The 144,179-nt window shown below is 35.0% G+C and overlaps 1 protein-coding gene, 1 non-coding gene and 1 pseudogene across 4 annotated transcripts; 2 read left to right on the top strand and 1 right to left on the bottom strand.

The window, feature by feature from the left end:
• Positions 1–5,639: 5,639 nt before the first annotated feature.
• On the bottom strand, positions 5,640–6,095 carry LOC118354526 (cytochrome c oxidase subunit 7A2, mitochondrial-like; annotated as a pseudogene).
• Positions 6,096–25,118: 19,023 nt separating this feature from the next.
• Positions 25,119–132,441, top strand: GABRG2 (gamma-aminobutyric acid type A receptor subunit gamma2). Of its 3 annotated transcripts, XM_025434766.3 has the most exons (10): positions 25,190–25,659; positions 53,906–54,057; positions 55,720–55,787; positions 58,063–58,283; positions 62,076–62,158; positions 64,939–65,076; positions 114,174–114,326; positions 126,418–126,623; positions 128,631–128,654; positions 130,009–132,441. In XM_025434766.3, the coding sequence occupies exons 1-10, from the start codon at positions 25,550–25,552 to the stop codon at positions 130,282–130,284; spliced, it is 1,431 nt and encodes a 476-aa protein (XP_025290551.1). In that variant the 5' UTR covers positions 25,190–25,549; the 3' UTR covers positions 130,285–132,441. The 3 variants fall into 3 exon arrangements, with proteins under 3 accessions (XP_025290553.1, XP_025290552.1, XP_025290551.1); XM_025434768.3 differs by lacking the exon at positions 114,174–114,326 and having other exon boundaries at positions 25,119–25,659; XM_025434767.3 differs by lacking the exon at positions 128,631–128,654 and having other exon boundaries at positions 25,189–25,659.
• Positions 132,442–139,786: 7,345 nt separating this feature from the next.
• Positions 139,787–139,893, top strand: LOC112652080 (U6 spliceosomal RNA). The gene has a single exon (XR_003131232.1). It is a non-coding gene; the product is annotated as a U6 spliceosomal RNA (small nuclear RNA).
• Positions 139,894–144,179: the final 4,286 nt, after the last annotated feature.

The raw sequence follows: 144,179 nt of genomic DNA, 5'->3' as shown, positions 1-144,179 counted from the left end.
AATATTGATGGATTATGGTTTTCCCCACACATTAAGGATACCTGCTGGTTAACACTATATTTTCACTTCCCATTTTGTCTTTTAATTAATTTAATTTAATTTAATTTAATTTAATTTAATTTAATTTAATTTAATGATAAATAATTGAATACATCTCTCATTATATATGATATACTCATTAATTACATTAACAGAGGATGTACTCATCTCATAGGAAGTTAGCTCCCTTGCGTCCTCATTTATGCATGAATCTTTTTGAGAAATTTGTCATGATGAATTTAAATGTTTTCTAAATAAGGGGGGTAAAGATGATGCACTTAATCACTGATTAGAAACTATAAAATGGTAATCTTAATACTTTTTAAAAAATCATAAATAGATAATATCAAATGTTAGTACATTGTTGAGCTATTGAATATATTGCTGGTGGGAGAATGAATTTATATAATGATTTTGAAAACTTAGTATTACCTGATAAAACTGAGTTTACTTATACCACATGTCCAGTATTTTCATTCCCAAGTACATGCCCTATATATTCAGTCAATCCTTCTTTATGTGCACCAGAAGAAATATTCAAGAATGTTTATAGTTTGTAATTGAAAGAAGAGCAAACAATTCAATAACTACCAACATTAGATGAGGTAAATAATTTGTTGGGTTTTTTAAATTTGTGAAATAGTAATATAGTAGACTGTTCTACAGTAAAAAAAATATGTATGTATGTATTTATTTATTTATTGGGGTATCTGAGTGGCTCAGTGGTTGAGCATCTGCCTTTGGCTCTGGTCCTTATCCCAGGGTCCTGGGATGGAGTCCCGCATCAGGCTCCCTGCAGAGACCCTGCTTCCCCTCTGCCTATGTCTCTGCCTCTCTCTATATCTCTCATGAATAAATAAATAAAATCTTTAAATATACAGCTAGATTGGGGATCCCTGGATGGCTCAGCAGTTTAGTGCCTGCCTTCGGCCCAGGGTGTGGTCCTGGAGTCCTGAGATCGAGTCCCACGTTGGGTTCCCTGCATGGAGCCTGCTTCTCTCTCTGCCTGTGCCTCTGCCTCTCTTTCTCTCTCTCTCTCTCTCTGTGTGTCTCATGAATAAATAAATAAAATCTTTATAAATAAATAAGTAAATAAATAAATAGCTAGATTAAAAAAACATGGATAAATCAAAGATGTAAATTGAGGAGAAAAATAAAGGTAGTATTGTAATTCCATTAAGATATATTTCAAATGAAACAAAACTTTTAGAGATATAAACATAAGCCACTAAAGGAAAGCAGAGAAACAATGAAGAAATTCAATATGTGTTACTCTGAGGATGTAGAGATGGAAAAAGGATTGGGTATATAGAGAACTTCAGGTTAATGCTAATAATATTTTAATTAAGATGAGTATTGTGCCCAGAAGGGATTGCCATATCTTTGTTATTTACCCCTTATATATATTACATATGTATTCTTTTATTACCTACTGATTATTTTATGTAAAAATTATGTAAAAATTATTTAATGAAGAAGGTCATATTCTGTAATTCTGTAAATGTAGAAAACTGTAATATTTCTGTTTAAAATAGGTATTTTTTTCTTAAATAAAAATTAAGACTCAGAACAAAATTTTTTTTTAATTTTTATTTATTTATGATAGTCACACAGAGAGAGGGAGAGAGAGGCAGAGACACAGGCAGAGGGAGAAGCAGGCTCCATGCACCAGGAGCCCGATGTGGGATTCGATCCTGGGTCTCCAGGATCGTGCCCTGGGCCAAAGGCAGGCGCCAAACCGCTGCGCCACCCAGGGATCCCTCAGAACAAAATTTTAAAAGACAACTAACAGTATTACTTTGGATCCCTGGAATTGGCTAATCTTATTAATTGTTGGTCTCTTGTGGTGTGGTTGAGCTGTGGACTCAAACTCTGCCTATCCCTAGATCTTAGTTCTGGCATAGAGAACATTAAAAAAACAAAACAAAACAAAACAAAACTGATGAGAACTAAAATTGCTAACTGATAAGAACTAGAATTGATATCATTTTGAGTCTTGCAGAAGCCAAGTTCTTAGTCAAATTTAAATCTGTATTTCTTTTGAAATAGATGTACATATGTTTGTGTACATGTACACAATATACACATGCAAGGCACTGAAACCAGCTCAATGCTTTTATCCATTGGAGACACCATTTTTTCCATTCAAGAGCTGTGAAGTATTTTTGATGAATTGAATGGAACCTGATTGTTGGATGATATATCACTATTATTACATAGTCAATAGTCCATCACAAGGGAAGTCAAAGCTGTCAGGCTCCAAAGGACAGGTATGGAAAGTAGAAAGCAGTATGTCAACTCACACAGATTTCTCTTACCTGTGTTGAATTCAACACCCTTTATCTAGTCTACGGCTGGAGATTTAGGCAACGTTCAGCTCCTCAACTACCATAAAGTTGATTCTACCTAACATAAGTTCTACAAAATAGGCTTTTGTGGGCAAATAAGTTTGGGAAATGCACTGCCAAAGGTTATAGGTTTCTTTACTACAGAACATTTTAGAGGATGTACAACACTAAGCTGTGTGATTGTCCTGAAGTGGAGACCTCATACACACTTTTCCTCAACTTTGATTCTGATGTCTTTTCCCCTCTGGAGGATCATTCCTTGGGATTATTGCCTTGTCTAATAGACTTTGAGAAATACTGCTGAAAATGTTTCTATTCTCTACCTTCTCCTAAGAAGGTATAGAAATTAGAGAATTTAGGATATCCCAGTAGAATATTAGTTTCTATTATGGGTTAGCAGAATGGGCAGAGAAGCAAACTGAAGTGAAAGTATACACTATAAAATATTATAAAAATATTTTATAAAAGCATAGATTTTATTTACTGATTCCATAAGGTGCTACTAAAGACTTTCTTTGCCTTTAATATTTCCTCATCGTCCTGTTCTATCTATTCAACTCCTACCCTGATCAAAACCCTGAAACATTAGTCTGAACTCTAGAGTTAAATAAATAAAAACAGAGATCTCTGGCTAGGTTCACCTTCTTTTAAATCAGGCCAACGAATTTTCACTTTAAATATAGGAGTTTGTCTCACTCAAGTTTCTCTACAAATATCCTATGACCCACATCCTACTTGGCCGTTTTTAGATTCTTAGTCCTCATAAAAGATAAGACCAAGAGGTGAGAGAAGTCAGGTGAATGTTCTGAATGGAATGGAATAAAAAGTTAACACTCCATATGGAACAATGTTTTATTTAAGTGTGAAATTGGGAGAAAAATAACCTGTCATGCTGTTGTTAATTCCTTTTGGGTTTTCTGAATTTGAAAAGTTGTTTCACACATACCAATTTCTTCCACATCTTTATCAACGTGCATATGTAGAATTATTATTTTTATTTCTATATAATTATTAGAAATGTGCAAGACACAACATATTTAGATAATGTATAAAGTTACAAGGATGTGAAAAGGTTGGTTTAAATGAACCTTAAGAGCTGATTCTAGATTTATATTGTTGGATTCTATATTGTGACAGTGTTCTTTCTAGTCATACTTTTATTCCAGAACATCAAGGAGATAAGGCACCAGGGAAAAAACCAGGGTCATATCTCAAGAATAGTCTCTATACTTGATACTAGCCACATTTACAGTCTTGATTAATTTCTAAATCAGCCATTCACTTTGGGTCAAATGTGCTAGCATGTGCTGCATAAGCTGGAGTCCATTGCTTGTGCTCCACTTCCTCAGGCATGAGAAGAAGGATGTTATAGCCCTTTGGTCTACAATAAAGGAAGTTGGAATCCTGCCTGTTACTAGTACATATGACAAAATGGCATTCAGAGGCTAGATAGATTAAAGAAATTAAACAAATACACAAAGTAATTGAATTCCTGTTTCCATAATTTCTGCCCCATTGATTGGATGAGATTTATAGTTTTGTAGAATTAGAAAACTATCATTCAAAATGGCCCCTCTGTATTTTATTAATAATCAGCTCAAATTTGTGCTTTGAAGTTCACAGAAAATGAAGTTTGGTGGTACTGTCAGCTATTGAGCAAAATTCTATTGAAAGTATATTTGGTAATGACCCTTGCAACTTCCACATGGATTATTTGTATACTGGAGCATGGGATAATCAGATGTTAAGATGAAAGTATCATCTAAAGTACAAAAAAAATGTAGAGAAATGATCTATCTTCATTCCTTCTCTTATGCTGAAATTGCTCTGTAGACTGAGAACTGGAAGCAAATTTATGGTGGTAAAGTATACCTCTGAAAAAGATTTGGTGAACTTTGGCACTACAAAACTGTAGAATAATAAATCCAATATTTTCATGTTTGTGTTTCCTAAGCCTTAGAAACAGTCCTTACAGACTACTCTGATATTTATTCCCATTAATAGAACAGGAAGTCATATCTCAGACAGGTTAAGTAAACTAGCCAGTATTAAACATCTGAAATGACAAACTCAGAATTCCAATTAAAATGTTTCTGACTCTAGCACATGATACCTTAAGCATGCAGGCATGCTGTCTAATAAATCAGGAGTATCTCTTAATGTAGAAGGCTCTTCTGAAGCCCTGAGATATTATTGTTATTTACTCTCTATGGAAAGTCAGTTTGACATTACTCCCATGCTATTTTTTTTATCTTACCGTCAGGCACAAATTTATCCATATATAGATGTGGTGGTGCTGGGATTCTTTTCTACCTGTGAAAATTGAGGCAAATTACATACCCCTTTCATGAATGGGAACTCAGTTTCCCCTTTCATATAATAGGAGGATTATTAACAGATGATCTTTAAAATCTCTTTCAGGTTGAACACTGTTCAAAATTCCATCACAATTTTCTCTTCATGCCTGAGAATATGATTTTAAAACTTTACCAATACATAACTCTTTCATAAAATGGGATCATATAATAACTAATTAAATGCATAATAAATAAAAAAATAAATAAAATTTCTGTGACAGCGGCACCTGGCTGGCTCAGTCAGAAGACCATGCAGCTCTTGATCTTGAGGTCATGAGTTTGAACCCCATGTTGGGTATAGAGATAATGTGAAATACTTCCTAGCTGGCATATCCAAGGGTTAGTACAATAGTTTGTTTGTTTGTTTGTTTTAAGATTTTATTTATTCGGAGAGCCCCGGTGGCTCAGCAGTTTAGCCCCGCCTTCAGCCCAGGGTATGATTCTGGAGACCTGGAATCAAGTCCTGCATCGGGCTCCCTGTATGGAGCCTGCTTCTCCTTCTGCCTGTGTCTCTGCCTCTCTCTCCTTCTGTGTCTCTCATGAATAAATAAATAAAATCTTTTTAAAAAATGTTAAATATGACTCCAGGATCACTCCCTGCGCCGAAGGCAGGTGCTCAACCGCTGAGCCACCCAGATATCCCTCATGTAGTTGTTTTAATATGACTTCTCCTGGCTACTAGTATGGTTATCTTTTTTCCCCCATGTATTTATTGGCCTTTTGTAATTTATCTTCTGTTAACGGTTATATCATTTTCCCATTCTGTTGGAAAGAAATACTTGTCAGTTATATAAGCTCTTGGCAGAAGAATCTTATTAACACTTTTGAGTAAAATAATCTTAAAAAAATCATAATCTATAGTTGGACTTTGATTTCTTCTATAGATCATTTTTATTTTTATTTCATGGTAAACACTGCTTTATTGGTGGCAGTTAGTATTAAGTCAATAAATATTGAATTTATCGATTACTGGTCCATAGAGAGCTGAATGAAACTGAACCAACTGCCTGCTGAGATGAATTGAAGTTAATCCTGCTTCTTGGGAAAAGAAGCCACAGCTAGCTGATACATGGCATATGCTGTTCCACCAACTGTAAGCATCATAGTGGCTCTATACAGGAGGGTACCAGCTACTTCACCCTTTAGATGCACTGGAATTCCATTATCCTCCTGAAATAGCTTTTGTTTCTCTGGAACTTTATTTTCAAACTGCCTGAGTGAAGCAGTACTTAGGTCCTCTGGGCAATCTGGCGAAGAGCCAGCAGATTCTGCAGCATCTTGGCTTAGTTACTACCCACCAACTGCAACAACTGACCACCAAGAACGAAAGTCCCCACACCGGAACCAGAAATACCTCGATCATTTTTATTATGAAGTATTCTATTCTCATGACTCCAACCTTTTTGGATTTTGTCTTAAGAGGCAAAAGCTATAAAAATAATTTCCTGTGATTTTTCATGTAAAATCTAACCCATTTACTCATGGATTTTGATATAAATGATAAGGGAAAGTTGCCATAAGGCACTTATTTATTAGAATAAATGAAGCATCACAAGGCAAGATTTATTAAGGACCCAGTGAGGCCTTCCTTGAGTCCCATCTTAATGGGACTGTTCTCCTCTCTGCTACTTCTCACTGCAACATACTTAGTTTCTGTATAGCACATGCCACATCTGGTTAGTTCATATTTATTAGCATGTGTTTTCCTGTTTAATATCTATCTTCTCACCTATAAAATAAGCTCAAAGAAGGAAAAGACCACCCCTGTTTTATTCACTGCTGTATCTTTAGGACATATAGAGCATATGGCTCATCATATAGTGCTAATACACTTCGTGTGTATTAAATAAACCAGTTAACACAAAGTGAAGTCGAGAGATATCTCAGGAAAAAAGAGAATATGAGAACATTAAGCTTTGAGTTGTCAAACAAGCTGAAGAATGGAGCTAGTACTCTGGAGATTCAATGTTTAAATTCTGGTTACTACCAAATTCCAGAACTTTGGCAATATTAAGAACCAAGAATTATAAAAAATACTTGTGTGCTTTGACTCAATAATTCGATGCCAAGAAATGATTACAGAGAACTGAGTAGAGATATAATGATAGGTTTACACACAAAACTTTTTTATTAATGTTATTTGTAATGGCACATACTGGGAAATAATGTTGATGCCTCAAAAAAGAGAACTAAAAAAAAAAACAAAACCCAAAAACATGGAAGATAAAACCTGATGAACTATTTTCTAATTGTACAACTGGTATTAAAGCATATGTGATGACCAAAGCAAACAGCTATTATTCAAAGGGGAATTTCTGTAATTTTGACTTTCTTCTTTATAATTTTTATTGTCACCAAATATTGTACCTGGAACATGGATTCATTTTATAATCAGCAAAAAGTGAAAACTATAAAAAAGCACAAAGACTTAGTTTTTTCAGATGTAACATTGGCATACTCAGAATTTTCTAAGGTAGTGAATTATTAATTTTTTACAGACCCCCCCCCCACAACCAGAAATTCAGTTCACTAGAATCTCCTCAATTTCCTACTGATGACTGATATCATTTCTCAAATTGTGACTGGGATTTAAGAGGGTTCCTTTATTATTCTATCTTTAATAGCTGTATCTAATGAATGAGAAAGAGATGAAGAGCTCTGAAGGCCAATGCACCAAGTACAACAATTTACTCATGTATATGATTTCCTCTAAGATATTCCCAATAGTTCTTGGAGATTGAAAACATTTATTATATATTTTTCCCCACTTTTCTCACTCTTGTTTGCATAAACAAAAGGAAAACAGTGTGCCTGTCTGGCTCAGTTGGTAGAGCATGCAACTCTTAATCGATGTTATGAGTTCGAGTCTGTATTGCATATAGAGATTACAAGAAGGCAAGAGAGGAGAAATAGATACTAGGTAGACTTGAAAAGTTATTTGTATATTGATCCAAAAATAGAGGAAGGCCTGCAGAGTGTAAACCTATCATTAGAACTGGATCCAGATTCATTTATTCCACTTTGCAAATACTCTTTCCCTAGTGGTCTTGTCCTATTTACTTCTGTATAGGAAGTTAACCATAACTTTTTCCATTTGTTAATGTCTTTGTAGGGCAATAAATAACTTAAGGCAGTGTGGAAGTAGTTATACAAATAGTGTTTAGGTTTTTCATTGAAGGGGGCACCAGTCCATAAGCAATGAAACATAATTTTCAAAAACAAAATAGAATTCAAAATTCGAAAGATTGTAAGTGCACTAACTTTTCAGTTATCTGGGCTGGAGATTTAGAACTTAATACCCTATTAAACTGTGTAGTGCTCAATAAGTACTAAAATATTTGACTGAAAGCTTTGCAAATAGTATTTTTTCTAACATGTATTTATTACATTTATTTTAAAATATTTTATTTATTTCTTAGAGAGAGAGAGTGAGTTGGGGAGAGGTAGAGGGAAAAGAAGAGAATTTCAAGCAGATTCCCGCTTATCACAGAGCCTGACAGGAGGCTTGATGTCTTGGCCCTGAGATCATGACCTGAGCCAAAATCAAGAGTCTGATGCTGGGCAGCCCCGGTGGCTCAGCGGTTTAGCACCGCTTGCAGCCCGGGGTGTGATCCTGGAGACCCCGTATCGGGTCCCATGTCAGGCTCCCTGCGTGCAGCCTACTTCTCTCTCTGCCTGTGTCTCTGCCTCTCTTTTGCTCTCTCTGAATAAATAAATAAATCTTAAAAAAAAAAAAAAAGAAAAAAGGAGTCTGATGCTTAACCAACTGAGCCCCTCTAAAGTGTATAGAATTTCTGATGACATATATAGTAAAGTATAAGGAGCATAAAAAACACCTTGATGATTCAGTTTTACAATGGCTATTTATTTAATGCATAGTAGATGTGCATGAATTAAATGAGAAATACAAGGATTTCTTTTGAAGTTTCTTTTTAAGATTTTATTTATTAAAAAAAAGATTTTATTTATTTACTTATGAGAAACACAGAGAGACAGAGACATGGGCAGAGGGAGAATCAGGCTCCATGGAGGGAGCCCGATTCTGGACCTGATCCTGGGACTCCAGGATCAAGCTCTAAGCCAAAGGCAGGCTGATCCTGACCCACTGAGCCATCCCAACTTGAAGTTTTTTTAAAAGAAACAGTTTGAGCCATAATTTAAAGGGTGGAGGTGGAAATGAAGAAGAGAGACATGGCAGACATAGGTGGCAGAGGATCTGAAAAAGTTTCTTCTAATAGCATGGAATAGGGTATAGGGACATGACATCTGGTATCAAGAAAATCTAGTCCCCAAGCTAAGCTTGGACACTTATTAGTTGTGTTACTTTGTGAATATAATTTAATTTCTTTAAATTTTTGTGTTTTTCTTATGTATGAAATTGGCAAAACATCACTCCGTATTTCAATAAGTTGTGAAGATTGAAGGAGATCCCACATATGAACAAGCAGAGTTGGTGCTTAACATAAAACACTAATTCCTTTTCTGAGGCAGCTAATAGTGAGGGTACATGTCAGTGACCACTTCTGTACCTTGTGACTTTATCCTCTGGTCAGAGTGGATTTACAAAGGCATATATCTTACACACACAGGACCAGTTTTTCTCCCTCTGAGAAATGTGTCTTTTCTAATAGAGAAAAACAGAGAAAGATTAGAATGCTGTTGGCCTGCTTCTACTGCCTTTTCATTATATTATATTAGACAGTCACTTAGCATTTCCAGACTTCAAATTATCTTTAGTGAAGTGAAGAGATTTGATTGAATTATCTGTTACTGAGATTTATTTAACAAATAACTATGCATAGTTATATTTGAAAGCAATACTCTATATTTTATACTTTATTCTCCTTAATTGTGAGGATATTAGGTTCTCAATTCTGCATGTTAGGTAAAAATGAGAATAATTAAAATAATCTTGAAAATGCCAAAATAGCCCATGAAATTCATTTTACTCAACAATAATGTCACATCAGACTTGGTAGAATGTTCATACTCTTAGTGGCACATAGGAAATAAAGATAGATAAGGCAATAAAGAATTCATTCAGGGTACCTGGGTGGCTCAGTCAGTTGTTGTCTGCCTTGGACTCAGGTTATGATCCCAGGGTCCTGGGATGGAGCCCTCCTTCCTCCCTGCTCAGCAAGGAGTCTGCTTTTCCTTTTCCCTCTGCCCCTCCTCTGACTTACTCTCTCTCTCAAACAAAATTTTAAAACTCTAAAAAAAAAAAAAAAAGAATTCATTTATGTCATCCTCTGCTTCCTCTTGAGTGTACAGTATGTTTAACATTGGAAGACATCGGAAAAAATGTTACACCTGGTTTTTACTTTCTCATTTTTGAACTTTGACTCTCAGGCTCTGAAGTTTGTGCTCACTCTCTTATTTGCACTTTCTACCCACTGTGATTATCATTCTCTGTGACTTCAGAGCATCATGGCATATGTATATGTCCATATCTTTCTCACAAACCTATACATAATAATAGGTGATTGATAAATGTTTATTAAAACAAAAATCAAATTTAAGAATTTAAATGTTGGGATGCCTGGGTGACTCAGTGGTTGAGCACCTGTCTTTGGTTCAGGTCGTGATCCTGGAGACCCAGGATCGAGTCCCACATCGGGCTCCTTGCATGGCGCCTGCTTCTCCCTCTGCCCGTGTCTCTGCCTCTCTGCCTGTGTGTCTCTCATGAATAAGTAAATTAAATCTTAAAAAAAAAAAAGAATTTAAATGTTTTATGTTTATAGTGAGACTATAATGTCTACTGTAAAATTTTTCACACAGTAAATCATGTATAAGAATATATAGTTATATTGCAATATCAGCCATAAGTGATATTGCTCATATCATATGAGCAATGAAATTGCTAATTATATGCTTCTATTATGTTAAGTACTTGATTGGGATTATCTTATTTTACTCCTAATGATTTGTGAAGTAGGTAAGTGTTACCTACATTTTACACTGAGAAAACTAAGGTTTGGAAATTTAAATAATAGGTATTAAAATATAATTAATGCATAGTTAGTGAATTTTCAGCCCATATCCAATCAGTTAATTCTGGCAGCCAAAATATATTCCTTCTGCATATCTGTCTACCATCCATTCATCGCTCTCTCTTTCTCAACTACTAATAATTTATAATTTTATTAAAATCATATAATTACATACCTTTTTAGTCTGCTTATTTAGCAAAATGTCACCAATATTTTCCATATCACTAAATATTTTAATAGTTTTAATGGAACATATGTTTCCTTATTTTTAACATTGTCTTATGTTTCAATAAATGTAAATTGTGCTACTTTTATTTTCTTGTTACTTAACCAATGCCTCAACACAAATTAATCTTGAGCTTTTTTAAAAATTCAAGAAGCATGGCATTTTTCTCAAGAATTATTCATAAAATAAGTAAAATGTGGCTCTGAATTTAATTATGTATTCATTAATTAAGTATGCTTCAAAGCAAAATAAAACAAAACAAAAACAGTCCCTTTAAGCTGCTACATACCACACTGGAGTTTGAATTTTCTGGGAATTTTTAATTCATTTAAAGACTGAAGTACAAAGTCTGAAATAAAATTATAAATGACTAAATGGGTCCTCCCCCATAATCTGGAGATGACAAGGTTAATATGGTCTAAAGGAAAATGAAAAATGTTTGAAAGCATAGATTTTTGTAAGGAATGAACATTTTGTTTTTCATATTTCTTTGCTCATAGTAAGAGCTTAATGCTAGCCTAGTTGAAATGAACAAATTTGTCTCAAATAGAAATAAAACTTATAATCACTGCTTACATTACTGTAGACTTAGATATACAATGTACTTTTAAAAAAATAATGAAAATCAAATAGTTGGTTGTCAGTTGGGTAATTACCTAGGTAGAATCAAGATTCCAAAAAAAAAAAAAAAAAAAGATTCCAAGAAAGAAATCAGATTATCTTAAAGGATGAGTAGGAGTTTGAGAATGTTATCAGCATTGTGGTTCACTCTAAGTTGTATCATTAAATTAAACTCATAACCTAGTGAAATTACCTAAATGAACGTCCCCTTGACTTGCCTTTCAGGATAAGCACTCCTTCCTTTTGCATCCCCAGTGTCATAAATAATCACTGGCCTTCTTCTATATTGAAGAGTTAAATGGCAAGACACAATGAAAAGTAAATTATGCTTTGAAGACTGGATAAAATAAACAGAAAAGAATTTCATGTATTGCAGCATATTCAAGAAGTAATATAAATATTTTATGGTGACAATCTCCACCTTTGTCTTAAACTATAAAGTTGTTTATTTGTGGTTTGTGGGAGGAATGTGAGGTTTCACAGTTTGAAAATCTGAATTTCATATTTGACTCTTATTAATTAGTGGGTAACTTTGGATCAGTCATTAAGCCTCTCTGGGCCTTGTTTCTCTTTTTTGTACAAAGAGAAGTACTGGTTGAATATTTTCTAAGATCAATTTCAGTCCCCATGTTATATTATATTACATGACTTTTTCACTGAGTAATTAATTTGATAGTGATTAATGCAAATATGGAGAAGGTAATAAAAGTATTAAAGTATCTAATTTTATAAATAGAACATTGATGAACTACAGTAATTTCAAAAAGTTTTAGTTGATATTCATTCAATATCAAAGTCCTAAAACCAACCATGTGTAATTTCTTAGAATGTCAACAAATATAAATATTCATCTTCTTTAATTGTTTTTCCAAAATGTACATATGGTGCCCTGAAAGTGCCCAGGCTGTCCTCCTAATGAATCTGTGTATGGGTGAAGGACAAAAATCATGGCCTAGTCACCTTTATATTGCCAGCACTTGGTGCAGTGTCTGACACCTTATTTTATTTTATTTTTTTAGAGAGGGAGAGAGAGGTGAGGGGAGGGGCAGAAGGAGAGAGAGAGAGAGAGAATCTTAAGCAGGCTCTACACTCAGCATGGGGCCAGATGTGGGGCTCTATCTCATCACCCTGAGATCATGACCTGAGCTGAAATCAAGAGTCAGATGCTTAACCTACTGAACGACCCAGATGCCCCAGTGTCTGACACCTTAGTTGACAATTAAAAGTACCTGTTGAATGAATGCATGAATTGATAAACTAACTTGAAAGCATACTGATTTGCTTAGGTGTCTGGAGAATTAAGTTCAAAAGAATTTTCTATTAGAAAAATGACTCAAGCGAGTCAGAATGAACTTTATAAATAAGTCGTTGCTTTACTAATATGAATTGAAGAGTTAATATCAAAGGAATTCTCTCTAATTACTGTCATAATGTTGTGTAACCATTGCCATCATCCATCTCCAAAATGCATTTCTTCTTATAAAACTGACACTATATCCATTAAACAATAACTCCCCATTTCCTCCTCACTGCTGCACCTAGCAACCATTCCACTTCCTGTGTCTATGATTTTGACAACCCTAAGTATCTCATATAAGTGGAATCATGCACTTTTTTTTTTGTCTTGTTGTGACTGGTTTATTTCACTTAGCACTATGTCCTTAAGACTCATCCATGTTGTGGCATATGCCAGAATTTCCTTCCTTCTTAAGGTTGAAAAATAATCTATTATATATAGGCACCATATTTTGCTTATCTGTTTAACTATTTATGCACACCGGGATTGACTCCACTTTTTAGCTATTAAGAATTCTTCCCTCCATTTTAGGTCACAGGACTAGAGTTCAAAAGAATCAGTCAAAGAGAATGATAGGAGTTCCTTGCTAAATTAAGGGGACAGAGGGATCTGTATATGACTCAGAATTGTAACCGTTTAAAGACAAGAGACTGTGACTAGAGCTTTCTGGTAGCAGAGGAAGAGACTGGGTGCATTGGAAACATGCTGTACTTTCAGAACTTGGCAACAAAATTGTATTTTCAGTGAGTCAGATATGGCTCCCAGGAAAAGGGGTTGACTGTGGGCTGTCTTGAAAGATTCCACATAAAACATTTTTGATTGGTACAGAGACAGATCGACCTGACAATGCACAAACTGAGGGAATCATCACCACCACTCAGATGTATTGTGTATCCCAGGAAACTCCTGGCAGCCTTTTGTAGGGTTTCTCTTTAGGAACCCTCACAAGTGCTTCATAAGAGAGAGACAGTAATTGTATATCTACGGCCGTTGCACCAGATTCTGCTATATCAAGTGATATCTCCACCTCCTATCCTTTGCTAAAATTAAAAAAAAAAAAAAACACACACACACACACAACAAAATAGCTATAAGGTGTGTACTTGTTTGTGTGTGTTTGCTGTGTTTATGTGGGTGTTTCTGTGTTAGGGACACATGGGAGGTACACAAAGAAAAAGCAGAAATGTCAAGTAGTCTCCCCCTTCCCTTTTCAGATTTCCCACCCTGAAGTGTTTTCACTGCAGCAGTAATGTTCTACATTGAAAAGTGTTTAGAGTTTTCTATTAAGTGGAATTGTATATGTTAATACGTGGTAAATACCTACTCATTTTGTTAGCTGACAGTGCTGGGAAAAGCTATGAGATATGCTTGGAATCTCCTGTGGAAGAAAGAATAATGAGTACATAGACTTGAAATGAATTTTTGTGAGAAAGATTGTATAAGAGCCTATGTCTTAGTCTGAATTTGTTCTACCTTGCAGTTGGATGCTATGAAACAGGAGGAGCAGGAAAGGGCTTGTTTTGTGTGCTAAGAGTGAGCATGATAGAAAGTTAAGTGGCTAAACTGTAATATTTGGGGGTCCCTGAGTGGCTCAGCAGTTTAGCACCTGCCTTCAGCTGAGGGTATGATCCTGGAGTCCCAGGATTGAGTCCTGCATCAGGCTCCCTGCATGGAGCCTGCTTCTCCCTCTGCCTGTGTCTCTGCCTCTCTTTCTCTCTCTCTCTTTCTGTGTGTGTCTCATGAATAAATAAATAAATTTTTTAAAAAATAAATAAATAAATAAATAAATAAAAAATAAACTATAATCTTTACAAGGGCACATAGTAACTTTGTTTGAATGATACTTAGACTGAGGCCTGGTAATTATTAGATAATAATAAATTTTGATGAATGTTGTTAAATAATAGGAAAATGCATAATGATAACAAAAGAATTATTGAGTTTACAAAATAAGCCATAGATTGTGTAAAATAATTACATATATTAATTTATGTAATCCACACAACAGTATTATTATTAGCTCATTTGCAGATTGAGACAAATATAAAAAAAATCAACTTTATCAGTTGTGCCCTAGGCATGTTAGTAAAATTTCTAATAGACTTAAAACATGGATTAATTTTTCTTGCTGGAACCTCTCACTCTTTGACAAAGACAGTAGAAATTTTCGCATATATTCTGTAACTTTAAAGAAGCCATATTTTCCTTTGAGTATTAATTTGAGGTGCTGAAATTAATTTCCTCAATAAAGCAATCTAGTGATTTTAAACTGAAATTTTTACTGTTTGGTAGAGCCATATGGTATTTTTTCAAAGTTTTCACATTTATTTTTGCTGGGGTAACTCTGTTAAATAAACTGATGTTTCAATAATTATATTCATATTTGTGTTTTCCATCACAATTAAAATTTTTAAAAATGAAATCAAGCATTTAAAAGTTGATTGACCTTTCAATTGAACACACACAAAAAAAGAGGAAATTAAAAGCATTTAAAGACTGCCAAAGGGACGCGTCGGTGGCTCAGCAGTTGAGTGTGTGCCTTTGGCTCAGGACATGATCCTGGGTCTGGGGATCAGTCTGGAGTCTTACATAAGGCTCCCTGTGAGGAGCCTGCTTCTCCCTCTGCCTATGTCTCTGCCTCTCTCTCTGTCTCTATGTCTCTCATGAATAAATAAATAAAATCTTTAAAAAAAAAGAATGCCATAAATTATCATTATAATCATTTGCTGTCATTTTCATTTATCCTTATTTTCCCCTATGGTTTAAAATTGTCTTGTATGAGGTACTTGATTCTGGAGCCAGTAGGGGGGAGTTCATGCCACAGCACCAGTCCCATCCACTAACATTGTCATACTAAATGACACTCCAGTGACTCCAGAATCTAAAAGAAAATCCCTGGGAGGCACATCATTAGCAATGAGAGACATTAGCCTGGGAAAAGTCTGCTTTACTTGTGTCATGATTGCCTGGAACATCTGAGAATCATTAAAAGGTAATTCACAGCATTGATCAAGTTCTTACATTGTGTGCCATGCTAAGTAAATGTTGAGATGCCTGCAATTTTCAGATGATGGTTTTGATATTTAAAAAAAATTATACCCAGTGATTTCAAAAGAATGGCCAATGTGGCATTCATACAATGTTATTGCAAATCTAAACTGAGTTGTTTCTGGAGGATACTTTGTAAGATTCAATTCTTTAGATTTTAGCAAATATTCAATGGACATGTACTGTAGAGCAAGCCCTCTTCTTAGGTGCTGAGGTAAGGCACTGAAATTAAAGCAAGTAAATGCCCTGTTGTCATGGAGAACTGATGTTTTACATGATGGCAGGAGCATTCCTAAGAGATGAAGATACAAGTGGAGATACCCTTTTACGCCAGACGTCAGAACTCACATATCTGTACATCCTACTAGACAAAGCAAATTCAAGGTCAGCCCAGATTCAACTATGGGGAAGTAGAGTCCACCTGCCAATCTGCCTCATCCAGTATGCTGAGCAATGAGGTTTCACATGAGACCGAAGGGAGGCTGAGATTGAGATAACCAAGCCAGTGGTTCAGTCACATAGACATTGCCCCTGTTAATGTCAAGCTGTAATGAAAAGAGTTAACCTATTTGGAGGAACTATAGACACTCTTTCCATGCCAGTACCCCTAAAATGCTGTTGGAATTACAGGTTACTGAATGTTAGAACTGAAAAGATCCATCTATATCACCTGTATCATCCCTCATGTTATTGATGGAAAAATGAGTCCTAGGGAAATGATATATAATTTTCCTAAAGTCACAGAGTTCATTACAGACCCAAGATTCCTGACTCTAGACTCTATGTTCTTTGTATTACATCAAGTTGCCTCTAAAATTTCAAATTATAACTCATGATTAGAGAAAATGGTTAATAACTTTTTTTTTTTTAACTACCACCATGTTACTCAGAAACTGCATACAATCATGCTCAAGGGGTTTCTTAAATCAGATTGCTGCATTCAAAATCAAAATCTTTTCTGATGGGACAGCTGGGTGACTCAGTGGTTGAGCATCTGCCTTCAGCTCAGGGCATGATCCTGGAGTCACGGGATTGAGTACATATCTTGCTCCCTGCATGGAGGGAAACTCCTTCTCCCTCTGCCAGTGTCTCTGCCACCCCCCTCCCTTTCTCTCTTGGTCTCTTATGAATAAATAAATAAAAATCTATTAAAAAAATAAAAAATAAATAAATAAAATAATAAAATCTCCTCTGCTGAGGACTATACAATAACTCTGTGGGTTACCTTGGGCAAATAATTTAACCTCCCTAAACTTTAATCTTCCCATGTGGAAAATTGCAATGGTAATTGTACCTGCCTTGTAGTTTTTGAAGGAGGGTCAAATAATGCTTGTCACACAGCACTGTGCCTGATCCAATTATGCTTATTGATAAGCATACTATTTATTTTATCAGTAAAATTTTTAAAATTATAGTAAAATTAACACACAGTGTAATCATTAGGTCTTAAGTGTAAATTTGGTAAGTTTTATCAGTAGATAAGCCTGTATATTAACCTTCCTAATCTAGATACAGAATATTTCATTCATCTCAGAAATCTCTCCTGTACCTCAGTGAGAACCTATTATAGGTAAGCTCCATTTGGATTTTTTTTTTTAAGATTTTATTTATTTGAGAGAGAGAGTGCACATGAGTTAAGGGTTAGGGAGATGGGGGTGGGGAAAGCAGAGGGGGAGGTAGAGGCAGAGTGGGAGAGAGAAGCACTCAGTAGGGAGCCCCACAGGGGCTTGATCTCAGGACCCTGGCATCATGACCTGAGCCAAAGGTAGATGCTTAACTGACTGAGCCACTCAGGCACCCCAACTATGTTCTGATTTTAGTCACATAGACTTCTTTTGCTGCCCCTGAAAATCATATAACTTGAATCTTTTATTTAGTTATTTATTTTGGCTTGGCTTCTTCTGGTTAACATAATATTTTTGAAATTATGCTCTTGAATGTATATATATATATGTGTGTGCATGTGTATATATATATATTTGTGTGTATATATATTTGTATGTGTCTATGTGTGCATGTATAAATTACTCTTAAGATTATTGCTAAATAATGTATTTTTCCATTTTATAAATATGGGATGGAATCTGATTATCCATTCTCCTACTGATATTTGAAGTGTTCCAAATGTAATAAATCTTCTACAGAATTTTTGTACCAAACTTTTGGTAGGGGCACATATTTTTTTTTCTTTGATAAATACCTTGATATAGAATCACTTGGTCATATGGTAAGTGAATGTTTAATGTTGTAAGAAACTGCCAAAATCTTTTGCAAATGGTTATACCATTTTACATTCTCATCAGAAAATGTATGAATTTTAGTTACTCTCTACCCTCAAAAAATTTGGTATTGCCAGCTTTGTTAATAAGAAAAGATATCATTGTGGTTTCAGTTCATATTTTGTTGATGCATTCTGACAAAGAGAACTTTTTCATATGCTTATTAGATACACATACAATTTTTTCATTAGATATATATTCAAGTATTTTTTTAACGATTTTATTTATTTATTCATGAGAGACATGGGGTGGGGGTGGGCAGAGACACAAGCAGAGGGAGAAGCAGGCTCAATACAGGGAGCCTCATGAGGGCCTTGATCCCGGGACCCCAGGATCATGCACACTCTGGGCCAAAGGCAGGCGCTTAACCGCTGAGCCACCCAGGGATCCCCTATTCAAGTATTTTGACCAGTTTTATTAGGTCATTTGCATTTTATTAATAAGATATAAAATATCTTTATGTATGCTGGATACAAGTTCTTTGTTGGATATTTTCATTGTTATACTTTTTTCCTGTATGTGACTTGCCTTTTCAATATTTTTAGTACAATCTTTTGATGAATAGAAATTTTAATTTTTCTGAAGTCCCAGCTTATCAATGTCATATTTTATGCTTTATGATTTTTATACATTCTCTAAGAAATTTTTGCCTACCTCAAAGTCCTGAAGATAGTTTTTCTTTTTAAAAACCATAAGTTTTAGCTTTTTTTTTTTTTTAATATTTATTTATTCATGAAAGAGAGAGAGGCAGAGAGGCAGAGACATAGGCAGAGGGAGAAGCAGGCTCCATGCAGGGAGCCTGATATGAAACTCAATCCTGGGACTTCAGGATCATGCCCTGAGTGGAAAGCAGATCCTCAACCACTGAGCCACCCAGGTGCCCCAAGTTTTAGCTTTTTCATGTATGATGGAGTAAAAGACAAAGGTAATTTAAAAAAAAAAAATACCCATTTTGAGACCACCTGGCAGGCTCAGTTAGTAGAACATATGACTCAATTTCAAGGTTATGAGTTCAAGCCCTATGTTGAGCATGGAGCCTGCTTAAAAAATAATAATAAAATAAAATTTACCATTATTAGGAGCAATAATATTCCAACATTATTGTTTTAAAATATTAGGCTGTCCCCTTTGAAATGCCTCATCTTTATTGAAAGTCAAATGAGTCTGTATATGTAGAACTCATTTATTCTTTTTCTAGCTTCTAAAGCCAGAAGCTTAGATAATTGATTTTAAGTTTTCTCCTCTTTTATATACTGACAGTTATGAATTTCCTCCAGGTTTTGCTTGAGCTCCACAAAACAAATTTAAGATGTTGCATTTTCATTTGTTTTGAGGCAATTGTGTTTCCACTTTGATCTATGAATTATTTAGAAGGATACTGTTCAATTTTCAAAATTTTGGGAACTTTTCTACCTATTATTGATTTCCAACTGAATTCTGTTGTAGTAAGAGAATATAGACTCTAAGCTTTCAAAATTTTAAAATTTATTGAGGGTTATTTTTGAACAGTTGAAAAGTATGTACATTTGTTAATTTACTCTGCAATTATTGAGTATAGTGTTCTATAAATGAGAAGTCAGAAGACTTTTTTAATATTGCCAGCTCTGATTGTGGGATATATCTATTTTTCCTGTCAAGTACTGACTTTTCCTGTCAGTTTTTTTGCTTCATTTTATTTTAAGTTCTATTATCAGGTGTGTAAAATTTTATAATTTTTTTTGTCTTCTTGATGAATTAATCCTTTTGTCATTATAATAAATAGCACTTTGGGGATCCTGAGTGGCCCAGTTAACTGTCTGCCAGATCAGCTCAGATCATGATCTCAGGGTCCTGGGATGGAGCCCTATATCAGGCTCCCTGCTCAGCAGGGCCTGCTTGTTCCCCTTCCCAAACCCCTCCCCCTCAGCTCATTTTTCTCTCTAATAAATAAAAAATCTTAAAAAAATAGCTATTTATCTCTTCTAATAATTCTTTTATTCATAACTATTTTCAGCCATTATTTTGCTATGTTTATTCTCCTTGTCTCATTATTTTCTCCCCATTCTGTTATTTTCTGCTGCCTTTGCCTTATTAATTATTTTTTAGTATTTGGTTTTAATTTCTCTAATGATTTTTATCTATACTCTTATATTATTTCCAGTGATGCTTTAAGGATTGCCATATTCATCTTTATCAAAGTCTATTTACAGTTGCTAACAGGTCACTTGATGAAATAGAAGAATTTGTAACAGTATAACTTAACCCCAACTCTGGGATACTTTATGCTACTATACATATATGGGCTATAAACTCTAATATGAATTACTATAACATGCATTTAAAAGTCAGGTCTCCTTTAAAGGGAACACAATAAAAACTTTTTTACCCCAAATATTAACGATTTTCCATGCTCTTCATTTGTGTATATCTAGGTTTCCATAGGGTATCACTTTCCCTCAGCCTAAAGAATTTCCTTTATTTCTATCTCAGCTCTGCTGGTGACAAATTCTCTCAGCCTTGTTTATTTGAAAAAAATTTTTCAAGTTTTTAAAATTTAATTTTATTTTTATAGAGATTTTTAAAATTTTATTTTAATTCAATTTGTAAACATATAGAACACCTTTTTTTTTTTTCCATTTTGAAGGATCCATTTACTAGATCTAGAATTCTATGTGTACGTTTTCTTTCAAAACTTCAAAGATGTCACCCACTGTTTCCAGGCCCTAATTGTTTTGATCAGTCAACCATCATTGCATTGTTAGCCACTAGCAATGAATGTGTTTCATTGTTTCTGGATATTTTTAAAGTTTTCATTTAATCTTTAGTTTTTAGATGTGTGACTATAAAGTTTCCATGAGTTTTCATGTTTACCCTGCTTGGAGTCCACTGAACTTATTGGAGCCAATGTAATATTTTTTTTTATCAATTTTGGGAAATTCTTTGGCCATTATTACTTTAAATATGCTTCTGCTTTATTCTGTCTTTCTTCTCCTTCCACACTACTTTGTAAGGAGGCTTGATATTGTTACACAGGTTTTTAATCACCCTTTAACTTTCTTTGAACATTTTCCTGTGATTTTTATGGTAGATAATTTTTATTGATTTATCTTCAGGTCTACTGATTATTTATTTCTTCTACTATCCTGAAATTGCCAATCTGTTATTAAAACTCATGCATAAACTTCTCCTTGCAGTGTTTGTAAAGTTCTAGAATTTTCTATTTTTAAAAATAGTTTCTATTTCTTTGCTGAGAGTCCCTACTGTATTGACCACATAAACGTCATAACCATGTTCTTCCTTTTAAGTGACTGAACTACTTAAAATAGTGGACCGAATATCCCTTATTTGCTAATTGCATCTCAGGTTTTGTTGGTTTACACTGAATGCTATTTTCTTTAAAATGTGTTCTATTACTTGTACTTTGTGTGTCTTTTTTTTTGCCATTTATCAAATAATTTAAACATGTATCAATACAATTTATATATTATTGGCATTCTGATTTTTAATTGTCTTCTAGAGAATGTTGTTTTTGTTTTATTAGGAATTAAGTTACTAGCAAATGACTTTCATCTGGCACAGAATTAGTTTATGCTGTTTTCAGGCTAGTTTCAGTTTTGTCCTTAGGTTTAGAGCAAGTCCTTAGTCCTAGAATAGAGAAGAGTTGTGGTCCTTCCAGGGTTTTTAGGGTAAGTATGAAGTATTTATTATGATCCTTAAACTTGGTGGATTCAAACTCCAAACTCCGTGTCTTCTGCAGTGAGTGGCAGCTGAAATACTGGCTCAGCTTTTTCAGTCTTGCAATTTTTGCTTTTTCACGCTTCTTGGCATCTTTTCCCCCTTTTACCCAAAAACAAACATCTAAGGTAAGTTTGTATATATATTTTGCATATATATTTGGAATCCTACCTCTCTTGGTTGTAACTTTTTTTCTGTGATTCCTTCCTTCAATTTGAGTGGTTCTGGCAGCCCCACACCCCTCCTTTTAAAACTCAAAACAGTAAGATTGCTGCCTTCTGACTTTTAGCTATCCTGTCCCTTTGGGATTGAGGGTTTTCCTGGGATGTGGGACTTCCTGTGCTAACACCATGCAAATTGATGGCAAATAAGGAAACTTTGGTTATCCTTAAACTGCCTTCAGTGGAAAAACCACATAATCTTAGATCTCCTCCAATTTGGTTTCATCTTTCTGTGGTCAAATGTTCAACACTTTCTACTTGCTTTTTGTAGCTTTCTAGGATTTTGCACAATTATTTATTTCATGTTTTGTTCACCACTTATAATTATTATCTGTAAGATGGCTAGCCAATTTCATCATTACCAGAACTAGAACCTAAGTATATGTCTGAATTCCCCAAGTGATAAGAGATTGGCTATCAACAACCAAAGTGGTCCAACTTTTGACCGCATAATTGACTTTTGAGCATAATAATAACAATAAAATATGTCAAATTAAAAGTGAAAATGAAATTTTATTCAGAAAAAAAATAAACTACAAAATGAATCTGCAGCATATTGACAATGGTTTGCTTGGATGACAGGATGTAGGTAGTAGTTTTTACCTATTTTACAATAATTTTTAAATTTTTGTATAAATGTATGCACATGAATACATATATTATTTACAATGAAAGGATAGGCATGCTTACCACATAATGGTTATTTAAATATGGTATTATTATGGTATTATAAGCATATTTTCTTAAAAATGGGCAGGAATAAGTGTAACTGAATGGTAATTTAAAAAATTAATGGGTGTCTTACAATTACCAATGGCATTAATGTGTATTGCAAAATGTATCTTAGACAATACATTAAAATAATCTTCTTCAGAGCACCCACCAGTTAGTAGACCTGCAGAGGCAAACTGAAGTCTAACCAAGAATAGTGCAGGTAAAATTGTGCCCAAATACTATAAAAAGTATAAAAAAAGTAAAATCTCCTCTTAATTTTCTTAATTTGCTGAGAGATATTCCATTATTAAAATAGATTAGAATCTCTAGAGATCATGAAAATACTGATAAGGGGTCAGTATATGAATTACTGCTTTGGAAAGTGTTAACATTCATTCTCCCAGATTAATATGCTTATCACTAAACCTGGGGGCAAAAACTTACATTGCAAAATTGAACATATCCTATATAGTAGAAGGCAGAATTTCACATCAATTTTTTATATGGTATGAAACAATATTTGTAACCTAATGTTCTGCATGTATTTGGTGTGTCCTTCTTTGTGTTTTAAAAATTAGGACATTTCTCATAATTTTATTCCCATTTCCTTGGCAACTCTAACTGGAACAGAGCAGTGGAATCTCCATTCCAATGGGTTATAGCCACTCCAGTGTGTAAGTTTTCCACCACTTTACTAATTCAGAAACAGTCCTTTTCTTTCATTTATCTCACTGGTTTGGTTTGGTTAGGCATCTGGCCTTGGCCTAAAACAATGCAATAGAATTATCTTCACCAAAAACAAAGATACACTATTAACAACCCAGCATCTTTTTGTAAATAAATGTAAATATAAGGGGGGACCAAAGTTCCTCACAGCACAGCAAGGAACAAGAGAATTACAAAGATAGGGATTTACATTTGTTCTCCCTCTATTTTAATCACAATAGAAAGAAGTCAATTACTGCCTGTGAATATTGTTGTTTTGATTGGATTTTATTCAAACGCCATAAAACAAGGCTGATTTCTAAAGGCATGCAGGATTCCAGGTGTGTCTGTTAGGCTTGTTTTGCTTCATTGTCGGAAAGAGTGTCCTCAATTTCTGTCATTAGCAGGAGCTGTTAGTAATTCTGCTTTCCTTGGGCAGTTTTTAGGGTTGCAGATGGAGTGTGGACCTACTCATTTTATGTTCTATTCCTATGTTTCATTGACTCCATACTCAAGTTACTACCTGGAAGACTTTCTTTTTGGAGAAAACACACAGGTTTTGAAATGACTCCCTGCTTTATACCGGCAAGGGGTTTGATTTGTCCTCTTCACCATCTCTCCATGAACATCTTTGCTGTGGTCTAGACCCTACAGAAAACTTGAAACAGTCTTTCACTTTCCTTTTTATGATGAGTAATGGGGTTTCCTCTGTGGCAGATGAACTAGGATGGTACAGAAGGATATCTCCCATGTATCAGTATCCATGGTAACATTCTAAGCAAGAAGGAAGCATGCTAACACGACTCATCTACCCCACAAATTTTCAAGATTGTCACCAAGCAGAGTGAAAAAAGTCAATCCCCATATAGCAATCTTTTATATTGTTAAATGTCCTCTTGACCTCCTCTCTTTGTCCAACTGTCTTAAAAAAGCAGCCACTATTTTGTGGTTTATATTCTCTACTCAAGCAGCTATCTTGATGCAGTTATATTCTTCAACCTTCAAGTAGTTTGTGTCTTTATATTTTCACTGGGGATGGGAACAGAAAAGGGAGTAAATCCTGGGGAGTATGGGATTTTTTCACGTCTTTTAATTCTATCAATGTTTTCTCTCTTCATTCAAATTGAAAATTCACCAAATCTGTTTCCCTACAGGATGCTTTACAGAGAAACAGCCGTTCCCCCCAACCCCCGCCCCACACTGTCTGCCCCTCCTCCCCCTACAGTGTAATCATGATTTGTAAGACTGCATGATTTTATTAAGGATTCTTGGCAGATCTAATGATACAAGCCTTCTGTCAATGGTGATATAGTTTACCAGCTTGTTAGGGCATCTCTTGTCCCCCATGAAAGTCAGTCCTTCCATGCTTGTGTGTGCAGTAAGGAGTTTAAAAGCACTGGGAAGACACCACGCATGTGTTAATTTGTGCTGCAGCAGCAAGCATCACTTCCACTTTGACCTCATAGTTAATCTGCGTGATAGTTAATCGTGCAGAGACACTTTGATTTTTAAAATTTCTTTTAAACACACACACACACACACACAGCCCTAGTCCTGCCTTCCTCTTCTAGAAGAAAAAAAATCAAAACAGAACAAACAAATAAACAGACCTAAAATGAAGGACCAGTAGGAGTATGTGTGAGTGTGAGGGACATGAGTATGTGTAGAGTGTGCGCGCATCTCTTTCCCTTATTTGTCTTGGTGTGCGTCTCTCCCTGTACCCTCCCCCTGCCTCAAATACATTATTCCCCCAGACTTGGAAGCCGCTCCCAGAGCTGACGCTTTGATGGTATCTGCAAGCGTTTGTGCTGATCTTATTTCTGCCCCCTGAATATTAATTCCAGAGCTGGTGGCAACACAGCTCTCCAGTGACCGGACCTACTAGAGGCAGGTGGGGGGAGCCACCATCAGATCATAAGCATAATAATAATACAAAGGGGAGGGATTCTTCTGCAACCGAGAGACTAGAGGCAGAGGAGGAAAAAAAAAGATGAGTTCGACAAATATATGGAGCACAGGAAGCTCAGAATACTCGACTCCTGTATTTTCACAGAAAATGACGACGGTGTGGATTCTGCTCCTGCTATCGCTCTATCCCGGGTAAGATGTGCTGTTTTCAGCGTTGTTTTGTTCCGGAGAGGTGGGGGAGGGGGTAAGGATGTGGAACTAGGGAGACCACCCAGATTTTAAACACTATTCTAGGATATGGGGATATAATTTAGGGGACTGTGAAAATATAGGGCAGAAAAGAGAGGGAGGAAAGAGGAAGGTCACTTTCGTTTATTTATTAATTTATTGGATTTTATTTGTTTTGTTTTAGAGTTGAAAAGCTAACGTCATAAAGACTTTGTGTTTGGGGATTAGCATTTTGATAATACTGCAATTTGATGTCGAGGTGGGCTGTGCTGGTACTTGCTGGGATTTGAGGCCATGTTGGAGGCGTTTGGGTGGGGGTCTGGAGGAGAAAACTGCAAATGGGATCCTGGCAAACACATAGGAGATTTGTGTGCATATGTGTGTGTATGTGGAGGAGGGGTTCTGTTTCTGTACAGCAAAGTATTGCTTGTTTCTGCACCTGGGCATTCTCTATTGAGCCCCATTGACCCGGCAGCAGATTCCCTGATGGGCAAACATGGTTCAGCACCAGGGACAGCAGTCCTGGTTAGGGCCGAAAGGAAAGCTTATCTAGCCCCATAGGATATCTAATTCTACACAGGACATCCTTATAGTACAGACCAAAGGCCAACGGAGTCAAGGAGCACTAATGACCTCTGGGAGCCCTATTACGATTTTCCTACCCCCTCCTTGAAGATGGGAGGGGGCTTGGGGTAGAGAATGTAGCTGATGATGCATAGAGGATATATGACTAGAAAAGAGTTGGTCTTACTGCAATATTGAAAAATAAGCTGAACCAGGTGAATGTTAAGCAAAATTGTGAAGTTATGCATCGATGTCTCAAAGCCTTGCTGCACTAAATGGAAAACATGGGGGGAATGAATTCCCCAAAACCCTGAGCTAGTGTGTGCTCTGAAGTGTTTTGCACCTAAATTTTCTTGAACTTCATTGCACCAAAAGTATCAGGGGAATATTCCTCCCCACTTACAGTTTATTATCTACACACCTAAACAGCCAATGGTACCACGCACATACATTCCCTCAGGATATCCAGCCAGGACCAAAGGCAAGTTAGTGGTTGACTACATTTCTTGCTTTCTTCTATACTGTCATTTTGAAATAAAGCTCTATAAGAATTAGTCTCATAACCCCCACTCCTCAAAAGAAAAAAAAAAGAAGAGAAAAACAATAGCTATAGATGAAATCAAACCATTGCCCTAAGGTTTTCATGGGAGTTGACACTCTTATGTAGTATTGTAACAAAAGGAAATAAAAAGGATTAGGGGTTTAACTATTATTTTATTTTAAAAATTCTAGTTAACTTCTCTGGTCCTCCATTCCCTAGGGTTGGTAATGGGAGATGCAGATTTTTGATTAAGAAGAGACCCAGGAAAACAAGTGTGAAAGCTTTTTTTTTTGAAGTTTCTAAGCAGAGATAGGGTCTGCTTAATTATTTCAGCACTTTTTATATCTTTCTCCTTTACTTTAAGATAGAATGTATTTTCATTAAGAGTATGAAATTAAGTAGGTTTCTTAGAAGTGGAGACAGGCTTTTATTGGAAATGTTTCATGTGCAATACATTTGAGTGGGATCTTGGAAAAACATTTTTTTAATTTAAAATTCACACATATTTTTCTGTTTAACATGTGTAGCTCTTAATTTGTTTCAGAAGTTAGTTGACAGTTGCTTATGGGTAGAAAATAATTCTCATATTCTTAGCATTTATGAAACCTGTGGATTGAAATCTAGACAGGACATAGGGAAATAGACATGAGTAGAAAGGAAAGACCTATCTTAGTAAACAATTTTTGAACTAAATGGATGAATACATTATTATTTATTTCTAATGGCCTTATTTTAATGGAAAGATATGTAGTTTTATTATTATTCATAATAGTATCATGTTTAAGATGTCTTTCTGTTCCCACAGCTTGAACTTTTTTTTCCCAATATTATATAAAAAGTAAAGCTTAGTGATACATTTTATGTTTCAATTCTTTGCATAATAGCCTAGATGAGCTTTGTAAATAGCTCTGAATAATGGAACTATGTGTCATGTAGACTCTCCAGTAGGATTTTCACATTTTCTCAGAAATGAGACAGAATGGAGTCATTGCAATTTAGTGCAGAGAATGTGATCAGAGTTTCAGTTTGCTGCAATCCCATAAAAAAAAAAAAAAAGCCATTAGAGTGGCTGAATAGGGCTGAATGGAAATAGAAGCTTTGAGGTCTAAAGCTGATTCTAAAGAAGGACATCTGGGAATATGTGGGATCCTAGGAATCAATTTAAAGGAGGCATTTTGGGTAAATAGTGGAAAGTTGAAGAGGAACTAAAGAAACAGATTTCATTGACTTTTTCATTTACATAACTGCAGAGTAAGTTTCTTTCCTTTATTAAATTGATTAAATTTATTGTTTTTATACAAGAATAAAATGAGGAAGGATATAAAGCATTGAGATGAGGATGTTACTAGCTAATACCTCTTCTTATATGTGAAATATTAATTTCTGAACCTCAAAGTTATATAAACTGTCCTGTATCTTGTATATAGTACTATCAAAAGAGTCACATAGAAAACTTGCTAAAATGGAGATTACTGAACCATACACTGAAAGATTCTGAATCATTATGTCTGAGTTGGAATTCAGGAACATACTCTAGACTACACATTGAAGAAAAGTGTTACTTACTTTGCTGATTTCCAAAAGTTTATTTATCACCATATTTAATATTTACAAGTGCATTGATTATTGCTAATTCATTATTCAACTGAGCATGAGTCGATTTCACATACAGAATTTTTTTTAAATCATTGGGTATATTATACAAACCACAAAGAATAAGGAATACTTACTTATAAAGAATTTTAATAAACCCAACTCATGTATAAGGAAATATTGGCTGAAAAATAAATATGCATAGATGTATGAACGTGTGTAATTATATTCATAACTACATACACCCCATGCACAACTGTTCTACATATAGGTTTTAAAACAAATTTCACAATTTTATAAACTCTTTCAATGTAACTACATCCCATCTCAGAGTAAAAATACCTTAACAAGAAGAATTAGAGATAAAACAGAAAAATTTTTAGAATAAACAGGAATTAAGTGTTAAAAGTAAATATACTTTTATTTCTATTAGAATAAGATTTTTATAACATAAGAATTTTTTTTCAAGGACAGATTGGAGATTTATTTGACTTTTTGATACTCAGTCTAACCCTTACTTTGAAGTGCTAGCACTGAATTTTAAAAAAGAAATTTGAGTTAAAGATTTCTAAATATTTTCTTATCTGTTGCCTCAACAGAAATGCTTCAGGAGACTTTTCTTGTGAGCTGCTAAAGTTTTTTTTATCCCATAACCAATTTTTTTCATAGTTTTAACTTTAACAGGCTATGATCCCACATGTAGAGGGGATATTGTGATTCAATATCACAATAATTAACAGAATTAATCTCTACATACAACTTTACTCTAAATTATTTCCTCAGCATACTTAATTGTTTAGTTGTAGATACAGCATTTCAAATAATCTAGCCTGAGACAAACATCTACCTGGAAAAAAAAAAGAAGAAAAGAAATATTGTCACCCAGTATTTCTCAGACTCCAGCTGCCCACCATCCTCTAGATAAAACATTTAGATTATAGGCAGGAATTTAAGAATTGGCTTTTAATTAAAAAGTTATATAAATGTCTCTTTGGATATCTTAGACTTCATTTAGAATAATCTCAAAATAATTGAATTACAGAATATTTAGTCATAGACATCTCCATTCTACACACTTGAAAATTTTCTATGTCAAGAATTTTTCGAATTGAAATTAAGTCTAACTTTGAAGACTTTATCTTTGTTGTAAATATAATAGTAGGGGCTATGGCTTCTTGTCATTGTCACAATTTCCTAGCCATTCCAAGACAGAATTTTCACAGTTTAAATACACATACTTGTGGCTAAAGGGTAACAGATACATATTTTTGTCTCACTACATAGACTGGTTCTACAACCAAACTTGAGTTCATGGCAGGATTTCAATTATTATAAAGGATCTTTGCTTAAAAAGCATTCTTGTTTTCCCCACTATTATGTTATTTGGTATTCATATGGTTTTCCTTATTAATGGGTGGAAAGTGTAATATCAGCACTACATATTTAGCGTTTACACGGCACTTTATCTATAGAGTTATACAATGATTTTTATAATGATATAGAATTATTACCATATTTTTTGCACTCTTATCATAATACTATAAGGATTAATATGGTTGGGAGTTAAATTTTATTTTTACTCTAAGCCACTAATGTATAACTTAAGGCTTTTTATTTTCTTTTAAAGGATATTTATTCTCTAGAATATGGGAGAAATGAATAGCAAATAACCCTCCCAGTAAAGTCAACTGGAGAGGCCTTTTATATTTCAAAACAATCCAAGTATTTTCTTACCTTTGGAAAGAAAAAGGCTGGTTATACTTGTGTAATTTGGATTATTGCCCTAGGAATGTGACTAGAGAAGTCTTAATCCTGCTCTCAACTAATATGCAAGGACACTTGAACTAGTGCTTTAATTTCTCCATATCTATTCCCTACGGTTATGGGAAAGAAAATACTATCTTCCTTATCAAACTCATGAGACTAGAGAGAGAATAAGAATGTGCATACAAATATTCTCAGATAAAAATGAGGCTCCAATTTCTGGTTATAACTTCATATTCCTCTAAAATTAATGCTTATGCACTTTGATATTTTCATACCAAAGTTAATCAAGCAGTTGCTTATATGATTGAGGTGATCAAAAATGTCAACTGTAAATATTTACATATTGCAAATAGGAGCACCTGGGTAGCTCATTTGGTTAAGCCTCAAACTCTCAATTTTGGCTCAGGTCTTTATCTCAGTATCATGAGACTGAACCCCATGTAGGGCTCCATGCTCAGTGCAGAGTTCATCCCTCTCTCCCATTGCACCCCTACCCCAACTCCTGCTTGGCTATGTGTGTGCATGCCCTCACTCTCTAAAATAAATAAATAAAATATTATTTATTTTTTAAAATTTATTTTATTGTTTTAAAGTATTTTTGTAATTTTTATTTATTTATGATAGTCACAGAGAGAGAGAGAGGCAGAGACAGAAGCAGGCTCCATGCACTGGGAGCCCGATGTGGGATTCAATCCCAGGTCCCCAGGATCGCGCCCTGGGCCAAAGGCAGGCGCTAAACTGCTGTGCCACCCAGGGTTCCCTGTTTTAAAGGTTTTATTTATTTATGAGAGAGACAGAGACAGAGACAGAGGGAAAGGGAAAAGCAGGCTCCATGCAGGGAGCCTGATATGGAACTCGATCCAGGGACCGGGGGATCATGCCCTGAGCTGAAGGCAGATGCTCAGCTGCTAAGCCACCCAGGCATCACAATAAAATCTTAAAAAAAAAAAAATATATATATATATATATATATGTACCGAAGATAGAGATATCCAGATATCAAAGCAATAATATTATTTCTACTTTAATATAGTTGCTTTGATTTCATCTTTCATTTTTTCTAAGGATTTTTGTAGATCTTTAATTTCATGTCTTTTATTGATGATGCTTAAAATCTGCCTGAATTTCCCAATAATGTATTTATTGATCATGGTACACGTAGGTAGATATAGTTTAGAAATGATATTTTTCTCCAAACCTCATCTGTTGATCTCTTTTCCCTATACCTGGAAAATATCTAAAGTAAATCATGTAAATTTTCTTTTTTTTTTTTCTTTAAGATTTTATTTATTTATTCATGAGTGACAGAGAGAGAGACAGAGACAGGCAGAAGGAGAGGCAAGCTCCCCGCAGGAAGCCTGATATAGGACTGGATCCCAGGACCCTGGGATCACTACCTGAGTCAAAGGCAGATGCTCAACTACTGAGCCACCCAGGTGCCCCAATCTTCTAAGTTTTCTATTTTAGAGTTTAAAATAATCTCATTTTAGGTATTAAACTCTCATCTAAATTCATCTTTCAATCTCCCATTGGGTTTTGCTTTGTTTTTTCTTCTATTCTCTGATCAGGCTTGACCTGAGATTCTTTTAGTCTGACACTTTTTTTTTTGTTAGGCTTTTCTTTCTCTCTTATTATGCTGCTCTTGACTTTTTTTGTGAGATCGGAGTGAAGAGAAAGAAGATAATTAAAGGACCAGAAAATTCTTTTTTTTTTAAGATTTTTTAAAAATTTATTCATGAGAAACACAGAAAGAGAGAGAGGGGCAGAGACACAGGCAGAGGGAGAAGCAGGCTCCATGCAGGGAGCCCGATGTGGGACTCAATCCCAGGTCTCCAGGATCACGCCCAGGCCCAAGGTGGCACCAAACCGCTGAGCCACCCAGACTGCCCGGACCAGAAAATTCTTAAGTTGTGTTATCTGTGTAACAAATATGTAAATGCTGAGTTACTCTTTCATTGGGGGGTTGGATGGTTTCTCTGAAGATAATCTTCTTTCTCTTTTACACTTTTGGGGAACTCCAGCATTGCAATATTCCCTGACATGCGTTATGCTATATGATGGCTGATGTCAGATGATACCCCTTCAGTTCCACGCCAAAATACATCTACTCAGATCTTCTCCTAGAATTATATCACCAAATAGATAACTTTAAAAATGATTCCAACATGACTGTTTTTTGACATCCATCTAGTTTAGAGGAGGGAAGGAAGGAAAGATGGAAGAATGAATGGACTGACGGATGGACTCAGCAAAACTGCCTGTTAGATTCTGGAAGTGAAGGTCTTTCTCATTCAGATTCACACTTGGGGTTATTCAAACTAGCCTATTTACCTTTATACATTTTCAGGAAAGAATCAGGCTATAGTCTTCATTTGGACTGCTCAGATTATAGAGAATACAGACCAAATTTACCTAAGAGTTTTCTGTCTACTTTGTGTTCATAGAGCACCAAGAAGCAGTTATACAAGTTTTCTATTTGGGGTAGAGATAGTAATTGTCCTTGTTAGTTTTCCATCATGGTAGACATCTATGAGTGGATTTCTTGACTTCCTTTTTTTTAAGATTATATTTATTTGAGAGAGAGAGAAAGAGATAGTAAGAGAGAACATAACCAGGGAGGAGAGGGAGAAACAGGCTCCCCAGTGAGCAAGGAGCCCGATGTGGAGCTAGATCCCAGGACCCCTGGCATCATCATCTGAGCATAAGGCTGATGCTTAACTGACTGAGCCACTCAGGTGCCCTGACTTTTTTAATTGCCTTAAGCTAGAGGTGGTGCAAATATCTCCATGAGAGGAAGAGAATAGGAAATTGCACAGCTCTTTCTACTTGTAGGCCAATAACCTTTTCTACAAGAATGCCTTTCTCATTGAATCCTTAAACTTCTATTATGTGGCTACATGGTGGGTGAAATAAAAGGAACCCATGACTGGTTTTTAGCTTTCTCTAAAAAGTTCTGCATCTTCTTGGTAGCCTTCTACATTTATATTAAGTGAGAGTCTAACAATCCTCACCTATTTCTTCCCTGTGGTGAGACATTGGCCATAACAACAGGGATAGTATATTCAATATAATGTATTTCTCCCAGATATCCACTGGCTAATTCATCTACTTTAAGTCTTTGCTCAAATATTATCTTCCCAAAGAGTGAGATATTACTCATTATTCAGTGTAATATTGCAAACAACACTCAACTTTGTACTCACAGTTCCACTTTTTCTCATCTATGCTTTATTCTTCCTTATACTTTGAGCCTTCAGTAATTAAGTAGATAATTTTATACTCTGTTGCTTATTGGTTTATCATTGTTACTTTTTATTTTGTTTCCCTCAGTAGAAGACAGAACTGATAAAAGCAGAGACACTGTTTTGTCTATTTATATAACCTAGGTTTTTAGAGAAGTGTTTTGCCTCTAAAATGTGCTTAATTATTATTTTTAATTAAATAATGTAAATTGCATTTTATTTTCTCTGAAATTTGTTTTCTTTTAAAAAAGGAAGAAAGAGGGATCCCTGGGTGGCACAGCGGTTTGGCGCCTGCCTTTGGCCCAGGGCGCGATTCTGGAGACCCGGGATCGAATCCCTCGTCGGGCTCCCGGTGCATGGAGCCTGCTTCTCCCTCTGCCTATGTCTCTGCCTCTCTCTCTCTCTCTCTCTCTGTGACTGTCATGAATAAATAAATAAAATCTTAAAAAAAAAAAAAAAAAGACTGTAAGCTATGGAGCCACACTTGACCAAAATTTAAATTCCTATTCCTATCTATTACTTGCTGGCCCTCAGTCACCTTCATATAGACCTAGTCTCTTCATATTAAAAAAAAAAAAGAAAATAACAATTCTTCATAAGTTTGAGTAGTAATTGATATGATACATGATAAGGGCTTGATACACGGTAGCATCCCTTATATGTTGTATTTGTTGTTATTATTTTTATTAATACTATAGAGTCATTATTTCCTGAGGATATTCCTAGAAGCAGAAATATCTTCTCTACCTTTGTAAAATGAAAATTTTGGGACAGTGCAGGAGAGACTTTCTCAATACAAATTCTCTAATTTGTCAGTCTCCTATCTTAAGGTGTGTAAGAGAAGAAAATAGGGGAGAGGTCTCTGTTTGTAGAATGCCTATAACAATCATTCATTTTAGATCATTACTGTAAACTTAATATTTCTAACATATGTAGATTAGATCTCTGTATAATAAAATATATGCTGACACATAGAACTTCTTAAAGACAGCTTCCTTAATGATATGCAAAGAAGGATCTTTTTCCAGAGATAGTGTGAAACCACTGTCTGAGTTTCTGAGCAAAATTACCCAACCTATTATTCAGAACAAAGCCATATTGTTACTCTTGATGGCAACATCTGTATTAAATCTGAAATGGAAGCAATAGGTTGAATCTGGAGAGTAATGAGGAAGGGAATAATCCAAGCTAATACTTTACTATTGAAGGTCATGACTAACTTCATTTTTCTTTGAGCCTAATAGATCTGATGATAGAATTAAACTCGACATCATCTGTCACCTAGGTTACTAAATCAGTCACCTACAGTACCTTTCTGATGCCAGTTTTGCTGTCTTATTAATTTACCACACAGCAGAGAGACATTTCACCTGTCAAATATTTTCTTAAATACATAACTGAAATGTAATAAATTGTTCAGAATTTAAATGTACAGTTAGATGATTTTTTAAGTATAACCACCACTCCTATATACATATGCATAAACACACACACTGGTTTTCAATATATATTAGTTTCCATCACACCTTTCTTGTGCCCCTTTCCAATTAACTACCTCTACTCTGTTTCCTCCCTTCTCCTGATAGTCTCTCTTGTGATTTTTTTCCTCACCACAGACTATTTTTCTATTGTTCTAGAACTTTATATTGATGAAATCAACAGTTTGTGCCTAGCTCCTTTTACTAAGCATATTGTTTTTGATACACATGTTGGATATATCATGACTTCCTTTTATTGTTAGGAATGCCATGGTATGAATTACAGCATGTTTACCCATTCTCTTCTTGATGCATTTAGTTTGAGGCAATTTGGACAAAGCTGGCATGAACATTACTGTACAGATGTTGCTTTGGACTTATCATTTTTTTGGTTGGAATGCTGGAACATAGAATTAATTTATTTTTATATTATAAGAAATTATCAGAACAGTTTTCTAATATGTGATAGTTCAAGTTGCTGCAAATCCTTACAACTTTAGGTGTGATCTGCCTTTGCATTAGTTATCTATTTCTGTATATCCAAAACATCAAAAAAATGCCAAAGAATAAAAACCAACAAATCCCCCATGTTTGGTAAGCCTCACAAGGTTCCCAAGAACAGGAATCCAGGAGTAACTTAGCTAGATGATTCTGGTTCAGGAAGTTGCAATGAAGTTGAATGAAGTTCAATCAAGTTGTTGAACAGGGCCCTAGTTCCCTAAAGGTGCTGGACAAACCATTCCCAAGCTCACTACTATATTGGCAGGAAGCTCCATTTTCTTCACTGGCCGTCTCTCTGTGGTGATGGAGAGGTGGAGTGGAAAAAGAGATAAAAGAGAAGGAGAGAGAGAACACCCAAGATAGAAGCCACAGACTTTTGTAATATAATATTATAATTATGTACCATCACTATTGCCATATGGCATTAGTAACACAGAACAATCCTGATACTAGTGGGAAAGGTTTAGGTAAAGGTGTGAATACTAGGAAGATATGAATCACTGGGGACACTGCAGAGGCTGGTAAATAAAGTCTTTTGGATTTAAACCATAATAGTGGGAGTAAAGTTGTACCGATTCAGGTTTTTTGGTGTTTTTGTTCTGTTGGGGTTTTTTGAAAGGGAGAAAGGGGAATAGAGAACTTGAGTGCAAACAGGTGGGGGAGGGTCAGAGTGAGTGGGATAGAGAATCTTAACTACCTTCCATGCCTAGTGCAGAGCTGATGTGGGGCTCGATCTCACAACCCCGAGATCATGACCTGATCTAAAATCAAGAGTAGGATACCTAACCAACTAAATCACCCAAGGAGCCCCTCAGGTTTTTTTGTTTTGTTTTGTTTTGATTGATTTTATTACTGATTTGTAGGAGTACTTTATGAATTTTAGATAAAAACCCTTTGTCAGATATATGTAGTAAAAATATTTTTCCATTCTTAAGGTTTTTTATTTTCTACTTTTTAAAAGATTTATTTATTTACTTGAGTGGGGGAGGGCCAGAAGGAGAGGGTGAAAATCTCAAGGGACTCCCACTTAGCACAGAGCCTGATATGGCACTCCATCCCATGACCCTGAGATCATGACCTGAGCTGAAATCAGAGACTGACACTCAACCAACTGTGCCACCTAGGTGCCCCTATTATTTACTAATTTATTTAGTCGAGCAAAATGTTTAAAGTACAATTTGTCATTGCTTCTATTATGGTCAGTGTTTTTTCTGTCCTAAGATATTTGCCTCCTCCAAGTTTGTAGAAATATTTTCATATTTTTTCTAGAGGTTCTGTAGTTATAACGTTCCCTTTTAGCTCTAATATCCATCTTAATATGTTATTATTTTCATTTAATACATTGGAGAATGAAATCCATTCCCCCCAACAATTACCCAATCATTTTAACCCAATTTTTTGAGGAGTTTTCCTTTTCTTATTGACATTCTTTTAAGGTTTTTTTTTTTTTTTTTTTTTTTTTTTTTTTTATGATAGTCACAGAGAGAGAGAGGCAGAGACACAGGCAGAAGGAGAAGCAGGCTCCATGCACCGGGAGCCCGATGTGGGATTTGATCCCGGGTCTCCAGGATCGCGCCCTGGGCCAAAGGCAGGCGCCAAACTGCTGTGCCACCCAGGGATCCCCTTATTGACATTCTTTTAAACTTTGTCAAAATGTTATTAGCATGTATGTCTAGGTCTATTTCTGATATCTGTTTCATTACATTGATCTACTAGATTATTTGTATGTCAGTACTCTGTGACTTTGATCATTGCAGCCATTCAGTAAATCTTGAAACCAGGCAATGAATATGAAACACAACCATCAGTGTTGTTCTTTTGCAAAAGCTGGTTTGACCATTTTGCATCTTTTATGTCATTATATATTCTTAGTAAATATGTCAACTTATACAAAAACAAACAAAACAAAACAAAAATGTCCTGCTGTGTCTTCCTTGAAATGGTATTGACTATATAGATCAAATTAGAAATTGACATTTTGACAATGTTAAGTCTTCTAATCCATGGACATGGTTTATCTTTCAATATGTTTAGATTTTCTTAAATTCTTCTCACTAATTTATTGTATATTTCAATGTAGGCACTTTGCACATTTTTCTTAAGGTTATTAAGTATTTTATGTCTTATTTCAAATTATATACTTTAAATTATTTTCTAAATGTTTATTATACAGAAAAACAATTTATTTTGTATATTACTTTACATTCTGTGATATTTGTTCTAGAACTTACTCTGATAGTTCTCATAGATCCCTTATGATTTTTTATATACAATATTGTTATCTGCAAATAAAGGTAGTTTCATTTCAGAATGACTTTCTAAAATACAAATTGGTTGTTATATTGCCATCTTAAATATTTGTAATAACTCCTCTTCTACCATAAGATCCAGTTGTCTTAACTAGACTTGTAAGTAATATACTATATATTTATTATGCAAAATGGTGAAAGAGGGTATAATTAATAATTGTGTCAGGATCACAGGTGCCAGTTGGAACTTTCCCAGGCAAACTGGGCATGTGATTACCCAATATGGTCCTTCATGATTTGTATCCCTGACAACCTCTCGTGTGTCAGCTCCAATCCTTCATTGGACAAAACTCTACTGTCACACTATATTTTATTAGATTCTTTCAGATGCTAGCTTCATTTTCCTATTTCCTTTAGAGATACTACTTTCAGAGCTTCTTAGCTCTCTTCCATTTTCTTTTGAAAATTTTTAAATTCTTTTTGAAATTCTTTAGTATAGAATTTTCATCAGTGAGATGTTTTAGGATTGAGAGATAATTTTATTATAAATCTTTCTATTTCATGGCTAAAAAGGAACAGTCATAGTGAATGATATTTGACTATTTCAATTATTATATTTGAAAACATGAAAAAATATCCAATAATAAAACCCTACTGAAATGGAAAAGCAAAAGAAAACTTTCCAGTCACACCACATGTCATCTCACCAAAATCTTTTATATAATAAACAGCAAATAAAATCAACTCAGTGCCGTAAAACCCAGGCTATGTTGGTCATCAAATACTCCCTGAAACATGATTTTTTTCAAGTATGCTTGTAGTCAACAGGCCTTTGGCAGAGTTTCCACAGCCCATGATAGGAGCTCCTTTTTGTAGATCTGCTATAATTTCCATATGTAGCTCAATTTCTCTGATGAATGAGTATCGAAGTAAACTTTTTAGAGAATCGCTTAGGGAGAGATTTTCTCATTATTTAGAGTCTGAAGTCCAAGAGAATAAGATTAATCTCCTAAGCACGTGCTGAGTAGATGTTTAAATATCAATGAACTTTATCAGAAAAATGTACATAAAACAGAAGTTTGGACATAGTGGTTACATACTCTGGTTTAGATAATCTGAATGGTGCCCTTCTTAATTCCTCTTTATTTTGGGAATCATAATTTGTTTAGTTCCTAGCTGCTCTGTTCCTGGTAATATGCAGTTGCTGAAAAACATTGAATGAAGCAAACCTAGTCCTTGCTCTTGTGGAAGTTATTTTCTAGAATAAAAATGTGCTTTTAAAAGCAAAACACTAATATGTATACACACACATATACATATATAAACAGGGTTCTTTTTATATTGATTTTTTCACTTATTGCCTCTGATTTAAGGAAACTGTGTAACCAGATATATATTTCACACCCAATCATTATTTAAACTCACAGATCCACGTGAGTCTGTCCATTTTCTCCTTGAAAGAGGCTAACATGAGATGTCATTGCCCGACTCTTCTTGAACTTAAAGTGCTATGTTAAATGTGGAATGAAAATAAATTCAAAGTGGAAAAATTTCTTCCTCCTTGTCTCTTGTCTTCCTGCCATTAATTGAATATTTGTTGCATTCTTTTTTTTTAAGATTTTATTTATTTATTCATGATAGTAACAGAGAGAGAGAGAGAGAGAGGCAGAGACACAGGCAGAGGGAGAAAGGGGCTCCATGCAGGGAGCCCGATGTGGGATTCGATCCCGGGTCTTCAGGATCGCGCCCTGGGCCAAAGGCAGGCGCCAAACCACTGCGCCACCCAGGGATCCCCTATTTGTTGCATTCTTAACACTTGTTTGGCACTATGGGAGTTGGAGATATCTTAATCATCTTAGACCTTTCAGTCTAGGGACAAACAGTAAATGAACTTCAAAGAGAGGTAAAAGTTGAAGAAATAATTGAAAGTGTGGTATATAATTACTTTAGGTAGAATGATCAGTAAAGGCCATTCTGACTAATGGATAATAAATTGAGATTATGTAAATATTAAAAAAAAAATCAACCATGAAAAGATTGAAGGGAAGACTGTTCTCATGATGGGTAACAACAAGTGCAAGGGCCCTGAGCAGAGTAAGAACTTCGTGTGTTTTAGGAGCTAAAAAAAGGCCCAGATGGGATGCTTGGGTGGCTCAGTGGTTGAACGTCTGCCTTTGGCTTGGGGCATGATCCCAGAGGTTGGGATTGAGTCCCACATGGGGCTCCTTGCAGGGAGCCTGCTTCTCCCTCTGCCTATGACTCTGCCTCTCTCTCTCTCTCTCTCTCTCTCTCTCTCTGTGTCTCTCATGAATAAATAGATAAAATCTTTAAAAAAAATTTTTTTAAGTTAAAAATTAAAAAGGCCCAGATGGTTGGAGGACAGTGACCAAGGATCAAAATTCAGGATATAGGATTTGGGAGGCAGAAAGCTGCTTCCTATTCCATGGTCTTGAAGCCTTAGTGGAGAATTTGAATTGTAATCCAGATAAGGGGAAATGCCTCATATAAAAATACATCTATTTTTTTCTTAAGGAAGACATGTGCCTCTGTGATTTCGGGAATGGTGAGGGTTGCAATTTACCTACCAATTTTCGGTTGCTTACAATTAACTAAATTTTTTACTTTAAGATTCCTTAGAGTTATATATAATATTGTTCTACATCTTGCTCTAAAATCTTAGTAGGATTAAGAGTTATTCTGTCAGTTATTTGAAGTGTAGTAATTATTTTATGTTATTGTTATGGAATTATTGTACTATATTTAACTAATGTGTTTAAACAGATATGTTTTTATAAAGCTATATGCTTCATATCTAAGAAATGGCAAAGATAGTTTCTTATTTACAAGTTAATATGATTTAGGGGCAGTTATTTGGATGACTGAGTTTTAGATTTTAAAGGATTCTCAGAGAGTATTAACAAAAGTATACTTATTTCCTATCCATAAAATATATTGTTGAACTTAATCTGTGAGCAAGAAAACCATGAAAGGTAATATTCCATCTAAAAGGCTGAAAGAGATCCAAACATCTATGTAGCTAGCAATTTAAAAGGAAACCACAGTACCGTTTCAGTAATAAAATGCCTTTCTCCCCAGGAGATTTTTAAATGTTTAGACTCAATTACCTCATTCTTTAGTATCAGGAAATTTCACAAAAATCTTGTAACAAAGAATATTTGCAAAAGTTCAGTGATTTAAGTTTACAGTACAATAGCTATATGTCTTATTTTTAACATAGAACATCTATTTTAACATAGAACAAAACTGACATTTATTGGTAGACAGTTGTAAGAATTTTAACAAACATAATTTTTTAAATTCCTTATCCCAAATCAGGATACTGAATTGTTCTATCACCCCCTCCCTCAAATAAACCCCTCCTTCATACCCCCCCCTTTGTAGTCACACCTTTTTCCCCTTCCCTTAACTTTTGGCAATAACTGGTCTGTTATTCATTAGTATAGTTTTTATTCTTTTCAAGAGTATTTAAGTAGAATCAGCTAGTTCACTCAATATAGTGCCTTTGAGATCCATCCAAATTATTGATGTGTCAAGCACACAAAAGCAAGTTCAATGTTATTAGCCCTAAATATAAATGTACATTATGATGCCACTATACATTTATCGGAATGGGTAAAATAAAAAAATACTGGCAGGATTAAGTGTTGGTAAGGATGTGGAACAACTGGAACTCTCCATGGCTAGTAGGAATAAAAATGAGGAAAAACTTGCAATTTTGTGTAAGGCTAAAGGTACTCCTGCATACATACTACTCAGTAATCTCATTCCTATTTGCATTGGAGAATTGAATATCTTATGGAATAATAACTTTTAAAAATTGATTATCTAGATATTTTTTTTCCTGGAATGCTTACACAAAATGATCATATTAAGTTTTTCCAGATAGAAGTTTTTTTTTTTTTTTTTTTTTTTGGCCTGAGATTGTACTCTTAATTGAATTAGTCAGGATCTTTACATCAGTAGTGTTACCACTGAAATAGTAGTCAGTAATGCAATTTGCTTTGACACCGTGGTGATTAGGTACCTGAGGATACTGGAAAGAATGGAAAGAATACTGATATGGAACTTGTAGGAAGAAGCATGGATTCTGTGGGAGCCTTTTTTTTGTAATTTATGCACTAAACTTGCAGTTTCTTGAAAAAAACTAATAATACATTTCCTAGAAAAGGCAGTTAAGTGACCTTGTTACTACATTAAGGCACTCTACATGATATGAATTCCTTATCACTTAAAACTTTTAGCCTTATTGCATGATACAGGATCTAAGTTTCTAAATATATAAATGATACAGACTGTTTATTTTCTATGAAATTTTTAATTTACCTATGAGATGGCATAATGTTTTAAAATGTGCTTAAATTGGGATGGAGTTAGGATGACTTCAAAGTCCACTGGGACTATTACTACTACTACTTCTTCTTCTTTTACATTTTTCCAGGATTCTAAGCACAGAAGTAATTTTGGACTTTCTAAAATACATCAATAGAGTGCTTATTTATGCTCATTTTCAATATAGAATTTTTTTTGTTAACGTCTACCGTACTCTCATAAGCAAAGAGTACTGAAGATAGTGTTTAGTTCATGGAAGATGGCTTGTGAATAAAAACAAATGAATAAACACAGTTCTGTGATTTGGAGAATTTACAATTCCTAATTATGTAAATTGACATTATATTGAGATACACATAGTAGGGGTAGGGAAACTGAGGAGGAAAAAAGCTGAAGGATGAGACAAAACTTGATTAAATTTTTAAAGTGATTAATAAAACTTTGATTTTGAAAAAATGTTTTAGGCAGGAAAAACCAAATAATGAAAATATTAGGAGTAGTCTGGAAGTAGTCATGACCACAGAGACAGATTTGGAATTTGTATTGACTTGAACTTAAAGACTATAGTGCAATTTTAGAAAATAAAGAAACAAGAGAATATTTCCAGAATCATGATCGCTCAGATGTATGTATAAATGTTGGTAAAATTCCACATGAAAGTGAAAATTCAATCAGCCACCTCACCTGAATAAATTAGCTCTATTTTTCCAAAACTTTCGAATATTAAAACAAAATTGAAATATCTCATTTTCTGCTCCCATAGAAAGGCTCCAAAGATAATGAGTTTTTAATATATTTGAATAAACATCTAAATATATGCAGATATTGCATACAATAGAATCAGCGTTCATTTTTGTACACTGGTTTTCAGTGACATTTTAACTATCCTAAATCTGGAACAGTTTAACCTTTGGGAGAAAATACACAAAAGTTCTCCTATCCACACATGTGCCCTTGAAAATATGAGAACAATTTTTCATGCTTGTATGTGTGACCTTTTATTTTACTAGAAGAGAGATCAAAGTTGTATTAGTTCTTCAAAATGTTTTATGTTCTACAGAAAACTATCCTCCTTACTATACAAACTGAGATTTCATAGTTAAATGCAGAGGCACACCTTCACATCAAGTTGGATGTACTGCAGACAGAGATTAGTCATGGTCTACCATGTGACAATGTTTTTATTATTGCCTTGCCTTGTTAGTTCAGTGTTTCTTGTTTCTAGCTGTTCAGGTATTTGTTTCCTCAAATAGATGAAAGGTGTTTTGATATCAGCATTGAACTTTCTACTTCTTTCCATCTATAACTATGCTGTGCACAAAAGAATCTCAATTAACTGAAGGACCAAGAAATCTAAATTTACAAGGCATTGTTTCCAAAATCCGGCCACCTTCATGATTTTTGCCACATCTAAGTGAAACCTGATCGTTTATTTACTTTAAATTTTTCACAAAACCAGTATCTTTTTAAAGTAATTATTTCATTTAATACATTTAATAATAAGAGTAATAAAATCTGGAAAATAGATTTTAGTTTTCATAATACAAGACAGCTGCAAAGTAAATACAATGAAACCAGTACAATGTTATCACATTTTAATTATATATTATTTTCTACTAGAAGTGCTGAGCTTGTTGTTCTCCTTAGAAAGTAGGTTAGCAAGTTGGAGAATGTGGTTAAAGACAAATTACAAGTAAACGGAGACACTGTCCTTAATATAATTGAATGTGCTGAAAGAAAATTAAACAGAGAAAAAAATTCAAATTATGTGCTTCAATGTCTTAATGCTATTCCTATGTGACACTTAAAACCGTCTTGGTTACCAGAGACAGGTGTTCTAAGTTCCAGGAATCACTGATATGAGATAATTTTAATAGGACATCAATTTTGAGGATGATGCTATTTTGAACACCCAGTGTACAATGAAACACTAGTAAGTGATATTTGACTTGCTTGAGAGCAATCATGAAAGTGATACTTATTTGAGGAAAAGAAAGTCCAAGAACTCTATTATACTCTCTTGCACCAGCTCTTAATTCTGACTGTACCTTAGAATTAGTTGAATACCAATGTCTTGGTCCCATCCTACCTCATTTAACTCAGTATTTGAAGAGGTCAGCATTCAGCACTGGCATTTTTTTAAGCTCTCTATGGCATTATAACATGCAGCAGGGGTAAGAACGACTCATCTTTATAATGTATTGAACATTCAGTATATGCTGGATATTGTGTATTCCTAGTGAATGATAGTCATTAGATAAAGGAAGAAATACAAAATATTTCCTTCTTGGAATATTTCTTGACAGAAAATAAATTACATCCTTCTCTGACACTAGCTTATAGCATACATATTTCTGTGGTTCAAGTTGGTCTTATTTTTCCATAGTCAGAACATAGCAACTCTATGCAAAGTAAGTCCATGTGTGTTTCTAGAATGAGGGAGAACAGTCCTCCAAATTATATTGGCCTACTTTATCACCATGTTGTCACAATCCAGTAATAATACAAGTGAAGTGGCCAAGTTCTCCTACATCATAGAAAAGAATTGTTGCATGAGAACAACACAGCTATGGTCCCACCTCCTTCTAAAAGTAGTGTGCAAGGTGAATTGTCTCAGTATCCAAAGATCATTCAGGTTTGAAGCCATAGCTGCTACTCTATGACAAAGTGTACATGACAAGAAACTAAGAATGTTATTTTTATCACTTAGTAAAAAATCACATAAAAGTGCTTTATATAGAGAGAGATGAATTAGGAATGTGCCAGTTTAATAATCATTGTTATCATTAAACTATTATTATTTATATTATAAGAATTCTTGTATCCATTGACATTTCTTTCCTATCACAATTTAGCATCAATATTTTAATTTCTATTCTAACTAACAGAGACAGTTGGTTTCTGGGGGTTAGAATTGGTTTCTGGGGTTAACCTCGGCTTTGTTCCTTTTTAACTCTCAAAAATATCTTCAGTGTGTGTTACCTGTTTTTTATAGGCTAGGAATTTTAGCATTTAATGAAGAGAGTGATGACAATCATGTGATGGCAGGTTATATAGGCAGTTCATTTTAATATTAGCTATAATTGTTATATATGTATATTTTTAAAGAGTGAGTTTTACCAGGTGAATTTTCACAAACATTAAATTTTTAAAAATAACTCATACTCTCATTGATTCATCCAGATTTTGGAAAGTATTCATTGTATGTCTTGTCAACTGCCAGGCACTTGACGAATTTTCAGAAAATGACACTGTTGGAGACAGAAACATTTCTTGCTCTTAGGAACCTAATGTTCTACTTTTAACACTCACACCTAAACCTGATCTCTGAAATGTTTTGTTTTTGTTGTTGTTGTTGTGAAGTAAAATGTAGAAAAGTACAAAAGACCTAAATATGGTTCAATGAATCATCACAAAATCCACATAATCCCAACCACAACTGGAAATAAAATGTTGCTAGCACCCTAGAAAACACCCTCCCCTCCTTCCTCATTTTCCTCTTCTTTTTCTTCCCCCAAAGAAACCATTATTCTTTCAGCTCTGTGGTTGAATTTTGCCTTTTATTAAATTTCATATAAACATTAGCATAGCGTGTGTGTATGTGTAGCACCTTTTGCTCAAATTTTTATTTTTCAGATTTATTTTGCTGAAGTTAGTAATAGGTCGCCAATTTGTATTGTTGTATAATATTTTATTATATGAATATGCTATATTTTATTACTCCATTGTTCTAGATTATGTTCATACCTGTTTGGATTATGTTTTTGGATTATCTATTACTAATAATGCAACTATGAACATTCTTGTACAAGTCTTAGAGTAGACATGTGCATGTGTGCATGTGTTTCTTTTTAAAATAAATCTAGAGATGAACTTTTTGGGATATAGAACATGGATGATCATCATTAACAGATAATGCCAAAATATGTTCCTTCCAGCAGTGTTTCAGTCCTAGTTGCTCCACATTCTCCCACTTTTTATTTAAGAATGGTTAAAACAAACAACACAAGTTGGTAGGATGGCTAACCTAAGGTAAATGGACTTCAGGGATAACCCTAGACTTCACATTGATGGCTCTTTTCTGTGTACCTCTTAACCCCAATGAGTGTTGTGGTTGCCTTTTCCACATTTCCCCTCCTCACTTTATTAATTATCCCAATTTTTATTGGGTATCTGTGAAGTCCACATTCTTTTTGAGAAGCTGAATCCATCTTAGATATTCATGGTAGGATAGATAATTAGACCAAAATAATTAACATAATCTCATCCTCTAGCCATAGATTTAAATTTCATATGTATGAATTCATATGTATTTGGCTCATGATGCACAGATTAGACTTTCTGAGGACTTTTCTTCTTTTTGAGAGAGAACTTCTGGAAGAGTTTCTCTCTGTTTTCTTAGATGTAAATAAGAAGTCATAGAGGTATAAGGAGTTGTTAGTATCTCTTGACTGCATAGTCAATCCATCTTTGGGTTGAAGCTGACACTGTGGAGGATAGAAGGGTGAGATAGAATGAATCTGAGTTTTTAAATACATAGTTGTGAAGCTATCTAGAGCACCGTGAAGTTCATCGTCTTTAGACTTTATGATTATATATTCCAGTGCCTCCCAATTTAGTTTAAATGTTCTGATACTTGCAATGAAACTTATCTTAGGTAATAAAATCCCACAGACGGTAATCTGATAAGGATCATTGATGATTCTAATAAACAGTCTGCATTTACACATTGGATATATATGTCTAATATTTGACTCAGTCAAATAAACATACTTACCGATAGCTGTTAACTTATTTTTTTAAATATTTCATTTATTTATTCATGACATAGAGAGAGGCAGAGACACAGGCAGAGGGAGAAGCAGGCTCCATGCAGGGAGTCCGACATGGGACTCAATCCCAGGACTCCAGGATCACACCCCGACCTGAAGGCGGCGCTAAACCACTGGGCCACTGGGGCTGCCTGATAGCTGTTAACTTAATATTAAAAAACTGAACTTGGTAAGAGCTAAGGAAGTCCTCATAAGCAGGACAATTCATTATTAAAATTGATACTTGGGGTTTACATCCTTGATGAATGTCTCCCCTTTTTGCATATATACATAAGCAGAGAGCATCTTTCCTAACAGGTTCTGTGAGGTTCCTTACTGGGATGTATAGAATCCCGTAGGCCTCTGTGTGAAAGAATAATTGGTGCCCCAATGTTCTTGTTCACAAACTATCACAGTGTCCCGTAAGAGCTCCTAGTCCTGGACAATACAGAGTGAGGTCCCTTCTTCCCATGATCAGATCATGGGTTCCCTGTGTCCTTTAGGACATATACTCACCTTTCATACCTGCTCTGACATTTTCTACCAAAATCTGCTTTTTGCAGTGGCTGGAAGACATCTTTAAAATGAACTGGTTGATATGTAGGCCTTGCCCCTGCAGTGTGCATTGCTCTCAAAGCCAAGAAGAAGTGTAAGATGATTTATCACATGTGTGAAGTTAAATTGTGAGCTCTATTTTTATTCCTCAGTATGGGGAGATCAAATTATTGATTATCTGCAATAGCAAGCTTATGAAATTGGAATGTTATTAACTTTGTGCCAAAGGTACCATACTTTTATTGAGCTCAGGCAGAAACAAATTTATTGTCCTAAAAGAAAATGAGTGTGAGCAACCATTTATTTTTGGATGATCTTATTTTTTTAGAAATATACAGTAGCAGATTCCTTGGATCCAATTTCTTTTTCAAAGCCTTTTTTAAAGCATAATGATTAAATGTTTTGATTTTGGTAAACTGTAGCGACTATTGGTAAATATCATTGCTTTTCTTCGCTGGCAAAATGGGGATAATTATAGAAATAGCAGCGTTTCAAGGATTAAGTGGGAGAATGCATATGAAGTCCTTTTTAAAAATGTATTTTTTTTAAAGATTTTATTTATTTATTCATGAGAGACACACAGAGAATGGCAGAGACACAGACAGAAGGAGAAGCAGGCTCTACGCAGGGTGCCTGATGTGGGACCCTGGGATCACACCCTGAGCCAAAGGAGACGCTCAACTGCTGAGCCACCCAGGCACCCCTTCACATAAAGTCCTTAAATTTATTCCGAAGACATAATGTATATTGAAAAGCAGCTTTCATAGGTATGATGGTTTACCTGAGGAAAACAAATTAGCAAGAACATTTATTCTTTCCACACATCTTAATTAAGCATGCTGTTGTGGAATTTATAGTCTAGTAATGGAGGCAGACAATAAACAAATCAATACTTAGACATTGTAACAAATGTTATGAAGCAATCAAGGACTGGCTAGAGCATAGGAAGGGTGGGGTGGGTGACAAAGTTAGATAAAACTATTAAGGGATAACATTTATGTGAAGGTAAAGTTTGTGTTGAAAAGTCAGAAGGCAGGGGACCTGGGTGCTCAGTCAGTTAAGCATCTGCCTTAGGCTCAGGTCATGATTCTGAGGTCCTGGGATCAAGCCCCACATAAGCTCCTCCGCCCTCAGTGGGAAGCCTGCTTCTCCCTCTCCTTCTGCCTGCTGCTCCCCTGCTTGTGCCAACCACCACCCCCCTTTCTTTCTCTCTGTCAAATAAATAAATAAAATCTGGAGAAAAAAAGAAAGTAAGAAGGAATAAACCATGCCAACTATTGATTTGGGATGTGAAGACAAGAAAAGACTGTAGGCAGGAAGGACAATACATGCAAACATACTGGAGTTTGGCCAAGTTTCTGGAATTTAACAAACTTGGGCAACATGATGTAAGGAACAACACATTCTTCTGTTACTGATGCTTTTGGACTGAGGATTCTCAACAGATTCTATGGTCTGATGAGAATTTGGGGTAGAAGAGAATCTCTGTAAGAGTAGAAAAAGGAAAGAATAGAGATTTATGTTATATAAACAGTAGAGATTCACAGTAGAGGTGATACTAACAGAACAGAAAGTCAAATGAAGAGGAATTTTTAATAGAAAAAATTAAAAAAACTTTCATTTTACTGACAGATCTCCTGAGAGATTTTTTTGATATATAAAATACCCTGTATTTAAGTCATTGTACATATAAAATAAAACTAAAACTTGTACCAAGAAAAAATGTTACTGAAACTAATGTTATAAAAGAATGACATACTGATTATTTAAAAATAGTTTAAACATGAAAATAAATGATTTTTTGAATTTTTTATTAATTTTAAAAATTCTACTACTTATCTATGTCAGAGAAAGAAAAAAATGTAAATTCTGTCTTTAAGATGCCAAATATCAATGCATTTTAAGATACCCAAAAAGACAAATGTTTTTATATCTTACCTATATGTTTGCTGTTATACTACCCTCGGATAGTGACTAGATTTTTCCTCCTACAAAACTCAGATCTTTATTGAATTTGTGGGAATCCAAAATGCATAGATTAAAATTTAAAATTCCATAAACTGCATGGTTACTTGTCAGAGTCCAACATACAAAATATGTACCAAAATTCAAGTATTTATAATCTTTTATATAATTGAGAGAAACCTCTTACTGATCATCTATCAAATATTTCTTTTGTTTTTCTAAGCCACTTTTTTTCTAAATAAAATCAATTTTTGTTTCTGATTATAAACATGAACTTATTACATGTTGGTAATCATGCATAAGTTCAAATCATGCATAAAACTGGAAACATGAAAATAAAAGTAATCTAATTTACAGCATGGTGACTCAGAAGATCTAAAGTAGGAATAGGAACCTGGGAATATATAGTTTTAAGAGCCCACTGTGTACACACACACACAGACACACACACACACAAACACACACCTTTCCCACTGGTTTAAACACTCTGTGACTGAGATTCTCAAATTTTATTTCATTTTATTAAGATTTTATTTATTTGTTCATGAGAGACACAGAGAGGCAGAGACATTGGCCAAGGGAGAGGCAGGCTCCCTGCAGGGAGCCAGATCCTGGGATCCCTCCCTGAGCTGAAGGCAGACACTCAACCACTAAGCCACCCAGCGGTCCCTGATTCTCAGCTTTTAATATGCATATGGATTGCTTAAAGATTTGTTAAAGATTTTGATTCAGGAATCTCAGTGGGGTCCGAGGTCCTGCATTTCTAGCAATATTCTAGCTTTGCTCATACTGCTGGTCCAACATTCCCAAGCAGATCGCTTTCTAGCATTTTTTTAAAAAGATTTTTATTATTTATTTATTTATTCATGAGAGACAGAGAGAGTCAGAGGGAGAAGCAGGCTCCATGGAGGGAGACCCATATGGGACTCAATCCCAGAACTCCAGGATTACACCCTGAGCGAAGGCAGTTGCACTTAACTGCTGAGCCACCCAGGCATACCATTTCTAGCATTTTTTTTTTTAAGATCTTATTTATTCATTCATGTGAGATAGAGAGAGAGAGAGAGAGAGAGAGACAGGCAGAGGCAGGCCCCACGCAGGGAGCCCGACATGGGACTCGATCCCGGGTCTCCAGGATCACGCCCTGGGCCGAAGGCGGCGCTAAACCGCTGAGCCACCCGGGCTGCCCTGAGCCACCCGGGCTGCCCATTTCTAGCATTTTTAAAAAAGTTTTCAAAGACGACATTTTTAAGAGTACATTGATATTATATTAAATATTTAATATAAAATATTAATATTCTCCTTAATTATAATATATAATATAAAATACAAATATAATTAAATAAATTATAAGTTAATTAAAATAAAACAAAATATTTACAGTAAAAATTAAATGAATAAATTATTAAATTTAATATAAAATCATAAAAAATTTAAGAGTGAATTTTTAGTTCTCTTTTGATAAGATTACTTTTTAAAGTAAAAGGCATAAGAAATATTACTTGTAAAGGCTATTACATTTGGATAGATAACTTTACCTAGAAGTTCAATTTTATGTTTGTGCTTGGCACACTCAACTGTCAAGTCTGTTTTTTTGAGTCATTATCAATCTGTTTCTGCCCAGGCCTTCTTATGGGGTTGACAATGCCACAAATGCCTTGTCTAATGATCAGACATTATTATTCCTAGAGAGCCCACCTATAAATGAGGAGATCTTGACTCCAAAGTTTGAATTCTAAAGAAACAGCTAATGTTGAATGAGAGAGGTTCTTTTTTCTTTTTTTAAGATAAATCTGGAAACAATCCCAGATTATGCATCAGCCCCATTAATTTAGACCTCAGCTGGGAAAACTCTAGAGAATAAAAACTTCATTTATTTACAATATAGGGGTTCATTATTCTTCTTCCTGGAAAACATCTGTTTTTAATTTTTCTCAGCACATATTAGATATAAACCTAGAGGCAGCATCTATAGATTCAGGTCTTTAGTTACATGGTTGGAGCTGTTATAAATCTAGCAGTGGTCACTTTATAACAATAATTATAATGGATCTATTTTCAGGGCTAGGTGTCAGATAGTGTGTGAAGCACTTAATAACCATTATCTTAACCTTACATAAAAATATGATATGAATGCTAGTGTTAACTCTATTTTAAAGATAAAAACTTTGAGAGGTTTAGCAAGGTTAAATAACTTGCTCCAGGTCATAAAATAGTAAATGATAGAGGTAAGACATGATGAATCCAGAAAGCAAACCTAGTACTTTCTAATTCCAAAGTATGTACTTTTAATTCTTCAACTCTTTTTTTTTTTCCCTCTGTCTGGCTAAGTAGGCGACCTCAATTATGACAAAATCTCTCACAAATAATTTTATATGAAATAATTCATTTGTTTATTGTTTTGGCTTCTAATCGTGATAATTCTAAAAGATTTAGTGATGCAATTCTGAAAAGTAGTATTCCTCCTAAGCAAGATTGTATTTTCACCTAATGTATTTTGCCTCCTAATCTTCCAGATGATGGTAACAATAATAATACAGCACCAGCGTGCTTGGATCATTTACTTCTTAGTATGAGGAGTTGCTGTGAGAGAGTGAACCAAATGATTTAACATATATTCCCTTCCCTTGAAGAAACTTTAATAGGGTGCATTTGTCTGAGGTAGAGAGAGAAAGAGCAACAGAGACACACGGGGAGAAACAGAAAGGAAGAGGGAGAGATTTTTTTTAAGACACTTTTGCATGAACAAATTAAATGGTGTAAAATTCCATAACGATGATATCCAATGGGCCAACCACATTCTTTTCTCAGAGTTACTGGAATTGATTTGAAAATCTTTTGGTCAGAGAGCTGTTTTTTTCTTCTTAAATTAGTGAGATTTAGGTCATAGGATGAGAGCTCTTAGGCAGCGTTTAGCAGTGCTCTAGAGAAATGAGGAATTGAGCTCCAAGAAGGATTTTCCTAGCAGAGAACTGGCCTTTGCCGACTCGAAGGCCTTTCTCTTTGAGAACTCCTTGAAATTTTGTCCATCCTATCATGTACTGTATGGGTACTTTATGAAATTTCAATACTGTTTAAAGTCATTATGCTAATTGAAGTGCAAGATGTAAGACTGGCTATGTTAGATTTTATGCAGATGTGTGGCTCAGTTTTATAATGGTTCCTCTTACTAAAGCTTTAAAGAAATGAAAGAGATTACTTGCTTACTGAGTTGATCCATGCCAGTGATTACTCTTAAAACTTTGTCTCCCACTCTCATTCTTAAACCAGATTAATCACACAATCAGCTTTCTTCTACCATATGTAGTCATCTGTTTATACATACACACATATACATACATATATTTTATATATATATAAATTGATGAATGAGTATGATTGAAGAAAGATAATAAATATTATATATATATGTATATATCTTCAGAGTAATGTGGCAGTGGTTTGATTTCTGACAAGATCCATTCTGTACCGTAGATTTATGAAAATAAACTGAAATGAGGATGGGAAATTTTATATTTTAAGTTCTTTTTTTTTTTTTTTCAATCTTACCATAAACCATAGAAGTAGCCAACATTTACTGCATGCTGATAAAAATGAAAATGGCAGCTGTTGCAAGGTTTGCATTGCTCCTTGATCTGTAAAATAGAATCCTGTGATCGTTTTGTGTGTGTGTGGAGGGGGAGAAGTTGAACTTTAGGGTAAGGGGAGGGGCAAGATAGAGGAATTCTGATATCTTTCCAAAGTTAGCCTTAGCTTCTGGCCCTACTTGTAAGAGTTTTCTGACAGGTTTGGGCATAGAAAACAGAATCACAGGAGATTATGTAGCTTCTCAATCACTCAACGTAGGCAATTTCAATTACACAATTATAGTACGTTAACTATTAGCATGAGATTCTGGATTAGGAACTTCTGCTGTAATAAAGAGTGGCTTAAAGTCTACAACTACATTTTTCTTCATAGTACCAGGTTCTTAACAATCAAAGATAAATGAACCGCCCTTGCTTTCGGTGCAAGTGAGGGGAAAAAAATACACATACACACAGCCTGGGGGAAGAAAAAGCAGCAAGACTAAGTTCTCCTTAGTAGTTCAATTGAAAGAGGAGAGGCTTGTCTGGCGGTTTGTGGGAGTGAATCTAATTATCAGTCTCTTACTTTCATTAATAGGTTGAAGCAAGTTAACTTCTTAGGGGAGGAAGAAGTAGACATTGTGTCTGAATTCTGAGACTACATTATGATATTTTAAGCATCACTTTCACAAAAAGAGTTTTTTCTTAAGTCCTTCTTGAGCTTTGGCAGGTGGACAAGAAGAATATCAACTATGGGGAAAAGGCAAAAATTACTCGGAAAACATGGTATACTTATAGATGGGAAGATAGAGCATTCTGGGAAACAGGGGAGTACACTTTAGTGCATTTGAATCTACATCTGTGCAGTTTAATTAGCTCGATGAAGCCTCAGTGAAAAAATTCACTGTCATCCATTATAATACATACTATAATCCTGTTTCATTTCTCCTTTCTCCTCAGTGGCCTGTGAGTAAAAAATCCTCTTGGATATAGTCAATGTTTCCTGAACAATATTTTTGTTTTCTTAGCCTCACCAGCCAAAAATCTGATGATGACTATGAGGATTATGCTTCTAACAAAACGTGGGTCTTGACTCCTAAAGTTCCTGAGGGTGATGTCACTGTCATCTTAAATAATCTCCTGGAAGGATACGACAATAAACTTCGGCCTGATATAGGAGGTGTGTTAAAGTATTTTGTGATGCCTACCACATTAGAAGAAAACACTAGTGTTTCAATAAGTGGAAATTCTTAAATGATTATTATATGCTGTAAAAATAAAGAATGTAAAAGTAGCATTCAGACATGCGGGTAGGAGGGGCCTTGATAAATGCAAAGAGGAAAGAGGATCTATGATCTTCAAGTGAGGCTTGAGAGCTGGAGATTCAAATTCTCCTAGATATCTTAGACAAAGGCTACAGAAGAAATGTGACCACTTCTTTATGAAGTAACATCAAAAACAAACAAGTAAATAAATGGTAAAGAAAGGATATAGTAGTTGCCTACTGCTGTGTCATAAAATGTCACAGATCTCGATGGCATATAATAATCATTTAGTTAGCACTTTGGTCGGGGCAGTCTAATCTAAATTAAGCCAGTTTAGGGCTGCTCATTTAAGAAAGCTATATTCTCATTGTACTCCTGGGACCAGCAGACTAGCTAGGAGTATCTTTCTCATGAAAATAACAGAGTAGGGCAGCCCTGGTGGCTCAGTGGCTTAGCGCCACCTTCAGCCCAGGGCATGATCCTGGAGACCTGGGATGGAGTCCCATGTCAGGCTTCCCGCATGAGCCTGCTCCTCCCTCTGCCTGTGTCTCTGCCTCTCTCTCTGTTTCTCATGAATAAATAAATAAAATCTTTAAAAAAAATAACAGAGTAAGATGAAGTAGAGGCTCATACATAAGGGGATTAGAAATAGTTCACTCACTTGTTCATGTTGTATTAGCCAACACAGGTCAGATGTCAAGCCTGAAGTTCAGAGGCCGAGAAGTGGCCTTATTGCGGAGAAGGCAGAGGCATAGAGGCAGGGACTAGTGAAAAATTCAATCCAACACAGAAAATTAGGGCATGGCACTTTCAGGGAGAGGGGAAAAAGATGAGAAAAAACATACTTGTTGAATTGAAGCCCAGAATGCTATTATGAATCCTTGTTCATTAAATTTTAAATGAAAATGGAGCACGTCCATTTGGTCATGGATGTAATACTACATGATTTTTACTGTCAGTCCTCTTTGACGAATAGGTGTGTATTGGATTTCCATATGGTTTCCTCATATTATTTGATGAATCACACAATTGAGTAAGTCATTGAAGAAGATTGATTTTGTGTTGACTGAGGTGTATGAGGATAAAGTGGTCATGAAAGGAATCAACAGAGGGCAATGTTTCAAAAACAATAATATTTGTTGCTGTTTATGTCTCTACTTCATGTTTCTAATATTTTTTTCTGGATCACTAAGTAGTTATTTTTTCTACATGGGTCAAGTCAGATTACCATGCTTGAGTTAACTCCATGGCTTAAAGAAAAAATGGTAAAATTAAGGCTGAAGAAAATCTGAGCAGTGTTTTCTTATTTGTTCATTTTAATGTAATTTTAAAGGATAATCAATTTCAAAACTCTAATTTGCTTAGTTATTACATTTACATGCTTAAAAGGAGATTTTTTTTTTTTTTGGAAAACAAATAGTTACTCAAATGTAGTGAATTAATTACTGACACCAAATTAGTTGTGAATAAATCACTTCTAATATAGCAAAATAAATCTATTTCTAGAATAATACAGACTAAAACATTAAAATGTTGTGCTTCTCCACATGCACATATCTCTGTCATTCTCTTTACAGTGAAACCAACATTAATTCACACAGACATGTATGTGAATAGCATCGGTCCAGTGAATGCTATCAATATGGTAAGTTTCTAATAGTCTATTTTATTAACATATTAGACAAGAGATGTAGTGTCAAAAAATAGGAAAGAATATGCCAACAAAATTTCGTACAGGAGCGACAATCTTTCATATTCTTTTTTCTCTTTTGTAATATGAAGATAACTTTTTTATAATTTGTTATGAGAATTAAATGTGATCTATATAGATAAATTAATTCTTGTAAAAAATGCTAAAAAACATAACAACATAACAAATACAACATAATGATACTATAATTTTGAAATAGTGTTTACAAACCTAGCAGTAAGACGCTCTGTTGAGTTAGGGAGATAAGAAAGTTTAAGTGTTCTCACGAGTGGTGATTAAAAACATATGCTGGGATGCCTGGGTGGCTCAGTAGTTAAGCATCTGTCTTTGGCTCAGGGCGTGATCTTGGGGTCCTGGGATCGAGTCCCACATCGGGCTCCCTGCATGGAGCCTGCTTCTCCCTCTGCCTGTGTCTCTGCGCCCCCCACCCCCCCGCTATTTCTCGTGAATAAATAAAATCCTTAATAAATAAATAAAATAAAAAAAAAAACATATGCCACTACCTGCACAGTCAATGCAAATAAGTTTGCCTGTTTAACCATTAAACAAATACCAACACATATCTTCCATATAACTACAGTTTTTCAGTATATTTAGCATTCTAATGCAAATTGTAAATATTTAAGAAGAAGCTATATGGATAGTTTATTTAAACATAAAACTTTTAATTGCAGGAATACTAATTCCCGGAACTGTTATTCCAGGACCACATTTTATGAAATGCTGATTCAGTGACTCTTAAATCTTTTATTTGTGTCCATGTGTGTGTGTTTCTTCCTGCCAAAGTGTAGATCAGAAGTTAATTAGTTAATCTACTGGCACATCACTAATTAGTTGACAAAGACTTTCATAGAATAGGTTCCCTTCTTACTGTTTGTAGACTACAAATATAGAACTAAGTGGTGAATGAAGTAATATGACTTACCCTAGTGGAAATGTAGTTAGTTACAATAAGATGTCACAGTAGGAGGTGCAAAGAAATAACACAGAACAATGCATATAAGGCAAAGGAAGAAGGTTCTAGTCTGATCCTGACAGTCTGTGTATTTTGGGCAAATAAATAATCTCCCTGTTTGTGTGTATTCTTCATTACAAAATGGTGGTGGGTTGATGGGATTGAATAGGAAATATGGATAATTCTCATCACCCAGCTCTCATATTCTGAGTACACTGAATTTTTTCTTTAACTTTCTCATTTATAAACATCATTAAAATCTAGTTATAAAATAATGTTAAATAATATCTAAATATGACAAACCGGAACTTCAGTGTTCTGACTCCAGGTCTAATGGTCTGAATTCACATCACACTTACTTCTCTGATTAAAGTCAATCACTTGCCATCTGAGTGATATATACTTGAGGGTAATCCTTTATAAAGTTATTTCTCATCACAGCACTTTGCAAATGTGCTTTGTGATGCAGTTAGTACAGTAGTAAAGTTTTTTTTTTAAGATTGTTTTTTAATTGGTTCATTTACTCTTGTTTAGAGAAAAGGACAAGTATAATAGTAACAAAATTTTTAAGGTTACCTTAGCATTTGGTGTTTGCTATCTGTCAGACACTGTATAAACCACTTTATGGGCATTCCCCTTTTCCATCTTCACATTATCTATCAAGACAGGTCCTTAAAGATCTCAATTTTATTATGAGGCAACTGAACCTCCAGAGCTCCAGTTTAGGACTGTTTTCAGTATTATGGGCTTGCTTCACTCTTTAGCAGTGATTCTGAACCTGGGTGATTGTTTTCCTAGAGATATATGTGGCAATGTCTGGAGATATTTTTAGCTGTCACAATATGCAGAGAGTTGAGGGGGGTGGTGGTGGTGCTATTGGCATCTAGTGGGTAAAGGATAACAATGCTACTAAGCGTTCTACAGTACACAACACACCCCCAAAACAAAGAATAAGCTGGCCCAAATTAACATGAGAAACTGCTCTAGAGACATTGAATTCAAATGATTATACCACAGCTACGATCTTTCACTAGAATTAATCTAAACAAGTCTATTTTTTCATAAAAATATCAATTTGTCTACAAAAGATGGGTGAGTTTCCTTAGCAAAGCTTTCGCTTTCTTTTGGATTATTCAAAACCAAAGTAGTTTTACTTTGCTTTGGCAGTGAGAATACAAATGATAAATGCAAACAAATGCTCTACAATACAATTCTGTGTTAAAAATATTCTATTTCACCTTTTCTTTGAAACAGGAATATACAATTGACATATTTTTTGCCCAAACATGGTATGACAGACGTCTGAAATTTAACAGCACGATTAAAGTCCTCCGATTGAATAGCAACATGGTAGGGAAAATCTGGATTCCAGACACTTTCTTCAGAAACTCCAAAAAGGCTGATGCACACTGGATAACCACCCCTAACAGGATGCTGAGAATTTGGAATGATGGTCGAGTGCTCTACACTTTACGGTATGCTTTTGAAAAAAGGAAAGCAGTAATCTCTGGGAATAAAACAAAGATCAACTCCACTCTCATAAAAGAAGAGGAATGAAAGAAATTTCAAACTTACGTCAGGGTGGGCACATGTGATCAAAATAGTATGTGATAGTACAAAATTAGTTTTTCTTTCTCTTATCAGTGAGCTTTTTCAAAGTCATAGGTAGAAATTATTTTCTATGACTGATATGAGAACTCTGTTTTCTCGCAGAGACATGAAATTTCCCTTGGCCTTTGGAAGGTTACCGGATTTTTGCGCCAGTTTTGGCTTTTGCATGTGTGTTCTGCTACTTTAGAATAAGGAAACAAAAATAGTCAGTTATCCTTGGGACCACTAGTTGCTATTCTTGGAAATGTCTCTGTTTCTAAGGAAACTATTGCTAAAGGATAAACTTTGGTGTGGAGGTCTATACCTCCTTCTCTTTAGCTGCATAATAGTAAGTACAATGAATTCTATCTCCCAGTACCCATTCCCCACTACCTTCATAGGCTGACTTAATTTATTGGCTATTTTGGGAGTGGACTTCTTTAGGGATAACTCAAAGGTGGTATCGTTTATTTTCTGAACTTAAAAGTTAAGAAATATTTGGGAGATTTTCTACTTAAATTACTGGATACCATTTTCTTACCACTTGCCTTTATGTGCCTTTAAAATATTTTTATCTCAAGGTTTCCCATGGGTGAGAGTATAATATTAAACAACATAATAGATAAGTACATAGACTTAAGAACCAGGAAAATCTTGCTTTGGTTCTTAGCTCTGTATCTTACTCTCTATATGAATTAGGACAACTCTCCAGAATTTCTATGTCTAGGACTTAGGGGCAGCTATCTGGTTGCAGGAGGGATCTTGGTTTTATTAGTAAGTTTGATGTTTTTACTTGGTTACATTTTTATTTAAAGAGATTAGGTAGAAATTGATGGAGATTATTGGAAAGGAGGCACTGCCACCCCCACGGTTCGTGCTCCACCCGAGACAGTCTGAGCAAACTCTTTTCATTTCTTTAACTTCTATAAAAAAATAAAATAAAATAGAAATAGGGAATCTGGGTGGCTCAGTTGGTTAAACATCTATCTGCCTTTGGCCCAGGTCATGATCCTGGGGTCCTGGGATCGAAGGCCCATGTTGAGCTCCTGCTCAGTGTGGATTCTTCTCCTCCCTCTTGCTCTGCCCCTCCCCTCTGCACATGCTCTCGCTGGTGGTCTCTCTCTTTCCCCTAAGTGAATAAATAAAAAATATTTTATAAATAAATAAACAAATAATTAAAAATAAATAAAACAGAGATAATAATTCTTATAATTATTTTATTTCTTATTTATCATAGTTTTATTTATCATAGTTTTATTTATCATAGTTTTATCATATGGAGTAAATGGACCAATAAGTAAATTATTTAACATGCAACCTGATATATAAAAAGCACAACATATATTAAAGTTATTTATGTATATTTTCACTAAAAATAATGGATAATATGATTCTTCTAGATCTTAGTATCCTGGAACTTTTCACTTCAAAATGATTCCTTTTAAAAGTTCTTGTGGCAGGACGCCTGGTGGCTCACTGGTTAAGCATGTGCCTTTGGTTCAGGTAGTGATCCCGGATTCCTGGGATTGAGTCCCACATCAGGCCCATGGCAGGGAGTTTGCTTCTCTTTCTGCCTATGTCTCTGCCTCTCTCTCTCTCTGTCTCTCATCAATAAATAAATAAAAACTTTAAAAAAAAAGCTCTTGTGGCATATACTTTATTCCTTATATAACATTTGGCTTACAAAATATAATACTTTAAAATAGCTTCAGAATCTTTATCAGAGTTATGTCAGTAACGGAAAAATGACCATAATTGATAAAAAATTCATGGCATATATTTGTATTCATCATGGATTTCATTAAATGAGAGAGAGTATAGCGAATGAAATTAGAATCTAGTGGAAAGCAAAATTTGATATAAATCAGAGTCAGTCTTGCTTTTGAAATATTAAGTCACTCACACTATCCTAAGTCGTTTGATCGTTCTCATAACTACACCCATTTTTTCAATTCCATTAATTTGTGGAATCTCTATACAATATTTAATTATAGAACTACCTCAAAAATGCCACTCATGAGATTCAAAGTTTGAATGAGTTGTGAATCTATACAGAGAGTTGATTTTATTCTTGTTGTATTCTATATTAGGCCATTTGTGGGTGCAGAGATAATACATATACATACATATGTATCTGTCTTCATATCTGCAATCTCTCTAAATTATTTTCAATTTTAATAATTCCAGTTTAATTTGAAAATGATTTAAAAAATCAAATTTAATTATAATTGCACTTACGAAAAAAACTAACCTTTTCTTTGAAAGAGCATATAATTATTGAATGACAGTGATTAAAACCTTTGGCTTTCAAGACAAATAATCTTGGGTTCAAATCTCAACTGTGCTGCTAGCTTTGTGACTCTGGACAAGTTCAAGGACAATAAAGCCATAATAACACTTACTAAATTAGAGAACAATTTATTATACCCAGTGCCAGATAGATGATTAATGGCTCAATATTATTATTTATACTTAATTAGTAATTGTTAACATTAGTAGTTGTCCTATTATACCACAGAAAAATGATATCTCTCCAATTAAAAATTATGCTGAATTATGAAGTCTCTTAAATAAATGTTTATAAACTAATACTTTTTTTTTTGCTTTAAGATTAATACCTGTAAGATAGATAAGCAAAGAAATAAGAAATCTTAAAAATCATCAACTCATCACCATTACAATGTTGGAATATATTCATACTTCTCCAAAGGCAAAGGTGGTCGAACATCTGGAACTCCATTAAATTTCATCCTCCTAGAATCCCAGCCCATATTGAGATCAAGAAAACCTGTATCTTTAATAGCACCCCAGATGCAAACTAATTGAGATTCACTAACATTTTTCTAATATGTCTGTGTATGTGTATTTAAATTTCTTGTTTGCCATTAAATATTCTTCTACTCTATAACATACTATTTAATAACTTCATAGTGTTCCAGTAAAAGAATGCATAATACTCCATTGTGAAATATCAGTATTTTAAAACTCACATATAGTAATTTATTTGTTTTATTTTTTAAAGTTTATTTTTATTTTTTTTAAGATTTTATTTATTTATTCATGAGAGACACAGACACAGAGAGAGGCAGAGACACAGGCAGAGGGAGAAGCAGGCTCCATGCAGGGAGCCCGACGTGGGACTCAATCCTGCTGGGTCTCCAGGATCAGGCCCTAGGCTGTAGACGGCGCTAAAACGCTTAGCCACCGGGGCTGCCCACATATAGTAATTTAAATCTAACAGCTAACAAGTACTTACACACAGAATGTTCTGCTTTAATTAGCAGATAAGATCTGAGAATTTATCAGCATTCATTTACATGCAAACAGTAAATAGGCTTAAGTTCTTAAAACTGTTAAGTTAAATATATTCAACCAAGCAATTTCATGCATGCAATTAATTTGCCAAAAAAATTACATGATCATAAATTTTGGAAAAAATAGGGTTGATGTCATTAAGATCCTATTGGTTTATCTGTGAAAATGGTCTACATTAAGTCTTAAGTAATTTCCTCCTGGACTTGGTGTGTTTCTTCAGGGAGAATCACCTTGTGTTATCAATAAGAATATGAGATGTATTCTCAAGGAGCAAAGATGAATAGTCATTAAAAATTGAACTAGTGTACATTCTTAAAACTGTCTAAGTGATTTCTATTTATGTTCCATATCTTTCTATTTAGGTTGACAATTGATGCAGAGTGCCAATTGCAATTGCACAATTTTCCAATGGATGAACATTCCTGCCCCTTGGAGTTCTCCAGCTGTAAGTAATCTCATTTTGTATTCTGTATTCTGTATCCTCTCAGCAACAGTTTTCTAATTGCAATGCCAACTAATTGAGAGACTCATACAGAATACAGAATTAAGCATTTTTGTTGACTTTGAAGATTTTGACAGTTAATTTCATCACAATACCAGTTTATCCCTATTAGAGTGATTCCTGCAAAAAAAGAATCTATTTTATCAGAAATTACAAGTAGGTTGCACTGGTGTATAAACTTTTAATAAATTCGTAGTGGTTGTCTGGAGGCATTTTTCAAGGAGGATTGCAAAGCCAGGCCTAGCCACAATGGAAAGGTATAATGGTAGATTTTATATCCTTATTCTCTGCCCCCATCCCACCCCCACCCCACCCCCAGCCTCTGTTGGTGCAGAAGAGAGTAGCAAAATATTTGCTACTTATTTTCTTCCTTACACATCAGGAAGTACATAGATTCAACAGTATCATTTGCTTGTTTAAATTTCAGTATTAGTTTCAATTTCAGTACTCTGTTAAAAATAGCAAAATTGAAAATTACCTTCTTCATCTGGAGGTCAAGCAATATCTAGTTATTTACTGGTGAGTAAAAGACTAATATTTGGTGTCTTATGGGTCTAGTTCAAATCTCAACTCCATCAAATAAACTTGAACAAATTACTAAATCTTGCAGTGAGTCCACATTCTCAGGTACCCGGTAGAGATTATGAGACCTGGCTTACCACAATATTGTTTTGTTGTAATATTTGTAAAATGCTTGGTATGCTACCTCACATATGATAAGATTCAGTAAAAAGCTCTATTATTTTTATTAGTTATTATTATTATTAGTATTGTTATTATTATTATCAGATAATAGCCTATATAGCAAGATGATCCATGATAACTGACATGCAAATTAAGCTTTAGTAACCATAGATATTTCCTGCCTGAACCAAAACCAACCTTCAGTTTCCCCTAGATATTTGCTTCACTATTTGTTTAACATCCATGTTAGGTTGCTCATTTCTCCTTATTTGTGGTCTGCCAACTATGCATACTAGGCAGAATGAAAAACTAATTATGCATTTTAAGTTTATATTTCTATAAATAGAATTTCCCCAGCAGGAAGTGACAGAGACTCATAAGAGCCAAGTAAATCATGATAACTATACTTTCAAAAAAAAAAAAATCAATGACGAGAGAAGGAGTCATCTGTTCATCATTATATAAATTCCAGAATGAACTAGAGGAAAAATATCACTGTATATCATGTTTTACTTTATCCAAGAATGGAATTTTTTTTTTCAAGAATGGAATATTTTAAATAAAATCTTCCCCAACCTTTAGGATTTGAGACTTCTATTAATTTCCAATTGGAACTGTTCCTCTTCTGAGTCAGCTAAAATTTAAGAACTGTTGATTTCTGTGTCTTTAGGTCACTGATGGACAACTGTCTTCTGAACCCAAACATAACTTAATGTTACTTACGGCTATCAAAAAAGTGAAATCACAAACGTTCTTCAGGAAGTTCCCTAACATCATTCTTTTTCTCAATTTTCAGCACATCCTGCCTCCCTACTCCTGCTCCATGCCAATATGGGGATCATGCATTCTCTTCTCTTTCATCTTAATTAATAAACACATAAAACACAACTACTTGGACCAAACAGAAAGAAAAGGAACACACGTAGGGATTTTATTCCAAGTGGTCAATCAGTCTCTATAATTAAGATTTAGGTTTATATAGCATTATTAGTATATAGTTTAAATGATGTCTAGTTTTGTCTGTCTATCTAGCTAGCTAGCTAGCTATCATCTATTTTTACCTGAGTTTATTTTATTTTTTTAAGATTTTATTTTCAGCAATCTCCCCAACGTGGGGCTTGAACTTAAAACTGAAAGATCAAGAGTTGCATGCTTTACTGATTGAGCCAGCCAAACACCCATACTTGAGTTTATTCTACAATTAACTCATTAATGTTTACCCATTCAACAAATATGCATTGACCATCAGTTTCATGAAATAAGTACTACCATCATCCCCATAAAGAAACAAATAGTTTAGGGGATAAAATGAAGAAACCTGTCTAGGGTATTATGGCTAGTAAATGTTACTGATAATCACTACATCATCAGTACAATATCTCTTTCACAAAGGGTTTCTGTTCTTTTGTCTGAACATGATTGACTTCTTCAGAATCTACATAGTGTTCATTGGTATCTTTCCCTTGGCATTTCTACTTACTACTTTTAATTGTAGTAAGTAGAATTTCTATGTATATTAAAATGAAGTCCCAAAAAATTGAGAGAGAGAGAGAATAAGGTAAACAGTTGAGGTTATTTTTCTCAGTCATCTTCCACTCCAAGGTCATGCCCTGGAGAGGCACTTGAGTCTGCTCTTCTATTTTCTGCTTCTGCATGACTCTCAACACTTTGCCCTGTTGACTACCCTTCATCATGAAACAATAGCTTGCATATGTACTATTATATACAGGCTACTTTTTATATCTTACCCTAGACAATGTAAAGTATGCATATAGTATACATGAAACCATGTATAGTATACCTTTTATGTGAATTAAATGACTTTCAAGGGTAATCATGACCTCATAGTTTTTAAACAATGGTAGGATAAGATGTCATTGCGTTTATTTCCTCTATTGTGATGTTCCTTTAGTTCAGGATCTTTTAGTTTATCACTCCATCTCTCTCACACCTACCTTAGGTCTTGTTCATGGAAGGTGGTTGTTACATATGTTCATTTATAAATAATTTTAAATGTGTCCTTTCCCATCTCATGGCAGATGGCTATCCACGTGAAGAAATTGTCTACCAATGGAAGCGTAGTTCTGTGGAAGTGGGTGACACAAGATCTTGGAGGCTTTATCAATTTTCATTTGTTGGACTGAGAAATACTACTGAAGTAGTGAAGACAACTTCTGGTAAGATGCACTTGAATTTTAAATGACCCTTTCCAGAGTTAAAATTCTGGTATATATATAATATATATATTATATATATATAAAATTCAGAAGGCTTTTCAGTACCTGCCTACAAATGATATGCAGAAAATTAAAATTAAATGAAGTGCTTTAATTTACCAGGGAAAATTATAATTGATATTCTAGCATAATAGATATATATAAATGGATTCTATCAATTTGAAGCAAAATTGATAAAAATGGACTTAGCTAATTATTTGTGTAATTTCTTTAAGCAAAAATGAGTAGCCATTATTTTAAGAGCAGAAAATATTTATTAGGTGTAGGTGTAATGTTTCTTTTAGGAAATAGGTTTCATTGTATATTGAAATGGCATTTAAGCAATCACACAGGGAAAATTAACTTTCTACAAATGCAGAAATGTGATCATAATGGATATGGATTGATGGTCCATTCAGTAATTTAATATTTTGAACTGGCTATATCATGTTTATGGGACAGGCCTGGTTTCAAATCCCAACTCTATCAGTTATCAACTATAGATATTGAGAAAATTATTGAATTTCTCAGGAATTAATTCTCCCAGATGTCTAATGTGGACAAAAAACCCATATCTATCATACTATGTGTATGAGGGGAAAAAAAAAAAGGGAAATGCTTAGATTGATACCTGGCACTTAGTAGGCATTCAATAAATAGTTTTTACTAATGTTATTCTCAGATGCACATGGGACCTAATGTGCTCATGACTTCAGATTTTTAAAGAGAAGCTAAAAGTTTTTATTTTTGTATCAAATATCATGATTTTTAATGGTATTAATTAAATTGGTTTAAAAACCCATGTAGGGGCAGCCCCGGTGGCGCAGCCGCCTGCAGCCCAGGGTGTGATCCTGGAGACCCTGGATCGAGTCCTATATGATGCCTGCTTCTCCCTCTGCCTGTGTCACTGCCTCTCTCTCTCTCTCTCTGTCTCTCTGAATAAATTAAAAAAAAAATCTAAAAACCCATGTGGTATAATGTCAACATATTTCCAGACTTGATCTGTCTCATGGGTGGCCAGTATAAACCCTCTATAAAACTCTCCATACAGATTATTCCAGCTACTCCTTTAAAATTATGTGAGTTTAATTATGTCCTAGTTTCAAATATAAACATTGTGTTCTCAGCTTACTATCAAGACATGTATTTTGATAATGTATTTCTGTGAGTTGAACTGTTTTCTGTTGATTTATTTGAGCATACCTGATTTTTTTTCCTCGAAATTCATAGGACATATTTTTGTGTTGACTAATTTAGAATAAGGCCTTGGTCTACTGTACATAGAAAAGCAAATTAAGGATCTACACAAAAATAGAAATCAAGATTATACCTTCATAACCATCATCCTTGAAATTAAAGAGCTATCTGTTTTTAACACTGGTATCGACAGTATTTGAAGATTTCTCCAACTCTCTTAATTTGCAAAAAGAATATAAAAGAAGGTCAAAGAAATGCTTGAGTATATTTTTGAAAAGTGGCCTTCTGTTCCCTTATTCACTGCAAATCCTGAACATCAAGTACTAGAACAGTCTTTTATTTGGTCCCCAAAAAAGATTCAGGATTGCCTTAGAACTGGTTTTCCATCTGTGAAAGGAAGAACATGTGTAAAAATAATCTCTAAGTTTGCATGCTTCCAGAATGAGAAATTGGGCATTAAATTGTGTTGTATATTCATATTTCTGTAATTATTCTAGCACCCTAAAAACAGAACCCAAAAATTGATGACTAGCAGGTATTTTTAGTCATTTGAGCTCAAAGGGGCAATAAAACCAAATGGTAGTGAAGGAAGGGTTGGCTGTATATCACAGGGCCTAACATCATTCCCTCCCTAATAATTCATCCTGAGAATTATCTAGAGTATTTACTGTCTATTAAAATAGTGATATTTCCTGAAGAAAATGATCTAACTTAAAGCATGGCAAGAAAAATTACCAAGGTGTCACAAAGCTATTATTCTTCCTATGGAAATCAAAGCAAAACTACATTGATATCAGATCTGATACTGAATGGCATCATTTAACTGATTGTATCAACCCTTTGTGAATTTTAATGTGGTGGTTAGCCTCCCTGTTGGTCTTCTTATCTACTCCCTGCTCTTGATGGCTTGTGTTTTGTGTGCAGTCCATTTTAATTGTGAAGAGAAAGGACTGAATGGGAACTTAACACCAGTGCTGAGAGGCAATTTGATTCTTGTGATAGTTGATTTTATGACCTTTTGTTTGATTTCTAATGCCATTCTTACCTTCAAAGCAGAACTCTATAAATGGTTAATACCTATTAGGAAGTTATAAAAACAACTTTCTTGGGAAATGATCAAAAGATCAAATTCATACTCCTTTTAAATCTTAGCCATTAGTACAGTGTGATTTTCTCCTAGACTTACAGTAAATGTATATCCTTTTAAAAAGCCTTCATCAAAACTGAGTGAGGATATTGCCAAAAATCTGACCTCACTTACTGCAGGGATTTCCAAGCTTCATTCATTTAAGTCCAACTCTCATGTTTTTGTTGTATCCAAGTGGTAACTGTACCATTGGTTCCTTATATTAGACCATAATTGGAAAAGCAGAAGCATCTGACACAATAAAAGTTGATACAAAAATATAATGAAAAGCTGGGGCAGCCTTAGTGGCTCAGCGGTTTAGCGCCGCCTTTAGTCCAGGGCCTGATCCTGGAGACCCAGGATTGAGTCCCACGTCGGGCTCCCCGCACGGAGCCTGCTTCTCCCTCTGCCTGTCTCTCTCTCTCTCATGAATAAATAAATAAAAATCTTTAAAAATATATATAATGAAAAGCAAACAAATGTTCTTGAATTTAAAGTGCATATACTTGTGTTCTGCATGTTGAGTATACTGAAAAAGAGAGAAAAAAAGGTATTAGAGAAATGAGAAAGTGCAGCTGGCACCAAAAGAAAACATTTCATTGATGTAAACAGTAGAGTAGAAGGATCATTTCACAGAAAAGAATCTTCTCACCATGTAATTCAATGCTATTTGACAATCTTTGCATCTACTACCTGAACCATCTTGCTTTTCACCAGTCATATCCATATCCTGTTTGAGGAAAAAACATTGCATTGGTGGTAGATTGATGATAAGACTTGAAGAACATTCATCATCAATATATCAAAACAGATTCTGGATCCATGATTTCTCTGTCAAGCCATCATGGTTTTATAGTTGCTCTACATCTGGGAATAGCACCATCATTGTCCCAGTGAGCCAGTCATGAACACTCAGAGTCATGCCTCTACCTCCCACCTCTAATGAATCACAAAGGCACTTATGCCTCTGAAGCGTCTTGTGTAACTGTCCTCTTTTCACTTGCCATCACCACTGTCCTAATTCAGGATTTTATCTGTTCTCATCTGGACTGTGTTGGTAGCCTGTTAAGATTATGTCCCTGTTGTCATTCTCTCTCTCTCTCTCTTCCACAGTCTGCTTTTTACACATTAATCATAAAGGCTAGCACTTACTGAGCACTAACTACACACACTGTAGCAAACCTTTTATCTAAATAACCTACTTGAGTTCTTATAACCGTGGTGCTACTTACTACACATCCATACCCAAGGTATCACTGCGGATAAGGAAATGGACTTCTAGAAGCTCATTTACTGAGGGGATGAGTTACAAAAGTTGAGCTGTAAGTTCACATGGCTTGCTCCTAGACTAGTGCTCTTAATTATTACACTGTTTTATTCCCACTGTGGCCCAGTAGGTCTTCTAGAAACACAGCTTTCACCATGTCTCGAGAATTTAGGTCAATTAAACATGAGCTATTGTTCCTAATATGCAAGCATCTGATCTCAGGAACTTTCCAGTTTTGTTTTCTATAATTTCCCACCTTGTGACAGAACTAATCCATCTGTTTTCCTGAATATAATGAGCCAATCCAACACACAAACTGAATCTTAGTCTTTCTCTTCTAAATGGCTCTCGATTCATCCCTACCTTCTTTATAACTTTAAGGCTTAAAAGCACAGCACCTCTTCAATGAGGCCTTTACTTAGCTTACCACCAAGACAATTTGGAGCAATTTTTAAATTATATGTACTCTTGGAGTCAGGCAGCTCAAGTTTGAATATTGGCTTCTATAAATTACTTAATATATCTAAGCTCAATATCACCAGTATTACAGAGTTCCTCCGAGGATTAAGTAAGATATTCCATTCAAAATGATTAAAATTTTGTCTGGCATATAGAAAGGACTCTGTAGTTAGAAGGAATTATTATTAGTAATTATTATCATCCTTATTTCATTAATTCTCCCTCACAGCATTTTCACTCACCTTACAAAAATATAGTTCCTGCCTCATGTTGCTTAGGCATTTTTTATTTACCCTTTTATTCCTCCTCATTCCAATAAATCACAAATTTCACAACAAAAGCCTTGTTTTAATCCTATTTGTATCCATGATATTAGGATGGTGGGTTGCTTAGAGTTGTTGATTAGTAGCAATTGTAGATTGCTTGTGGCAATTTATTTACAAAACTGTAAAATTTCTCTCAATTTAATAAGCAATGTAGAATTTTATTATGTTTATTCCCATTACTCATTATTTACTCTCAAGTAGAAGACTGTTCTTTCAATCACATTGCCATTGCCAGGTCACCAGACTATCTACACAATTTTAGTATCAAGCAGAATTTTGTTCCTTCATGTTCTCATACTGAATTGTGGGCAAGAAAAGTGGGTGAATAAGTTTTATAGGGGTACCTATGATCCAAATGCCATAATCCTGAAACAAAAAAAAATATCATATTCTTCCTTTGTTAGAATACCATTAAGCTTCCATATTTCCTTTAGGAGTGCAAATATCAGTATTTCATGAAATAGCCTCCTATGTTTTTGGTAGGCCCATGAACATTAAATATTATTTGCTTTACTTTGTCATTAACTCAACTTTTTTGGCTAGGATTCCATGTGCCAGTTATATTTCCCCAATTTCTATCATAAGAAATACATAAATATTAAAATAAAGAATCCACATACCACAAATTTACTTTACTTTCTGACAGTACCAGGAAGACTGCAGTATTAGAAATATCCACAGCTCTCTGGATAAAGTCCATGTTCATTGCTTGATTTCTGATATACTTATAATTTACCCTCTAGCTTTAAATCTTGCCCATGGTTCTGCCACCACACCCTTAACCTCTGGATAGGTTTCCTACTTCCTATCTTTGTATCCTATATTCCTTCTTTGATATCAAACTCAACTCCAACCTTCTGTACATATATCAGTGTATATGTACTGGTCAAATAACTCTCCAAATAGAAAAAATAGCTCCCACCTTCCAGGCTGTGTTTTAATTTAGATGTTTTTGGCAAATCAGACATTTTAAAACTTTACTCCTCATGGAAGTCAGCTATTTTAGGAAAAAGAAAAGGGAAAATGAAAAAATAGATACAAGTTAACAGTATTTTTTTTTTTTTAACCAAAGAGGTTGAAACAAAAAATTTAAGAAATGTAGGTGTTAGGAGAGAAATAAACAATTGCCCATTCATCCCACAGTCCTCCCGTGACTTTGGAGTCAGTATGTTGTGAGCTTAGTCAATAATAAACTTTCAAAATACCTGAAGCAATGCCATGTCTTAAAATAAATCAATGTTGAAAAATTCACAATAATTTATTTTTATTTTATTTTTAAGCTCAAATTAAAAAAAAACTAAGTTTAAAAAAAAAAAAAAAACTAAGTTTGGTTTCAAGATAGAAAAATGTATGAATAGAGAGAGCTGAGCCAGGAGTAGCCATGGGGAAGTCATTTGTCTTCTCTGGGATGAAAGTCCCTTGTTTATAAAATGAATGCATTTGTCTAGATGCATCTTTGAAGTCCTTGTTCTGAGACCTATCCAGAACCTCTGATGTAACCACAGTTACACTGTGGATGTCCTAATGTAGGAGCAACTTTGTTTATAAATTAATGTTTTCTTTCATCAAATTTTTGATGTTTTCAAAGCAAGTCAAATGCAAAAACAAACTCCTTTAGATTTTTAATCCCACTCATGTATTTATTTTTAGTGATATATGATGTTATATATAATGTTAATCCAAAATTTTATGTGTTACTTTCTTTCAATTGTAATACTGGAAAGAATATATATATATATATATATTCATTATATATATATAGTCACTATATATATATTCATTATATATATTCATATATATTCAATATATATATGAACACATATATATAGCCTTATATATATTCACAATATATATATATTACCATATATATATATATATATATATATATATATATATATATATAACCTTTAAAAATCCCATGGCAGAATTTTAAATTCCAAGGTTGTTCTGACATTACCTCATGCGGGATATAGGGCTTGAGAGAAAGTTTCCATACAGAAGTCATATGTAATCTAAGGAAAGTTGTTTGGCTTCAAGGTGACACACTTTGTTTCTGCTTTATTCCATTGACAAAAATGTATGTTCCCATGGAGCTAAAATGAGGCTGGGAAATGTAGCTCAGTTGTGTGCTCAGAAGGGACAGTGGGTTTTATGGCTTTCTAGCATCTGTGCAACATGCATGATCTCATTTTATTTCTCACAACAAGCCTTTGAGAAATACATTCTTTTGCTATTTGATAGATGAAGCAACTAAAGTTTAGAGGGGCTAAGTAATTTGTTCAAGGATAGTCAGTAAAATAGAGATATTTAGCTAGATACTAAATTTTTACTCCATTGCCTTTAATAAACGTAATAGGTAAAGAAATGAATTAGTTAAAGGAAAACGTTGATTCTTAAGCTTGATAAAACAGGTAATATTATACAACACAATGAAGTAAAATCACTTAATACATGCATCACCCCATACATGCATCAACAAAATGTTAACCTGTAGGAATAGCAATTATATTTATGTATAGTAATAACAACAAGTGAGAAACAATTTAGCAATGATATCATTTCATTTTTTTTGAAAACATATTTATTGCCTGTGAGATAATACTATTCACTAGCTAAGTGGACCTATTGGCCACCATCTCATTAAGAAACTGTCAGATCTGGTGCATTTGTATAAATTTATTCCTCACACAAAACTCTCATCAGAAAGAAAACATAATAAAAGGTTTTCATGACTATTTACAGTAATTTTGGAGATTAATACCTTGTTTTGACAGTCGATCACAGCCAACCAGGTCAAGACATTAATTTTTATCCAAGTCTTTGGTGTTTCCTAATTCAATTGAAAATCCTATTTTGCAATATTTAAAAGACACATTCATCCGCATGACTGATATGACTAATTGAGCCTTCCTGTTGAGCTGCTGCCCCAAATAAATGTAAAACACTAAATAATTTTTAAATATGAAAATGTGAGATAATAGAGACTAAGTTGACAGACATCATGCTCTACACATAAACTCATTGAGGGTTCCTTTCACTCTGTTTGATGCAATTGAATAATTTCTTCATCTTATTTTTGCATTTTCAGAAAATAATGCTCTTCAGCGTGGCAGATATGTAAATTTAAGCTTGTCAAAAAGACTGAAAAGGGAAGCAAACAGCAATGAGGAAAATTATTATTATTATTATTATTATTATTATTATTATTTTATTCTTTAACTTTTTTTTCCCCCAAAAGGAAGTTATTAGGAAGGTCATAGCACATTGCAGTGCATATCAGCCCAGAAAAGAGTTTGTTCTTTCTGGGTATACTAGCTGGGGCTGACTAGAATTTCTTAACCATTCTTACCTGTGTCTCATGTAATATAACTCATTTAGAAAATCAAGAACAGGTGTACCTGGGTGGATCAGTTGGTTAAGCATCTGCCTTCAGCTCAGGCCCTGATCCCAGGGGTCCTGGGCTTGAGCCCCACATTAGGCTCCCTGCTTCTCTCTCTGCCTGTCCCCCTGCTCATGCTCTCTTTCTTTCAAATAAATAAATAAAAGGCAAGAACAACTAGTGTTACCAATCCATTCTTGAAGGGCAGAAATAGGTCAGAAAAGCCCAAGGAAAAGAGAACTGACAAATATGTTAAACACTTAATTATTTTTTTATTTTTATATATGGATATCTCTGCTATTTAAGAAATTGACTGCTTCCCATTAAATATCAGTCTTATCATAAATGTTAGTTTTTCATATTCATCTACCAATTTATCTATCCCTGAATTAACTTGTCCATGCTATGCATCATCTCTCAGAATAATGGCAAAAAGGAAACACTAAAAAATATCATTACAGTTGTTCTCCCAACACCATCACAAACTTAATTGTTTTGCCCATAAATGCTTCTCTGTCAGCTCTATATAAACACTGAAGTACAATAATTAAGTGACATTTCCAAGAAGATGAAATCTTCAGTTTAGGCAACTGAGTTTACTGGGATAGTTTCCAAACATGATTTCTGGTATGCTTATGCTCACATGACTTACAGCTCCATGAACCTTGATTTTAATTGCTAAGTGGTGAAGAGCTATGTAACATAAAAGACAGTGGGTAATTTATGAGCTGTGTAATAGCTCCTTGTTGAAGAGACAATTCAATCATGGTTATAAATTATAACCACCTAATGATTACACTTTCTTAGCTGTGATTTCTTGTTATCAGTATCAATGACTGAGAGTGAAAATAGATTGATAGAAAAATAAAATTTTAGGGCTAAAAGAAGTAAATAAATAAAATAAAATTTTAGGGCTAAATCTTGAAAATCAACCCCAATTGTACTTATAGAGAAATTACTCCAAAGAGGTAAAGTCAATGTTTGTAACTAGGTAGGCACTTGTCCAACTCTAGCATAGAACATGGGTCATTAGACATGGATGAGTTCAATTTTATTTTAGTCAATATTGAACAATTAAAAATTTCCACATGAAAATCTTATTAGAGATCTTTACATCTTAAACATATGGGTTTTCATTCACATTTGAAAATGATTGGGTATAGGGATCCCTGGGTGGCGCAGCGGTTTAGCGCCTGCCTTTGGCCCAGGGCTCCATCCTGGAGACCTGGGATCGAATCCCACGTTGGGCTCCAGGTGCATGGAGCCTGTTTCTCCCTCTGCCTGTGTCTCTGCCTCTCTCTCTCGCTGTGTGACTATCATAAATGAATAAAAATTTTAAAAAATTGAAAATGATTGGGTATAGCTGAATTATGACATTTCTGAAGAGGTGAGGCCCATAATCTCCAGTTTACCAAAGTCTCTACCACTTCCTATTATATTTTGGGGGCTCTATGTCTTTCTTTGTAATTACGGTTTCCTTATTTTGAAAAACTACACATCTATATCTTTATGGAAAATTAGGGGAAATGAAAGATAACTCCCAAATGAGAGCACATAGTATGCATGGAAATGAATACTTTTTTGTTGTTGTTGTTGTTGTTTTACTTTTAAATAGAAAAAAAAAAAGGAATGTGAAAATTATTACTCACCAAGTTTTGCTTGAAAATAGAGAGTTGCAGAGAAGTGCCAGAACCTGGCCAACCTATATTTCATTTGCTTTTTTACATTCTACAATTTGGGTTTATTTGTCATAAATATGTAGCATATGCAGGGCCAATCAATTTTAAGTTTATTCAGTTTATCTCCATGATCCACTTTCATGGAAGATGGATTTTCAATAAACATAAAATTATGAAGTTATATATATGAACATCTGTGCATCTAGTCTTGTCTGCATTTGTCTTTTTCAGCTCACATCTAAGCAGGCAAAAGCTTGGTTGCAACTTTCTGCACATTACTGATTAGCACTCTTGCTTAGCCAACTGACACTTTTTCCTGTTGTACTTTTCTGAAGACCGATACAATCATTGTCCTGCAATAAAGCTCTGCTCTTTATTTTCTTTGATGAAATGAGACTGCTGAATATAGAGCAAAAATTGATTCCTATTTAAGAGTTGCCTTTGTGGTTGTGCTACTATATAGTAGAATGACCTTGAGCAAGTCATATTTTCGTTTTGACTTCTGATTTCTTTGTCTCAAAAAAAAAAATCAGACAAGACTGAATTTGAAGCTCCTTTCACCTCCAAAATGCTGTGGTATATTTCCTGATATTTGGCAGTTTTGTTATAAAGCAAACTTATGGTGGGCATTTAGGTTTTCTATGTCCCCACAAATTCCAAACAGAAGCTTCCTCATATTTTCTTATTCTAAAAAATCTACAAATTAACAAATCCGTTTTATCTCTCATGTATAGAGAACTTTGGTGGTAATTGTGGGGGCAAGAGGCTCAGTGTTGCCATAGAGATGGTTGGTGAGTTAGTTAAGGTCTGAAAAAATGAATTTGGCATGGGAAAAATAGGCCCGTGGTGGGTGTGAGGAGTGAAGGTGGATGTTAACTGCATTTATTCTGAATGAGAAATTAGGAAAGGGCAAAGATAGGACAGTGTCTTTGACATGACGTTCAGAAACAAGAAAAAAGCAGGCACTTGGTATCCTTGAACTGAAAGAACACTTGCAATCAAGAATGCATAGTATAACCTCAATTTATTATTTTATTAATAGCTTAATTATATAAATTTGGCTGCTAGATAGTACTGAGAATTGGCACTCGATTAAAACAGTACTGATATACCACCTTTACAATAATAATATGATGTACTAGCATTTGTAAGTTCTTTATATATGAATCATCCATTTACTTTTCACAGTGTTTCTATATGATGCTCATTTTCCAGGTAAGATGGTCATGTACAAGTCTTATAGAAAAGTATTCAGAGAGGGTAAAGGCCTTGTCCATGATCATGGAACAAGTCACTAAACAGATACTCATGTTTCCTGACAGGCCCATTTTCTAATGCAGTGGTGACTCAAATACCAGGTTCTGAATTTGTGTTTGCAGAAAGACTTGCTCCTGTCCATATTTCTTTATCTAGTGTGTGATTTGTTTTCTCTTTATTGAGATGACATCTGTCTAGCTATCTATCTAGCTATCATCTGTCTATCTAGGGCTAGTTGCATACTATTATAGCAGAATCAGACTGCATTGGTCAGTTTAAACTAGACTATGCTATGGTAGCAAAGAGCCCTTAGATATCAGTGACTTAAAACTCAAAAAAAAAAAAAATATTGCATTCTATGGCATGCTATTCTCATGGCTGAGGGAGAAATAGTAGAAGAATAAAATAATTTTTAAAGTTTCTGCTTTGACAGGTATGTCATTTGGTTCACATTCCATTTGTCAAAGGAAGTCTGTTGCCCATGGGTTGGGATTCATGCTTCTGTTACACAAAGGACCTCTGGGAAAGGCCTTTGTAGGGACGGGCTTGGTAGAAAGAGATACAAATCATTGAAATGCAAAAATTATAACCAAAATTTACCATTAGTAGAATCCTTTATGCTATACATGGCTCATCTACCTGACCATGTAAGTATATGTAGCTTGAGGTGACTTGTCAGGAACAATCACCACAATCACAAGGGAAAGGAATGATTTATTCTCACAGAAAACAGAAACCAGTCATTAAAATATCTCTGACTCTGAGAATTATCTTTAAAAGAGACTGTTTTGGGTCAAGCTTGCTGTCTCTGTCAATGACCTATAGCCATGATTTTCCATTTATGTAAAATTGGCTTCAGAAGAAGATGAAAAGATACAATATTAACATGAAAATGATTGTAGGGTGATAGGAACTGTCACATTTTATAAACATGGGCAAGATTTGCCCTGATATATTTCTGGGACAGCTTTATTAATTACATTGAAAAACAAATCTGTAAATATTGGTCCCGTACTAAATTAAATTTTACAGATATTAGGTAATGTAACTTCTAAGAAACAATAAACCAGGATCATCCTCTTGTCACTAGGAGGAAGTAATTGAACATGATTTAATAAAGAACGGCCACAAAATAATGAAAAGGTCAGGCTGTCTTGATTGCTGTTACTTTTTCATGAGGAAAAGAAAGTCCTTAATAGTGTCGTATAAGAAAAGAGTATAAATAGTTTCAAGTAAGATTTAAATCCTTTCTTTTATTTAATCATAACAATAAGCTATCATTTTAACCCTTTTCTCTATGAAACAATCTTAAAATTCTGTCCCTCTGTTTTATAGGTGAAATTTATGAAGTATGGTGGTACCAATAATTAAAGCATTTTTGCATGGCTAGTTATTAGTAGAATTAGAATTAATCAACAAGCATCTGTGTCCCCAATCTACTGTTCCCTCCTGGCCACTTACCTAAGACTATGCAAATATAAAAAGCAATTTTCATTTCATAGGCTGATGCTGAATTAGTGAGTAGTAGGAGATATTTTGGTCCTAAAGATCCACTACTATTAATCTATACACAGATAAGTAGTGTTGATAATGATGATGATAATTGATGATGATGAAAATGATGATGAGAATGTTAAAGTCAGCTTTTCTTGGACATTTTACATATGCCAGCAAGAGTGCCAAGTATTTTACAAGGTTTATTTATATAAACCTGCAACATCTTAGAAGGTATATTTTTATTTTCATGATCATATAGCTGGTAAGAAGCAGAGCCAGGATTCAAACCTGTGCTCTGAGACTGGACGATAATATTTTTGTTGGGTATTATTTGTATGAAATAGTGATTTCCTTTTCATTAAGGAAAAAGGCTGTCCACATGAACATATTTGTGTGTGTGTGTATGTGTTTAAGTGTGTGTAATTTGTGTGTGTGTGTATGTGTTTAAGTGTGTTCACTACAAAGAACACAAATGTGTTCAAGGTACTTCATGCCACTGGCATACTGCACAATGTAATATGTTGTGCTGTTTAAGTAAATGCTACAATTTACAGTGTTGATAACTGGACAGGTATGTTAGAGTCAGTTTTCTTTTACAAAGATAAGAATGAGGAAGTAACAGAAGCATCTTGAACAAGGCTAGTTAAAATGCTTTCTATCACTGGAAGTATTATCTATCACTAAAAACTCTGGATAACATTACATGTGTACTATATTAGTAAGACATGACCTATAGTAAAATTTGAAAGGAAAGAATACTTGGCCAGGGGTGAGAGAGCTGGCCTTAAGTCCTAGCTGACCTTATTAATAAGTGTATACATCTGGGAAAGTCATTTAATCTCTTGGAACTCACTTTATCTGTAAAATGGAAGAATTGCAATTGCCCTACCAGAGTTGCTATGAGTATCTGAAAATGCTTAGGAAATTGTGAATAGCTTTGGACATAGATGACAATGTGATCATAATGTAATTGTGTTTTCCCTTCTTTCTCATTCCTTTTCCTTAACCCTTGAAATTAATACACACACACACACACACGCACATACACATGATGTATATATATTTACATAATGTATACATATACATGAAGATTTCAGGCATATTTAATGACTCTGAGAAAAGAAAAATGACTTATAATTGATTGAAAGTTCATAAAAGATAGTGATTGATGCAGTGATTCATTTCTGCTTGTTTTGTAACCTTACATTTAGACTAAAAAAGGAGAAGAAAGCTGAAATTTGTCCAAAAAGGGCAGATGTGTGTGTGGGAGTACTCTTTTAATAGCTGTCCTATAAAGTGACTTTGGAAGGATTTGGGAAAGAGATATTAAATTGACTTGTTGATTGACCATGACCAGCTTGGGGTCTCATACACACACACACACACACACACACACACACACACACACATGCTTGCTAGATGTGTCAGAGGAATTCATTATTTTCCATTCCACACTACTAACAATATTCAATGCTGCAGTTATGTAACAAAGACAAAAACATGCAAGTCAAAGAGATCATAGACTTACCTAGTCAAGGGCCCTTATTTTCCAGATTAAAAAAAAAAAAAAAAAAAAAAAAGCCCAGGGAAGTGAAATGGCTAGTGTTAGCTCTTCTAACTAGTTTCACAGTAAATGAAGCATTTTAAAAATTGATTTCCAGATTTCATTACAACAGACCTCTCTCAAGCCTCTCTTAAGTTCTGTAAGTCAAGAGTTTACACACAGGTCCATTCCCTTACATCAGATATTGAGGTAAAATAAAATGAAGAAAAAATGAAAATGAAGAGGGAAAGAATGCCTGAGTTAACCTGATGAGCTATTTCTACTTTTAGGTTGGCTAGAAGATGTTGCATTCAGTGCTAAGGAATAAGTCACGTGTGGCTTAGCATTGCTAATAGTGGCTGTAACTATACATTATTAGTTGGAATATCATGGAGTGGTGACAGAAAAATTAGAATAAGAATCTGAAAACCCAGGTTCCACTCTCAGGCCTGCTTCTAACTTGCTGCATTACTGTGATCAAATCCTTTTATCCTTTTGTGCTTCAGTTTCTGACAGTAAGATGTGCGTAGCATTATCAGGAGTCCTTTCTCAGATTGGTGTGGGGAGAATCAAATGAGATAAAGGATGTGGAAATGCTTTATAACATGTTGGGAGTACAGCCCATATTCAAAGCATTATTGCCATTATTTAACAATTACGGCTAAGGCTCCCTCTAGATCTGAAATTCCAAAGTTATGCCTTGAAGGTAAGGCTTAAAAGTATATATATCTCCCTGCCAGTAAGGAAACCAAAACATTTAAAAAAAAGAAAAAAAAAAGAATCATTGATCTAAGCTCCAGATGGAGCAAGTCTGGGAGTGTGACTCAAGTTCCTGCCTCTCACTCTTGGGTCCCCGTGATCACATTTTGTCATCAGGATTTAATGAGGATGACAAGCTGATCAAAATTAAGGGTATTATTAAAGCAACACAAAAGATGAAATTCTGATTTTTTTTTGTACTCTTGAGGGGAAACTGCTATTAAAAGATTAAGGCTAAATGTAGAAATGAAAGGGTAATGAAAGTTATACTCAGTAAAGACACAGGAAAAAGGAGTTTGGATGTTCTCTATGATTAATGTATTTCCACCTAAAGTCAGTAAGAGACCTGCAGCAATTGACAATCTTGGAGTTGCTGGGGGTTTGTGAGATTGCTGAGTGGGCTAAATTCCATGCTTTCACTTTTCTAGGGATGAAAAGTTAAACTTTTAGATGAGGAATATAGGGTGGGAAACATTTTAAAATTAAGGTTCACGTAGTAATTTAGAAACATGTTTTAAGAAAATTATCTTTTCCCTTCAAAACATTTAGTGCAGTCTCTTGACTCTAAGTGTGAATGCAAGAAAAATGACAAAAGTCAGCATTAGTGCTAGTCTCTATTCTGTTTGGGATTAAGAAAAACAGATGCTTATTTCTTCTTAAAAACTAGTATTCTCACTGAATATTTCTCTTGGGATAATTGCTGTTTAAGACATCACAGTTATCCAGTGTGATAAATTAATAAAATGATCTATTTATTTATTTTAAAGATTTTATTTTTTTTATTTATTTATGATAGTCACAGAGAGAGAGAGAGAGAGAGAGAGAGAGAGAGAGGGAGAGGCAGAGACACAGGCAGAGAGAGAAGCAGGCTCCATGCACCGGGAGCCCAACGTGGGATTCGATCCCGGGTCTCCAGGATGGCGCCCTGGGCCAAAGGCAGGCGCTAAACCTCTGCGCCACCCAGGGATCCCCGATGATCTATTTATTGAAAACATACTATGTACAACAAACTGCCCCTGGCAATTGCTATGAAATTTCTTTTTTAATCTCTGTAAAAACCTCTAAGTAGATATGATTACTACCCTGCTTTTAGAGATAAGAAAACTGTAACTCAGGGAAATTAAGTAACTAGTCCAAGCCCTAACCCAGTAAGAAAAATAGGGAATTTGAAATCAGATTGAATAGGCCACATATCCCAGGTTTTTAAACATTCTACTCTGTAGAATTCCTTAGGAGGATACTTTTAGGGAGGGATAGGGGATAAAGAGGAAAAGGAAACTAATTCTGTAGTTAAATTTTACTTTAGAAATCATTGTGAATTGAGAACAGGAGGCCTCATGGGCACTTGCCAAAAAATGCTAGTAGGTTTTGCCAAAGGCAGGTTTAACAATGCTGCTTTAGTTTCTCAGTAGCTTTCCCCTTAACTGATGAAAAGAAAAAAATGTTAAAGGTCACCTGCGAGGCCCCTGAATGTGTCAATTTCCTTTTTCTTAAAGCCTCTTTACTTTCACCAACACTAGGAATAGTCAGAAACTCAATGTAGATGAGGGACTCATGCAAATTAGTGGGTAAACCCACTCAAAACATATTGCTTAGAAAGATGGTTGCTTTACTGTTTTGTTTTAAACTGGCCCAGGATGTTCAATCTTTCATAGAAACTGTGCCTCATTTTTTGGGAAAAATTTAAGAAATCTAAAAAGACTTTTTTTCTATTGAAATAATTGATTCCTAGAACAAATGTTATTTAACTCTCTCAATGCCTCCATGCAGTGTGTATATTATTACAGCCATTTAGCAAATGGAAAGATTGAGGCTCAGAAAGGATAAGTAACTTACCCAAGGTCACACACACCCAAGTGATTGGAAGAGCTGGGCTTCAGAATCACTTGAGACCACACAGCCTGCCTGTGAACATCTGTGCAATGCTGCTAACCTCTACTAAGATGTAACTCCTTTTCAACTCTGGTTAGTTCCTTTCTTTGAGGTCTGCTAAATTCTGTTTATTGGTTATTTATTCAGGACCTCCTACGTTCCAAGCACCATTAATAGAGTTCAAGACAATAAATTAGACATGGTCCTTGCCCTTGAGCAGCCCACAGTCCAATGGATGGACAATGAGCTGGATCTAACTGAATTTTAAGTAATTTTTACGTGAACCTCTATGTGATAAGACCAATGAAACATCACATACAACAATCCGTACTTTTTACTACATCAGAGCATATTAATGCCTACATGCTTCAATAACATGTCATCCTTAGTTTTTTTTTTTTTTTTCCTGAATGAAGAAACCATTATACTAAGGTCTTTTAAGAATTTGAGATATTTATAGGATATGTTTGGAGTATGATTTGAAAGTACCAGTATAGTCATTATCTTGTTTAAGATCTACTGTAGTTCTTTTTTTTTTTTAGATTTTATTTATTTATTCATGAGAGACACAGAGAGAGAAAGAGAGGCAGAGACGTAGGCAGAGGGAGAAGCAGTTTCCATGCAGGGAGCCCGATGTGGGACCTGATCCTGGGTCTCCAGGATCACGCCCTGGGCCAAAGGTAGACGCTCAACCCCTGAGCCACTCAGGTGTCCCAGCTATTGTAGTTCTTAACTATGGTTGCTCTAGGGGCTTAATTTAGCAAGTTGCCTGTCTCTACCCATCCGTCCTTCTGGTGGCTGGGATGCTTGCCCCCATGCCTACAATGCTCAGTGCCTCCCAGACAGATCCTGGTGGGATAGAAGTGTCAGCAGAGGCTGCCAGCCTACCCCTCTGAAAACTGGAGTTTTCTTGGGAAGCCTTTGCTAACACATCAGCCAGAATGGTATTTCTATAGCTATGCTGGCTTAATGCTGAGTTAAATGCTGCATGGTTTCTATTTGCCTTCCCCTGTCTTTTACATTAGATTTTTGGCCCATGTAAATACCAGTCATGAACTTTGCATCCAGAAAAATCTGATCTGTCTGTAGCTCCACATACAATAGTCATTTGATGTTGCATCCAACCTTTCAGTCCACACTCAGTCCCTCAGGAATCCTTTTTGTGGCCTAGGAGAATATAATAGATTGTAGCAAGAAGAATATCAAGCTGTCTTTGAGACCCATAGCTCTAGCATTGCAATTTAATGTCTAAACATGGCAGCTTTTCTACTAGAATTCTCTGTACAGCGGAGATAGATATTAGGAAGTTGCCATCAGCACTCCAGACTGTAGCTTTCACTTGAATAATGCATCTTTCTAGTCTCTTGGGTGAATTCTGGAGGAGTCAGTTAACCTGAGATTTGGCCCATCTCTGCAAACTGCAAGTGTCTACCTGATCCACAGTTTCCATACCTATAAATAAGGATTAAAATATTCTATTTAGTCAACCATACAGAATCTCTCTAATAATTAAATGAGATTGATGTATATAAAAATGGCTTTAGAGCTCAAAGCACTATATACTTCTACTGAATCATTTGTGGGTTTCTTTTTTAAAGACTTGCTCCATCTGGAGCTTAGATCAATGATTCTTTTTTTTTTATGCTTTGGTTTCCTTACTGGCAGGGATTTATTTATTTATTTATTTATTTATTTATTTACTTACTTACTTATTTATTTTGAGAGAGAGCACCTATGCATGTACATGGGTGGGAAGAGGGGCAGAGGGAGGGTTGGAGAAGAAGACTCTCCACTGAGCAGGGAGCCCAGAATAAGGCTTAAATCCCAGGACCCCAGGATCATGACCTGGGTCGAAAACAGACAATCAACTGAGCCACCCAAGTGCCCGTACAGGATCATTTGTACAGTACTATACAAGTTCATTCGTCCATTATTCATTTGGTATTTCCTGAGCACATATGGTAAACAAAACATTTTACTGAAGGATATAAGGTTCAAAATTATGTGAGGCATTGATCTCACTGTCAAGAAGGTTAAAATCTAGTTATTTTACTTATTCTAATAATTATAAAACTGTAGAAGAACTCTTTACTCTCCTTGTTTAAATTCTTTCAAACTAGTCTGCATAGCTACCTTTTCCATTCCCTCTGTTGTCCCTGGTAATTTGAAAACTTGAGGGCCATGGGTTGCTCTATATGTCCATATAATTCTGCTGAATTTAATAGTTACCCAGAGTTGTGTTTCTGTCCAAATACGTTTATAAATGTCAAACTACTATTTTAATGATATAGTAGACATTACATGAAGTCCTATATTTAGGTGTGGGCTAATTGTGACTGATTATAAAAATAACAGATGTTAAAACAAATTTTATACTTTAAATTTTTAAAGTGATGAATTTAGATTTATAGTCTATAAATTTAGGGTTTGTTTATGTGTGAATGGTGACACATTGATAAACAATTGGCAGAATCTCATTCAAAGAAAAAGAGCCTTGGGTCTATTTCTTTTTTAAGTTGTAGATAAAGTGTACTTTTTGTAGCCTTTTAGGTTAAAATGCCTTTTAAGACAGCCTACCATAAGCTTTTTATATTTTATGAGAGGGCTTTTCCTTTTAAGAGTTTATACAGACAAAATGTCATGAAAGTCCAACTTCATTGTCGTCTCCTTAACAACTAGCACAGGACCTGACATGGAGTAGATACTCTATAAATGTCTGTTGTACAATTGAAGGAAGACAGCAGAAAGAATCATGGAGACAGAATATTTGAACCGAATCTTGAAAACAGGGAGAAATTAGGTTTGACAAAGATGTGGACAGATCAGAAAGAATATGAATGTATCTTTTTGAGAACAGAGAATTGTGGCTTAATGTAATTTAAGATTTGTAGGCTCATTTCAGAAAATAATTCAGAATTCTGGGCTTGTACTCACAATTATTGGTCTTCAACAGAGACGGAGAGTATGAATCAAGAAAATTAATTCCTATTTTTGCTGAAAGATCTTAGTTTGGCCTTTGAATGTCTTTGCTTGTAAAATGTGGAAGAGCTAGAAATCAAAGGGTCATGTAGAATCATGCATGCTTGCATGGATAAATTAATGTTCTCACTAACTTTGCAATGTCTTAGTGTTACTAAAGGCACAAGTCAGATTTTAAAAAGTTTTAAAAGAAGCACAATAGAATGTGTGGAACTGAATGATTGAGTTTAATATACATCTTTCCTTATTCCACTAGATTAGAGGTTGAAATATTTTGCTGACTTTATAGGGAACATACAGACACAATCACACTGATGCTTCTTTAAAAATCTGATAAAATATATTCTTACATATTCTGAATTATTTAGAGTTAAAGGAAAGTTGTGTTAGTTGAAATCAAGGGGAAAGTTGAATATTTAAGTATAATTCACAGACCCTATATCCTAATTAACTATGAGTTAGGCCTCTGCTGTAATGTCATGCGTCTAAGAAGGCTTCAATTCAAACCAAACCCAAACTAAACTAACTGGACAACTTTTCTATAAAATGTAATTACTGGGCAGCCTGGGTGGCTCAGTGGTTTAGCGCAGCCTTCAGTCCAAGGCATGTGATGCTGGGGACCCAGGATCGGGCTCCCTGCATGGAGTCTCCTTCTCCCTCTGCCTGTGTCTCTGCCTCTCTCTCTCTGTGTCTCATGAATAAATAAATATAATTTTGAAAAAAAAATGGAATTACTATTATTTACAACACAAGATTATTATAAGACACAAAAGGCTACACTATTGGAAATGGGCCTTGTCCCATAGGTGACAGAGTGAATGATGGGGAGGTATCTAGTTTTCCATTCTCCTTCCCATGACAATTCTACTCCCCTCTTTGAAATACTGAGCCTCTTTCTCTATGGCCATACAAACACAACCTTCAAACCCAAGATGTAGTGACACTGTGCATGATGTTTTCCCTGATTATTGCTACACATATTACTACTATCTTCAATAATTTTATTGTACGTATAATTCACCACCATGCAGCTAAGCACTTTGTGTATAATTCCTGCCTCTCCAAAAGGACTGTAAATCTATCAGAAACATAGATGTATTAAATGACCTCCCCTTGTGGCATAATTCTGAGTGGACATTTGTGGAATGTCTAAAGCCTAGTCAGACACTGGTTCTCCTCAAGAAAGAACAATCCATATTTCCAAGTAATGTAATGATATGACTCCTTTGTCTCAGTGTAGTCTAAAAATTACTTTTATAATCAAAATATATGTTGTACAGGATTTCTTAAATCAGGAGTATCAAATACAATAACTCAAAAAATGTTTGCCAAAGATCTGCATTACTTTCATGTCTTCCATCTTCTATCCATGGCCTTGGCTTCATCCTGAGACTTAAAGTAGTGCCACCACAGAGATCTGACTTCTCACTTTGTAGTAATAGTAAATGGCTGCAGTGAGACCAGGCTTCCTCTTTTCCTACCAGAGACAGAATCTCTCCTTAGAATTCTTGGTATGTATCTCCTCTATTAACTTTAAATTTTGTCAGGTTCACATCCCTGAACCGATTGCTCTTGCCATAAGGATAAGATTGTCACATTAATTCCCACCTTAGGATCTGGAATGTGATGAGTACCATCGAAGTTCAGAGGCTGAGAAAGAAGAGTAAATTCCCAAAGGGAAAGTTAGGTACTTTGGTCAAAGAAGAAAGGAGGGAGGAGATAATGAGTAAAAGACCAGTAAACATTGATTCTAATGATGTTCTTTTTCTTAAACATAGAGAATATTAGAATAAAATCCCAGTAATAAGAAAAATAAATAGATGATAAGAAAAATCAGTTTAAAAACGTTAACATCAAATTTACTACTTCTCATTTAATGTTAAACCTGGAAGTTAAGACCAATCTTTGGTATCACACCTTAAACAGAATGTATTTTCTTGTATTTCTTCAAAAATTCATTGTTGGTGAAATGGTCCAAGGTAGGAAAGAGTGGTATTGTTAGTAGCAAAATTATTACACATTATTAATGTTTACTTTGGTCATTGTCTAAACTAGGAATAAAAACTGAAGATAATAATATAGATACAAAATACTAAAGAGGGGTAAGGGGAGATTATGAGTGCTGTATCAATCCAGAGAGGTTAGATTATATTGCGGGAGTAATCACATGGCCATGTCTAAATGCAAAGGGGGGTAAATGAGTGGTTTTCTACCTCATCCAGAAAGAAAGAAAAATGGGAATATTTATAAACTGCATAAAAACTACGCAGACAGATAAAAGACACTTAGTAAATCATTCTAGGAATTAATGAAAAAGGATTTCAAAGTTGTATTTATAGGCCTCTGAAGCACATTTTTTTTAATTTAGTGGTGAACAAGATAATTTTTGAGAAAAGCAACATAGCATGGTATAAAGAATATTATCATTAGAGTGTCAGCCATGTTCTTCTCCTGGCTCTGCTGCCGCTCACTAACCTGTCTTTGAACCGATTGCTTTAACCCTCTGGGCCTCAGTTTCCTCACTTTTACAATAAGAGCACTAAGATATTTTTCATAGAAAAATAGTGAGAACAAGAAAATCATATGAAATACACTAGATACAATGGCAGGCAAATATTTTTTTTCTAAGATTTTATTTATTTATTCATGGGAAACAGAGAGAGAGAGGCAGAGACATAGGCAGAGGGAGAAGCAGGTTCCATGCACCGGGAGCCCGATGTGGGACTTGATCCTGGGTCTCCGGGATCACGCTCTGGGCTGAAGGCGGAGCTAAACCCCCTGAGCCACCCAGGCTGCCCTGGAAGGCAAATATTAAGTATTCAATGAAGTATAGCTTTTAGAGTTCACAGTGTCTTATTCCCTGTATTTGATGGCAAGTTACAGTATTTTTTTTAAGATTTTATTTATACATTCATGAAAGAGAGAGAGACAGAGACCGAGACATAGGCAGAGGGAGAAGCAGGCCCTGTGCAGGAAGCCGGATATGGGACTCGATCCCAGGACTCCAGGATCATGCCCTGAGCCAAAGGCAGATGCTCAACCACTGAGCCACTCAGGCGTCCTGCAAGTTACAGTATTTATTTTACCATTGAAGTTTTTATTTCAATATCATAAAAGTAATACAATTTGATTCAACTTGTTTGGTTGAAAGAACCAACCTGAAAAGACATGGACCTTGGTATAGACCATGTCCCATTTAGTATGAATATTCATACATTTTTCTGCAGAAACATAAGCACCTTTGATCCTGGCTACAGCTCAGGACCTTTCTGAATTGCTCCAGAATTCACGTCATATGCATAATGTTCATTTTGTAAAGTCTTTTCAGAAAATGGCTTCAGAAACATATTTATCCCCAAGAAATGTGAGGGATTTTAAATCTCTGCAGTTGATCCAGATGATTGTGTTTCTCATGTCAGTCATTAAGATATAAGATATACTCGTTATATATATATATATATATATATATATATATATATATATATATATTTTAATTTTTATTTATTTATGATAGTCACAGAGAGAGAGAGAGAGAGAGAGGCAGAGACACAGGCAGAGGGAGAAGCAGGCTCCATGCACCGGGAGCCCGATGTGGGATTCGATCCCGGGTCTCCAGGATCGCGCCCTGGGCCAAAGGCAGGCGCCAAACCGTTGCGCCACCCAGGGATTCCCCCTATACTCATTATATATAAGATATAAAGACAACTAGTTATTTTCCCCTTTTACAGCAAATGTAAAATATCGGAAATAAAACAAAATAGAATCGTCTTGTTAATTTGTCCTTCACCCCTTTGATTTTTTTTAGAGGATGCTTTCCCACAATACTTTATAGGTACTCCAGCACTATACCTGCTACTTATTCAAAATACAAACTTCCAGACACCCTCCCCATATCTGTGGAATTAGAATCTCCAGAGGTGTGGCCTTAGACTCAGCATTGTAAACAGGATCTCAAGGTGATTCTTAGGCATAATAAAATTTGAGAAGTGCTGCCTCAGATGTTAAGGATAAGCTGGCTTCTTTATATCCTATTGTATAAATGATTCAGTCCAACCCTAACATATTTTCCCCCATATTACACTGATTGTGTAATGCATTCTGTATTCCTACCCCCCTCCCCATTTACTGTCATTTGAAGTCCCTTCTATTATATTTGGTAGGCTTCTTAGTCATATTTAGCTGTACCTTTTGTATTGCCTATGGTTGCCACAGGGGCTTTCTAAGTAGAGATCTTGGAATAGCTCCTAGCAAAGAAGAGACGTTGACCTTCAGAAAATTAATCCAAACAAAGCAAGGGTACTGGGGAAACTCTTATTCTTTTTTTTAGAAATGGCAGGAATGTAACAAAAGGTATGGCTTCTTTCTTACTACAACATCCGACCAAAGTTTTTAAGAGGTATGTGATGATGTGGGAGTCTCGATGGTCAAATAATACTATAAAGCTTCAAATATTTCAAAGGCCAACATCTAGGCAGACACTAATCTAACAGAGAATTATAATCTCAAACTGGTCTTCATTCTTCAGACAAACATGGGGAAAATAGGGGTTCAAAGTTGGAAAAATGGAGGTTTAAACCACAAACCCACAATTGTGAGTCACTTGTGATGTCTAAAATGACCATTTCTTCCATCTATAAGATGGGAAAAAAATAATATTTAAAAAGTTTAGTTGGACTAACTGAATAGTATAGAAGGTAAAATAACAGTGTTTGGCACTTTGTATTTTACTTAACAGAAAACTTTCTTCAACCCATTCTAGAATTGAATTGTTTTCTTAGGAAAATATCTGCAGATAGGAAATCAGGATATACTTGTGAGCATTGTCATACACAGCTCAAGGGGAAGTTACTACAATGAGAAAATGAAACTGTTGAACAATTTATGAGTAGCCTCTGTGGGTGTCAGTGACAACATGAAATGTGAAGTGGATATGAATGTGGGCTAAAGATGAATAAAACTCTATCCAACTGGTTATTTGTAAATCCCTGTTGAAATGAACATGAATGATAAATTGTAAATGTATGAGTTAAGTATTAGACAGAAACCCTTTAAAAGAAATTCTGAAGAGTCCAATTTCAAAAGTGCTCATTTGTGTCTTTGTCTTAATATTCTTTCATAATCATGTTATGTGTATATTTTGAATTTTTAGACTTGAAGCCCAATCTATTCAGTAGAAATGGGGAAGTTGAGGCCTAATGAACACTGGAATAATAGTGGCAGAGCTAGGATTAAAACATGTCTTTATTGTTGTATCCAGTGTTCTATTCACTAACGGGATGCTATCACTTGATGAAATTTGCATCATAGAAGTACATACTTCTAAAATATATTATTAGTTTATTCTTTGTTTTCCCATCTGCAACTCATGATCATATATTTTAAGCCTCATTTCCATTAGTGGCATCATAGGTGCTACCAATGAAACTGTGGAAAAATAGTAAAAGTTTATTTTGGGGTCTGTGAAATTTCAGTTCCACAAAATGAAAATGACATGCCATTTGATGATCTATTAGAATATAAATCAGATAAACCAAATAACAATTATATCTTTCTAGATGATATATCTACAGGCTAAAACTTTGCTTACTACAGCTTTTCCAACTGTAACAATATTTTGCTTTTTTATGAACATGTATATTTTATTCATAAAAAATGAATGAGGTATAGTTGACATTAAATATTATTTTTAGGTGTACAACACAGTGATTTGACAATAATATACATTACAAAATGCTCACCATGAGAAATGTAGTTACCATCAGTCACCATGCAAAATTTTAAAATATTGACTATATATACTATGCTGTACTTTTCGTCCCTGTGGCTTATTTATTCATAACAAGAAGTTTGTTCCTCTTAATTCCCTTTACCTATTTTGCCCATCATCCAACAAACACTAGTTTGTTCTCTATTTCTGAGTCTATTTGCTTTTTGTTCATTTGTTTTTTTTCCAGATTGCATGTATAAGTAAAATCATAAGGTATTTGTCTGACTTATTTCATTTAGTATAATACCATCTAGGTTTATTCATGTTGCTGAGTGGCAAGATTTTAATGTTTTTCATGGCTTAGTAATACTCCATTATACCTACATGCCCACACTTGTGCATGTGTATGTATATGTGTATGCCTGTGTATATCACATCTTTTTTATCCATTCATCTATTGATGGACACTTAAGTTGATTCCATATCTTGGCTATTGTAAATAATGCTGCAATAAATCTAGTGGTGTATGTACCTTTACAAATGAATGTTTTTGTTTCCTTCAAGTAAATATTCATTAGTGGAATTACTGGGTCACATGATAATTCTATTTTTAAGTATACTGTTTTTCATAGTGGCTGTAACCAATTTACATTCTCACCAACAGTGCATGAGGATTCACCTTTCTCCACACCCTCATCAATACTTCTTTATTTTGCTTTCTTTTCTTTTCTTTTCTTTTCTTTTCTTTTCTTTTCTTTTCTTTTTCTTTTTCTTTTCTTTTCTTTTTTTCTTTTCTTTTCTTTCTTTCTTTCTTTTCTTTTCTTTTCTTTTCTTTTTCCTTTTCTTTTCTTTTCTTTTCTTTTCTTTCTTTTTTCTTTTCTTTTCTTTTCTTTTTTCTTTTCTTTCTTTTCTTTTCTTCCTTTTCTTTTCCTTTTCTTTTTTTCTTTCTTTCTTTCTTTCTTTCTTTCTTTCTTTCTTTCTTTCTTTTTTTTTTAATTTATTTTTTATTGGTGTTCAATTTACTAACATACAGAATAACCCCCAGTGCCCGTCACCCATTCACTCCCACCCCCCGCCCTTCTCCCCTTCTACCACCCCTAGTTCGTTTCCCAGAGTTAGCAGTCTTTACGTTCTGTCTCCCTTTCTGATATTTCCCACACATTTCTTCTCCCTTCCCTTATATTCCCTTTCACTATTATTTATATTCCCCAAATGAATGAGAACATATAATGTTTGTCCTTCTCTGACTGACTTACTTCACTCAGCATAATACCCTCCAGTTCCATCCACGTTGAAGCAAATGGTGGGTATTTGTCATTTCTAATAGCTGAGTAATATTCCATTGTATACATAAACCACATCTTCTTTATCCATTCATCTTTCGTTGGACACCGAGGCTCCTTCCACAGTTTGGCTATCGTGGCCATTGCTGCTATGAACATCGGGGTGCAGGTGTCCCGGCGTTTCATTGCATTTGTATCTTTGGGGTAAATCCCCAACAGTGCAATTGCTGGGTCATAGGGCAGGTATATTTTTAACTGTTTGAGGAACCTCCACACAGTTTTCCAGAGTGGCTGCACCAGTTCACATTCCCACCAACAGTGTAGGAGGGTTCCCTTTTCTCCGCATCCTCTCCAACATTTGTTGTTTCCTGCCTTGTTAATTTGCCCCATTCTCACTGGTGTGAGGTGGTATCTCATTGTGGTTTTGATTTGTATTTCCCTGATGGCAAGTGATGCAGAGCATTTTCTCATATGCATGTTGGCCATGTCTATATCTTCCTCTGTGAGATTTCTGTTCATGTCTTTTGCCCATTTCATGATTGGATTGTTTGTTTCTTTGGTGTTGAGTTTAATAAGTTCTTTATAGATCTTGGAAACTAGCCCTTTATCTGATATGTCATTTGCAAATATCTTCTCCCATTCTGTAGGTTGTCTTTGAGTTTTGTTGACTGTATCCTTTGCTGTGCAAAAGCTTCTTATCTTGATGAAGTCCCAATAGTTCATTTTTGCTTTTGTTTCTTTTGCCTTCATGGATGTATCTTATAAGAAGTTACTATGGCCGAGTTCAAAAAGGGTGTTGCCTGTGTTCTTCTCTAGGATTTTGATGGAATCTTGTCTCACATTTAGATCTTTCATCCATTTTGAGTTTATCTTTGTGTATGGTGAAAGAGAGTGGTCTAGTTTCATTCTTCTGCATGTGGATGTCCAATTTTCCCAGCACCATTTATTGAAGAGACTGTCTTTCTTCCAATGGATAGTCTTTCCTCCTTTATCGAATATTAGTTGCCCATAAAGTTCAGGGTCCACTTCTGGATTCTCTATTCTGTTCCACTGATCTATGTGTCTGTTTTTGTGCCAGTACCACACTGTCTTGATGACCACAGCTTTGTAGTACAACCTGAAATCTGGCATTGTGATGCCCCCAGATATGGTTTTCTTTTTTAAAATTCCCCTGGCTATTCGGGGTCTTTTCTGATTCCACACAAATCTTAAAATAATTTGTTCTAACTCTCTGAAGAAAGTCCATGGTATTTTGATAGGGATTGCATTAAACATGTATATTGCCCTGGGTAACATTGACATTTTCACAATATTAATTCTGCCAATCCATGAGCATGGAATATTTTTCCATCTCTTTGTGTCTTCCTCAATTTCTTTCATCTTTCTTTCTTTCTTTTTCTTCTTTCTCTCTCCTTTCTTTCTTTCTTTCTTTCTTTCTTTCTTTCTTTCTTTCTTTCTCTTCTTTCTTCTTTCTTTCTTTCTTTCTTTCTTTCTTTCTTTCTTTCTTTCTTTCTTTCTTTCTTTTTTCTTTCTTCTCTTTCATACTAGCCTTTCTGACCTGTGTAAGGTGTTATCTCATTGTGGTTTTGATTTACACTTGCCTAATAATGAGTGACATTGAGCATCCCTTCATGTGTCTCTTATCTATCTTTGGAAAAATGCCAATGGAGCCTGCCCATTTTTCATTGAATTATTTGGGGGCAGAGAGTTGGTGTTGAGTTCTATGAGTTTAAAAATATATATATATATATATATATATATATATATATTTTGTATATATATATTTTGTATATTAACTGCTTATTGGATATATCATTTGGAAATAGCTTCTCCCATTCAGTAGGTTGCCTGTCTGTTTTGATGATATCTTCCTTTGCTATGTAAAAGCTTTTTAGTTTGATATAGTCCCAATAGTTTATTTTAACTTTGGCTTCCCTTATCTAGGGAGATAGAGCCAGAAAAATATTGCTAAGGTATATGTCTAAGAGATTACTGTCTATGTTTTTCTTTTAGGAGTTTCATGGTGTTAGGTCCTATATTTAGGTTTTCTAAGCCATTTTGAGTTTATTTTTTGGGTATGGTGTAAGAGAGTGGTCCAGTTTCAATCTTTTTCATGTATCTGCCCAGCTGTCCCAGCACCATTTGTTAAAAAGGATGTCTTTTCTGCATTGCACATACTTCCCTCCTTTGTTGTAGATTAATTGACCATATATGTGTGGATTTACTTCTGTACTCTTTATTCTGTGCCATTGATCCATGTGTCTATTTCTGTGCTAATAATAACATCATTATTAAAGAATAAAGTACATAGAGAAAAGGGCAAAATGTTTTCAGCTCAATGAATTTTTTACAAAACAAACACACTCATGTTGTTACCACCCAAATAAAAATATAGACTATTTTACTAACACCACAGAAGCCTCACTAATAAATGTTGTTAATCAATACCTACTTATCACTGTAAGTGATACGTCCATCACTATTCTGGTTTTTATTTTCTTAGCTATGTTTTATCAAGTTTTGAAATTTATATGACACTTTATCAGTTTTTGATATTTACATAAATGGAATTATACAATATGCACTTTTTTCTAAAGATTTTATTTATTTATTCATGAGAGACACACACAGAGAGGCAGAGACATAGGCAGAGGGACAAGCAGTCTCCATGTAGGGAGCCGGATGTGGGACTCATCCCAGGACTCTGAGATCACGTCCTGAGCCAAAGGCAGACAGACGCCCAACCGCTGAGCCACTCAGGATCCCAATATGCACTCTTTTTCATCTAGTATCTTAGATTTAGTACATTCTTCCATGTTGTGAGCAGCAATTATTCATCTCATTGAAATGTAAAGTGCAATTCCATTAATAGGCAACAACTTATTTTATGTGTGATGGACATTTATCCTTAACTTTTGATGCTTTTAAGCCCTACCTTTATTATTTTTCATATATTTCCCTTATAATTTCTGTTGACATTCATTAAAGTAGGAATATTGTCTCTCTTGGTCTGTGTTTTATACCCTCACATAGAATCTGACACATGTTCTCAATAAATCTTTATTTCATGGATTTATTTTACATTTTAATATCTCTAAAATCAAGACATCTTTTAAAAATCAACGTTATTTTGCAATACCTGTAAGACAAGTAGATTCTGGTATAATCAAGAAAGTACTAATATTAAAATACCTTAGAACATATTAAACATGATAATCATTATTTTAAAACAAAGTGCTTAGTCCTTTTAGTTCAAAGATGACAGGGTACATGTTTGGATATTCTGCAAGAACTTAGCAATCATTGTTATGGAATTACTCACTTGATCATTATTGCAACTAAAGTAATTATTCTTCTTCTGAAGATAACAAACTGAGACTTGGAGAAGTTAAGAAACTTGTCTGGGATCACTTAGTATGTAACAAAGCCAATACTTGAAAATAGGCCTTTCTGACTCCAAAGAATGTACTCAGAATCATTGTGTTAATACTTTCATTTGTGTGTGAGACAATGAAAATAATTCCCACTATAGGAGTAACATCTTTAAACTATAAGTCATCACAAAATCTGGAAGAAAAGTCAATTTCTTTTATGTTCATGTAAGCAACACATGGCAGTAAGTGAAAAGATTAGGACTGTTAACTAGAGCTAAAGCAGCACCAGTATAGGCACAGAGATGCAGAATAAATCAGAGTAGGTTCCCTGGAAGGATAAAGTGCTTGAGCTGGGTCTTGATGTGGATGTGAGATTTTGATAGACCGAAGAGAGAAGACTGGCACTTAAGCAAGGATGATAGCATAAATAAAGACTCAGATGTAGGAAGCACCAAGCTTATTTAACTAGTTGTGAATTTTGAGTTTTAAGGATTCTAGTCTGTTACATCACATTTTTGTCTCAACGGTTTTAAAACAATTGAAAAATTAAATGAGTAAATTGAATGTGACCAAAGCATCCTCTTCATTACTGGCAAAGCTGATGGATCTATGGATTAGACATGGAAAATTCAAGACAGCTACTGCTGGGGTTGTTGAGGGTATGGCTAGGGAGGGAGGGTATGTTGAGGGTATCTGTGGCTCCATCTTCACCCTTGTAGATGAGGAAAGCCATTCTGGAGAATCATATGTTTACTCCAATATGTGATCCAGGCACCTTCCCAACTGATCCCTGATGATTGCAAAAGCCTACAGAAATCATTGCCTTAGACTAGTATGTGGATTCACTCTGTTGTGGGTGGATGATATTATACTAAGTGTGAGACTACCTGATACCTTTAAGTAGAGTTGAAACTTTAGGGAAGGCAAACGTTATCATGAGGTTTCCCTTATCATCCTGATAATCATGGTAGAAGGCCTAGTGAATGTTTTGCATTGCTCTCAAGTTGCATTCCAAATTCATTACCTATATATATATGAACCTCAACATCAACTTCTCCAAGTGTTCTTTCTCTGACTTCTCTTTCACTCAATCCTGATGCTCTACATTACCACAGAACTATTTGTAATTTCCCAAATATTTCAGGCTCTCACATGCCTCAGGGAATTTGCACTTGCTCTTTCTTCTGTATATCATTTTCCTACATTCTTCATCTGACAATTCTTTCTCCTTCATGATTTAGTTGAGATGAAGCAACCCATGAGAATGTTTGCACCTCTCTTCCTTTATTATCCTCTTTCGTGGCATTTGTAACAATGCTATGAATTGCCTATTTACCTCTCATTGTACATGGGTGGCACTTTGTTAGCTGAGAATTTCTCATTTATCCCTGTATCTTCAGTTCCTCCCACTGGAAGTGGCTTATAGCAGATGATCAATAAACATTGGTTACTATAAATCTATCTAATTTCCATTAGTAATCAATCTTCCTTAACTTTTAAAACTTACAATTCCAAAATTTCAGAGGAAATTCCCAGATATCATAACCTCTGCAAAACTACAACCATTAGAATTCAACAGTGGCAATATTAAAGGATGATAAGAGAGGGGAAAAAAAAGTCAAGTTCAGAAACATAAGAAATAGAGATTAAGAGACCGTGATTGTCTGAACCTCCTTAATTTGTGTTAAGGTTGTTTTGAGCAAAGTTATCAAATCTCCACACACTGACAAAATGTGTGTTTTGAATATAAATGTCATTTCTTTTAAGATGAAAATCTTCACTATTGCCTGTACTTTAGATATTTGGGGTGAGTGGATTTTCTCCCAAAATTAAAACTATGGTCAGAAAAACTAAGATTATTCTAGGTTTTATTAGGATGTTTTAGTCTATTTTCTCTATTTAATCATCTATATGATCTACTTTAGGTTTAAGACTTAATCTAAGATTTTTATAAGATTTTAAGATTGGGAGTATCCTTATTTATCATGTAATCCAACCATCATTGGAAGCTCATATCTTCAAACATGAGCAATACTGAGGTTTGGACTTTGTAGAGGATTAGATTGTCTGTCTTCTCAGTGTACTTTTAGTGGCTCTGGATATGACACTAGACTCATAAATGCCATAATGCCAGAAATCACAATATTGAGAATCTTGTCCACTGAGTTAAAGCATTGTGTGTATGAGATTCCCCTATAAAATGCGATGCTGTTAGGAAAGATAATCCTTAGTTACCTGATCTATTGTGTTGTCTTCCTTTCTACCAGATCAGTCAGAAGGGAGGGAATGTGACACAGAAAAGAGTTGAGTGTAGATGTAGAAACATGTTCTAAGAGTTAAAGTAACTTACTTAAAGTTGTATATCTAATAAGAACTAGAGTCAAGGTACAGATACAGATTGAATCTCAAAGCCCACACTCTTTTCATTGCATAAACTTGTTTAGAGCAAAGTGTGTTGCTTAGCCCAAGCAGGTCAGGCATAGGCCCTGTGTAAGGTTTGGCAAGGGGCAGGAAGGAAATCTTTGGTCACACAGGACAGACAGCATCAGGAGAAAAAACCAGAGAAATGGAAAACAAGAGCTATAATTTTAGCCTTTATAATGCGTTTGCTTAGATTCTCATAATTAACAAGAAAAGGGGGGAAATTGTGTTTTCTTATAACTGCTGGTCCAAATTTCTGAATGTTCTTCCTTTCCCGGGGATTAGAGAACATGGCTACAAGCCAAGCCAAGTATCTCTACTGCTTAGTTATCCTGAGGTCTCTTCCCTGGCAGAGATAACAGTGAGGAGGTGTATTGATTTCAACTCAGATTTTCATCTGGGTCATTCAACCTACATTTAGCAAGTGGCATTATTTTACTCCTGGAGGCAGAGAGTCACTGTCAGTCTCTCCTTGGAGGTCAGTTGACTAAGTGCAGAGAGACTGTTTGTTGGTATCCTTTCCCTTGTCTGTGTTTGTTTTACATAACAGCATGCCACAGCTCTTCAAGGAACAATGCTAGAAACTGCCCCAGTTTCCCTTCTTGTGACACATAGGGAGGAAACATCAGTACTTGAGAAATGCTGTTGCTCCATGCTCAGCTCCCAGCAAGCAGATAATCAATTCTCTCCAACGCAAAATTACTTTCTCTTCTCTCCTCTCCCTCTTAAGCCACATTATACATGGTAACCTAGAACAGAGAACTGATAGATTCCAATTCTCTGGGAGGAAGGTTGAGCAGTGAGGGCTTCACTTCCTTCATTTCTAAGATGCAGATATTGAACATGTTGATATCTAGAATTGCATATTTCTATGGTTTTGGTTAATGTGTTATCACGGTAGTGTATGCAGCAAAAAATAGGTATAATGCTTTTAGTGAAACCACCATGAGAGAATTTCAAATTGAGAATCAAGCTACAGAATTCTCTATTTTAGATCTGATGCCAACTAATTTTGTGGCCCTGGATGTATCCTTTTAACCCTGAGTTTCAGTTATAGCTAGATGGGATGATCATCAAGATTTCTTTTAATTCTAACGTCTAAGCTGTATGCATTCTTTTTCTATTAATACATCTTTTACTTACTCTGAAGTCATAGTTGTTTAAAGGAAATACTTTGGAACTAGAAGCAAAAGGAATCTGCTTATATTCTATTATCAGTGTATTTTCTTAAAAAGAATAATGGTCAAACTGTATAGAAGAGGGATGAGGGAATGCAGGAAGTGTTTGTCATCACAGTTTATGTCTTTCTACAAAAGATGGGCTATAGAAGACACCTTTTGAACTGTAGTAATCTGTTATTTTTTTTCAGAGATATTAGTTTGGTAACTTTGTATAAACAGTTAAAAATAAGTAAAGGAATAGCCCTAAGTTTCTAAAAGATAATAAAAGTGTAGTCCTAAGCCAATTTTCACTTTGTCTTGGTATTGCCCAATAATTAAAAGCCTTTGATAACATCTTTCCTACAAGAAATGTTCTAGGTTCAGTGGATAGTGAAGCCGAAGGGCAGTCGGGGTCTTTGGGCACTCATTAAGCCTCTCCCATCTGCATTTCCAGCTCCAGGTAACTGGGGTCTCTCTCAGCAGGTCTTTGGCTCATTTTGGCTTAAGTCGTTTTAGAATTGCTATTCTGTATCATAATTTTAGGGTGCTCAAAAAATCTTGAATAGTTTTTAAGTTTAAGCACTGTCTCCATTATACCACTGGGAAATCAAGGCTCTTATTCACTTTCAGACATTTCTTGTACCAGGCTCTACTTCATTTTTAATTTCAGTTTTGAAAGTTAAATGTCAACATTTCCTTTAAAAGTATCCATAATCTTTGAAAACAGAACTTCCCCTGTCTTTCATTTCAAGCAATGTTTTCTTCAGCTTTTGTAGAGATGGCTCATACTGCTAATCTTTGAGCACTGTGTGTGTGCATAAGACACTGAACTCTTCACATTCATTTTGGATTTCTCCAAAATGGTTGGAGAATGTGTTATTCTGGTCATCAAAACAATCATATCAACCTTGATTGAATGACTGTTAGGACATAAAGTTTCCTATTTCCAATTTCTTCTAGTTCCTTGTACTTGATGATTCTACTACTAAAATGAGCACCAGTGACACAAATTTAGCTTTTCTTGTTCCATCATTGGAGCTGTTTGTGTTAACAGGGGCACCTCAAGTAATTTTTAAATTGGGCTCATCTTACTGTATTTTAAAAATGTTACATGAAGAAAATTTGTACTGGAAGTTAAACATTTTCTTCTAAACATTTTTGGCCTTGAGTCTGCATTAAATGGTAGAATCCATGTTCATGCAAAAAATGGCTTGGGATGTTAGCTTTTCTTACCTTATATTCAGTCAGCAAGGCTTTGAGGTTATTCTTTATTCAAGTAGAATAGTCAATCAATCTGTAATGAAATAGTTCTAAAAATAAATGTTTATGTCTACCAAGTACAGTTTAATGCTTTATTTTGCTAAAATGCCTTGGTATAATATATTTGATATAATTTAGTACCTTTGAGAAGTTTAGCTAGTTTTTTTCATTTTTTTATTTATACCAGCTTTTATCTGGTTTTTGAGGGGCTAAGCTTATCCTATATATACAGGGGTTTTTCAAAGCAAGCCATTTTTGCTTTCTAATTTGTCTGGCATTTTTCTCAAGAAGAATTGGAGAAATATTTGCCATTGATGTTGATGTATAATACAGATGTGTTATTCTAACAGGCTGGTTCCTGCTCCCTCTCTATTAATTGTATGACTACTATAAGAGTATGTCTTAAATAGTTCAGTTTATTTGAGATAAACATATCAGTATACCCTATTATTAATGAAATTAAAATCTTTTAGCTTAAAAAAAAAGATGAGCTACATCTAAGTTTGGTAAATTTGACATTGGGGTAGATTCCAGATTGTTCACGAAAGCTGATACATGGCAAATAAGAAAAAAGAGGGATCTTTTCTTTTTGCAGAACGCAAGTCTTAAAACATGACCTAGAGTTTCATCCCTACCATTGTACAGATTAAGTATCCTAATATTTAACTTAAAGCAGCTATTTTCAATTCTTTAATAGCATAGAGCTTGAAAACCATTTTTTGTAAATTTTTCCAAGTACTACTTCATGCTACCAAATCCAATTAGTTGTCAAGAGCTGGTTGGGCCAAAGGGGCTATAGATTAATGCCTATAATTTCTGCAAAGTGCACATCTTTTAGAAACTGCTGGAAAAAAGTGAGATTTTTTTTTTTGTTCTCCCTGCCAAGAAGGCTATAGAGGGGAAGCAAGGCACTTCAATTTGCCATTATTTAAACACCAGATTCCAACTAGGCTCCGAATTTTATTGATGTTAACATCAAATCCTCCTTGAGAGATCTCGTGATCAGCTGCCGAAAGGTTGTTGCCTCAATGCTGAAAGAGTAATAGTGCTTAGCAAATAACTGCTGTCTACAGTTAATATTTTTCCCTTCTTATTTGCAAATCATAAAAGAAGTATTTCACAGAAAGAATTGGCTAACTCTGAAGTTTATTTAGGAACTCAAGCATGGGAAAGGAAAGAACATCTAATTAAATCTTTAATGCATAAAACCATACTTCAATTTTATAATTCACAGCTTAGGTATTCAAATGACAGTATTAATGAAAACAAAAAAGCTCTCAGGGGTAAATTGAGAAACCTAGCTTCTGATAAAGGTTCTGTGGTGTGACCTTTGGCAAGCTCAAATATTCCTCAGAGCTTTACTTTCTCATCAGGAAAATGAAAACAATTGGCCTGATCTCTAAATTCTCTTTCAGCTCTGACACCCTAGGATCAAATCCAAATTCAGCAATGAAAGTACTGAAAACTCCCTATATAATGAGGCCAAAGACACTTTCAGTTTTGGTGAACAGAACATTAAACCATTGTTCTTGCTGCTGATTAGACATGGAATACCATCTGTGAAAATAAAGCAAGTGCCAATTCAAAAGAAAAAAAAGAAAGATCTGGAGGGACTTTACTAATCTCCCATATCAATTCTGCAATAGCAGAAGCCAGATACAAGGCAGATACCTACATACCTTGGTTCACATGATCCTGCTCCCCAAACACTTTCTCCTGGAGGTCCATTTTGCCCAAAAACATAATTCCTTATCTTCCCTGTAGACAGAGAATGCTGAGCATCAATCCCCTGATCTAGACTGTCCATTATAAAAAGAGAGAAATACAACACTCCATGTGGCAAAGAGGTTGAGGCTAGAATTCATTCTTTGAGATATAAATAGAGAAAATGGATGTGGTTGCATGCTTTTCTCAAATCTTTATATTATTTTCCTTCATTACTCAACTCACAACAAAGGCTTTTTGGTGGGTAGAAGGAGGTGATTTTGTCTAATAGTTGAGTAGAGGCAGAACACATGTCATCTCTCCAGCCCTGCTGTGCTCTTGAGTGGGCAGTGTCATGTATTGAGTACAAGGCCTGCTGACCCCCAGTAGGGGGCATCCTTATATCCCCTCTACTACACTGTGGCCTTCTCAGGTCTTTATGTCTGTAATGCAGTCTTGTCAGGAGAAGGTAAAGGATAGATTGTTCTGCTCTCTTGTCTTTGACTCCAAGGCCGTTTCAGTGCAAGAAAAGAGTTTCTGTCAGGTGTACAGTTATAGAATTCTTATATTTAAAACCAGAGGAGGAAGGAATGGGACTAAGCTTTGGCTTCCTGACGGGTGGAGAAAAATGGATGTTATTGAAGATACAAATCAAAATGAACAGCTTTGATATAAACTAGATTCTCAAGGTCATAAGATCCTCTGAGTTATATGAAAACATTAGGGAAATGCAAAAAATAATGGTAATAATGCTCAGTAACATTTAGTAAGCACCTACTATGTCTCAGTCCCTATTCTAAACACTCAAGTGAAATCATTCCACTTCACCCGAATTCTAGTAGGTAAGGATAACTATTATCCCTGTTTTTCCACATACTAAAACTGAGACTAGATAAGTAACCTGTTTAAGGTTATAGAATGAATTAGTGTCAAACTAAGAAATTGCCAGGTTGTTTTTTTTTTTTTTTTTTTGGTCATATATCTCATTTCTTCATTTTCTCATTAATTTTAGAGCTGTTGGTGAAATTTGGACATGTTTCAAATATGCAGATTTAAGTAATATCACTAATAATAAATTTAAAATTAAAATCATGTTTAACATTTTATAGGCTCTCCACAAGATCCATTATTTGAGATGATTTTATTTTATAAAAAAGACAAAAAGAACCAGAAAGGAAAATAGGTGTACTCACAATTACACAACAAGATCATAAACAGGGAAGAATTAGAGCACAGGTCTACTGACTTTGAGTCTAATGGTTTCCCTACCAAAAGATAAAGCTGCCTTTTTCAAAGAAGTTGAGCTTTTTAGAACCAACTCTATGTAGTTTGATATTATTTACAGAGTTTAAAAAATACATATTAGTAATTATTTTTAACAGACATCTTAAAAATTATCTTAACTATCACAAAATACAAAGCTTCTTGGGTGAGAGAATTCCAGCATGGGGGAGAAAGCTTTAACATTGAGTGGTTGGGCATAGAGCAAAGAGCAAGTGAGGTCAAGGTTTTAAGCTTATAATTTTGCAGAGCATCCGCAGGAGTGATTTGACGTCTTGGGGAACATTTTGTGATTTGACCTTTTGCAACCATTGCCTGCAGTTGCCTGAATTTGGATGTTCTTTTTCCAGCTGCTTTCAAAGCTGTTTTAGAAAGCTTGGTATTCTGATAACATTAGGTTTCTAAACTTCGGTGGAGTCTTTTCTTTAAGAAAAATGTCAGTGCCTGGATTAGATTAATCAGGTCTAGCCTCAAACACAAAATTATGCCAGCCCATCAAATGAATAAAAACAAGAAATTACAGTGTTTGCACTGACGTGGTTATTTCTCCAGAAGAGTTTTCTGGGTTTAAATTAAAATCATTAATAACATTTTCTCTTTGCCTCCTGATTTTGAAACCATCTATAAGATACATTCATAAATCCAACAGATGGAATTCAAATACTATCTTTATTGCTGATAGCACTAATTTGGAAGATTCTTACTATTTCTCATCCAACTCTAACTTTTGATATTACTCAACTCAGAGGAGAAGTTGGTGTACAAGACCAACTACTTGCTTGGCTGAAACAATTGAGTACCTAAAGTAGGGACTGAGTGAGACAAACTTCTAGATTAATCTCTCAAAATTAATCCATGGCTTGACTCAGGAGACTTTACCAAATGGAGAAAAGATACAAGAAATTATTAGACCTATCCAGTAAAAAAACACCTAAGTGGGCAAGCATCTCAATTTTGCCTACCAGATAACAGAGTGAATTAAGTGGGAGAAAGTCAGAGTGGAATCTCTTCTTTCTGGTACTTTCTAAAAGGGTGGAAATTCCTGTTCATAGGTGAGGGAACAGAGGGAACTGTGGCTACCCATGGCTTTTTTCACGGACAGAACTGTGGGCCATGCCTTTTCATATAGGAAATCTTGTTTCTTTCTACAGGTCGCTAGTAGGATTTCTATTCTTTCCCTCTGTGAAGTACAATCTCATCATGTATATGTCAGAATGGCAAAGTGTAACATATTGACCTCTTTTCTGTGGTGTGGGTCTGGGATTACAACTGTGACAAATCAGCTATAATCTGTAATTACAAGGAGCAAAAAAGTCCTTCCTTATCTAGCACTTACCTATGGTTGGCTAGAAATAAACGACTACTATTTTTCTTAGGATTTCTCAAATATCCAGTGATACCTCTATTATGCCAGTTTAATTTTCTTATCAAAGTTGACGGATTTATCTATACTATGGTACATGCTTCTTATTGATATTTCTCTCCTGAGCTGTTGAAAATACTTCCACTCAGCAAGTTAGAGCCAAGAGAGCAAAGAGGGGAATATGAATTCATATTTTAAAATTTCTCCTGAAATGGGACTTCTCACAGAGCTAAATTAGGAGATCTGGTGTGTTACAGTAGGACTCTACCTGAGGAGTAATCATACGTAAGAGGATACTTTGTCATCTTTGACTGTCAAGCCATGTTAATACATAACTAGTCTAAGCATACTTGTCATGTTGAACAGAAGAGATAATTTTTGTGACACAAACCTGTGAACTATGTTAAAATGATGCTATTAATGATTTTCATGAATACATTGATGTTCACACAAATAAGACTGAATGCTTTACTATTATTCCTGATGGTTTCAGGTAACCTTTTAACAAAGGATAAAAGAAATCTCGCTCAAGAGGAAGCTTGCTTACCAATGCTATAGAAGCTCTTTTGCAAAACAACTGTCCTTAGGAAGCTGCGATATACCACTTAATGTACTACATAAAACATGTTTAATATCTAGTCAGTTGTTTGTAGGAGTTAAATTTAACTGTGCTGAGAAATTGCATTCCTTTAGGATGGATCAAAGTGGCAAATGCATTCATTTGTATCTTCAGCTTTAGATTTCTGAGCTAGAGTTGCTTTATTTATATAAATCCCAAGGTGAATTTATTTGCTACATAGTCAGAATTTGGTAATGGACCCAAAATAATGAAATGTATTACAAAAGATCACAACGAACTAAGAAACTGGCAACTTCTTCAGCAGATGAAGAAAAGTGATTTACACTAGTAAATCTAGTGAAGAGAATTTTCTAGTACAGTAATGCAGAGAACTGAGATATTAGCAAACACTTAGGTTTACTGTGTAAACCTAGAGAAAACTACTAATCTCTGGAGGCTTTTCAAATATTAAGCTTCCTTCTACCTAAAGCTATTCTCCAAAAGGACAACTCTAGTATGGTTGAGTTTCCCTCCTGCTAAAAATGATATGCCTATCATATAAGGTTCAGGAACAAATGAAAGGAATTTTTCTCTTTGTGGTTGGAGCCCTCAGTTATCCAAACCAACTTTCTATATTAACTATATTCAATAATTTCTCAACTTTCTGCTTTGCTTCCCCCTTAACCTTTATTTCTATGATCCTAACCACTGGCTCAAAATGAACAGGCTATTTACTACAAAAGGAATACTTCTTTGGGAGGTAGGAGTCTGGGGTCTGCCACTAGGTAACTCTGGGTCCTTGGATAAAACACCAGTTCTCCTTTGATGGGTCTTTAAGAGGGTAGAATTGATTAATATGGATAAATTCTAGGACGCTTACTAACTGGTTCTCTTTTAGATGTTGAGTATTATTTCTTCTATACTTAATATGTGCCAGAATGGGATTAATAATATTACAAAGATTATGCTACTTTGTAATAATATATTAGTGGGCCTTTTATTATGGGCCAGGAATTATACCAAGTACTTCACATACATTGACTCTTTTTAGTTTAGTTTCACAATAACCCTGTGAGGTGGAGTTTTTTTTATTATCCCTATTTACATATAAGGGCACAGAGACTCAGAATTAAGGCACTTTCCCCAAATCACACAACCAGTTAGTGACAGAAGTTAAGACTTTTGAATTTAGCCAGTCTGACACCACCGTCCTTGTAGTGGACATTTTTTATGACCCTTCCTTCCTGTCTTCTCTGAGCTGGTGTACCCATTATCCAGGTGCTATAGGAGGTGACTGCTGGCAGCCCACCACTGTCTCTTTCTCTACAGAATTGTCTTTGACCAAAATAGAGCCATCCTGACTAGGAAATTAAGACTACTCCACCTCAGCCTACAGAGCACAAATTACTTCTGCTCTTGCCTCAAGGTGGCTGGTGCTACCTCTGTAGGATAGCTTGTTCCAGAACCTCCTAGAAGCTCTCCTACTTAGGATGAAGCCAATCTATCCTTAGCTTTTTTGCCACTGCCAGTTCTTGTTTCCTTCCCTCATTCTGCTTCTTCTGTTGAGCCCCAATAAGTCACTTATCCTTGCAGGAATTCTGGAGTCTCTCTCCACTGCTATGGAATCTAACTTGAAGCAGCTCCTGGTCTTCACCACAATTCTATGCTCTTTTTGCTCAGTGGAAAAGTCAGAGGGAGTCTTTAAAAAATGTATTTAGCCTAGTAAAAAAGTATAAGTTACACTTTTAATTTTCCATTGTAATTTTTCCAATTGCTATTTTGATTTTTTTTCAACATATGAGCTTAAAGAAATAACTGATGAAATAAAAATGGTGAAGTTTTGAAATGAAAACACACCTACCTATTAGACTTAAGGTGAAAGACTGATTGATCTGTTCCAGTGGCCAAGCCCCTTTGTTCTCTTCTCTCATTAATTGGATCTGGCTGAGAAACTCAAATCACCAATCGATTCTTTAATAAGCATAATGTGGTCCTCTGATATAGCTGATTTCCCTTTCCTTTTTTCTTCTTGGCAAGCAGTTAACATTGCTAACAGCTCACTGTGACTTTATATTCACATCTCCAGGGATTACAGTCAGCAAGGTATTCAGTAAAAATATTTCGAAAACAATAATTTCTAAAGTGAAAGTTTAATATTTCAAAAGTTCATGTTGATCCCTGCCTTGGTCTTAAATGCTTTTGGTGTAGAGTTCACCCAGGGTTTTCTTCATGGCTTTCTAAGCTAAAACATTTATACATCTAAAAAATAATTGTTGAATTCCTTCTATGTACTAGGTACTGTACTAGATGCTGAGAATAAAATATCCAGCTAAGTATAGCTACTTCTCTCATGGAACTCCTGAAACCAATTACAAATTGTAATCCAATATTCACACCAATCATATTCTTTAAATTGTGGTCAGTTCTCTAATTGTCAAATGATACAGTGAGGTTTTACTAAAGACATTAGATTTATTGAGGATTTATTTGATGGTGGAATAAACTGATATCTGAAGAAAGAATGGAGTTAAAGTAAAGACGAGGTATTAGATTTTGAGCCAAGAGAACCAGCATGTGAAAATATCCTAAGGCAAGAAGTGTAAAGGCAACAAGTGTGAAGAAATACTATTTAAGATGAGGCTAGAGATGTAATCAGGGGAAGTCTATACAAAGTTTTAATGGACAAGTTAAAGGATGTTAGTGTGTTCTGATATCAATGGAAACTTATAGAAGAGTTTGGAAGAACATATATGTGTGTTTCATGAACCAAGGAACAGAAGATATTCCAGAAATTGGAGGTAATATGGCAAGTGAAGACAAAAGAATGAGCAGTACCCCTTAGGAGAGGAGAAAGGAGATCAGGTTGGGTGGGTATTACAGGAGGAGATCATAAATTATGTGAGATACAGTGGGGATGGTTCAATATGGATCAAGGTAAAATGGACCAGAAACACATGTTAAAGTTAAATAGTATGAATTTTATACTGAGAAACTTGAAGGGAATGGCATAAGCAGAAGTGCATTTTAGAAGAATTGGTTTAAACTAGCACTGTACAATTGAGCTTTCTATGATGAATTACTTTTTCTATAGTTTGTACTATCACTATATAGTACTCAACTATCCATATGTAGTTACTGAGCACTTGAAATACTCTTGATGAACTAAGGGGATAAATTTTTAAATTTTATTTAATTTTGTATTTTACTTAAGGTAAGTATCATCTTAGCTCAAGTCTAGTCATGATACAGAGTATATATGTATGGTAGTGTGGTGGTGCTGGGGACATTTGGAAGTTGGAATGAGGAAAAGGAGATGAGCTAGGAATCTGGGTGAGAGAGGAGGTCAGGAAGACGAATGACAGAAAAATCATGCAAGTGTGAAGTGAAAATATTTAATTTGCTTTCTCTAGGGCTTAGAGAACATGAAGGGAATGATGAGAAAGGTCTATGTTAAATTCAGATTATAGACAGCCACCCATGCCAGACTAAGGGGCTTAGATTTTCTGTGAAGAAGAACATGAATCTCTTTAAGGTTTTCAAAGATTGGAATTATTTAAGCAGAATTTTCAGAAATGGGCTTGCCAGAAACTTCATTTAATTATGGTATGTAAGATAAATTAGCTTGGGTATTTTTTGTTTGAGCCCTTGTGCCATTGAGTAGTGATGCTACATCCCTATGTCTTTCTTAGCCTGAGGAGTCCTTGATGGTAAGGATTACAGGTTAGCTATATTTTCCTTTCTTCTGACCTCACAGGACATAGTTGCTGGAGGAACATTGTATGTAATTCCAGAAAAGTTAATTGGAGCCTCAGCCACCATTGGAAATAGTGGGCAGGTGAAGGATGCAGAAATGCATGGAGTGGCATGTATAGAAGTTAGCAACTGATTAGATTTGAAAGTCATTACTTACCAGTAATGCTCCAGACTCCATAAACTCAGAGACTGTGATTCTGCCCAAGGACTAGATATTCTCTCTTTTAGGAGAAAAGCATGGTGCCAATTAAAAGGCAATATTTACAAAGCATTTTTTGGGCAATTTTTATTCCAGATATCTTGAAGTCAAATATATTTTTATTTTTATTTTTTTAAATATATTTCTAGAAAGAGATTTCCAGATTACCAAAAAGTCAATGTATACCCTTACCAAGAGCATAGCTCTTTGTTCACATCTTGTCTGTACTTCCCTCTATATAATAGAATAAAAGTAAAATGCTATTCTTTTACTTGGCATTTCAATGATTACTGCTGATATTGAGAATATTCATATGTCCCTTTATTGTTCATTCATTTTGTTTAACCTAGTTTTAAAATTTGGGTTTCTTTTTTTTCAGTGATTAATGGGAATTGTTTATCAGTGATATTAACCTTTGATTTCTTATTTTGGAGATATATTATTTAAGTGTGGTGTTTTGCCTTTTAAAATTATTGAAGGCATTATTTTTTTTTTAATTTTTTAAAAGCTGTACATTTGTTTGTTTGTATTTAAAGTAAACTCTGTTCCCGCTCAAACTCACAGTCCCAGGATCCAGAGCAGCATGCTTTACCAACTAAGCCAGAGGCACCTCCTAAGGCATATAGGAGTTTTATGTTTTACATGCTAAATGTGTAAATATTTTTCCTTTATGCTTTCTATATTTTCCCAAATTAAAATACAGTCATTCAGCCCTCCTGCTTTCCTGTAGCCAAAGCAACCTCATAGAAGTATACCACAGATTTAAGTATTTAATAGAGGGGGATATAGTTGGATCGAATACATGGTCTCAACACATGTGTCTATCTATCTGAATTGTAGTCAGACAAAAATATCATTTTGTACTATCTGATATCATTCCCACTTAATCTATTTAATTTAGAATCAGCTGTGAGATTCCATAGGTCTTAATCTCCACATTCCCTCATAAAGAGCTGTATGGATAGCAGTGATTCAGAATATTTGTTGACTTAAATAAAGAGACTAGAGAAAGGAATGTTAAGAAGAGTATAACACTAATACTATTATAAGCATGAGAAAAGCATAACAGTATTATGCCTTCAAAGTCAATGTAGTAGAATAATATATACTCCATTCAACTATATTTAAGTGGAGTAAGAATCATGAATGAGGAACAAAGTGAAATATTTGGTTTTTTCACCATCCTGAAAAGGTATTGATGATGTTAAGAGATAATATATGCAAACCATTCAGCCCCAGACTCTATGTAGAGTAGTTCTCTTTTCAGGTAACCAGAAAATTCTTGTCATTATTTCAAGTGCTCATGGGGTGGAAGACTTTTCTACCATTGAAATCTTTACGTTTTTAGGAAATAGTTTTGTATATGAAATAAGATCCTAAACACCCTAATAAACACTGAATTTTAAAGGTTTAATATGGTTAATACCACAGCTTAAAAAAAAGTGGAATTCATTGATGTTGATAGTCTCTTCCTAAAATCAGACATAAGAAGCTTATAAAAGATAAAGAATGGACATTAGTAGGTGTTATTCAAATTATATGTCTTGTCTTTTCAATCATAGCCTGTGTCTATTACATCCTAAATTAGGACAAAAACAGGGACCAAACTAACTTATTAAATGCTATGACTTTAAATATCATGTGTTAGAATAAATCAATAGAAAGAATATATTTTGAACACCAATAAAAAATAAATTTATAAAAAAAAGAAAGAATATATTTGAAGTGGCTGAAATAACCACTTTTAACTTGGTTGGCATTTAAACCTTTTGGGCTTAGGAATCACTGATGTGGCACTTTTAGGAGATTTGATTTTATAGGCTTCTTGCCCCAGAGTTTTTAAAAATACAAAAAGGGATGTGGCCTTAGAGATAAGACAGACATCAGGCTGTCACTGTGAAGCTGCTTTGCTTTTAAATGGCCTGTTTCCAAGTTTGAATTCGTAATCTAGTGGTAGAAAAGCTTTGGATTTGCTGGCAAAGATGAAAGATGCTCAGAAGCTATTACCTTAAAATAGATATTGATAGATAAATAGGTTATGAAAGCTTAGATTCTGACCTAAAGGGAACTGGGGTATTGAATTGAGATAATTCTCTTGTTAACTTGAGACAAAATTAAAGTTCACCTTTAAAAGAGTCAGATCATTAATGCCAAACTGTAGATTTTCATTCACATACGTGATAAGAAGTAAAAAGAAGTTACTAAAATTATATAGATTTATTTAAGATATTATAATTTGTAAAGTCTCACTTAAACACATGTTTAAAATATGCAGAAAACTCTCAAGGACTCTGAAAATAGGGAGGAAAAGCATTCACTGAATATTATTATTTAAAAAGAAAAACTCTCTTTGTTTTTCCTATCTAGAATATGAGAACTTGCATTTGCCTATAGTATTTTGATCAAAGGCACAGGAAAGAAAAAGGCAGACAGTAGGGATCATCTCAAATTAAATGTCTTTACTTCGCAATTACAGCCTACGACTAAAGTAAAAGAAAAACAGAGACCAAACTAATTCATGAAATGCCATGATTTTAAATAGTTTAAGTCCAGATAAATCAACACAGGACACATAATCTCAGAGAAATAATCAAAATCTACTTGCTCTCAACAAGAAATTTCCACCTTTAAGTTTTCAGGGATAGTTGCTCAATAATGGCTACTTATCGATCTCTGAGAGGAACTGATGTTCGAATGGAAGCTGAATTCCCTAATTAGTGTCTGGGTCACTGTCACTGTCTTAACCAAGCCTGACTCAGACAAGTGACAGTACATCAATTCACCAGAAGGAGGTTTTCATAACTCCACTTAGGAAACACTGCAGGGTGAGAGCGAGAGTCTTTACTCCTTGTAAGAGTAGCCAATGGAGGGTTTTCTATCTCAGCAACTTGGAAAGCTGTGCAATGACACTTGCCAGTGGGTAGGAAGAACTGGAATGAGGAGTGATAACTCACTCTGCTAAGTCAGTCTTTTCTGCATGAGGCTTCTAAAGTACGTTATTTTCAAATCAAATCTAAATCAGCCAAATAAGTAGAGAAACATAGGCACAAAGCCAAATAATTAAATTAAAGCAGAGGATTTGGATTTGTTCTTCATGTGTTTTAGGACAAATTATAATTTAGTAAAGAAGAAAAGAAAGAACATTTGAAAAGTGATCTGATGTTCATCTCACATTGCAACAGCAGACAGTATAAAGAAAACATAAATATATAGTAACTGGGATATGATTCCATAGTATTTTATCCAGTTTTAAAATTTTTAATTCCCTAAAATTTCACTTGGAATCCTATAAAATGAAAAACATGGAATTTTAAAAGTAATGCATGCATCATGATTTTAAAAAATTAGAGACTTCAAATTGTGTCACATTAAGTTGTTCTCATGCTTAACCATATAGTTATTCTTTTATTCCTTTATTACTCTACTATCAGGAGTATTTACATAAACTCCTTTCTTAACTCAATGTTCCAGAATACAGCTTTTTGATTTTTGTTTTTTTTTTTCCGTGTTTAAATTTATAAGTTCATTCTTTCCTTTGATCATTTATTCAACAAATATTACTGAATCCCTATTGGGAGTCAAACAGGTTGCTAAGTACTGGTAGTGCAAAGGTATGTTAAAATAGGCACTGCTTATGAATTTGTGCAGGTAAATTCTAATAGAGATATTACAAAAATAGCTACACAAATGAAAAATTAAGAATTACAGTGAATGCTATGAAGGAAAACCGTATGATTCAAAGAAAACATTAAAAAATGTCTCAGCATAGGAATCTGGTTATAAATTGAGTAAAGTGGGCATTTACCAGTGTCAGGCACCAGTATATTCCTCTGTGGCTAGTATGGAGAAAGGTCCTGAGAACAAGAGGAAATTGTTATGAACCTTAGGGTTCATTGCAGGTATGAGAGGCATGGTGTAGAAATGCTGTTCCCCTCCCTCCCTCTGGAACAGAAAGTTGTATATTGTGTATATTAAGTAGATAGTGAAGGCACCATCCAGAAATACTCGAAAGAAGAAAATATTATCAATATACTCAAAATGTTTTCTTCCATCTAGTAGTCACATTACTTATAAAAGGATCAGAATTCAGTTTGATTTTTTGTTTGTTTTTTAACCCAAATGGGTAGAAGATAGTTTCAACATACCCCTTATATAGAACTCTAAAATTAAATATGTGAACATGAGGACTGAATACATGCTTATTTTTAAAAGCTTTGCAGTTTTTTATTGAAGTATGATTGACATACAGGTATCCTATTGGTTTAGGTATATATCATGGTGATTTGATATTTTTATATATTACAGAATGATCTCCACAATAAATCTCATTACTGTTATCATACAAAATTATTATAATAGTACATAGGGATATACTATGGATTATTTATTTTATAACTAGAAGTTTGTATCTCTTAATCACCTTTACCCATTTGACCTACCCCCAACTCTTCTCCACTCTGGCAATCAATGGCTTGCTGCCTGTATCTATGCGTCTGTTTCTGTTTTTTAGTTTGCACATATAAGTGAAGACAATATTTATTTCTCTATTTTACTGAGCATTATATACTTAGCATCCCCCATGGTGTCACAAATGGCAAGATTTCATTCTTTGTTTCATGGCAGAGTAATATTCCATTGTATATATGTTACATCTTTATCAGTTTATCTGTGGATGGACACCTAAGTTGCTTCCATATCTTAGCTATTGTAAATAATGCTGTATTGAATACAGGAATGCATAGATCTCTTCAAGTTGGTACTTTTGTTTTCTTTGGGTAAACATCTAGAAGTAGAATTGCTGAATTGCATGGTATTTCTATTAATTTTTTGAGGAACCTCCATGCTGTTGCCCATAGTGGCTACATCAGCTTACTTTCTCAGCAACAGTGCACAAGGATGGTTATCTTTTCTCCATGTCCTTGCGAACACTTGTTATTTTTTTATCTTTTTGATAATAGGAAATCCAACAGGTATGAGGTGATATATCACTGTTGTTTTAATTTGCATTTCCCTGTTGAGTAGTGATGTTGAACATCTTTTCTTGTGCCGGTTGGATATGTGTGTGTCTTCTTTGGAAAAATATCTTTTTAATTCCTCTCTTCATTTTTTAATTGGAATTTTTATATTAAGTTATGTAAGTTCTTTATATATTTTAGATTTTAACACCTTATCGAATACATCATTTGTAAATATCTTCTTGTACTTGGTAGATTATCTTTTCATTTTGTTGTTTTCCTTCACTATGCAAAAGCTTTTCAGTTTGATGTAATTTCATTCATTTATTTTAGCTTTTGTTGCCATTGCCTGACACTGATCCAAAAATCTATTACTAAGACTGATGTTGAAAAGCTTACTGCCTATATTTTCTTCTAGGAGTTTCATGGCTTTATGTCTTACATTCAAGTCTTTAATCCATTTTGAATTAATTTTTTATATAGTATAAGGTAGTTTTCTAGTTTCATTCTTTTGCATATGGCTGTCCAGTTTTTCCAACACCATTTATTGGAGATTGTCTCTTCTTCATTGTGTATTCTTGCCTTGTTTGTCATTGATTAATCGACCATATAAGCATGGGTTTATATCTGGGCTCCTAACTGTAACTGCTTTCCAAGTTTGGTAAGAGTTTGCATGGTGCTATCTTTGTTCTGTTTCAGGAGATTATGTGGTCATGTCTGTCTACTTTGACCTAAGCAGAAGGATGGGATACTTCACCATCCAGACCTACATTCCCTGCACACTCATTGTTGTCCTATCCTGGGTATCTTTCTGGATCAATAAGGATGCTGTTCCAGCCAGAACTTCTTTAGGTGAGACAAATTTCTTTTTGTTTTAGTGTTTCAAGATAAGTACTCAGTATCTGTAATCTTCATTCCCCTAAATTGATTTGCTTTTAATTCAGCCAGCAATTACATAGAAATGCCATTATTTCATTTTAAAGAAAACTAGCATATTAAAACAAAACAGTGTTCAAAAGTTTTCCAGTTCTAGTTTTCCTTAATTACCTCAATTCACTATCTTTAGAAAATTCTCATAATAAATTTGACTAGGGAAAAAAAAACCCAGACTTCTAATTTCAATAGATTTTTCATTTTGGTCTCTGGACAGTTATATGCTGGAGCTGCTCACATAAGCTCATGAGAGCTAGTTGTGTTTATTCTTTCCAAATGTATTGAGAGATACCATATTGGTAGATTGAAGTCAGCCAAGGTGAAAGTACTAACATCATGGAAATAGGCAAACACTAAAAATCAGGACTGCTTTTTTTTCCCTCCCTAGAATCAACTGTTAAACATTTACCAGCACATGACTGGCTGTTGATGAATTCCAACATCCATAATTATCATAATGACATTTGAAGATGTACATATACACCAATTGGATCTGTGTAAATGAACCACTGAAAATATTTTTGGAAAAATACCTGTGACGTTTTGGGAACACCACCCATCCCCACCATGAACACATACACTTTTAAGATTATTTGCATCTTGGTTGATGTATATATTGATACTTACCTTGGAATTTCACATCTTTTTCCTTATGTGAGGAAGAAGATTCACATAGATTATTGCAAAGCCACAGACTCATAAGTCATTGGGGTGTAGGTCCATGAATGTTAAATATTTACTAAGAATAAAGCTGTTGAAAGATGAATTATAAAATCACATTCCTCTTTTATCAGCTGTGTGAAAACTAGAACCACGTCTCTTGCTTGCTCTTTGGCTAGAGAGTAAATATAAATGCAATAGTTAAGAAGAGCTCAGGCTTTAAAATCCAATAAATCTGGATTTCATCCCACATGTATAGCATGGCCTTGGAAATGCTCTTTAATTTCTGTAAATCATAGTTTACTCAAATATGAAACATATAGCATTTTCTGTACCTAACTTGTAGGATTTTATTAGATTAAATAAAGTATTCCATGCAACATGCATGAAACATAGTAAGGTTTAGAAATGTTGGCAGCTACAGTTGACTCTTGAATAACATCGGGGGTAAGGGCTCTACCTCTACCCGTGCAGTCAAAAATCCATTTATAACTTTGAACTCCCCCCAGACTAATAGCCTATTGTTGACTGGAAGCCTTACTAGTAACACATATATTATATTAAATGTATTATGTACTGTATTCTTACAATAAAGTAAGGTAGAGAAGAACAACTATTAGGAAAGTCACAAGGAAAGAAAATACATTTACTATACTGAACTTTATTTATTGAAAAATTTATATCACTAGAGGGCCTTTACATGTCTAGCTGCATCTCCGTCCAATTATAGGAGACGTCTATCTAAATTTTGAGAGCTTGGCCTGCATGTCAAGATTAAAAATATAATAAAAATTCCCCAGATGATTCTAATATGTGATCACATTACCTTTTCCAGTATTTGCAATCAAGTGTTAAACCAGATGACCCTAAACACTGGTGGAACTTCAGTTTATTGCCACAGAATATTCAAAGCCAAGTTGTTTGATGAGTGAGATAAATATACCTATGTGGCTCAGACTCCTGACTGCTTTCTGAGCTCAGACCACAAGAGCATGGGGAGCAGTCATTTTGGGGCTTGTAACACTTGAATGAAGTTTGGTACACAGGTGATAGCTGGTAAACCTTAATCATGATTTAATGGATGAAACAATAAAAACACCAGTCGGTATTTTTCACCTGAGTAATCTGAGATGAGGTAACATGTCTGAAGAGCTTACTTGATGCCAAGACTGGAGGAATTGATAAAAGCTATGGATATTTTTCATCTATCCCAGGTAAGAGAAATCTAATTCTTTGCTTAGCCAAACTGGGCTTAAAAACCACCCCCAGGGGCACCTGGGTAGCTCAGTGGTTGAGCATCTGCCTTTGGCTCAGGGTGTGGTCCCAGGGTCCTGGGATCAAGTCCTGCATTGGGCTTCCTGCAAGGAGCCTGCTTCTCCCTCTGCCTATGTCTTTGCCTCTTTCTGTGTGTCTCTCATGAATAAAAAAAATAAAATCTTTAAAAAACAAAAAACAAAACACCCCCAGCTATCTTGTTTTGTGATTGGTGAATCAGTTAAAATAACCACCTGTCTGCCACCCATTGTTCTCTTCTCTGCAACTCCAAGCACAAACTGAAAATTTCATGAAGTGGTGCTTTAGGATTCTTCTTTTACATGGCTGTGATGAACTTCCATGTAGCCTAAATACTGTCTTCCCAACTTGCTAGATAAGTGTTTAGACATGTCAGATTTTCTTAAGTTAACTTATCGATGGTATCTACTATAATTTCTGACATTTTCACTCCTCATAGGTCAAGCGTGGCTTGTGGCCTGAAAGTGAAGGCCAACATGCCAATTTAGTTTTTAAATTATCCCCCCAAATATATCCACTGTAATTGACTATAGTCAAGAACTTCTACATGCATTAACACATGGATAACTCAAATGAAGTTTTTTTAGTTTGAAGAGAAGTCTGTCCTCTAAAATAAATATTTTACATTTATTGATATTTTACTAGGAACTGACAATATCTTCACAAAATGCTATGAGATATGCACCTCCCACACCCTTCCTGGTTTATAGAAGAGAAACTTCACCATTGCTAAGGTTCTACAATGACACTATAGAAGACCTATAGTCCACATGATCTCAAATTAGAAAAATACATTAGCTCTCAAGGAGTGTCTGGTGCTTCATGCTACATATTAGGTACATGTTCATAGAAAGGGAATGTAACAATGTGGGTCAGAGCATGGCATTTTAAGTTAGACTTTGTAGGCTTGTTTCTCATCTCTCTCACTTTCTACCTTGGACAAATTCCTTATTCTTTCTGTGCTCAAGTTTTTTTCACTTGCAAAAAAGGATAACAGTGATAATCCTCATTGTGAAGATTTTGTGGGATAATATATAAAGTGTTTGATGCAGTACCTGGCCAAAGAAAGAGATCCATAAATGTTAGCTACTGTTATGTACAGTTAAAACTCTCTCTTACAAGTCATCAATATGAATTCCTATTTTTAAATTTTTTTTTTAATTTTTTATTTATTTATGATAGGCACACAGTGAGAGAGAGAGAGAGGCAGAGACACAGGCAGAGGGAGAAGCAGGCTCCATGCACCGGAAGCCCGACGTGGGACTCGATCCCGGGTCTCCAGGATCGCGCCCTGGGCCAAAGGCAGGCGCCAAACCACTGCGCCACCCAGGGATCCCTGAATTCCTATTTTTAAATGTAGGAGGGTCTCTTCGACCTTTCATATATATACTATTCATTGATTATTTTATTTATGCATTAAAAAAAATATTGAGTCCCAACACTATACTTGTCTATGAGATCACAAAGAAAGTTAGTATAGAGGTCTTTCCTGTTATCACAGCATATACAGACTAGAAAGGGAGTTGGGCTATTCCATAATAATAATTAACATAGGAAAGAGGCTATAATTGTAGTTTATAACTGCAGTACCTTGAGGGATGCCTCTCCTCTATGAAGAGCTACCCATTTCTGTGAAATTATTTCAACCAACACCAATCTTTCCCCTCTTGGGAATTTCATAACAAAAAATACACTGAGGAAACGTGCTATTAAACTAAAATATAATGACCCAAAAGAGCCACATGGTTCTTGGGGCTTATTTATTCTATAAATGGAAGTTTGTACCTCTTAATCCCCTTCACTTATTTTGCCTATACCCCTACCCATCTTCCTTCAGGCAAACACAGGTTTGTCCTTATCAGTCTGTTTCTATTTTTGTTGTTGCTTGCTCATTTGCACATTTTATTTTTTAGATACATGGCATTCATCTTTGTCTGATTTATTTCACTTAACATAATGTCCTCTAGGGCCATCCATGTTGTAACAAAAGGCAAGATTATTTTTTCTTATGGCTAAGAAATAGTCCATTCTGTATATATGTATACTATATTATATTTATCCATTCATCTGTCAGTGGACACATGGGTTCTTTCCATATCTTGGCTATTCTGAATGTCACTGCAATAACCACAGGGGTGCATATATCTTCTGAATTAGTGTTTTTGTTTTTTGGGGGTAAATACCCAAAAGTGAAATTACTGGATCATATAGTATTTCTATTTGTTGTTTTTTGAAGAACCTCCATACTATTTTCCAGAGTGGTACATCAATTAGCATTTTTAACAAGAGTGTACCAGGGCTCCCTTATCTCCACATCTTTGCCACAACTGTTATTTCTCATCTTTTTGATACTAGCCATTTCTGTCAGGTGTGAAGTGGTATCTTACTATTGTTTTGATTTGCATTTCCCTAATTATGAGTGATGCTGAGAATCTTTTCATAACTCTCTTGGCCGTTTCTGTGAGTCGTCTTTGGAAAAATGTCTATTTGGGTAGTCTGCCCATTTTTAATTGGGTTATTTATTCTTTTGATGTTGAGTTGTAGAAGTTCTTTATCTGTTTTGGATATTAACCCCTTACCAGACAAATCATTTGCAAATATCTTCTCCCATTCCATACACTGGTTTGTTTGTTTTGTTGATGGTTTCCTTTGCTAAGCAAAAGTTCTTTAGTTTGATTTAGTCCTAATTGTTTATTTTTGCCCTTATTTTCCTTGGCTCGAGAGACAAATTCAGAAAAAATATTTCAAAAGCTGAGGTCCATGAGTTTACTAGCTATGTTTTCTTTTAGGAGTTTTTTTTTTTTTTTAATTTTTATTTATTTATGATAGTCACAGAGAGAGAAAGAGAGAGAGGCAGAGACATAGGCAGAGGGAGAAGCAGGCTCCATGCACCGGAAGCCCGATGTGGGATTCGATCCCGGGTCTCCAGGATCGCGCCCTGGGCCAAAGGCAGGCGCCAAACCACTGCGCCACCCAGGGATCCTCTCTTAGGAGTTTTATAATTAGAGGTCCTCCATCTTGAAAGTATTTTTGTATATGAGGTGAGAAAATAATCCAGTTTCATTCTTTCACATATAGCTGTCCAGTTGTTCCAACACTATTTACTGAAGTGAGTCTTTTTCTCCTTGCATATTCATGCCTCCTCCTTTCTTATGGATTAATTTACCATAAAAGCATGGATTTATTTCTGGGCTTTTAATTCTGATCCATTGATTTATGTGTCTATCTTTTTTTTTGTGCCCATACCATACCATTTTGATTACTATAGCCTCATAGTTTTCTTTCAATTCTGGGATTATGATACCTCCAACTTTGTCCTTAGGCAAGATTGCATTGGCAATCAAGGGTCTTTTTATAGTTCTATACAAATTTTAGGATTGTAATAAGTGCTATTGGTATTTTGATACAGATTATACTAAAGCTGTAGATTGCTTTGGGTAATATGGACATTTTAAGAATATTTATTCTTCCAATCATGACCATGGTATATATTTCCATTTATTTGTGTTGCCTTCCATTTCTTATCATTTCAGAGTACAGGTACTCTGAACCAAGTACTTACTTGGTTAAATTTTTCCTAAATAATTTGTTCTTTTTGATGAAATTGCAGTAGGATTGTCTTCTTAATCATTGAATTTCTCTTTCTGCTAATTCATTGTTAATGTATAGAAACAACACAGATTTCTGTATATTGATTTTGCATTTATAATTACACTTAATTCATATATTCATCCTACAATTTCACTGAATTCATTAATTTATTCCAATAGTTTTTTGGTGGAGTCTTTAGGGTTTTTTATATATGGTATAATGCATCTTCAAATTGTTTTACCTATTCCTTACCAGTTCAGATGTCATTTATTTCTTTTTCTTGTCAGATTGCTACAGCTAGGACTTCTGATACTATGTTGAATAAAAGTGGTAAAAGTGGACATCTTGTATTGTTTCTGACCTTAGAAAAGCTGAAAGCTTTTCAACATTGAGTATGATGTTGGCTGTGGGTTTTTCATAAATGACTTTTATTTGGTTGAGGTATATTCCTTCTATACTTTGTTGGGAGCCTATATCATGAATGGATTTTGAATTTTGTCTAATGCCTTTCTGCGTCTATTGAAATGATCATATGATTTTTATCTTTCATTTTGTTAATGTAGTGTATCACATTGATTGATTTGCATATATTGAACCATTCTTGCATCCTTGGAATAAATCTCACTTAATAGTATTGAATGATCCTTTTAATATATTATTCAGTTTGCTAATTTTTTGTTGAGAATTTTTGCATCCATATTTATCAAGGATATTAGTCTGAAATTCTCTCTCTATATAGTGTCTTTTTCTGGTTTTAATATGAAGGTAATGCTGGCTTCATAGAAATTGGAAGCATTCATTTCTCCTTTGTTTTTTGAATAGTTTGAGACATATAGGTATTAACTCTTCTTTAAATGTTTGGTAGAATTCAGCTGTGAAGCCTTCTGGTCTTGGATTTTGTTCTTTGGGAGTATTTTGAATACCACTTCAATTTCATTACTAGTAATTGGTTTGTTCAGTTTTTAAATTTCTTCCTGATTCAGCATTAGATGATTATATAATTCTAGGAACTTATCATTTCTTCTAGGTTATCCAATTTGTTGCTATATAATTTTTCATATTGTTATTTTTTTATATTTATGTCTTGTCACATAATTTCTTTCATTTCTGATTTTGAGTATTTTTTCTTGATTAGTCTTAGTAATGATTTATCAGTTTGCTCTTTTAAAAGAACAAGTTTTTAGTTTCATCTTTTCCTTTTTAGTCTCTTTCAATTATTTCCAATCTGATCTTTATTTTTCCTTTCTTCTACTAAATTTAGGCTTTGTTGTTCTTTTTCAAATTCCTTGAGGAATAAGGTTAGATTTGAGATTGTTAGGTTTCAGATTTTCTTGTTTCCTGAGCTAGACCTGTATTGCTAAAACTTCTTGTATCCCAAAGATTCTGAACCATAGTATTTCTATGTTCATTTACCTCCATGTATTTTTAAAACATTTCATTTATTTATTTGAGAGAGAGAAAGAGAAAGAGAATGAGTGGGGGTGAGGGAGGAGCAGAGGGAGAGGGAGAAGCAGACTCCCCACTGAGCAGGGAGGTCAATACTGGGCTCAATCCCAGGATCTGAAATCATAACCTAAGCCAAAGACAGATGCTTAACCAACTGAGCCACCCAGGCTCCCCTCTATGTATTATTATTATTTTTTTATGTCCTCTTTCATTTCTTTCTTGACCCATTTGTATTTTAGTAGCATGCCCTTTAGACTCCATATCTTTGTGTTTCTTCCAGTTTTTTTTTTCTTGTAATTGATTCCTAGTTTCATAGTGTTGTGGTTGGAAATGATGATATCAATCTTGTTAAATTTATTGAGACTTGTTTTGTGGCCTACATATGCTCTATCCTAGAGAATGTTCCATGTGCATTTGAAAAGGATGTATATTCTGCTGGCTTTAGATGGAATTTTCTGTATCTGTTAAGTCCATCTAGTCTAATATGTCATTTAAAGCCACTGTTTCTCTACTGATTTTCTGTCTGAATATTCATCCAATGATGTAAATGGGCTGTTAAAGTCCTCTACTATTATTGTATTACTGACATTTTCTCCCTTTTTGTCTGTTAATATTTGCTTTATATGTTTAGGTGCTAGTATGTTGGATGTGGAAATATTTACAAACATTATGTCTTCAAGTTGCATTCGTCTTCTTATCATTATGTAATGCCCTTCTTTGTCCCTTGTTACAGCCTTTGCTTTAGTCTATTTTGTCTCATATAAGTATTGCTACTCCAGCTTTTTTTCTCAATTTCATTTTCATGGAATATATTTTTCCATCCCTTTACTTTAAGCCTGTATATGTCATTAGATCTGAAGTATTCTCTTGTTGGCAGCATATATATGGATCTTGTTCTTTAATCTATGCAGTCACTCTATGTCTTTTGATTGAAGCTTTTAGTCCATTTATAAAGTAATTATCAATAGGCATGGATTTATTGCCATTTTAAAAATTGTTTTCTGGTTGTTTTGTAGTTCTTTCTTGCTTTATAGTTTGACGACTTTCTTTAGTGTTATGCTTCAATTACTTTCTCTTTATTTTCTTTGGGGGAGGGGGTATCTAAGTTTTTGGCTTGTGGTTACCATGAGGTTCATTTATAACTTCCTAAGTATATAGCAGTCTATAACAAGTTTCTGGTTACTTAAGTTCAAACACATTCTAAAAGCACTACATTTTTACTCTCCTTTCCATGTTTATGTATATGATGCCATATTTTAATCTTTTTTTTTAAGACTTTATTTATTTATTCGTGAGAGACACACACAGAGAGAGAGAGAGAGAGGCAGAGACACAGGCAGAGGGAGAAGCAGGCTCCATGCAGGGAGCCCAATGTGGGACTCGATCCCTGGTCCCCAGGATCACATCCTGGGCTGCAGGCGGCGCTAAACTGCTGCGCCACCGGGGCTGCCCTTAATCTTTTTATTTTCTGTATTCCTTGATTAATTTTTGTAAATATAATTGATTATACTAATTTTGCATTTTAACCTTCATACTAGCATTTTAACCTTCATTAACTTGTTACCTTTAATGTATGTTTGCTTTTACCATTAAGGTTTTTTTCCTGCCACAATTTTCTTATTTCTAGTTATGGCCTTTTATTTTCCACTTAAGTCCCTTTTATGCCAATTTAGTGGTGATGAACTCCTGTAACTTTTGTTTGAGAAACTTTCTCTCTTTCAATTCTGAATGATAGCCTTGTTGGGTAGAGTATCCTTACTCATAGGTTTTGTTTTGTTTTGTTTTGTTTTGTTTCCTTTCAGCACTTTGAAAATCAGGGCTATTTTCTTCTGGCCTACAAAATCTCTGCTGAAAAAATCAGCTAATAGCCTTAGAGGGTTTTCTCTCTCCTGCTGCTTTTAAGATTATCTACTTATCTTTACATTTTTCCATTTTAATTATGTGTCTTGGTGTGGACCACCTTGGGTTTAGCTTGTTTGGGGCTTTCTGGCCTGGATGTCTATTTTCTTTCCCAGATTAGGGATGTTTTCAGCTCTCATTTCTTCCAACAAGTTTCTACCCCTTTCTTTCTCTCTTCTCCTCCTGGAACCTTTATAATATGAAAGTTAGTATGTTTGATGTGGTCTCAGAGATTCCTTAACTTATTTTCATTTTTTAGAATTTTTTCTTTTTGCTGTTCAGCATGGGTGCTTTCCTTACCCTGTCTTCTAGCTCACTGATCCATTCTTCTGCATACTCTAGTCGTCGTCTTCTTTTTTTTTTAAGGTTTTATTTATTTATTCATGAGACTCAGAGAGAGAAGCAGAGACATAGGCAGAGGGAGAAGTAGGCTCCTTGCAGGGAGCCCAATGTGGGATTCGATCCCTGGACAGGGGTCACACCCTGAGCCAAAGGCAGACACTCAACCGTTGAGCCACCCAGGTGTCCCTATACTCTAATTTTCTGTTGATTCCCTCTAGTGTATTTTAATTTCAGTTATTGTATTTTTGGCACTGATATTTTTTATTTCTTTGTTCTGAGTTCATTCAGTCACTTCTCAAGTCCTATGAGTATCTTTGTGACCATTACTTTGAACTCTGTCAGGTAGTTTGCTTATGTCCATTTTGTTTAGCTCTTTTTCTGTGGCTTTGTCTTGTTTATTTATTGGAACATTTGTTTGTCTCCTCATTTTGTCTAACTCTCTGTGTTTGTTTCCATATATCAGGTGGGTCAGCTCTATCTCCTGATTTTGAAAGTAGCGGCCTCATGTTGAGAGCATGCTTATGGTGCCCTGTAGCACAATCCCCTCCTGGTCACCAGAACCAGGTGCTCCAGGGATATCCCCTGTATGGGCTGTGTGCACCCTACTGTTATGACCGTGACTGCTGTGGGCACAGTGTTGGGTAGGGTCTACCCCTAGCACAGCGAGCTGAGAGGCCTGGTTCCAGGTACTATGGGCATGCTGGTTTGTGGGGTTAACTCCCCAGTCCCTGGGGAAAGGTTGCTTTGAAAGGACATTGGTTTTGGCAAGGGCTGCCTATCAGCTGTTGTGGGGAAATAATCTCTTTGAGGGGGTTGCTGGTCCCAACTGAGATCACCTGGCCAGTTATGGTGGGACAGGAGACACTTTGGAGGGGTGCGTTCTGGGGAGAGTGAATTATGGGAGATGGATCTGTTGAGGAATGATGGGGTGGGGCAAGTGCTGCTAGCAAGTAGAAAGTTTCAGAACTGGCTTTTACAAGTAAATAGCCACACTCTGGTTTCTCTTCAGATCGCATAAATCTTTCGCCTTTTACAAGTAAATAGCCATCTAGGCTGAAACAGGGCAAGGAAAATGGTGCATATCAGCACTTCTGTTCCTGGAGAAAGCTTCTGCAGGTTCTTGCCCCTTTAGCACACATTCAAAAATCAGTCAATAGATCTCCTTCGTGTATAACCCAGGCACTTTTCAAACTAGTTCTTCTGTGTTGGAATTCATGGTGAGTAATAAGGCATGCTGGCTCTTTAAAAGTGGAGACTTGGTTTCCTTTTTTTTTTTTTTTTAATTTTTATTTATTTATGATAGTCACAGAGAGAGAGAGAGAGAGAGAGGCAGAGACATAGGCAGAGGGAGAAGCAGGCTTCATGCACCGGGAGCCCGACGTGGGATTCGATCCTGGGTCTCCAGGATCACGCCCTGGGCCAAAGGCAGGCGCTAAACCGCTGCGCCACCCAGGGATCCCATGCACCACCCAGGGATCCCGAGACTTGGTTTCCTATAACACTCTGGCTTTCCTGGAGTTAAACCCTGCTGATTTTTAAAGCCAGATGTTATGGGGGCTCATTTCAGTGCAGGCACACAGGGATGGAGGTGCCCATCCCCTGAATCCCCTTATTCCTCCATGCTTGTGATATCCCTCCCACTTGTGGGTAGCTGCAACAGTAGTTTGATTCCTACCATGCCTCTTCTCTCATACCCTTCTTGATATGGCCTTCTTTTTAGGACTTTAGTTGTTATAGGAGATATGTTCTACCAATCTTAGATTATTTTCAGAGTAAGTTGCAATATATTTAGTTGGTATAGCTAGGTATATCCATGGGGGTAGTGAGCTCAGTATCTTTCTACTGCACCATCTTCACTCTCTATGATGGGCTTTAAAAAATTCATTAATTAGAACATGTCACTTAGCTCATCTCCTCTATTTAACACCCTTAATGGATCCTCCTTGTACTTTAAATAAAAGGTGAACTCCTTTGCATGCTTTGCATAATAGAACTTCTGTTATCTCAGCATCACCTTGATACCCTTGCCCCTCCCCAGATGATAGGTATTCTAATTTTTTTTTTAAAGAGATAGTGTGTGGGCAGCCCCGGTGGCTCAGCGGTTTAGTGCCACCTTCAGCCCAGGGCATGATCCTGGAGACCTGGGATTGAGTCCTGCGTCAGGCTCCCTGCATTGAGCCTGCTTCTCCCTCTGCCCGAGTCTGTGCCTCTCTCTCTCTCTCTCTCTCTCTGTGTGTGTCTCTAATGAATAAATAAATAAAAAATCTTTAAAAAAAAGATAATGTGTCCCTTCCTCAGTATCTTCTTTTATTTCCTCAGCAATTAGAAGTTGGTGTCTCCTAACTTTTTTAAACTTCTCCTTAACTTTTTAAACTCTGCCTTAAAAATCACGTCCTCAAAGATATATTTCCTCAGTATTACATATAATTAGGTTTTCAACATCCTTGCTATTCTTCATGACACAAACCATAATTTATAAATATACTTTTCTTTGTGCAATTAATTTAGGGTTCTCTGTCACTAAAAATAAGTTATATAAGGTCAGGGAGCATGTCCATCTTATTTCTCAGCATCTACTCACTGCTTGTTATAGTAACTGATACTTGGTAAGCAGCCAATAAATATTTGTGGGCTGAGTGAATGGATTACAGTTATGCCTCCTTTCCCATTACTAAGATTACTTATCAGAAGTCACAAAACAAAGTTGGTCTCAGTAGTGACTCAGTTACCCTACTTAATGATGAGGTCACATGATCTGTTTTACTGTACCTTTCTTCAGGTATCACCACTGTCTTGACAATGACCACCCTCAGCACCATTGCCCGGAAGTCGCTCCCCAAGGTCTCCTATGTTACAGCCATGGATCTCTTTGTATCTGTTTGCTTCATCTTTGTCTTCTCTGCTTTGGTGGAATATGGCACCCTGCATTACTTTGTCAGCAACCGGAAACCAAGCAAGGATAAAGACAAAAAGAAGAAAAACCCTGTATGTATCATTTCCCATTGGGATCATTGAAATTTATATGTAGAAAGCCACCTGGTTTTGTTTTGATTTCGTCTTAGCCTGTCTACAACCTAAATCTCAACACTTTAAGCTCTAAAATAAAAACAGAATTTATGAGTTTGGCTGCATCATAAGAATTAATTTTGGTCATTATTTACTTGGGAGAGACCTGATTCACTAAGACAGACTCTTACTCTCTTCATTGCATAGGGATTATAAACATTGCAGAGACATGCATTTATTTTCTAGTTGCTGTTATTCTAGGTTTCATTGTCATCTTTCTGCTCCTTACTATAACATTCTTAAATTATTGGTGTTTTAAATTAACATTTCCGTTCAAGGCTTTCTACTAGGAAGCCACAACAAACACTCTTGAAGTTTCAAAGATCACCACACTTTTGCAAGTAATTATGTGTGTGTGTTTTATCACCAGAGGATTACCGTTGGTTTCATATTCAAAGTGTATCATTTTGTTTTTAAATGAAATGGATCATCTATTGTTTGGAGAAGTTACTTAGCCTCCCTGTGTCTTTGTTTTCTCATATAGAAAATGAGCATTACACTATATGTATATTATATATATATATATATTAATTAAAGGGCTGCTGTGGTAATGAAGGTAAAAAGCATCACATGGTAACTTACAAATTAAATTCCTTACCATTAATAGTTGTGATCATGGTTGATGTTGATGATTTATATAGTTTCAGTGATTTGGAAAAAGGTAGGATGACTTCACCTTGCCACGAAACTTTAAATAGAGATGATAAAGCACAAATATACAAGCTTAATGAAATTATCCTTTAATATGGATGTTGGAAAGAACAAGTAGCTACCCATTTACACACATGAGTATAGAGGTTGTCTGGTTTCCAGGAAGCTCCACAGAAGTTAAAGTCTGTTCCCTTCTAAGACAGGGGCAAAGGAAGTCACACTAGCTTCCTGAATTTATAGACTTTCCTGGTCTACCATAAGGGCCATGAGAGAGCCTTGATGGTAGCTAGCTATCTGACCCACCAGCTTTGGGGGAACTAAATTATAATGAGGAAATATAGCTAATTCTAGGTTATATCATGATGGATCTCAAGGAACCCTGGTGAAATTCTACAAATGGCATATATTTTTCTGAATTTAAGAATCTGTAACAGGTAAAGAAAAAAAATCATTAATCTTGATAATTAATACAAAAATGTTTATCCTTAATTTCCCAAATATTCACTATGCTTTATGCAGTTCTTTCCTTCCCTGTCTGTTTGCCTCTCTATCTTTGCATTTTTTCTATCCTTATTTTATTTTCCTTATTGTGTTTTTTAAATTATTATTTCTCCCCATCCTTCACTTTCCATTACATTTTTCCCCAAGAAAAGGGTTTTATGACACTCAACATTATTATATGTCAGCATTAACAAGGATGTGACAGGATGAGCTTTTAAATAAGAGTCTTCAGAAAATGCCCCTATGCCTTTTCTAACAGCTATACCTTCACAGAGGGGATTAAAGAAACTGAAAAAAATCAAATTACCTGAAAATTTTATGGATTTCCATCTTGTAAGCCAATTGGATGATTCATCACAACTAGAAAGAACCTATGCTATGAATGAGAAGCTAAAATTTCATTTTTCCATTAAATATGCCTTTTGGTTCATTGTGTTAAGATTTACCTATTAAGGCCTCCTTGATATTAATTAGAAAATAAAATCACAGTAGTTTTATACAGGGAAGCCAGGCAATGGAAAGCTTCTTCACAGGTGAACAACACTGGCTTTTGCAGTTAGATAATTGTGGATTAATTTACTGAAATCCTCATATTCCATTTTCTAACTTTATTCCAAGCCCAGAATTGTCCTTCTGTGTTTATAATTTCAGTTCATTTTACTATGTTTTTAAAATGTATTTTTAATTTATCTTATTTTGTCTTTTTCTTTTCCTTTTTTCTTCTTTTAATTAAAAAAAAAAATGCAATTCTCTTTTCTGTCTACAAACCCAAAGCTTCTTCGGATGTTTTCCTTCAAGGTATAATGTTTTTGGAATGAAAATTCACTGCATGCAACTGCTGAATTTAATTATTAACGCTTACATGGTGTTTCAATTTTTTTTGTTGTTTTTTTAGTGAATAGATATTTAAGTATTCTACGAGAGGTAAGACCTTTGAGCTGAAGGTAGTTCTATAGATTTCTAGAGTTGATTTGTCAGCCCTACACTAATTCACAGAAGTTTTACCCTATCAAGCTATAAACTCTATGGCATGTCGTTAGAAAAGAGTGCCTCCTTAAATATGAAAGCCGGAAGTTATTCTCTTTTTTCAGATAAAATTCACTGACTGCATCTACCATATATATGTAACTCTGTAATCCTAATTCAAAACAGGATTGTTTTTTGATAAGTAAATTTGATAATCTCCATTGATCTCAACTCTACGTATCAGTTCTATAAAAATAATACTCTGGAGTGCTTTAAGTTATAATACCCATCCCTTCTTTTTAGGGCAATCCAGGGCCTTTGGGCTCTATCATGCAATAGTGCAATGCTATTTATTTTCCCAGTTGAATTCTGATAACTTACACAGAGATACTAGGATTTGTATTTATAATATCATAAAACTAACTCTTCCAAATTAAATTAATCATTGAGATTTATACTACTTTGATAATTAATATGGCAGCAACGATTACATTATTCAATTAATTGGTATTAATTTCTTCTCAAATGGTAAAAAAGGTGGTAGTATTTTTTTTCTGAGTTTTCACTTACATGTAGGTGAACATTGCTGATGTTCTGAAGCTTCCAGATGCTGAATTGTAGACAAAGCACTATATTTCTTCAAAACATAAGCCATACTATTTGTGGTATTAACTCAGAAAACACCTATATTTATGTAAATTTTAACATTTTCTTTTAATAGCATTTAGTACATTTGCTCAGTGTAATGGGGTTTACTATTTGTGTATAGGTAAGCATGACACAAAATTTGAGTTCAAAATTGATGCATTTTATTTCTTTGTTCTACTCACATGCAACACCATTAAATGCCTTCATGTAACCAACCTCACATCTAATATTTACTAGAATAAGATTCCATGTAGTTGTTTGATTTAAATCTTTAAACTTTGAGTTCTTTTGGTGTTCAATCTTCTTGCTATAGCTATTAGCTTGATGGTATTATTTTCAGCTGCACTGCTTAAGCTCAAAATTTGAAATCTGCAAATGTGCTATTCTTCTAAGTTCAATTTTACCATTGTAGATCACGATTTCATAGCAATTCCTGAGTACTCATTTTCAGATTCATCATTCACCTTGGTGACATTATGGAGACCTAGTTTAGGATTTATCAAGTATCACTAACTACTCTTCCCTACCCTTGTCTCAGGCCCCTACCATTGATATCCGCCCAAGATCAGCAACCATTCAAATGAACAATGCTACTCACCTTCAAGAGAGAGATGAAGAATATGGGTATGAGTGTCTGGATGGCAAGGACTGTGCCAGTTTCTTTTGCTGTTTTGAAGACTGCCGAACAGGAGCTTGGAGACATGGGAGGATACATATTCGTATTGCCAAAATGGACTCATATGCACGGATCTTCTTCCCCACTGCCTTCTGCTTGTTCAATCTAGTTTATTGGGTTTCCTACCTTTACCTGTGAAAGAGGTATAGGTTTAATTGATGTGGGTCTTATTCACTAAATCTCATGGAGAGAAGATGTCCTTTCTAAGTCTGCTTAAATAATCCCTTGTGTGGTTTACAATAATTTAAATTTGTTTCTATGTTCTTAACCCTCTAAATTGTATTACTGTCATATTGTTTATGCCCAACTCTCCTGTGGTAAGTGTAATTTGAACTAAAATGTTTGCTGTGTTTCAAATCTGCAAGGCAAAGTGAAATTAGAGCAAGAACACTGAAACCAAACAAGATATTTTTCAGCTACAATGATTAAAATAGTGGAAGCTATGACTACTTAACAGTGGTGGTGTCCTTAATCAGTTCAAAACACAATTAGATGCAAAAGGTCCAAAACTGTGCCCTGTGCTCATTTGGGGGCAGGTTGTAGCAAATTTGGTCCCAGTAGGATATCTCCCTCATTTGAGAAAAAAACACAAGTCACTTTAAATATAAGAGCCTAGACTAGAAATCTATTATACCTCTATCCCAAGATAGGAAGAAAATTTCCTCCATATCACATGTACAATGATGTAAATATTTCAATAGCATAGAATGCTTCAAGTTTAATGCATGCATCTCTTTAGAGCCAAAATAAATGGAATGAAGTTAACATCATAAAGCATTGTCTTTTATTCTGTGACTTTGGGCCATCAAAGAATTGTGAATGTAATTATAAGGGTTTGGGTTTGGAATTGGAGGGAGGAATTTTCTCTACCTTCTCCCTCAAGCATGAAGATTCGAAAAACTTATTTTTTTCCATATTAAAACAATTTAAGTAAAATATAGACTGAATAATTGACATTTGCCATCTCTAAATATGCCCAATTTCATAGAGTACAAAGTAATTGTATGTGCTTGCAGCTATTTTTTTCTTCCTTTTAGGATGATAGATTATAACAGAATTTATTCTCCATCTCAAGATCTGCTTCTAGTGATTGTGAGTGCCTTGTGGGCAGAATCCTTGTCATTTCCTCTTTGGGTCCTTAGCACCTTATATAGTGCCTGGCACATGGTTGGTGCTCAACAGATACAGTTTGAAGTGAATTGGCTTCATATGCTTCTGTGAATCTCTGAGCCAGCTGGAACCAGTAATACATCTTTTCACAAAGGCATTGCCAAATGTTATTTGATCTTGTGAAAATTAACAGAAGGATCCAAAGACCTTTGTCTAACCTAAAATTTTTGATAATGAACAAAAATAGCCAAAGTCCATACTTCTCTTAAAATAATACTTAAGTCCTATGTTTATGCATAGAAATGAGTCTACTAGGGCATAATTAGAGTTTGCATATTTTTTTCAGGTTTGGGGATGAGTTAAGTTTGACCCATCCACAATTCCACATGAAGACATGACAGGCAAGAGCAGGATTCATACCTGACTGGTGTTCAGAATGTTTTATTCTATGCTCTGTTCAAAAAAAAAGAAAGTACAGAAGATTAATTTTTAAAAATTGAAAGAACAGATGAATGATTTACATGGAGGTTGAACCTCTGACTGTGGCCTCATTCAACTATGTGACAATCACATGAAGTGGTTGTACCAGACTTCAAACATGATGAGTTGAGCTCACCTTCATGTACTCATCCTGAATCCTTATTTTTCTAAAATAGCATCCTTTGTCAGCTCTTTGTGGCATCATTTTTCTAAGTTAGAATTCAATCATAGCCAGTATAACTTGATAGATAATCTAAAGAGTAGAAAAGAAAGAGTGGCTTTGTTATAAAACCATGTAAGGTCCTCATTGAGTCATCTGGGTGAATCTTGAAACACATTTAGCTGCCAATTTTACACACCTTTAATATATCAGTGCTCTAGTATATAACCTCAAACACATGTAAATAGAATTAATTATTTTCATGTTTTGAATTGTTAACATATTTAATGTTGACTCTTTGGGAGAGTTGTTGGCAAATTTTCAATGGTGAGAAACATTACTGTCAACTTGAAATGTATTCTGTAATGGGGACACTCAAAAAAGCTAGCTTTCCAATGTGTGCATAGTACTGGCAATATGAATATATATTATATGTAATCTAATTCTTAATTATTAGCTGCTCCCCATCTATGTATTTGAAAACCTTTTCACAAAGGGACTTGCCTAATTATGTGGACTTTTACAATAAAAATGCTGCATTCTAATTGATGGTGGCATGTTAATGGTCCGGCTAGACTTGTTTGTTGTAAAGATTGTAACCCCTCTTTCCTGTAGCATTCCCCAATACTGCCTTCCCTTTATGTGAACTTTATTTGTGGGCAGTATGATCTTAGTATGCATGGTATTGTTCCTCACTTCGAAGAGATTAAGAGCTCCATATTTGGAGTATGGAATGGAAATGGACGGAAGAAATATCACCAAGTAAGTAAAGCTCAAACCTGTGTACATCAAAACTTGTGGTGTGATTAAGAACACGGACATTAGTGTCAGACATAATTGGGATCCCAACTCTACCATTTACCTGTTATTTGACAATTGCCAATTCATCCTTTATAAGACTCCATTTTACTAGCTAAAACATATAGTAATGCCGTCCTATACACTAGCACTCAGCAAATGGTCAAAAATGTCTTCTTTTACTTCCAGGGCCTCTAATATTCTGCTGCCATGATCCTCCCAACTCCATCAGATCGGCTTTCCTTTAAAAATCCAGCAATACTCATGTATGTCTTAAGGTGACACTATAGCATGTTTTCATTTTTAAGGAGTGTTCGTATTGCAAACATTCCTTTAAACTATAGGTTGAAAAACTGAGACTCTTTTGTTGGGGAAATCATACACATTAGTTACTTTTAAGGCCAAAGAACCTTTCTCTGTGGCCCCCAAACTTAAAAACATAGGGAGACATGCTTCAGGGACAGTGTCATATTTTATTGAAGTCCTTTGAAATTCTCAAAAGAAAGTAACCTAATCCTTTACAAGCACTGCTGCCCTAACCTTCCTCTGCCTGTCTTTCTTTTGGCTCTCATGGCTGCCTACATCCAATTTAAACATCTCTTTCTCACCTTCTAGACATGTTACAAAAAAGAGCTTTCACTTAGGTTTTGTCTTCTGTCTAACTCAATGCCCTTATCTTTAGCTGAGTGCATATTCATTATATGGCCTTCACTGTCCCCCCTCCTTTTTAAGTCTCAATAGTATTCTGACGAGTAGCAACAATTTTTGTCTGTGATGAAGGTCAAATTAAATTAACCAAATGATGCAGTCTTTGGGGATTATGTCAAAAATTGCTATCTCTATGCTTTGTCACTATGAATTTTTGTCAAATGTGTAGGAGAAAGGGAGAATGGCCTAGACCTAAAACTCTGCTATATTTTTTTAGTGCTGGTTGAATTGCTCAAAGGTCACACACCCAGTTAATGGCAAACCTGGGAGAGGCATCTGACCGTTATGCTTTCTACTGGGTCTTACAATGTTTCAGGATTTGGAAGTAAAATTCTGAGATATTTTATCTTTCTGTTAATGCTTTAGGATCTGCCAAACTTGCAGATGCTTTCTTTCTTTGATCTTGACCTCACTTTATTTTATTGCAATGAGTCAAATTTTAGAATACCCAGCAAAAGAGGTAAGATGATAAATTTTGCATTTCTTTTATTCTCTACCTAAAGTAATGATCAATTGATATGTTGTACCTACTGCTTTCAGAATTCTGTTTGAAAAAAGAGACTGCCAGTTATCTGAAAAATTCCAGACTCAGAGTTGGCCTTTGTCCCTCAGGGCTTGAGACAATAGACAACAAAAGAGTTTCCCATGGTTAGTCTCAATAGGCTCATTATTTTTACTATATCAGGAGAGTGGTAGGATTTATTTATTATTTCTTGTTCTGAGATTAAAAATCATAGACTGATTATAAATGTAGTTGCAACTTTCTTCACCCAAATTTGGGATATAAATAAAGGTTTTCCCTTATTATTTGTATAACAAAATGGCAAAGCAGGGGCTCTTGTTCCAATTTACCTAGGTTCAAATCCAGGTCCTGTCAAGACCTATTATACCTGAAAATGGGAATAATAACAATGGCTTATAACTCATAGTTTTATTATAAGAAGTAACTGATTTAATACCAAGAAAGGACTGGATAGTAATAATTTTCCTCAGCACATATATGTAAGATCAGAAAAGAAAAGGCAAATGATCATAGTTTAACATACTTAAGAATAATGATCATCATTTATGAAGTGAATTACTATATATTCCCACTTTGTATAAATAATAAATATAAATAATGAATAATATCTTTACTGACATACCATGCTTGGGAAATTCATTCATGTACATAGAGAAAATTACAGAGCCAAGTATTGGTAAGTAACTATTCCCCAATATCATTTAAATCACCATAGATGATACACATAAAGATAAACATGTAGATATCTTCTAAAAAATAAAAATAATTTTCCTTAAAAACATGGAAATGCCTAATTGGACTGCTAAATATGCATTAAGTGGTATCAATAACTGTATAATTTCATTTAATATGTTTTTCTAATATAACTAAGCCAATAAATTATTTTGTAGCTAAATTTATAAAATCCTTAATGAAATGAACATGGGGATTCACTCATAATTGAAGATTCTTGCCAAAGAGAAAAAAAAAATGTCACTGGACCAGGGATAGAGAATTCAAGTCGTATCAGGGGATTTTTTAGATTTATTTAATATTTTAGAAAGAGAGGGAGAGAGAACTTGGTGGGGAGGGGTTGAGGGAGGAGAGAGAATCTCAAACAGACTCCACACTGAGGGTGGAGCCCTAGGCAGGACTCTATCTCATAACCCTGAAATCACAACCTGAGCCAAAACCAAGAGTCTGATGCTTAACTGACTATTCCACTCAAGTGTCCCACATCTGGAGATTTTCCTGACAATTCCTATTGTAGGAGACTCAGTTTCATATGTAAATAAGGGCATTTGGTCCTTTCTAACCCATCTTACTTCTATCACTCCTCTGCTAATGTTATTGATGCTATCTAATATTCAGATTTTTCTAAACTGTGTCATATCTCCACACAGTTGCCTAGACTCTGTCCAATTTCCTTCTTGAGTCTTTTCCAAAATAGTGCCATATTACTAGATTGCCTTTCTCTGTTCACACACTGAACAGTCACTAATTAAAGAGTCTACCTAGCCCATGAAGCCTTTCCAGCCGAAAGTATGATAGGCTATTTTATTTCTTCCAGTACTTAATGGGATTGTTGAGTAACCTAATCCTAATGTTTACCTCAGCTAAGTAAGTACTAATCTTATTCAATCCTCTTAGTAAACAAAGTTTAAATGGACAATTCTGTGACAAGAGTCTAGTATAAATAATTCAGCACATTTGCATCTTAAATCAAGTTATCTTCTATCTCCCTGCTATAAGTATATAAATTTGCCTTTTAGTTTTTTTCTGTTACTTGTATTATTTATGGGTCTAAAAATAAGTCCCTTATCAAAGAAGTTTTGATTAAGCATCTATAAAATCAATTTTATATAAAGCTTTCAGTAAACACATATCAAGAGCCTTACAAAGGACACTGTGAGTATAGGAAGAAATAAATTTTAAGGCATTCTCTGCTTCAAAATGCCCCGTAATATGATAGAGGAGTCAGATAAGAATATAAGTAACTATAATGGAGCTGCACTGAATAGGTGCTAGTAGAAGAAATTATTAGTCTAACTGGATGAAACTAGAAATACTTTCTCTTTAATACAAAGCATTCTACCATATGTGAGGAAGCCCCATTATTGCTTTAAAGTTTTCTGAACACTAATGAAAATTTTGTAAAAACTTTGAAAAGTATGAAAAACTGCAAAGAAAAAGATACCCTTTATCTACTAGCAAGAGTTAACCACTAAAAGCATTATTTAACTGCAAAGAAAAAGTTACCCTTTATCTACTAGCAAGAATTAACCACTAAAAGCATTACTTTTTCTTTATCTAGTGAGATAGATAGGTAATAAAGGTATAAACATGATATGGATGTAGGTATAGATATAGATCTGTTTTATAGTCTGCAGTCAGGCATGTATGTATGTATATATGTAACAAATATTTTCTGGCATTCTATTGTTATACCATACAGCTGTACCATAATTTATTTAGCCAGTCCTTATTCTGAAAATTTATGTTATCTCTTATTGTTATAAATAATGATACAGTGAATATCTGTATTTATCTCAGGCACTGTATATATATCCCACTATTTAAATAGAATAAATCTTTAAAAGTGGTTTACTAAATAAAGTATATGTATTTAACCGAGTCCTGGCAAAAGTCAGATGGTACACTCAAAGAGAATAAATGAAGAAAAATTAATCAAGGAGTTATTCACAGAGATGTAGGGAGTGTTAAATCTCACCAACCAAAGGATGGTATGGTACCATGGGAAAGCCATTATCATCTGGATTGGTTTCCTACTGCCACTGTATCAAATTACCACACATTTAGTTAATTTAGAACAGCACAAATTCATGATTATACCTCAAAGTCCGTAGTCTCCTGGCTAAACTAAAGATGCTCTCTGGGCTGAGTTCCTTCAAGGGAGAATTTGTTCTTTGCTTTTTCCAGGTTCTGGAAGCTTGCTGCATTGCTTAGCCAGTGGCCCTTTTCCACCTTCAAAGCCAGCAATTATATCACTCCAACCTCTGCTTCCTCCATTGTATCTCTAGCTCTGACCTACTGCCTTCCACTTAAAAGGACCATTGTGACTACACTGGGCCCACCTATATAATCCAGAATAATCCACTCATCTCCAGGCTTTAAACTTAATCACATCGGCAAAGTCCTTTTCAATAAGTAAGGCATCATATTCACAAGTCCTAGGGATTAGAACATAAACATCTTTGGGGTATCATTATTCTGCCTACTACATCATTCTAGTCCTGAAAGTGCAAGAGGAAGGAGTATTGGAACCTAGAAAATGGCATAGAATAGAAGCCACCTAACAGGAGCTGTGAGTTTGCATGGAAGAGACAGCCACTGCCAATTAGTGGCTAGGCAGAGTGGGAGTGTGGGAACAAACACTCAGATTTCTCTCCTCTCCTACCTAAAGCATCCTACTGGTCAAACCAAATGGAAATTAGAGGGCAAGGAAACTCATATTGTGTGGGCTAGAGAGATTAGCCTCATGGGGAATACCTCATGGTGAGGAAGGCTGGAGAACAGGTCTAGAGAAACAAATTATCCAGCAATCTCCAAAAATTAGAACATGTACTGCATGATAAAGCTTCTTCATTTGCATCGTATCATCCCAAACTCTGAATATAAAGGCTTAATTTAGATCTTTTCAGTTGATGCCTAATCCATTTAAAAAAGTAGTTTTTTTTTTAAAAGAGATTTTTATTTATTTATTCATGAGAGACAGAGAGAGGCAGAGACATAAGCAGAGGGAGAAGCAGGCTTCCTGCAGGGAGCCTGATGTGGGACTTGATGCTAGGACCCCAGGATCATCCCTTGAACCAAAGGTAGATACTCAATCACTGAGCCACCTAGGTGCCTGAAAAAAAAGTAGTTTTTAAAAAGAATCACATTGGAGTACTAAAAACCAATATATTTTAACCATTCTGTTCAACATGAACAATTTTCAAATTGGCTTTATAACAGACAAGGAAATACCTTCAGGAAACTGCTTTTGGGGAGTTAATGTGAACTAATAGCTATGGCCCTCTGGTGAGCCCCATGGCAAATGTCCAAGTCATTCAGTGATTTATAGGGCAAAGCAGCCTGGAGCTATTTTAACAAAATGTGGACCTTCTGAGCCAATATTTCTCATCTGCTATTGCTCAGTTTAAAAAGAAACACGGTTTCTGAGTTACGGGTACCCCAAGGGTATAATTCTATACTGGGTTGAAGCTAAAATTAGCAAAGCCAGAGTCCTATTTCTGTAAATAAAATTACTATAGGTACAATTGAAACTTTATTGGTACAATTTAACATAAAGTGACTACAAATAAAACTAGATGGAAAATGGATCAACTTATAGACCCTCTGAACCCAAGGTCCAACAGGGTACAAGGCTATGACTTCCTTATTGAACAGTGCCCTGACTCCCTTGAAAATAAGAAGGAACTGAGTCCTTGTGAAGACTTACTGAATAGTAGTGCAATTATACTTGATACTTGAATTTAGTTCCTTTTCTGTTTTAAGCATCTACTGACTCCTGTCTCTCTTCTTCTTAATCATTTACTTTTTTCCCCCAAAACACTTGATGCCTTTGTAAAGTAATGAAGATACAATTCAATTCAATAAGTTTGTTGAGTACTTGCCATCTGCCAAGCACTGCACTGTGCTTTGGAGATATCATGGTGAAAACTATTGACATGGGTTTTGTTCTCATAGAGTTTACACTATATTTCAAAAAAAAAATATTATAGAAAAGGAAAGGTATAATCACAAAATCTTTACCTTTCTTTAAATCATATGTGTGTGTGTGTGTGTGTGTGTGTGTGTATGAGAGAGAGAGAGAGAGAGAGAGAGATGCCTTAAGCTGGTTTTCTTTTATTAATTTTAATATACAGTTGGTCCTTGACAATTCAAGGGTTTAGATACTGACTCCCTCTGCAGATGAAAATTAGCATATAGCTTTGGACTCTTTCAAAACTTAACCACTAACAGCCTGCTAATGTTGACTAAAGTCATACTGATAATGTAAACAGCCAATTAACATATTTTGCATATTATGTATTGTATTATATATTGTATTCATACTGTAAACTAGAAAAATGTTATTTTAAAAGTCATAAGAGAAAACATATTTATAGAACTATATTTATCAAAGCAAACTGTGTACAAGTGGATGCAAATAGTACAAACTTGTGTTATTCAAGTTTCAACTGTATTGATATCTTTTCTGTCTTTATTTATATTTATAAGATATAGATGGAAAATAAAACCAGAAGATGGTGAATCATTGGGTTTCCCCAGAATAATATATTATTCATTAAAAAACCCCATTAAAATATTATTATTCAGGACACTTGTTAACAAAATTATAAAAGACTATTTAAGAGAGACTACTGTAATGGGGGCTTTGCAGTGGGAGAAAGATGTAGAGTTCAACTACAAATAAAAGAACAAGTGGGAATTTATGGCCAGAGTACTGTAGGGCTCAGTGGATGGAAAATTACAAAGAGGACACATCAAAGCTTAGAGGGATTTTTTGCTAGACTGACTCAACAGGATTCTTGCTGAAACTGGGCAATGCAAAGATGAATATACAATTTCAAATGAATACATAATTTCCAAAGTTGAGCCTATTTGAGATAAAGGGCTCAGAGCTGCTGTACTAAAGCTTGGTCAAGGAGAGAATCTTTGTTAGTACCTAATAGAGTAGTGAATTAGTTTTTCTTTCAAAATTGTCATTTCTGGAATATATAAGAAGTTACATAACCAACATGCATTTCTTTTAAACATGTACTGATTTTTAGATATGGAGATGTTACCTAGGAACTAAACAGTAGAAAATCTTAAAGTGCTCTGAAAAGTGTTTTATGTTAAATTGTTGACCTCCTGTGCTCACTTTGGCAGCACACATACCAAAATTGGAATAATACAGAGAAGTGTAGCATGGCCCCTGTGCAAAGATGACATGCAAATCTGTGAAACTTTCCATATTTTAATGATTTCACTCATGTATGGAATTTAAGAAGCAAAACAAACAATCATAGCAGGAAATAAGAGAGAGACAAATCAAATTGTTTAGAGAACAAATTGATGGTTACTGGAGGGGATGTGATCAGGGTGTGGGTTAAATGGGTGATGGGTATTAAGAAGGGAACTTGCTGTGATGAGCACAGGGTGTTGTATGTAAGTGTTGACTCAATAAATTATACACCTGGCACTAATATTACACTGCATGGGAGCTAACTAGAATTTTAATAAAAACTAAAATAAATAAACACAAAAAATTATTTACCTCCCCAGTTTGGCAGTGGAGAATTGGTAACATCTATTAAAGTAAAAAAATTCCTGCTACTGCCATGAAAGCTAAAGCTTTCAGGCTTGTGTTGAGCAATGATAGAAATTATTTTACATTACAAACTAATGCACAAGGGCCACCTATAATGGCAAAAAAGTATGGTATTGGAAATTTACTAGGTAAGTAAAAACCATTAATTCAGAAGTAAACATCTGGTCACAAAATCCTTACTCCTCCCCAAATTTGCAAAAAGTATACATGAGGTGGTCTTTCTTGTAAAGCTACAAATATCTGAAAAGTGGGGCTACAGATTTTACCTCTGAATCTTTATTCAAGTGTAGAAAAGCCCTCACCCCAATAGGCAGTTGATGAGAATTTTCAAAATAAAATCTGAAAAATGAATGCTACTCACTATGATTCATGAAAATTTCATTTAAAACCACCCATATATGTAAATATATTTTTATTTTTTAAACAGATTAATCAGAATGCTATTTTTTAATAATTTATGTCTTGAAACCACTCAAATGCCTATCAGTTGCAGAATAGATAAAAAAAAAGCAGCAGAATATTCATTCAATAGCATATTCTACACTACAAAATTTACAACAATCAAATAAACTACAAATAACAACATGATTGAATCCACATCTATAATGTAGAGTAAAATGCCAAACTCAAAACAAGAAAATTTTAAGTTCCATTTACATAAATTCAAAAAGAATCAAAACTAATCTACGGTGATGAAGGAGAATTCTTACAGGGATGGGGGAGGAGAGGATTCCTGAGCACAAGAGATGCTTCTGGGAACTGATAATACCATTTCCAGATCTATATTCCAGGTACATAGGTAGGTCATAATTTTTCTATAATTTGTGAAAATTATTTAATCAGTATCCTTTTCAGTATATATATTTATTTAAAAATACTCAAAAATACTTAAAGGGATATAACTACATATATACATTTTCTATATTTATATCTCTATAAATGTTATTAATCTGCCATAAAAATAAAATCTAACTGTTGGTTGTTAAGCCAGGGGCACAATATAAAGAATCTTGATAAAAAAATCAAACCAATTTCTAACTCTATTTTTTGAAACTAACCAGCATTGTGACCTCAAGGAAAAGAGAGCAGGCTCAAAATATTCTCATGAGAAATCTGGACCACATTAATTCCGGTTTACCTTTTATAACTTATATAAGGTATGAGTCGAATTTCACATAAACATCCCAAGTACAAACAATGCCTTTGAAAAAAAACAAAAGGTTTGCTTAAGGTTTAACAGTTGGAAAATATTCTGTAAGATATATGAACAGAATAATCCAGTTGTTGTGGAAAATATATGTATATCCAAAGACATAAGTAGCCTTTATGTCCTAATTTAAGAGAATCATGGGGGTGCCTGGGTGGCTCAGCTGGTTAAGTCTGACTGTTAATTTTGGTTCCTGTCATGATTTCAGGGGCATAAGATCAAACCTTGCCTGAGCTCTGAATTTCACACCGGGCAGGGAACCTGCTTAAGATTCTCTCTCCTTCTCCCTCTGTCCCTCCTCCCAACTCTTGCATATATGCATATGCACGTGCACTCTCTTTCTCTCTAAAAAAAAAATTAAAGAGAGAAAGAATCATGAACCCTCACCAAATAATTTTTTTTTAATTTTTAAAATTAGGGTAAAGTATACATAACCTTTACCACTTTAACCACTTTTCATTTTAAGTAATCTTTACCCCCAATGTGGGGCTTGAACTCATGACTCTGAGATCAGGAATCACATACTGACTAAGCCAACCAAGCACCACCAAATGAGGACATCCTAAATGTTGTTTTCCCTCATGTGTGCTGTATACATTTGCCAAGAGAGAATTAGGTGCATAAAAATTGCCTCTGTGACACATAACCTGAAATCACTGTTTTCTCTATTTACAGTTCTAGTGGCTGTGGGTCCATCTCCCCTGACCAGAGTCACATGGCCCTCTGGCTGTGTCTAGATTTCAGCTTCTTTGAAAGCCAGCTCCCAAAAAAGTCATCCAATAAGAATCAAGTCCTTTGCCATCCATCTGAGAAGGAACTACAAAAGTCACTCATATTTAAAGCAAATCACAACCTGCAGCCTCTCTGGGATCCTAACTCTTGGCTCCCAAAATAATTTTTTAGTATGTACCCTAGTGAATTTTAAGTCAGAAAATTATGAAGATAACTTCCAAATTTGCTATGCAGAATATATAATCATGAATGCATAGATGGATAGTTAGGTAGATGATAGATATAAGGAAAAATACTAATAAAAATCACCCTCTGAGTTTTCTAAAATCCTTAGCTGTGCATATGATTTAATAATCAGGAAAGGAATATGTTCTTAAACTAGAAAATTGCTATTGAATTAGGGACAAATGGGGCTAGGCAAGGGGCCTCGGAAGCAGGCTCACACAAATCCTAAAAATGCTGAGGTGTGAGGAAACCAGAGATAAGGGAACAAGCCAGAACACCCTGCCCTAAGGTGTGGGTGGGGAGGGTGTCTTGTTATAACAGCTACTTGTAACTGACAAAATATCATCAGACTCCAAAAAGGAAGTAAGCCATTAAAGATGTTATCTCTAGTCCTTACTCAAGGGTGATATCAGTGGATATGTTAAAGGGATCTAGGTTCCTGATTAGGCTCTCAATAAAAGACCAACCCTGCAAAGCTCTCAGTGGCAACCCTGTTGGGACCCCATCACTCCTGAGAGCTTTCTCTGTATCTTTTTTTTTTTTTTTTTTTAAAGATTTTATTTTTATTTATTCATGACAGTCACAGAGAGAGAGAGAGAGGCAGAGACACAGGCAGAGGGAGAAGCAGGCTCCATGCACCGGGAGCCCGATGTGGGATTCGATCCCGGGTCTCCAGGATCGCGCCCTGGGCCAAAGGCAGGCGCCAAACCGCTGCGCCACCCAGGGATCCCTCTGTATCTTTTCTTAATAAACTTCTATCCCTTTACTCACTCTCCCATGTCAACTCTGTGAGATAGGAACCAAGCTCTCCCATATCACTATGATAAAAATCTGGATTTTTAAAAAACATTATATGTGGTCAGGATAAGAGTTTTCTTAGAGAACAAGAAATTCTACCTAAAAAATCATCACCAGTAATGCAGAAGACAGTGGTACATAGATAATTAGCCAGAAGAAACAAAAAGCTTTTTTAAATGCTGTTTTAAAAACCATAAGTAGAGTGCATCCACTTTCTGTTGTTGTTTAAACACATTCCCATAGTCCTTTACTCAAAGCCCAAAGTTTCAGATGGTGTTTCAGAAAGCTATTTGAAGACTCTAGCTTCTTCTACACACACACCTCCCTTTTGATTCCATTTTTTGAATTATTTTTTATTTTTTAATATTTTATTTATTTATTTGAGAGAGAGAGAGAGAGAGAGCAAGCACAGGAGCAGAGCAGAGGGAGAAGCAGGCTCTCCACTGAGCAGGAGGCCCAAAGTGGGCTTCATCCCAGGACCCTGGGATCATGACCTGAGCCGAAGGCAGACATTTAACCAACTGAGCCTCCTAGGCACCGCTCCATTTTTTTTTTTGTTTTTGTTTTTAATACAGAAAATGCTATGGGAAGCACCAGTTCTGGATACTGGAGTTCTCTATACTTCTATCATTAGTGGAGCACAAGTGGCAATAGTCAATCTATGTTCCACCCTCCCACGGTGTGTTTTTTATGTTTCTGAAGTGACAGGGCCCAAAAACTGGGTCATGGTGGCCCTTATCCAATTAGTCACAGTCACTCTGCTATGAGGCTGATGAAAGGACATTGCAACATTCCACTTCCCTAATGTGGGCTGATTAAGGATGATTAAATAGTGTGTTTTTCTCTCCACAGTACCCACACAGATAACAACGTGATGTGTTTGAAGAGGATACTGTGGAAGGTACATATTGACTTTTTAAATATTATAGAATCTCACAGCTTACAAGGACCTTAAAGATCATCTACTTCATTC

Source organism: Canis lupus, chromosome 4 (assembly GCF_003254725.2).
Source record: "Canis lupus dingo isolate Sandy chromosome 4, ASM325472v2, whole genome shotgun sequence".
Lineage (NCBI taxonomy): Eukaryota > Metazoa > Chordata > Mammalia > Carnivora > Canidae > Canis > Canis lupus.
This window is presented reverse-complemented; position numbering and strand designations above follow the sequence as displayed.

Coding starts and splice junctions, on each gene's coding strand:
- GABRG2 (XM_025434766.3), top strand. CDS start 25,550: ATGAGTTCGACAAATATATGGAGCACAGGAAGCTCAGAATACTCGACT. Junction 114,327..126,417: donor TCCAGCCAGAACTTCTTTAG/GTGAGACAAATT, acceptor ACCTTTCTTCAG/GTATCACCACTGTCTTGACA. Junction 128,655..130,008: donor TTCGGATGTTTTCCTTCAAG/GTATAATGTTTT, acceptor CCCTTGTCTCAG/GCCCCTACCATTGATATCCG.